We start from the raw sequence: 144,179 nt of genomic DNA, 5'->3' as shown, positions 1-144,179 counted from the left end.
ACTGAGTGATCGTCGGTTGGTCTAGACGCTGAGCCAGGTGCTGCCGGGCCTCCGCCTCCACCGGGTCTCCGCCTCCACTGGGCGGGGCCGGCCCCGACTTCGGGGACTGCCCAGCGCTCGCCCCGCGCCTGTTTCCCCTGACCCTGCTGCCCATTCCACAACTTTGGTCTCTAAGGCGGGGACACGCAGGCTCTCCCAGAGGGGAAACAGGCCGGTCGAAGGGTGAAATGGCCACGATGCCGACGGGGAGAGGGCAGGAACGTCCTGCGTGCAGGCCGGGTCCTGCCCGCATAGACGTCTTGAACCCCAGGATGTTTCTTTCTTCCACTCACCTATCCATCCATGTCCTCTCCCACGCGGTCCCTTCTGTTCAGCCTGCCTTCTGCTTCTTTCCTCCTGCCCTTCTTCCTTCCCTCCCCGCTTCCTCTCTTTCCATCTGTTTATTTTCCCACCTACTCTTCCATCCATCTCTTTGTCAATTCATCCAGCCTTCTACCAATTTAAAACTGTTTTTTGTCCGTTCATCTATTCACCCGAAATTCTGTCTTTCCACTTAATCCATCCAGCTTTTCATCCATCCAGTTTGTTCTGTATCTTTCTTTCCTCCCTTCCACCCATCTATCTACCCTTCATTTCTTGCATCCTCCACCCACCTCTGGGTTATCCATTCTCCAATGCCATCGTTCCACATTTAATAGGTTATTCTTCAGTGTTGTCCTTTCCCTTGCACTGGGGACCCGGATGGATCACACCATCCCTGGAAAACTCATTCGCAAGTGGCAGTGGCAGAGAGGCAAGAATGTGCCCAGGAGTGGGCACAGCTGATGAAGTGGAGCTGGGGGATGGTGGGGGTGTGCTCCAGGGCTGACCCAGACCACCAAGGGCTGCTTACTTTGGAGAGGGCTACTGCAGAGGCTTCACCCGTATGAACCTCCTCTGTGGGCATGGGTAGGAGTGGGGAAGAGAAAAATCCTCAGCCAGCACATACTATGTGGCAAGTGGTAAGGTATCTTGCTCAATTCTCACAATCTGTTTTAGCGCTGCTTGCTTCATTAATCAGGATCAGAGGGATGAAAGGGGGCTCAGAGTGTAGTGGGGCAAAGCCATGGGGTCAGTCCTGGGTTTAAGTCTTGGCTCTGTCACTTTCTTGTGTGTGTTTGGGCAGTTACAGGGCTCGGTTTCCTCATTCATAAATCAGAACTGGTGTGTATTTTACAGCTGTGATGTTTTGAGGCTTGTGGCTAACAAGGTACCGTAACAGAATGCTGAGTATGATGCCTGCCCAGTCAGTACTCAACCAATGGTAGCTGTTATCATTGTTATTTGAGAGGTTGGGATTCAATCCCAAGTGATTTGCTGCTTTGCAAACCATACATCTGGTCCGCCCTTCCACTCACAAAGACCAGCCTTTCGTCTCCCACCAGCAGGGCCAGAGGACTCTTGTTCTCCAGGCCCAAGTGTAGTCTTATTAGGAAAAGCATAGTTTGCAACTATTAACAGGTATTACAGTTGAATTGTGATACCCTTAAGTTCACGTTGAAGTTCTAAGCCCCAGTACCTCAGCATGTGACCCTAGTTGGGAAGAGTCATTGCAGATGTAAATAAAGGTGAGGTCCTACTAGAGTATGGCCCTAACCCAGTATGACTGGCATCCTTATAAAAAGGGGAAATTTGGACACAGACATGTGCACAAGGAGAGCATCAGGGGAAGACTGGAAGTATGCTGCCAGAAGCAAGGAACTGGTAGAAGCCAGGAGAGAGGCCAGGAACAGACCTTTCCCAGTGCTTTAGGATCTTTTACAGTGCTCCTGGGAGCACTGTACCTTGATCTCAGACTTCCAGCCTCCAGAGCTGGAGACAACACTTCAGCCACTCAGTCTGTGGTACTTTGTCTCGACAGCCCGAGTGGCCTAATACAGTGACCACAGGTTGTTTTCTCTGCACGGATGGAGATGATGTGGAGGGCAGCTGTCCAAGACAGAGACCAGGCTGATATCCACTGTGGCAGGGTCTGTGGGCAGGTCCCTGGGCTGGTACAGAGCCTGGCAAAGGCATGGCTTGTCAAGCTTTACTAAACTGTGTTTTCAAACAATTTGATGAATTTTTACTTTCAATGTAACCACCCCCAGAGTGAGATACAGCCCTGTGGCCCCAAAACACACACAAGGTAATCACTTCTGACTTCTATCACCAACAATAGTTTTGCCTATTCTTTTTTTTTTTTGGTACATTGCACACTTTGTGGGATCCTAGCTCCCCAACCAGGGATTGAACCCAGGCCCACGGCAATGAAAGCATCGAGTCTTAACCACTAGACCACCAGGGAAGTCCCCAGTTTTGACTATTCTTGAACTTCATGTAAATGGGATTACACTGTATGCGCTCTTTTGTGTCTGATTTCTTTTGCCCAATTTTGTTCATAAAAGCTTGCTGAATATTTTAAACTGATGTGTAGTATTCCACTGCAAATATGTATCACAATCTATTTGCCCATTCTACCACTGATGGGCATTTAATTAGTTTCCACATTCTGACTTTTATGAATAAAGATGTTATAAACATTCTTGTATATGTCTTTTGTCAAACGTGGGCACTTGTTTCTCTTGGAGTGGAATTGCTGGCAGAGAGGAGGCATACTTTTAAAAACTTTATTTAATTAATTATTTTTGGCCGCACTGGGTCTTTGTTGCTACCTGCAGGACTTCTCTAGTTGCCAAGAGCAGGGGCTACTCCCTGATTGGGAGTGGCTACTCTCTCATTGCGGTGGGCTTCTCTTGCTGCAGGGCATGGGCTCTAGGGCGTGGGTTTCAGCAGTGGCGGTGCATGGACTTAGCTGCCCTGTGGCATGTGGAATCTTCCTGGACCAGGGATCGAACCTGTGTCCCCTCCATTGGCAGGAGGATTTTTAACCGTTGGATCACCAGAGAAGTCCATATGTTTTACTTTAGTAAAATTTACTTCAGTCCATATGTTTTACTTTAGCAAAAATTGTCAAGCAGTTTTCCAGAGTGATTGGATCAATTTACACTGCCCGGCTTCCACCCCAGCGATGTGTGAGAGTTCCAGTTGCTCCCTGTCTTGATATTGTCAGTCTTTACTTTTAACCATTCTAGTGGGTGTTGTGATGGTTCTCACTGTAGTTTTATTTTGCATTTCACTGATGGGTAAGGCTGTTGTGCACCTATATATACACCTATTTTCATACACATAAAGTTCATTTATATCTATTTGAACCTTTTGTCCATTAAAAAAAGTTAAGATGTTTATCTTATTGATTTGGAGTTCATATATCTAAAGATGAGTCTTTTTTTCAAGTGTAATTTTAATTTTATAGAAAAAATAAAAATTGCACACAATTTGAATATAATAATTTTTGAAATAAGTTAGGTGTTACATGACATAAGAGCTGAAAGTATAAAAAATACTAGAAAGACCATGATCACAGTTTTTTGAAGATGCAAATAAAATAAACACAGCTATATAGAAAAGCTCATATAACACATTCTAGTAAAAAAAATTAAAACATAGATGATTAACAAAGTTTATCTCACCAAACATTTACACACACACACTGCAATGATCACATCAGTTTAAAAGTAACTTTGATCCTATTAATTAACTAAAAGCAATTTTTCATGTCTTAGAAATGACCCTCAATGATGTAATACATGACACATTCATTTCGTGTGTACACAGTGGGGTTGGCCCAGCATAGCCAGCCCCGTTTTCACAAGCTTGAGCCAAGAATTTGCTCTGGATTGGGCTCCAGAGCAGACTGCAGTCCAGTTTGGTTGAGCAGTTTGGGGGGTGGTGGCGAGACTCATTTATTTTTTCTTCCTCCAAGATGGGCTGACGCTGAGTCTGTGTTACAGCCGTGGACTAAGGCGGTGGGAAGGCATAGAGCAAGAGGATCAGGGCAGAAACGATCTCATTTGGCCGGTCTCCAGAGCAGGGCTCTCATAACTAAGCTGCAAGCTCACAGTTTACTACATGTTTGCCACATGGCAGGTTCCGGGGACCCAGAGATGGTTAGGACACCAGCCTCATCCTGGGGGAGCTCATGGTCAGGGAGAAGAGACAAAGAAGCCAGGAAGCATGATGTGGAGTGCTAAGTGTAGTAAGTGTCACCACTATAAAGAGAGATGAGTGGTCAGAATGCTATGGGGGGAAGGCGGGAGGCTCCCAGCTCTTGATGGATCCCAGGGGCATCTTCACAGAGAACCTGATGCCATTTGCTCTGTGCCTTGATGCATGAGAAGGAGTCACCAGACAGAGGGTGGCAGAAGGATGCTCCAGCCAGGGGGCTTGGTGCAGGACTTCCGGCAAGGAACAGTCTTGTGACTGAAGTGCAGGGTGTGTTGGGGACAAGGCAGGAACGTCAGGGTGGGCCCAGGGATAAACAGCGACTCTCTTGCAGCTTCTAGGGAGTCCTGGTGCCTGATGATGCTGATCTGGGAGTACCAGTTTTCCAGGGCACCTTGTGCTCACGGCAAGTATGTGGTTCTTTGTAGGATGGCCTTTCTATGTGGAGGAATCCTTGTTTCTGATCCCTCCCCCTGGTTACTACTGTCCACAAAGCAGAGCGTGCTGCCTGACCTGCACAGGGTTTGTCCCCTCCCCTTACCTGAGAACGCTTCCCTAAAAAGGAGCGACCTTCGGTTCTGGGTTGTTTTTCTTCTGGAGTTGGGACCTAGTGAACAGGAGATGAAGGAAGATGCCCAGATTTCCGGGCCTGGCAGGCAGGAGCTCTTGGAGCAGGGGTGTCATGACTTGGGTGGGGCCCAGGGTCTGGGTGGGCTAGAGCTATGAGGCAGGGGAGAGGGGCTGCTTGAAGGGTGTACCTGATGGACTGGGCCTGCCAGAGGAAGCCTCTGGCCTTGGTGATCTCCTGGGCCAGTCTCCTTAAATCATCTCCTTCAAATAGTGGCAGCGCAGGATCCTTGAAAGAGGGAGATGAGTCTGAAGTTAGATCCATTAAATGACTGGGTGGGACGTGAGAATCCAAAATCTTAGGAGAAGAATTTTAGAGTGAACTCAGTGCAGCCTTCCTCCCAGTGCAGGGAATCTTGTGGGCCTCAGCTTGCATGTTTCCAGGGACAGAGAGCTTAATATATGCAAAGGCAGTCATTCTGTAAAGGGGACACTTTGCAATAAGATGTCTGAGAGTCACTGGAAACGGAGAGGGGCCCTGGATTTCACTGAATTCAGCACTGCTCTGCCCTGTAGAACAGAAGTGGTATATACACCTTATCTCACTGTCAACCCTTTCTCTATTTCTTCTGGTAAAACAGCTCCACAGACATACCTTTTTCTTATGTCAACTAATGAAATTCCAGAGCTTAGCCTTAAAAATACAAGTTCTCACCATTAGTAAGAGAATGTAAGAGAGATGAAAGTGTTCCTTCTTCCTGGAAGCAGTAGTGGCAAAGGTCCCACTCTGCACCCAGAAACTATTCAAAGAATCTGATTTGATAAGGTATTAAATAGAGAACCTTCCCAATATTGTCAACTGTGTTTCCCTGTGTAGGATATGGATGAATACTTATTACTTTTACTTGTTCTGACCTCTATATCACTAGTAATATTTGCCCCCAAAACTGTTACTCAAACAAAGAAATCATGCAAAGCACTCAACTTCAAAAATTTTGCCATGCCCTGTGACAATAAACTTTAATTTCCAAAAAAAAAAATTCCAGAGTTCTGGTTGATTGTTCTACTAGATGATATATTGGCTTGGAAATGTTAGGATTCACAGCAATACATCCCTAGAAGGCATGAATAGATACATAATCTTTCTAGCAGGTTGTAAAATCTTATTCCGTATGTGTGATAAAATTTATGACTCTTCTGTATTTATTTTTAACAGATCACACATTTGAATATCTGTACTTTAATGAGTTTAAGGTGAGAAGACAGAAACATGCAGGAATGAAAGCATAGAATTTAGAAGCATGGATGTCTGGACTCCAGCTTTACCATTTACTCTTGACTTTAGGTGTATTCTTAAACCTGGCTGAGCCTGTTCACTCACCTGTTAAATGGGTACAATAATGGTTGGAAGGATTAAAAGAGGTAATTTACAAAGAATTAATTGTTAGTTAGGAAGAAAAAAACCACACCTGTTGACACTATATTGCACTGTTTCAACAGAACTCATCCTACAACCTACCCTTTGGTGGAGGAAGCCCCTGGTCAGCAGGCCCTGCATTTCCAGAAGCGAGTCCTCACTAACAGGGCAGTGATAGCGCCCCCCGGTGAGGGCGGCCAGGTCTCTCAAGAAGTTAGCAGCAGTCCTGCGGGGAGGAACAGGGGGCTGGGGCCAGGCCCACCGATCTCTGTGAGCCCCCAGCCCCTGGGGAAGTCACATCAGTGGGGTAATGGGTCTTGGGCCTGGAGGCTCTGTGCCACTGAGACCATGTCAGGATCACAAGCCCACCCTCCCAGCTGGTTTTTGGGTGGCAGAGGTGCCGCTGTGTGAATTGTATTCACCGTATCAGGGTTGCCCTCTGAGCACATGGCCCCATTCCTTAATCTATCCAGTGCCGACTATGTGTCTGGCCTGGCAGGGAGACAGTGTGACTTTTATGGAGCTCATGGTTTGGACAGAGAGATTAAATATAAATGTAAGTAATCACAGCTTTGCCAATTACATTAAAATTCTCTTTTCAGAAGGAGCTGAATCTCCCTTGTTTAACACATGTTCTTTCTTCCATGATAATTGTTTATGGAAATAGCCATAGCTACTTTAAACTTTTCCCCCTAAATATTGACAAATGTGCCCCCCAAGAAAGACGAAGTGGGAGAACACAGCGTGTGACTGACTAGGAACCGGTGCAAGTCTGTTTTCACACTGGAGAAGGTTGGGGTGCCCTGCTGATGGGTAGGCAGGGTTTCAGTGGGGTTCCCTCTCTGGTGCAATGCCTGCCCAGGGGCCTCCTAGCGGCTCACCCATGGTACTTGGGCCCAGGACAGCTCAGCTCATGGCCACGTGACCCTCAAACACGTGGCGATAGGGAAGTGCTGCAACTCGGCCGCCTCCTCACTGCCCACCTGCAAGAGCAGTTCAGGGAGATGGTGTGCACTTTGACGTCTCTCTTCTCCTTCAGTCTCTGGACTTCACTGAGAATAAGGCTGCAGCTTGTGTCCGGCTTCCCGTCGGTCAGGAGGTATAGTCCTTCTACATCAGGAAAACTGAAAGCTTTCTGAAAGAGCACATAGGCTGTCTGGCTCAGAGAAGGGGCCAACCAGGATGCAGAAACCACTGACCTGCTATCCCCAAGTCTGCTTGGATCCCACCAACTTGTCATTAAGACTGCGAGCCTCCCCTTTCACCTGATGACAGACCAGGAAGCTGTTGAAATTTAGGAAAAAGAGTGCAGCTCACTCCAGAGCTGGTTAATCCCAAGCAAGTCACTTAACCTCCCGGAGCCTCTGTGTCATCATTAATAAAGTCAGATATTTGAGAAACTCATTCTCACTGGGTTGTTGGGAAGATGCAATGATTGAACACTTAGCAAATTCTAAAGTGCTCTCTGTAAACTCTGAAGCATCATGCCATGTCAGGATTAGGGGTTAGGACAGTATTTCTGGGTTGGGCTTGGTGGTGGAACTTGCCAGCAGTGCTTCCAAGACTGAGGTGCTCCCCTGAGCGTGCAGGCACGTCACCCACCGCATGGCCTTGTGGCAAGCTGCGTCTGTGGTCTCCAGCAGAGTGTCCTGCCACGGCTGTAGGCCCTCTGCAAAGCTGAGCAGGTTAAAACTGGGGAGCAGGGAAAAGAAGTGGGGGGTGGAGAGAGGAAAAAGAGATTTGTTAGCATGTGCCAGTTTATATTGAGGGCTTCACCGATGGCTCAGTGGTAAAAAATCCACCTGCAATGCAGGAGACGTGGGTTCAATCCCTGGGTCAAGAAGATCCCCTGGAGGAGGAAATGGCAACCCACTCCAGTATTCTTGCTTGAAAAACTCCATAGACAGAGAAGCCTGGCAGGCTACAGTGCATAGTGTCGCAAAGAGTCAGACACGCTGAGCCCACATGCAGTCTATTTTGATCTTGGGAAAGTAACCTCCATGAGGACACATGCTTATCCCTGAAGACCTTACAGCAAGCCCTGGGCCCCCTGCAGACCAACCAAGATTGAGAAGGTACATGGTGAAAATTTTAGGTGCAGACAGATTTAAATCCCCGCTCAGTAATTGCTACTTACTGGTTATATGACCTTGGGCAAATGACTTAATTTCTCTAAGCCCTTGTTTCCTTTTCTGAAGAATGGGGATAGTAACAGGATCATTGTGCAGGCTGAATGACCTCACGCATGTAAAGTGCTTGGCACAAGGAAAGAGCTCTATAAATGCCTGCTCATTTTAATATTAGGGCAAGAACGAGTCCCAGCCTGGGGTCAGAGTTTCCAGCTGTCCCTTCGGGGTCAACCCTTCTGAGTAGAGAGAACAAACCACACCAAAGCCCCTCTTGAAACATCCACAATTCAAGGCAGCCTGGTGGGTCCTCTGATCTGCTTGCAATTGTCACTGGGCCCAAGACAGATTTCTAAAAACCACTTTACTTCTGCAGTAGAAGGCAGTGTTCCTTCCTGCTATTCAGCTGAGCAGTTCAGAAGCCTCCAGGCCCCTTTGGAAGCGCGAGGAGGGAGTGGCCTTGGCCAGGGAAGCATCCAGAACTATTGCTTGGATCTTCCTGCCCCCCACCTCACCCGTACCCCTGCCTCTTACCTGTCACAGTGCTTCCGCAGCTGTTCCCATATCAGCAGGGTAAGCTCCATCTTCACCTGCTGCAGGTAGGGGCCCATGGATCCCGACGTGTCCAGCAGGACGCACACTTTCCTCTCCAAAATGACTCCGAACAGTCGGCGGCTCCCTGCTCCAGGGGGGGTGGGGGCAGAGGCCAGGGAGGAGTGAGGGTGGTTTTTGTCACTGCAGCTATCAAATACACCACACCAGCCCCAAATCTGATCATCTGTGGATCAGATGTGAACCCGCTGAGAGATAGCCACTGTGGTGTTGCTAAAGTGGTCACCGTTCAAAGGTAGCATAGGTCGGTGGCCTAGGCCTTGGGAGATCAAGGTTTCCACTGTGACTTTGCTGGAGATGACCTGATTATAACCTCCCTGGGCTTGACCTTCCTCACTCTAATGTTAGGTGATTGAGTTAAGCGGTGTCACAGCACTGTTTGGGGCTGGAAACAAAGTTACAGAGCACAGAGTCTGTACATTGGTCAACAGAAATCAAATGAGCATCCTCAGTGTGCCCGGCGCTGAGCAAAGTGCAGTGGAGATGAGGGAGGGTTCCCTGCCCTCGTGGGGCTGCTAGTCGGTAAAGGAAAACAGATGTTATGCTAACAGCTACCCCTCTGCTGAGGGTTCTGACAAACGTACAGGAGTATACACTGGGGAGAATCTGAAAGAGATGGATGTGGGGTGGGGAGCAGACAACCTACGGCTGGGGATGAGGAGCAGTGGCCAAGGAGAGGAGGGAGAGGAGGTATGTGTGGAGCAAACGGACTGAGAAAAGCTCTGAGTGGGAGAAGAGCATGCCACGCTTGTGGGACAGAGGGAAAGCTGGAGAGGTGGGTACGGGATTTGGGAATTATCCCAAGGGGAAACAGAGAGGGTCAGTGACTTGCCCATGGTCACACAGCCTGGCAGCTGAGATTCACATTCAGGTCCTCTGATCCATGTTTTAAGGCAACAGCTGGCCCCAGCCCTTTTAGTGCCCCAGGGCTAAATGGAAGTAACACGGAGGAAGCCAAAGAGCAGAAGATGGCGTGTCAAACGTTCCTGAATCACACCTCAGACCTCACTGGAGGCAGGATTAGAAAAAATGGAAACCTGCTGCAAAACGGGCTCACTGCTCTCCAGGGAAAGGCGGCCTGAGCTGGCTGGACCCGCTGCCCAGGAATCTTCCAGGACTCACGTGGGGTATTCTCTGGCCACACTCATGGCCACATGAGGACAGGAGGGGAGCCATCCTAAAGCATGGGGGATGTTCTGTGAGGACAGCCAGCCAGCTCTCGAGGGGCCTCCCACACAAAAGGCCAGCTGATCCACCCTGGGAACCAGACAGCGGAAGGGAACACCCTGAAAGCCACTGAGCCCTGGGATTGTCTCCCTAATCTAACTCTGCTTTCTTTGTCCGTCTCCATCATCACTAACATTCCCAGTTATCCTATTCTTATCCCCTGGATTCCTTCTAGGTTCCCCTGACTGCACTCCATCTCCTCAACAATTTATAGTCCAGAGAGATTGGTTGTAACTTGACCACATTTCCCTTATTTAAAACCTTTCAGTGTCTTCCCATTCCTCTTAGGATAAAGTCTGGGCCATGAATTCATCTTCCTGGGATGGATGAGCCCTTTACTTTCAGCCAATCCGGCTTCCTTTCAGTCTTTGTACTCAGCCTCCTCTCCTGTTGAGCAGCTCAGCCACGTCCTGGGAGTCTGTCTTCTCTTTGCTCAGGTGATGTCTATTTATTCTTCAGATCACCTCCTCAGGGAAGCCCTTCATGATCTCCCTGTGCAGGCCCGCTGCCTCTCTCTCCCTGCACCACACCTGTCTCCACCTTACACTCATCTCCGCTGTTCTTTGGGTACCATCCTCCTCCTCCGGACCACATGCTCCATGAGCTCAGGGACCACGTGGGGTGCTTCCTCTACGACCGCCCCAGCACCGGGAGAATGACACTCTTTGCTGATTAATGAATGAGTGAATCAGTGCAGCATCCTCTGGGTATGTTTTGAGGTGTTAGATGGTGTTGGGTGTGTAGCTGTGTGTGATGTGCGGGTGCAACTCGTACTACACCATGAGTGACTGCACGGCTGGCCTTCACACTCTCCCGGCAGGAAGTGTGTGTCGGAGTAGGGAGAACACACACAACGTCACTGTTGCCCCACGTTCAGCCTCTGACTTGACAGCTGAGCCTGGGACTTGCAGCCCCCTCCAGAGGCTTTGGAGAGCCACGGCAGACCAAGGACTGTTTATACCAGGTTCTACTGCAGAGGACTGGACTTAATGAATCTGCACAGGAGCCCAAGTGGCCCACACTGGGATGCTTCCTCCTATCACCCCAGGAACCCTCCAGGCCCCAAAGCCTAAACACCCTGCCGTTCAGTTCTAGCCAACCACCCGGCCTTTTGGACTTGATGCTTCAGACCATCCTGATTCCTGCCCCCACGCCGCTTCTGGGATGTGAGTCTGGCTCCCAGCCAGCCCAGCCACTGGCCTCTCCAGAGGGTCCTCAATGCTCTCCGTAGAGAAGAACAGGAGCATCTTCTCTGCTGGAGACCCTCCTATCTCTACCTTCATGGACCAGTTCTCTGGAGCCCAATCAATGCTAAATTGAGGCTCCTGAGGGCCAGCCCCTCAGTCACACCCAGGAGATGGGGTGTGGGAGACAGCCTGGACAGACCTGGTTCTCTCTGATGCTGTGGTCTGTGCTCCACCTCCTGTTATCCAGCACAATGCCTGACCTCTGAACCCAGAAGTCATGTTGCCGCTGGGTGACCGTTTGGGAGTGCTTAGTCTGGGAAGGAGTGACCCTGGGGTCCCTGGGGTTGCCCTCCCCCTGCCCCTCATGCCCCCCACCCTCCAGGACAGCAGGCAGGCTCACCAGACAGCAACCACTGCAGTCTCTGGACGTAGCGGCGCATCAGCTTGTCCAGGTGCGTGATGTACACCTCCATTTCCCTGGGGGTGCACTCAATGTGTCTCACTGTCCCCTGGATTAAAGCAAGCAAAGAAAAATACTCCCCTGCCAGCTTTTTCTTCATATCCCCATCACCCCCAAAACAGTTTAGTCTATTGTGTTTCACAATTTTTGCAACACTGTAAAAGCATACATTTTTGTTTAAAAGCTTTTTTTTTTCTTTTATTGAACTATCAAATGCATGGGTTTAGGCAGGTGTGGGGGAATTGGGATGATGGTTTTTGTGTCAAATGTGGTCACTGTCATAACTAAAAACTAAAATAGTCTCTCTAAATTTTAAATAGAAAACCCTTAATGGTAGAATGGGAGGTCGATAAATTTCACATTAAAAGATGACCTCGGATGGAGGAGGCAGGCAGCATGATTAAATGCCCATGAAACTTGTATGGTGGATAATTTTTAGCTTTACAGTTGACAATGTCACATTAAAGGGCAAGGAGAGAAAATGGGGTCTTTTTTTTTTTAAGTAGGATTAGATTTTAATTTTGTACTAAATTTACCTGTTCCAGTATCAAGGCAATTAAAAACTACCTCAAAATTAGGGGAACTAGAGAAGCCCCCCTCACCTCCTGCCATAACCCCTGTTTCTGGCCATCTTAACAGAACCACCATCAGAATCGGGGTACACAGTTCTTACTGGTGAGTATTCTAGCCACTGCTCTGTGATCTCAGCAACAGTTACTAATTCTCATCCCAGAGAGTACCTAGAACCTTGACCATGGTCTCAGGCATTCTGAGGGGCTGACTTTCCTTCCAACAGGGTTCTGTATCCTATTCCTTGAGGGAAGTCCCCCTTTGGGGGTTGGGGTTCTTAATAGGAGAAATAAAAGCTGGGGGCTCATACATTCATGTGGACTTTCCCCTAACACACTCAGCCATCTGTGTCTAAGAAGAGACAGGAGCCGGGAGTGAAAAAACAAAACCAATCTTGACTTACATTGATCTCTATGCTGGGGAAGACACTGCAGTATTTGGCTGATGCTGACGTCTGTACTGATTTTTGATGAGTGCAGTTGGGACCAAGGTATCTGGAGACCTCCATCTTTAGTTTCTTTAGCCCATAATTTGCTACCCACTTTGGAATAAAGGAAAGAATGGTTATCTTGGGTAATTTTGGCTTAATGGAATGATTGACTCATCTTTCAAAAACCTCATGTTTGAAATCTGTCTTGTATTTGAAATGTGGGGTTTCCCAGGTCCTCACCGAGACTACCTCACATGCACATTCCTGCCCCAGTGCTAGAGAGAGATGCAAAGAAATAGGGGAAACAGGGAAGAAAATTTACTGAGCACTTATTACTCCCTGGTCTGGTGAACCCTGTGGCTTCCTCCATTTCCATTTCAGCCTCTTCCATGAAACTAGAATGGAAACCCTGACTGGTCTCAAGTTTAGATCAATTAAGATATCACAATAAGAGATACAAGAATGACCAGGTTTAAAGCAATCAGAGTATGGTATCCAGGCCTGGACCAATCAGAACCAAGCTCAGACTGATTGACTGGTTGCCAGAAGAAAAGATATCCTATCTTTGGATTCGAACAAGAAGCTGGGTTTTCAGTGCTTGCATCCAAAAGGATCTGACACCACTAAGGACTTTACACAAAATAGACTTCAATTAATCAGCAATCCTATTAGGTACAAGAGTCTTCATTTTATAAATGAAGACATTGAGATTGAGTGACTAGCTAAGGTCACCCAGCTAGGAAGTGGCAGACTCAGGTTCCCACGTAGTTCTCTTTAATCCTTATCCTGACACTTGACACAGTCATTCTAAGCAGATTTGGTCTCAATTCCAAGTGTGTCCACCTTCCCAGATATAATGGTTGGTGGGAGGAATGATTGCTTGGAGACATGTGCTGGTACAAACAGCATAATACCTCTTGGCTGGAGCAGACTGTATCCTTTCTGGGCAACTCAATAGAAGATCTAGTCCTTCTTAGGCCCCTTCTTTGAGGGTACTTCTTGTATACGGAGCCTGCAAGAAAGAGAGCAGAGTTATCTTGTGCAATTCTCTTACCTTCTCCTCCCTTTTCCATGTCAGTTTCTGTCAATCAAGTCAGTTGTAACATTCCTTAGGTGCAACTTGCTGAGAGATAGGAGGGACTCTTGGGGGATCTAGGAAGGTCTTCTGGGACCCCCCACCTGACCCCCGTGCTTCTCAATGAGTTGCTACTGGGACCTGTGCCTCCTCACAGCTATCAATCCTGCTGACTTGGGGGATTCACGCCCACTTCCTTCCCAGTCAGTCTGAGGACACCGCCCCTCACAAACAGAGCCAGAGCGCTGTACCCAGGGACCCGGGGGAATGCCGACATCACCTTTTCCCATTCTACTGCTTTGTGTCAAGACTTTGCAAGCTCACTTCCCTGGGTTGGGAGATCTGAGCGGTTTGAGGATAGGCCTGCTCCGGGGGCATGGCTGTCCGTGTCCTGGAGGGGTCACCCTCCCATGGGGCCTGATCACCTTCCAGGTCTCACCGGGCAAGGGGGCTGTCCAGACATCTGCTTAGCCGCCAACTCACCCACGTTATTCCCTGTCTCTGTGTAGAACAGCAAGAGAGCTGTTTCTGCATCCCTCGATTGGGTCTTCTTCCTCCGTTCAGCAGTCCCTTTCTTCACTGGCGGGGCTGCAGCTAGAGGACATTTGGCCTGTTGTCTGGATCTGCCTTGAGGGTTTATGTGGTGAAGCTGTGCAGTTTGGCTTAGAGATTTGTCAACTTCAGCTATGCTCTGCCCTCAGAAATGGGGCTCCAAGGTGGCTTTGAGGTCCTGACTCTGACTCTGAGTCAAACTGACTCTGGCCTCACCGGGATCAGCAAAGCTAGAGCTGCTGCTACTTACCAGGCTTGGTGTGAGGTGCCTCCCAGTCCCTGTCTGGTTTTATCCTCACAGTCCCGCAGTTTACAGATGAGGCACGGGGGACTCAGAGTCAGTGAGAAGCAGAGCAAAGATTCTACCCAGGTCTTGCTGACTCCGGGACTCCAGAGCTCTGCTCTGAACTGCTCTGCTGTTTCTGACATTAGAAGTAAGACACATGGTCTTAGATTGTATGAGCTGAATACTTTCATAAAAATACCAATGCCTTGTCATGACCGGCTGGCACTGGACACTCTCCTTAGTCCCTCTGAGCCTGAATTTCTTCATCAGTAAAACAGAGGAACTAATAGATTCCTTGCTACATAGGATGGATGATTACAAGCTTTAAAGGGAACAGTCTTAGCAGAGGGCAGGTGCACGGTCACTGATCACTTTAGTGACTGCCATCACTCATCCATGTCTTAGCCGTGTCTGTCCACCCCTCCCACCCCGCGGCCATGCCTTACCTGCGGGGATGCCTGCTTTGCCACTGAGTGGACACCATGGCAGAGCTTTCAAGGGGGGCCTCTTCTCTCTGTCAGGGTCATCTTTAACACTCTAGAAAACAGGCAGCCTTTCCCATCAGAGGCTTGTTTTCTGTGGTGGGCAATACCCTCATCACCCCAGCCCCAATATGTCAAGTAGGAACCTTTTCATGGAGAGGCCTGAGGAAGAAGCTTTCTCATATGTTCACCCCTCTCCTGCAGCAGATACAGAGAAGACTCTGGTGTTTGAGGTGAAAAATATGTGTATGTGCATGTGTGTGTGTGTGCATATATATGAATGGGTGCGTGCAAGTGTGTGTGTGTGTGTGTGTGTGTGTGTTATGAGAGAGGGCCTGTGGAAGTTCCCTGGTGGTCAAGTGGTTAGGACTTGGAGCTGTCATTGCTACGGCCTGGGTTCAATCCCTGGTCAGGGAACTGAGATCCTGCAAGCCATGAAATATGGCCAGAGAGAGCGCTTGCTAGGACTGCTATGGGGATTTGCCTGAACCTTCTTCAACAGCTACCTGCCCCTCTTCTTACCGGCCCGGGATTTCTGGGCCTCCAGGACGACCAGCAACCACTCAGCAATTTCTGTGCCACGTCGGGCACCTCAGTTTTAAGGGAGGGGTTCCTTCACTACTGGGCACAGCTGGAATGTGGTGACAGCTGAACAGAGTCACCCAGGCCCGGGGCCAGCTGACCCCCATCACCTACCCAGATCCTCTTCCCTCGTTTCAGGAGGCCTGTTAGGGGCCCTGGTGCAACCCAAGGCCCCTCACACTGGAGGCCCAACCGGCAGACTCTGAGACCCTGGGGTTTCACCTCAGAATTCGGGAAGACCAGAAGGTGCCGGCTCCCGACACCTGGGGCAGTCTGGTGCCCGTGTGGACAGAACCTCTCGAGAGTGCAGCCCCGGGAAGGGAGGGAGCTGTGTTCACCAGGGTCTGTCAGCTGGTGAAATGCTGAAGAGTTCACACACCTCACTGTGGCTTCTGCTCACAAGTGCTGTGGGGCCTGGGGTCTTCCCCCAGGCACACTCCTAGACGCCCCTTGTGATTGTTACGGTGGACATTTTATGCAGGGCAGATTTTGACAGGCTGTGAACAAGGATCAACCCTGGGGAAGGCCCAGGTCCAATCAGGCCCCTGTAAGCCTTGAGAAGAAGCAGCAAGAGCCCATTAGATGCCACTTTGCCCCTCAGAGACCCTCCGGATGAGCCCTCCTGTCTTCTAACCAGCACGTGTAATGATGAGTGCCAGCTCCCTGGAATCCTTAGTACCACAAGGCTGGGATAACCAGGCAGAGCCAAAGCTGGAGTGGAAGGGGTGGCCAGAGCTGAGAAGCAGGCCCCTGGGGCTCTCCTCCCCCTTGGAGGCCAGGCCCCTGACCACTGAGGACACTACCCCCGCCTCCACTGGCCCTGGGACCTGGGGACCTGGCCCAGGCCACTTCACGATCTAGGAAAGACCAAGAGACAAGGTGGAAACAAAATCCTCTGTGTGTTATTAGGGGAGGGGAGTCAAACCATTCTGGCCACGGAGGGTGCTGTGGGCTTGGAAGGACAGAACTTCCTGGGCTGACTTCTCGGCTGGAGCACATTCGGCTTCTCTTTCAGGAGGGCTGCACTTTCCTGTCCTTTTCCAGACCGGTTCTTCAGGGAGGACACGAGTAAGGCACACTGCAGCAGGGATTGGGAGAGTCAGGCAGGTGCCTCCCCAGGGACTGTGTACATATACAATTGCACACACACACACACACACACACACACACACACACACACACACACACACACAGAGCAGGAGGGGCTGAGGCCACTGGGGCCCCTGAATTTTTCTTTCTACCCCTAGAGTGCTGCCGGGAGCTGAAAGTTCTATGGTCAAACCTACTAACGATAAGTACAGAGGTCCTGTGATGCATCAGGCTAGTTAGTGGGCGAGTTAGTGCCTGGGGGTCTCAAATCCTCTTGTCCATGAGGCATGTGACTACACAGGCCGGGTAAGTGCCATCTTATTCCATTTTACAGGTGAGGAAGTAAATCTTACGAACTTAAAGCACTTGCCCAAGGCTACTGCGAGTATTCTTGCCTGGAGAATCTCATGGACAGAGGAACCTGGTGGGCTACAGTCTATGGGGTCGCAAAGAGTTGGACACGGCTGAGTAACTTCACTTCACTTCACTTCACTGCGAGTATACAGTGGATCTTCCATTTATTCTCAGGTGGACCTTGTCCCAAAGCCAGTTTTCCTCCATATGTGGACCCTGTGCCCATGACTGACCCTGGGGGCCCACAGAGTGGTGGCATAATACTTGGTTCCTTTGCCTACCTGTTTCTCAGCTGCCTGAAAGATTCTTCAATAATTATTCTCAATCAAAGCACTAGAAAACACCACTTGAATGTAAATAACACCACATGAGGGTGGCTTAAACCAGTATTGCCACGTTGGGAATGTTTATATATATATAACACCTTGGGAATGAGTTTATCAAATGAGGCAGCAGGACTAATGGGCACCTGAGAAGCAGTTTTTTCAAAACACCAAAGAGGGGCCCTTTCAGGGTGGACTGCTCAGACACATTTTGGGGAGCCACAGGTCTGCCAATCCATGGCCCTACCCTCCCAGGAGCTCACAATGTAGTTGGGAGACAGGCAATTCTGGCAACAGTGATACTTGAAATGTGAGTCACCTACATGCTCTGTCCATCCCCTGGCTTCAACTGCCCCACACCTCTATGTCTGGCCCTGCCAGAAGGATGCCCCCACTTATTATCTCATAAGTCGCACAGACTCACTTTTGTTCTAGTCTCTCTGAACCCTATCCTGATTTCTCTCTCTGGGTCTATGGCACCACTGTCTACCAGATCCCCCAGCAAGTCACCCCAGGATTTCTTCTTCTTTCTCACCCCGTGCATTCAAGCAGCCACAAGTTTGGTCAATTCTTCCTTAAAAACATGATCTCAAGTTTGTTCCTTTGTGTCCATTCTCATTGCTCCTGATGCGATCTGGTCCCTCTTTCACCTCACCTTGAACTGCTCAACTCCTTCTCTGAGGAGGTGATACTTTAGTGAACCCTGAATAATATGGATGACCTCGGAGGGGAACAGCTGGCTGAGGAAATAGCAGGTGCAAAGGCAAATTTGGGAAGGAGTTTGATCTGTTCAAGGGTGTACAGGCCAGGATGCAGAGCACACAGACCTGAAACCAGTGACTTATAGGAAACCCTCATGTTTCATTGGAAGCCTTTGGTGTCTGTGGATCAGCAGAAAGGTGGAGAGCTGACATGGGGGGAGTCGTGTCCCCCAAAAGACATGGTCCAAATTCCCGGTACCCGTGAACGTGACCTTACTTGGAAACATGGCCTTTGTAGATGTAATTAAGATGTAAGTTAATGAGGCTGTACTGGAAGGGTGGGCCCTTAATCCAATATGACTGATGTCCTTAGAAGAAAAGAGACACAGACACACACACAGAAGGAGGAGAGCCATGTGGAGATGGAGGCAGGGATTAGAGTGAGGCTGCCACAAGCCAAGGAATGTCAAGCAGTGCTGGTGATAAGGATGCCCTACTTGACCAAACTTTGGTCATGCTCCTCTGAGCCCTCTTCTTAACTGGGTTTTGACTGCTCCGAAATCACTGCAATGGTGACTGAAGCCATGAAATTGAAAGATGCTTGCTCCTTGGAAGAAAAGTTATGACCAACTTAGACAGCATATTAAAAACAGAGACATTACTTTGCCAACAAGGTCTGTCTAGTCAAAGCTATGGTTTTTCCAACAGCCATGTATGGATGTGAGAGTTGGACTATAAAGAAAGCTGACTGCCCAAGAATTGATGCTTTTGAACTGTGGTGTTGGAGAAGACTCTTGAGAGTCTCTTGGACAGCAAGGAGATCCAACCAGTCCATCCTAAAGGAAATCAGTCCTGAATGTTCATTGGAAGGACTGGTGTTGAAGATGAAACTGCAATACTTTGGCCATCTGATGTGAAGAACTGACTCATTGGTAAAGACCCTGATGCTGGGAAAGATCGAAGATGGGAGAAGGGGACGACAGTGGATGAGATGGTTGGATGGCATCACCAACTCAATTGACATGAGTTTGAGCAAACTCCGGGAGTTGGTGATGGAGACAGGGAGGCCTGGTGTGCTGCGGTTCATGGGGTCGCAAAGAGTTGGACACAACTGAGCGACTGAACTGAACTGAACTGTTGAACCCAGTTTTAGCAAAGAATCCTGTTAAGCTTGTTTAGCAAGAATCTCTCTGCCCTTGACATCTAATCAACTTCATCTTAGTAACTTTCATTCCACTAACCCTCTCACTCTGCTCATTGGCTATAAATCCCCAGCTATCTTTGCTGTATCATCAGAGTTGAGTTCAACCTCTCTCCCTGATTGCAGTCATCTTGAACAGTGTCTTCCTTGCCATTTTTAACAAGCATCCAGTGAAATTTCATTTCTAAGAGCAGCCACCACGAGAAGCTACGAAGAGGTAAAGAGAGATTCTACTCAGAGCCGTTGGGGTGGGGGGTCATGGCCCTTTAGACACCTTGATTTTAGGCTCTAGCCTCTGGAACTGTGAGGGAATAAATATCTGTCATTTTAAGCCACCTCTTTTGTGGTCCTTTAATGACAGCCCCAGGACTCTAACAGAAGCCAGGGTAGTCATTGATTGTCCCATATGTAAGGCATACCTTTTGGGAGTAGTTGAGAGCCTTTTCCATCTCAGACGTGATGGCATTGATATCATCACTTTCATAAATACCTGGAAATAAAGTACATCATGAGTGTGGGGGAGGGGTGCCAATTCTGGCAAATGTCCATATCTGTAACCACAAGGGCCACGTGGAGGTGACCTCAGCCCAGGGGGCAGGCTGGGGTCTTAGTGGACTGAGCTGACCAGCCCCCACCCCATGCTATCTGGTGGTAAAGGAGATGGGCAGATATAGTGAGGGTACCAAGAGCAGAGCCAGCCTTGGGACCCAGCACCCTGGCACCCAGCCAAGAGCTCTCACCCACAGAAGAGTAGGTCAGGGAAAGGTCCTGCTCCTCTAGGGACTAAGATCCACCTTGAGGTTACTTAAAGTAGCTAATGTCTGCAGTGAATAATGTCTGTATCATCAGAGTTGAGTTCAACCTCTCTCCCTGATTGCAGTCATCTCAAATATGACTCATTTGAGTGGGACTAGAGTTGTGATGCCTAAGAAAACAGACTCTGGGTTCAGCTCCTGGTTCCTTACTTACTACCTCTGTGCTCTGGGTCCTGTGTCTCAGCTTCACTAGCTGCAAAATAGGGTAATAATCATAACCCATTTCATAGGGTTATTGTGAGGAATGAATCACAACATGTTTAAAACACTTAAAACCGAGTTTAGCATATAACTATTTTATAAATGCTTGCTATTATCAATAATAATCACCAATAATAACTTCAATGTATGTGTCCAGCACTTTTCATGAGTTCCAGCCCCAGCTATGCCATTCATGTCCCCGAAAGTCATTTCTTGATTTGTAAATCAGAGAGATCAGAACACACTCTTGTGTCCCAAGCTTCAATCCCTCCTGAATCACGTCACAATTTTGCATTGCCTGCATATCACCTAAACCATAATTTACTTAAAATATGTATTTTAAAATTTTTTAAGTTGGAGCATATTTGCTTTACAATGTTGCATTAGTTTGTACTGTACAACAACATGAATCAGTGATAATTATGCAAATACCCGCTCCCTTTGAAGCCTCCCTCCCCACCCCTACCCTATCCTTACGTTTATGGCATAGGGAGCTATGTCGGTCCTGAGACTACTGTCTGCAAAGAAAGAGGTGGAGAGACCAGCACCACTCCCTCACCTGTGTCTCCAAACCAGTGGAAGCGCCCACCAGCAGCCCGGGTGACCTCCCTGTAGGCGGCGGCCGTGTCCGTGCGGCTGGCATAGCAAGCAGGGGGCATGGTGTCCGTCTGTGACTCTCCCACATAGAAGAGACACACGTTCAGATGGAAGTCACAGCCCCCGCAGGCCTCGGCCATGTAGGCGCTGAGCATGGCCTGTGGGCAGAGAGGAAGGAGGGGACCAGGGCTGAGGGCTTTTCAAGCTGCTGGTCTTGGGGCAGTTCAGCCCAGTCTCTTTCTTGAGGACCTACTATGTACCGGGTCTAGTACGTGGCACTGAGGAGGGAAAGATGGAAGAACCTGGGTCACCATTTCCCTTACTATCTTAATAGATCTTGGCGGGGAGCCGGGCCTGAGATCTTAGACCTGCAGCCTCTAATCCCCTGGGAGCTCATGAGAAATGCAGACTCTCAGGCCCCTGGGAGCCAGGTCTAACAACTTCTGCATTTGAACAACATCTTCAGGTGATAAAGTCTAGATGGGAAAATCATGCGGGAGAAACTGGTCGCGAGGCGTCCACCCAAGGGAAGATGTGGGGGTCCTGGAGGATAAGGGAGGCCGAGACGAGGCTCACCCACCATGTCCTGGTCAGGGATGCCCCCCGTGAAGAGGTAGATGCCCTGTGACTGCTGATCTTCTTTGTCCTTGAAGTCCACTTCCACAGCCTTCCGCAGGGCGCTGAGGACGTTCCTGCTGCCCTGACACTGCAGACTCAGGACCCACCTGGGGGGCAGGGAGGCCATGCTGGCACAGGGCTGCCAGGCCCCAGAGGGGAGGGTGGGGAATGGAAGGCGGATGTTTCCCCATTTGCGTCTTTGCCATCAGTTGGAGGGCAAAGGTTCTAGAGAGAGCTACTTTCTGGGGGAGAGAGTGGGCCAGAAAAAGTAGCACTAGGGAGGCTGCTGTCAGACCCAGCAGGTCACCTACCGCCAGGCGCTTTGTAAGTTGCTGTGGCTGGCGGCAACCATCTCGGGCCTCCAGCTTTCGATGGTGCTTCCGAACCTTGAAGGGAGGGAAAGAGGGCTTGTTTTTAGTGGGGAGATATGTGCCCCAGTTCACTGGGCTTCCCAGGATTTTAAGGGGGCAAAGTTCTGGTTGAAAGTGAAAGTTGCTCAGTCGCGTCTGACTCTTTGCAACCCCATGGACTATACAGTCCATGGAATTCTTTAGGCCAGAATACTGGAGTGGGTAGCCGGTCCCTTCTCCAGGGGATCTTCCCAACTCAGGGATCGAAGCCAGGTCTCCTGCATTGCAGGCGGATTCTTTACCAGTTGAACCACAAGGGAAGTCCAAAATTCTGGTTACCTCCCCAACATGTTAGGATGTCACCCATAAGCTCCTTGCTGGTCAGGACATGTTTCAGCATATTCACGGTGGGAGCAGAGCAGGGACCCTCCGTGTTGACCAGCCAGGACCGGTTTGGCCAGACCTCTCCCCTGAGGAAGGGTACTCCCTCCCCTGGGTGAACTTCCCCACCTCCAGGGAAGGAGTCACTGTTCTCTTTTTGGCTCCCTTCTCAGGTATCTCAGATGGTAAAGCATTTGCCTGCAATGAGGGAGACCTGGGTTCGATCCCCGGGTTGGGAAGATCCCCTGGAGAAGGAAATGGCAACCCACTCCAGTACCTTTGCCTGGAAAATCCCATGGACAGAGGAGCCTGGTAGGCTACAGTCCATGGGGGTTGCAAAGAGCACAGATTCATCCTCAAAGCTTTCACTCTCCGCCTGTATTACAGTTTCTGTTTTTAATATGCATCAGCTCATTCTCTCTACGAGACAGAATTTAAATCTTTGAGAAGAAGATTTATCCCCTTTATCAAGGAAAAGCTGTCCCCTCTCTTGTTCGAGAGCAATTCCTCCAAGTGGCTTCTTGACTTGACCACAGCCAACCTTTCTGAGACCCTGCCCCGTGGTGACCTCCTGCCCACCCCCACCCCCAGGTCTACTTTCCTCTTCCCCTCTGCCTCTCTTAACTATCATTCTACCAGGGTCCACTCTGCCAGCCACTCCTCTCTCTTTCCTCTCCTCCTTCACAGACGGGCTCCCTGGAAAAACAGTGTTACTTCTACTTTCTCATTATCTGCTTCTCAACCCTCTGCAGTCAAGCTTCCACCCCAGGCAGTTCTCTGGCAAATATTAATGATCACCTCCTTTCCTAATCCCATGGAAATATCTCTTATTATAGTTGGATAATAAATCCTCTATTGTAGTCGAATAAAAATTCTAACAATATACTGACAGTGAAAATTCCTTCAATTTTATCCCTCCCTCCAAATTTCTGTTAACTCTTTGTTCTATGTTCTTTTGGATCAAAAATTGTTAGATAAAGACATATCGACAGAAGTGGAATTATAGCCTTTCTTCCCAACCCGGTGACCTTATTTTCTACCATAAATCAGTGTTTCAGCCAAATGGATAGAAACTGCAAGTTTGTGAAGAGAGTCTGGAAACCTGGGGGTACTGAGAAAGAGGGTGGGAATCAGCTTAGCATGGTTATTTTTTCACTTTACACAATAATTTAAAAAAAAATTCTAGCAAAATAAAAGAAATGGAGTTATATAACCTATACTATTTATTTCCTTTCATTTGGACTTATTGAGGAACTTTTCGAAATGTACTCACATAACTCTCCCACATTCTTTTGAATAGTTGCATAGAATTCTACAGTCAGGTTTATTTTACCAATTCCCTCTTGTTTTTTTTCCAGGTTTGTCAACTGTCAGAACTCTGCATTGAAAATCCCTTCAAGGTTATCTTAGCACAGTCATCTTAATATTTCCTTTGGATATTTCATAAAGGTTTAATTGAAGGAACAAAGGCCATACTGATCAGGGCTTGTTTCAGTAGGACATATGCTAAAATTGGAACCATAGAGAGAAGATTAGCATAGCCCCTGTGTGAAGATGATACACAAAATATTAGGAGCTTGGGATTAACATATACACATTATTATATACAAAACAAATAACCAACAAGACCTACTGTCTTGCTGACCTACTGTCTAGCACAGGAAACTACACTCAATATTTTGTAATAACTTATAAAGGAAACAAATTTGAAAAACTATATATATATATATATGTATATATATATATATATACAGTATATAACTGAATCACTTTGCTATACACTTGAAACTAACATTACATTGTAAAGCAACTATGTGCATGTTTGCTCAGCTGTGTCTGATTCTTTTCGACCCTATGGACTAGAGCCCGCCAGGCTCCTCTGTCCATGGGATTCTCCAGGCAAGAATACTGGAGTGGGTGGCCTGTCTCTTCTCCAGGGGATCTTCCCGAGTCAGGAATCAAACAGGAGTCTCCTGCGTTGCAGGCAGACTCTTTACTGGCTGAGCTACCAGGGAAGCACCAAATCAACTATACTTCCAATTTTAAAAAATGTAATACAAGGGCTGTACCAAACTACATTTCCACCAACATTTTCCAGGAGTGCCCTTTTCACTAAATTATCATCAGCATTGGGTACTACCAATCGTTTAAATGTTTGCCAAACTGAGTTGCAAAATCACTATGTCTCATTGTTTTCCTATCAGGGAGCTCTATTGCCAGGTTCAGTGAATTCCTTCTTTCTTCTCCTTCCTACTTTGCTTCTTCAGGCCCTAACTCTGTTTCTTTCCAAGATCCTCCTTCAACTGGGAAAGGTGAAAACACCTTTCTCTCCTGGTTTTCCTCCTGCCTCTTGGACTGCTCCTCTTGTTTCTTAGGTGCTTCCCTTTCTCTGCTGTCCAAATGGCAGTTTCTCCCAGATTCTGTCCTTGGTTGGCATCTCTCCTCCATCGCGTCTCCACAGGTGCAATACATGCCCTCCCATGTCTTCAACTCATGCTGATGGCTAGAGCTCCAACCAGGAGACTTTCCAAACTCTTAAGGATCTCAGACTCTATATGTTTATCTTCCAAACTCTGCTCCACCTGGCACACCTCTTCACCATTCCCTCGTCCCTACAGCCAAACAGTGAGTACGCTCTGCATATGTAACTCCTTGCACCCCTCACAGGCCCCTCTGTCTTCCATTCCCTCTGTCTCGGCTCAGGTCTCCCCTCCAATACTGCATCCCTTCAGCCAGTCCTTCACCTTGTAACTCAAGTGTCTCAAGATTATTATCTTGCTTAAAATCCTTCAATATCTATATGTCCTATAGTATAAAAGCTCCTGTTTAAAGCCTCCATCATCTGGGGTTTCCTTTTGTTTCTGGGCCATCTGGTTCTCCCTCTCACCCTTTGTTCACACTCAACCACTCACACTGCAGGTCCCCAAGGTTGTGTAACACATCACACCTCTGTGCTCTGCTCACTGCACCAGAAGGCCCCTTCTCCACATTCTGTGTGCTGGGGAAACACCGGTTCTTTGTCAAGACTCAGCTAAGATTTCCTGACCCCACTCTTCCCAGGTGAATGGACTGACTCTGCCTTTGAGTCGATATGGGACTCCCATATCCTGCCTTCTACTTATTTCTTCAGAAAACATTTAATAGCATTTATATTTTAACATTCCTGCTTCCTACTACTAGGTCATAAGTTCCTTAAGGACAGGTATCATGTGTGTTAACTTCTAAATCCCTAATGCCTAGCATACCTACAGTACATGGCAGCCTTTCAATAAAAGTTTGTTAAATGAATGAATGGGATGAATGAATGAAAATGTTGTCCAAAATCCTTCTCTAAGCATTTTTCTGTAGAATTTATTAGGGAATGACTAGGCTCTGGTGCAGTTTAATATATAGTAATAACTGCTGACTTATTAGGTTGAGAACACTCCCTATATGATGTGAAGTTGTGTAAAAAAAATATATATTATATTTAAATTATATATAATTTATAGATAAAAATATAAGTAACTATGTAGATAGACCTACAACTTAAATATTTATACTATTATATATATCATATATAATTTAAACATATGTAGTTAAACATACTACATATTAAATATTTATACTTTAAATTAAATTTATAGTTAAAATTTATATACATAATTATGTATAAAATACATAATTTAATTATATGGCTATATAGTATTAATTTATATTATATATACTTATATAAGGGCTTCCCAGGTGTTCCAGTGGTTAAAAACCCACCTGCCAATGCAGGAGACATAAGAGACATGGGTTTGATTCCTGGGTCAGGAAGATCCCTTGGAGAAGGAAATGGCAACCCATTCCAGTATTCTTGCCTGGAGAAGCCCATGGACAGAGAAGCCTGGTGGGTTACAGTCCATGGGGGTCCATAGGGTCTCAAAGAGTCAGACACAACTGAAGTGACTTAGCATGCAGCACACACACCTACTTATATATAACTTAAATACATAGTTTTATATATAATGGAACCATGTAGTTTTATATATAAAGGTCTAATTTAATTCTATGTAGCTTTATATAATCTATATAACATATAACTACATATAATAATAATATTGATATATCTATGTACAATTAAAATTTATAATTGGAATTCTGAGTGTTTAAAATATCGTGGCTTGCTAGAACTGAGGTCGGAACCAAGCCTGGGGACCCTTCTTTTTCTCTTCTGTGTTTATCAGCTTGGGGGCCAAATGGGGCAACGGGGCTGAGTTACTTTATCCGGGCTGATCAAGCAGTGTGTTTTGGGGCCGCTTATCACCTTCACCCCAGGGGGACCGTCCTACAACCATTTAATTATTCAATGCCCCAAACAAGATGGTTCGAATCAGATAAACGGACAGCCCTCCTAGGAGGCCGGCTGCCCACACATCTGCTGTCCTGCCAGAAGCCTCAGCCTGGCGATGGCGTCCCGGCGCCCACGCCCTCCCCACGGGGGACGCGGCTGCCTACGCGATGATGTTGAAGCAGTCCTTGTTGGACAGCTGCTCCTCCAGCAGGCGTCGCAGGGAGTGCTGGATATGAATAATGTACATGGAATTGGTCACGGAGACATCGAGCAGTATAACCACCCTAAAAAGAAACACAAGCTTTAAGAGGAGAACCGAATCTCTCAGATAATGTTTATTCTGTTCCATTTTACTATTTAACGTTTTTTCCAGGGGAGTTCTGCACGCCAAATTCACTCCTGGCCAAATCTTCTCGGTGGCTTGAGGTCAGCACAGGCAGTGGCCTGAGGGGTCATGGAACCTTCTCTGCAGGAGAGTCTATCATGGAATAAAGCCTCGTGGTGGACACAGTTTAAGGGCAGGACTGAATATAATGATTTCATACATTTCCTTGTTTTAAATCACCAGCATTCATACTATAATAGGTTGGGGTCTGTGAAGGGAAAACAAATAAGCTAAGCAAGTTAGATGCGGAATTAGATATAACTGGGGCCTCTGGGGAAATGTATCTTTTTATTTTCTCTCTCTGTTTTAAGATCTCTTGCAGTGGAGAAGGCAATGGCACCCCACTCCAGTACTCTTGCCTGGGAAGTCCCATGGACGGAGGAGCCTGGTAGGCTGCAGTCCATGGGGTCGCGAAGAGTCGGACAGGACGGAGCGACTTTGCTTTCACTTTTCACTTTCATGCATTGGAGAAGGAAATGGCAACCCACTCCAGTGTTCTTGCCTGGAGAATCCCAGGGACGGGGGAGCCTGGTGGGCTTCCGTCTATGAGGTCGCACAGAGTCGGGCACAACTGAAGCGACTTAGCAGCAGCAGCAGTGTTGAGCCTTCTCTTTAGATCTTATAGTCCTATATCCTCCCCTCATTCTCATTTTGAGACAGCTATGGATTAGCAAAAGAAAATTCACCAGATATAGCATCAGTGGACCTTAGTTCAAGTCCCACTTTCTGTGGGGCCTTAGGCAAGTCACAGCACCTCTCTGATCCTTGCCATGTGTGTGTCTGTGTGCTCAGTCACGTCTGACTCTTTGGACTCCATTTGGACTCTTTGGACTCCATGGACTGTAGTCTGCCAGATTCCTCTATCCATGGAGTTCTCCATGCAAGAGTACTGGAGTGGTTTACCATTTCCTACTCCAGGGGATCTTCCTGACTCAGGGATTGAACCTGAGTCTCTTGCATCTCCTGCATTAGCAGTCAGATTCTTTACTACTGCACCACCTTGGAAGCCTGTTCCTTGGCATATTTAACTATATAAACTATAATAAGACTCTTCAAGGGGTTGCTTTGAGAGTTAAAAAATAGAGCAGATGAATGGTATTACAAACTTCTAATACATGATAAGTGGTAATGCATTAAGTAAGTTATGGAATGGTAATGATATAATAGATACCTACTGTTTCTTCCTACTTAGCATCCATTACCTCTGCTCAAAACAGTATCTTGATCTTTTTTTCTGGCGTGGGGGGGCGGGGGGCGGAATACCTCTGTCTCCAATGGTCCACTTGAGTTGAGTAGAGCTGACCCCAGCCCAAGCTTTAAAGTGGACATTTAAAGTGGACCTCATGCAATCAGAACATCAATCCTCTTGGCCCAAGTGGCTCAGGGATGGGCCCATGCCCTAAATCCTAGAAGTGCTAAACTGGAAGGAAGGAAGTTGGGAACTTTGGGTGGCTATCTTGTTACCTAGAGGGGACAGCCTGCCTGAAAACAAAGCCAAGAAAGAGGAAAATGGAACTGAGAGTTGGAAAGAAATTCCTGACATGTATGAATCTTTGGATCAAGCCAGGCCTGAAGACAGCTACCAAATCCACTTTAGAATATAGTTACCTTAACCAGACTTCCCTGATTCGTTTCAATTTGCACTTAGTTTCTTTTGCTTTTTAACAAAGACATAGTGATGCTCTTCTTGAGGTTGTAGTTAATGGTGGTGACTTTTCCCTCCAGGGGTTCTGCTGAGCCCTTATTGATCTTTAATCTAAGTGATGGATTCTGAAGTTACCAACAGGAAATTCACAAGTTGAATGAGTGCTGTGTCACACACGACACCATGAAGGTCAAGAACTCTACTGGGGGAAGTTACCTTTTTTCACAGACGGTGCCCCAGATTCTTCTGCTGGCCAAGGAGAGCCACTCGATCCGCCTCTCATACATCCGCATCGCTCTGCTGAGCTGTTTCTGCAAACTCATGGGCCACACACAGTCAGCAGCGCAAAGAACATGGTTGACTGAGGGGTCTGTGGGGGAAGAAGGTGTGCCCCACTTGGCTTCTCGGAATGGTGTGTCAAGGCCATGGGTATCCAGGCAGTACAAAAACCCCTCTAAAGCATGTACTAGGACTTCCCTTGTGGCCCAGAGGTTAAGAATCTGCCTGCCACTGCAGGGAACACCAGTTCGATACATGGCCCAGAAAGATTCCACATGCCACAGGGCAACAAAGCCCATGTGCTACAACTACTGAGCCCCAGCTCTGGAGCCCATGAGCCACAACTATAGAAGACTGTGCATCTGGAGCCCATGTTCTGCAATAAGAGAAACCATTGCAATGAGAAGACCCAGCTCTACAAGTAGAGAGTAGGCCCCGCTTGCTGCCCTAGAGAAAGCCCATGCGGAGCAACAAAGACCCAGCATGCCAAAAATAGATAGATAAATAAATAAAAACTTGTTTAAAGATATATATATATAAAAGCATGTACTCATTTGTCACAAGCCTAGGAAGGGAAGAGTCAAAGTATTTCATTGCCTCAAATGGGGAGGAGGTAAATCTTGACCAAAAGGATTAGAGGTTTTTGTTTAAGGCCTCCAGGTTCCCGCCTGGAGAGGAGGTGGAGAAAGCTCCAGAAGGGCCTGTGGGTGCAGCACAGTCTGTTTACAGGGGGGACTTCTGTCACTGGCTTTGTGTGTCCACATTCCACGACACCTTCCTCTCATCCCCCTCCCCACACCCCACATTCTGACTGAGGGGACCCAGCGCTGACCTGGTATTCATACAGGAAGGGCAAGTCCACGTGAATATTCTTCACTGTCCCGTCATGCCATTCAAACTGCACCATTGCCTTCTGCACTCAGGTGTGGCCAGGAGGGAATCAGGGGAACAGAAGCACAAGTGAGGAAGGATTTTAAGTTTAAATCGGTCACAGGGTTCTCCAAGTCAGATGCAGGAGAGGGAAATGGGTTCTTAACACATCTGCGGGTGGATTATGCCCCTCCCCATCACCAGGCCATTGCCTTGTCTGGAGCTGGCAGCTGCGGGACTTCAGGACACAGTCCCCTGAATGAACCAGGTCTGACGGCAAGCCGGCTCCCTTCTCAGGAGGCTCTTCTGAACATCAGTGTCTTTATTACAAGGTACGGTTAGAAGTTTTGGGTGATAGCAGAGTTGGAGACTTAAAGCATACTGTAGTCATAAGTTCTTAGATTTGGAAACCCACATGGGCCTTCATGGACACTTTGAAAATCAAACTTGCTCATTCTGTTCATTCATCCTCCATCAAGGTGTCTTATCTGTATCTCTGTCACTCTTTCCATCTAGTCATTCATCTATGGGCTGCCAGGTCTAGACAACCCCTGTCTCTTTCCTTTCATTCTTCTGTCTTTCCACTGATCTTCTCTTTTCTGGCCTTGCCTCACTGCCTCTGGGATCATAGTCCCCTGACCAGGGATTGGACCCATGCCCCCTGTAATGGGAGTGCAGAGTCTCAACCACTGCACCACCAGGGAAGTCCCTCCACTGACTGATTTTTCTGTTCACCTAATATGCTGTCCTTCCACTTCTCCATCCTTTATCCTTCATTTAATCTTGACTTGTATCCTTTCATCTTTTTATTCTATCCTGTTATCCATCCTTCCATCTGTTCATATTTCCATCCATCCATCCATTCTTTTACCTATTGATGTATCATTTCCATCCACCCACTCACTCGGCCTTTTCCTCCCTCTTTCCATCCTTCTGTCCACCCATGCAGACATTCCTTGACTACTTACTTGTACTACATATAGGGGACAGAGTGTTGGGGAAGAGTTTTTTCTTTTATAGGGCTCATACTTCGGTGGGGGTTAGACATGTAACAAATACACACATACGCACAATATAGGGGCAATAGGAGAAGTCTGTATACGGTAGAGCGAGGGCCTAAAGAGAGAGTGTGCTCTGAATGACAAGGAGGAAACCTTCATGGAGGAGGTGACCACGGTGCCCAGTATACCCTCTCCTCCCCCAATCTCCCAGGTTTCATTTTTCGTATCTTTGAAAAACAGCAGCTAGAGTAGATTTGATGAGAGTTCTAGAGTCCTGGGTGGAAAGCCTGCATCCCACTCCAAGCCCTCAGGTCCTGCTCCTTGGGCTCTGTCTCATGACCTCTATTTCCTGAACATTTCAGAAAGGAAATACCACACAGGAGCTCCACAGCAAAGGACTGGACAGAACTCTGAATCTGAGTTACCTCATGGATAGTTGATGATACTGTTTTCCGGAGAATAGGCACAAATTCCTCCACGGGAGAGAATGCATTGGGTGCCAGAACCTGATAAAGGCTTAGCTTCTTGGCTGTAAAAATAAATGGTGGGGTTTGAGGCACTGCTCATGAAGCCCCAAAGGGTTCATGCCTTCGGTCAGTCATCTGCATTTCGGGTTCTTCTCTCTCTGGGGATTTACCTTTAAGGCTATGGGTCTTTAGCCATTCTGTAGAAGTCATGTCCAAGTTTGGGAACTCAATCATGAGGGGATCCTCATGCTTTGGGGGTTTAGGCAAGAGACTCATGAGTGAACTCTTCGCAACCTCTGTGGAAATCTAAATTGAAATGAAAAGTCATCATTACATAATCATATTATAGAGCTGGAAAGTCCACAGTCTTCCCCCACCCACTCAAGGGAGCACCTTAAAACATTGTGCTTAGTCTCTCAGTTGTGTCTGACTCTTTGTGACCCCATGGGCTGCAGCCCGCCAGGCTCCTCTGTCCATGGGATTCTCCAGGCAAGAATACTGGAGCGCGTTGCCATGTCCTCCTCCAGGGGATCTTCCCAACCCAGGGATCGAACCCAGGTCTTCCGCATTGCTGAGATTCTTTACTGTCTGAGCCACCAGGAAAGCCCAAGAATACTGGAGTGGGTAGCTTATCCCTTCCTTTTCCAGAGGATCTTCCTGACCTAGGAACTGGGGTCTCCTGCATTGCAGGCGGATTCTTTATCAGCTGAGCTACCAGGGAAGCTCTCTTAAAACACTACCTGTTAAATTACAGGCAGTTTTGCCTTTCCCTCTCATAGTCCCATCCCCATCTCTAGAGATGTGTGGAATTTCCAGGAGAAGACCGAGCTGTACCCAGCAACTCACTTCCTCTGTCATCTGTCCATCCTCCCAACCCCTTCCCACCCTTACCATTTGAATCAGCACTAAGGACTCCAAGATGACAAATGGCCCTGCCGTGGGCTCAAAACAAAAGCTCCAGGGAACTAAAAAGCAACTCCTGTACCAAATCATTTAGGGAGCCCTGATCTAGACTAGAGTCCCTTGCCCACATTTACAACCGAAAACCTGAGTTTCTGAGAGGTTAAGTCACATAGCTTGTGTAGGAGGAAAGCACAAAACAACACTTTTCAAACTTCAGACATTTGAGAACCACCTTCATGAAATTTGCTATATCTGAGTACTACCGTACTGTTATTTGTTGTTGTTGTTTAGTCATTAAGTCGTGTCTGACTCTTTTGTGACCCCATGGGCTGTAGCCCACCAGGCCCCTCTGTCCATGGGATTTCCCAGGCAAGAATACTGGAGTGGGTTGCCATTTTCCACTCTAGGGAATCTTCCCGACCCAGGGATTAAACTCGTGTCTCCTGCATGTGCAGGTGGATTCTTTACCACTAAGCCACCAGGGAAGCCCTATATTGTTATTTACTTAATATTTTAAAAAATCAAACAACCAACACTGTCTTTTTAATTATTTTTACTAACATTAATTGAAATTAATATTAATTTCAATTTTGATTTTAATGGACCCCTTTTTGTACTGAAATTATATATATATATATATATATATATATATATATATATTTTGCTTGTTTGTTTTTGGCCATGCCTTACAGAATGTGGGATCTTAGTTTCCCAACCAGGGATTGAATCTAGGCTCTTGGCAGTGAACGCACCAAGCCTGAAACATTGAAACTGTCAGAGAATTCCTAGTACTTAAATAATTTCAGAAAGCTCTATTTCTACCATAATGAGCTAGTTTTAAATATACAACATTTAAAAGAATGTTAATCTGCATATCACCTTATCATTATTTTGCAAACTACAAGTAGTATATGCATTTCATTTTGGTAAACTCCTGGCAAGATTCTGACATCAAGCAGACCTGAGTTCAATCGAGACTAATCAGCTTTTATCTCTGTGATCTCAGGCAAATTATTTAAACTCAACTTCTGTTTTCTCATCTGTAAAATAGGGGTAATAACATATCTGCTGGAGACCATTGCCGTAAGATAAAATAAAGCATTTAAAAAGATTAAGCCTTGTGCCTATCTTAAGTGCCTACACACTCAGCAAATGAAAACTATTAATTATTGCTATTGTTTATAGATAATCACATGGTCCCGGAGGCTGTGGAGTTGGAGAAGACTCTTGAGAGTCTCTTGGACTGCAAGGAGATCAAACCAGTCAATCCTAAAGGAAATCAGTCCTGAATACTCATTGGAAGGACTGATGCTGAAGTTGAAACTCCAATACTTTGGCTACCTGATGTGAAGAACTGACTCATTGGAAAAGACCCTGATGCTGGGAAAGACTGAAGGCAGGAGGAAAAGGGGATGACAGAGGATGAGAGATGGTTGGATGGCACCATCAACTCGATGGACATGAGTTTGAGCAAGGTCTGGGAGTTGGTGAAGGACAGGGAAGCCTGGCGTGCCACAGTTCACGGAGTCGCAAAGAGTCGGACACGACTGAGCGACTGAACTGAACTGATGGATAATCAGTAGAAGAGCTGAAGCTAAAATTCAAGACCTCAGTCTAAGTGCTGTGTTTCTTTCACGACAGCGAGCCAGGTCAAAACATGTGGTACCCCAAGTCTTCACTCTTTGATGCTATAAAAGCGTTTCCAGTTCTCTTCTGTCCACAGCTAAGTTGTCTGTGCTGTCTAAACAGAGCACAGCTCTTATGGCGCTTGTGTCCATAAACTTTCTGAGTTATTCTGCTGATAAATTAAACGCCCTTAAGCAGGGCCTTTGCCCCGAATGAATGAAATGCTGGTGAGAAGATGTCTCCAGACTGCCTACCCTGTGTAGCTGAGGTTTTCATCATTCTCTGAGCTGGGGGGAAGGGAGGGACAGTGTTTAAGTGGAAGGGGTGGCAGAGGCCTGATGACCTTTCTCGGAAATAAATTTTTTTCAGTTAGAAAATCCACCAGGATCCTTCCAGCAGAGGCTGGGGCCGTTCAGAGCTGTGGGGGCTGCGAGGGGGCGGGGCCTCGCCACTTTTGGGGCCCTGGCAGCCACGCCCTTGAGTGACAGGTGAGACGCCTCCACGCCTCCGGGAAGGCCTGAGCTCCGGCTCTCAGCACCTACCTCCTGCATCGCGCCGGTGGGCTCCTCACGGGGGGCGTCGGGCTGCAGGGCTTGCACGTGGTCCCGGAGGCTCTGGGCCTTTTGGATTTCTGCCAGGAGCTCATCCACCTCCCGGCTGCTGCAGATCTAGGGGTGGTGGGGACGATCAGTCACCCAGTAGTCACCTGGTTACCGGCATGGCGGAGGTGGGAAGGGGCAGGCAGCCACATGAATCCCTAGGGCCGAGTGGCATGCTCTTCAAAGCGGACATTATAAACAGGACCCATGTGCAAGACAGAGCCTGCCAATGCTTGTTTCGTTTGTACATTATTGGCTTGCAGTGTTTTAAATAGTTGAAAGGCTGTCTAACCTTACAGATGTGAAGAAACACTTAACATCCCCTCTAGCTATAATAATCATTATTAAAGGGCTATAGTAAATGTTGGCGAACACTGGAGAATTGGAACTTGAGGGGTGCGGGTGGAACTGTAAAATGGTGCAGCTGCTGTGGAGAACAGTTTGGTGGCTCCTCAAAAAATTAAACAGAATTACTACATGACCTAGCATTTCTACTCCTAGCTATATACCTACAATAATTGAAAACAGGGACTCAGATACTTATCCACCCATAATCATACCAGTTCACAGCAGCTCAAATATCCATTGACTGATGAATGGATATACAAGAGGTAGTATATTCAGAAAATGGAATATTATTCAACCATAAAAAGAATGAAGTTCTGATACATGTTAGAACACAGATGCATCTTGAAAACAAGATGCTGAGTGAAAAAAGATGGACACGAAAGGTATATGACTCCATTTATATGAAGTATCCACAATAGGTAAATCCCAAGAGACGGAAAGCAGATTCACAATGAGCTGGGGCTGCAGGGGATGGGGGAATGGGGAATAATTGTTTTAAGGGTACAGAGTTTCCTTTTGGGGAGATGGAAATGTTTGGGAGCTAAATAAAGGTGGTGGTTACACAACTGCCACTGTTGTTCACTTTATTTATGAGAATTTTCTCAATTATTTAAAATCTATTTATTTATCTGGCTGCTCTGGGTCTTTGTTGTATGTAGGATCTAGCTCCCTGACCAGAGATCAAACCCAGGCCCCCTGCATTGGGAGCATGGAGTCTTAGCCACTGGACCACCAGGGAAGTCCCTCAATCTTTTAAAAATGAAAGGAAATCACACACACACACACACACACACACACACACAAATCCAGATATCTGGCTCTTGTTGAAAAATCAGAAGACTGGTAGGTAACACTGGGGGTCATTCCTGCAGAACAAATAAATAATGGGCTAGGGCTGAGCAGAGGCATCTCATTCGTTGAGGCAAGTGCTGTTTTGTTCATCACACTCCTTACCACTCACTGCTGTGTTCTCATCAGAATCAGTTGTAATTTTTTGTCATCTTTGCACTGTTGTTTTGCTCATAATAAAGAAAACAATGAAAATTCTTTTACCCATACCTCCATCAAGAGTGGAAAAACAACGACTAAGCCAAGAGGTTCACAGGTTTTAAGAGAAAACATTTCTTACACCAGCCAGTTTCACTCACTCACCCAGAGTATCTTCCTAGCCTTGGAGTATGTCACTCCTATAGAGTCTGGCCAGTGAGGTAACAAGGGGGTTTGCCCAAGGAAAATGTTGCCTGACCTAGGATTTTGTAACACTAGAACATATTGTGAGATGCAAATATTCATTTACTCTTGGCAATTAGTAGTTAGCAGGCAAGGCACAGCCTGTAACTCAACAGACAGCTGGATTCTCAATCTGCCATATGGATCTACGCACACATTTGCTGTCTTCTCCATTACAGACACAGAGTGTGTGATGTTATTATTAACTGAGACAAGGACTAATGGATGGATTGGTACAGAATTACTTGCTCATTCAGAATTGATTGCTGTGTGTCTCTTGCAGTAAATGGGGTCTATCTAGGAGAGAGAACTGAAGCAACTGCTTCAGACTCAGAGCTTTGGTGGGAGCAGAGGTGGGGTGGGGCCCATGTAGATGGCAACTGGGTAGGAATTCAGAATTCTGTCAGCATGCAACCAGTTCATTGTGTGCATGCTCAGCTGCTCAGACGTGTCCAACTCTTTGCAACCCTACAGACCGTAGCCTGCCAGGCTCCTCTGTCCATGGGATTCTCCAGGCAAGAATACTGAAGTGGGTTGTCATTTCCTCCTCCAGTGGATCTTGCTGACCCAGGGATTGAACCCATGTCTCCTGCGTTTTCAGGCAAATTCTTTCCCACTGAGTGACCTGAGTAGCCCAATCAACTCATCATACACCCTGACAAAAGGATCTCTTGTGACTTTTTGTTGTTTCTGTTCTTCCCACATAGTCTTTTTAATCTGGTTTTACTTGAGTAACCCCACTGAGTGGGGGAGAAGGGAAGCCAGTAGACACAAAGAATCTTTCTGGCCCAGATTCCCCAGGCACAACCTTGGAAGCAGGCAGGGATAGGAGGAGGGGGCAGCATGTTGGCCGAAGGGCTTACCTCTGTCTCTGGGCTGTAGCAGTGATAGTAGCCCCCAAAACCTTCCACAAGGTTCTTCAGAACAGCCTGTGGGGATGGAGACAGAGTCAGCCCTCCCTAGGGCAATGCTTTCTCCTTGTCTGAGCCTCCCAGATGGCTGACCAATGGGAGAACTAGGTACAAGGAGAGTTGTATTCTGATCCACAACTTGGGAGCCTCAAAGGCTAGCCCAGCTCACTATCGCCAACCCAAGGGAAGCCTTGAAGATTCTTGGGTACTTACAGGCGGCACCTGATCATCACATTTGTAGGTGATGATATGGGTAATGAGGTCCCTTCCCGTGGTAGACTGTTGGATGTAATCGGACAGGATTTCAGAAGGCTGATCTGGGCTGGGAAGAAGAAGGAAGAAGAGAAGGAGGCACTCCAGCAAGATGGTAATTCCCAAAGAACCTCTACCAAATCTAACCAATCACCTGTGTCCCAGGTCACGTTTGTTAAGATGCAGGGCATAGTGGGCCTCAGGCCTGGCAGGCCTGGCCCCCTGCCATCAAAATCTATAGATGAATGGCTGGAAACACAGCCCTCTCTCAAGAGTACGTGAAGAGTCACACTTGATGGTCTTTTCTCTAACATTGCTTTGGTTCTCCAATCCCTTTCTGGGTCTGTTTATCAGCTTAGAAAAGGAGACCTACCAGCTTCCCATGATGGTCACCAGAGAATTCAGCCCCTTCAGAACGAAGACTTTCTTCAGGGCTTGTAGCAGATTGCTGCCTCTGTCAGGCTTCAGTTTTTTCACCCAAAGCTTGAGTTCCTGGAGACTAGGCGAAATGATAAAACCTAGTAACAGTACTCAGACTAGGGACCAGTCCCAGGACAAACATGGGCTGGTGTAAGCCTAACAATAATTCTTTGATATGGATACCTTATTCCCATTTAATAGACGAGGAAACTGAGGCTCAGAGTTAGGACTTGCCCAAGGGGATACTGTAAGCAACTGGAAACACTGAGACTTCAATCCAGGTGTGACTCAAGGGCCTGAATTTCTAGCGACTCTGCTATGTGGGGTCTGGGACCTAGCTCCTTTCCTCTCCAACTCTCCTGGAGGCAGATCTCAGCCTGAAACATGGGGTTAATCCCCAACCCAAAGAGTTTTGAAGAGAAGACACTAAAGCTGTGTCACTACGTCCCACATGGATTAGAATACACACTACTGGCAATAGGGGGAATGACTCAATACGGAGCTTTCCTGGTTCAATGTCTCATGTGGCACTAGTGAGACAGCTCTGGTCTCCCCATTTCTCTTTCCTTCTGACACCCAGCCCCCCAAAACCCCCTCAGCTCATTGCCAGTAAGTCTCTTTCATTATTATAATGGTTGAATTTCCCTTTTTAACAAAAAGAACAAATCCCAGGCCTGGTGCCATCTCTAGTCAATAGGTTTCAAGCTGGAATTTAATATCACTGTTTTGTCTGCTTTCATTCTATTTATTTTTATAGCAACTTTCTAATTATGGCAAGTGATACAGGCTTCTCAGTTATGGCATTGATAGTTTCCTTCAGAATAAATATTGGGTTATTTTTAAAATCAATAATAGTACAAGTTGCACAGAGTAAGTAATAGTACAAGTGGCAGGGATACGACAAAAATCACAAGGGAAATCCAGGAATAATTGGAGTTGAGGAACTCTTGACTAGAAAGTCTCAAGGTGACTTCCAGGTCTGACATCCTGGAGCTTTGAGGATGAACAAGAGTGGAAATCACAGTTAAAAAACAAACAAACAAAAAACAAACAAACAAAAAAAACCAATCTCATCTACTGGGTGCCTTCCCCATGCCAGGCACTTCCCATGCCAACAACTCTGTGAGAAGCAGGTATCCTCACCTTATTCTGCTAATGAGAGAGTTAAAGGATGAGTCAGGATCCCCCAATAACTGTCAGAGCTGGGATTCAAAGCCTATGCTGCCTGAATGGGCACTTCTCTACACAGAAGGGCGCCCCTCTACGGCCAGTGCAGGACAAGGGAAACTCCGTCCCAGAAACCAAGCAAGTGGCTTTCCCTGGGATCCGCTCTGTGCTTTGGAATCCAATACTGACTACCATTTAAGAAATGTTCCCTAACCTGAGTCTCAGTTAAACTCATCAGCAAAATTGGGATAGTAATCCTATTCCATGTGCTGGCTATAAATATTGAGTAAGAGACTACATGTGAAGTGCCAAGCATGGCACCTAACACATGGTGGATAATCAAGGCTATTCCCTTCCTGGAAAAGAGATGTCTACTTTCAGGCATAAATTAGTAGAAATTCTTAGTTGTTTAGTTACGTCTTAGTTGTTAAGTTGCATCTGATTCTTTGAGACCCCATGGACTGTAGCCCACCAGACCACTCTGTCCATGGGATTTCCTAGGCAAGAATGCTGGAGTGGGTTGCTATTTTCTTCTCCAGGGGATCTTGCCAACCCAGGGATTGAGCCCAAGTCTCCTGAATTGGCAGGTGGATTCTTTACCATTGAGCCACCAGGGAAGCACTAAACAGTGGACTTGTTAGGTAGCTATTAAAAAGAAAGAGGTTAAAAAAAAAAATGAAAGAGGTTGATCTCTGCATATTGAGAGAAAATTAGGTGCAAAGCCAAGATGAAAAACAGTGTAATGTTCTCTTGATTATGTTTAAATAAAAGAGGATAAACACACAGATGCATATGTATGCAAAGACTGTGGAAGTAGATTGAAGAAACTATTATTGGGACGTGAGGGAGGGGGAACTAGGGTGAGAGGGAGACTCATCTGCTATTTTTTATCCTTTTATACGGTTGCACTTTCTGAAAATCAGCATGTATCATTTTCATAACAATAAAACTATCTTTATTAGATTTCTGGGTAGAAATGGTATCTTAACTTTTCATTTTGTGGTGCTCATGGGGTGGTGACTTTTCCAAAAGTTATTGGCTCCCTGTGTTTCTGTTTTTTGTGAACTGTCTCACTTATTTTGTACTTTAATCTTTTGATAAAGACACAAACTACTTTAGGGAGGAAAGTGACCAGGTAAACACCCAGGCCAAGGCCAGGCAATTGCTCACCTGGAGGCACTGACTTCTGTCGGGCTGGGCCAGAGGGCACTGGTGGTGGCCCCGAAGGACAGGATGTACAGCTTGTCTTTACAGCTCAGCTGCTCGTCAATGAGGTTCTGGTGGGCAAGAGGACATCAGTGGCTCCCAGAGTCATGTGGAGCCTGCCTTCACCTCTCATGCTCTGGTTGGGCCCTCTGGGCTGAGATGCGAACCGTGCTGAAACAGGGTTGCTTAAGACTCAGCTTAGCAGCCCCACGTTGACATGTGCTTGCTGCCCTCCTGGGGTCACGGGGGTCTAGGTGGAGCGCCCTAGCTGCCCATCCCAGCCTGTCCTTGGCTGCGCATGGTCAGGGTGGGGCCTGGGTAGTCAGCCAGTTCTGGAGACTGGCTCTCACTCCCACTGACTGCAGACCCAAGATCTCTTCTGGAGCAGCCGCCACACACTTGGGTCATGGATGTGGATGGGATGAGCACCCACTTCAGCGTGTGCAATGGCTGGACCCTGACTGTGGCATTTACATGTGGCACCCAGGAAGGAGCACGGAGGTAGGGGGCAGTGGTTGCTGTCCTGGCTGTGTGAGTTGGGGATGGAGTGATGGGTGCAGGGGCAGCCTCTTGGGTGTTCTCAGGCTCAGCCTGGTGAGTATCCAACAGTAAGATAACGCTTCCCTCTCCTTCCTGGTGAGAGCGCTTATTCTTAGGTACGTTGATAAGGCGACCAGGGCCCTCCTGGAGGAGGAAGGGACAAACTTTTTTTCTACATTCTCTCATCTTAGTCACAGAAGACTTTTCTCCCCCTAAACTCTGAGTTGTTATGACAACAATCTATTTTGCCTAAGACTAGCTTTCTTTAAGCCCAGAGCTAATGATTACACAACAAAACATCTTGCTCAGGGGTATGTTTTTTCTTAAGCTCCATACTAATGATTATATAACAACAATGTATCTTGCTCAAGGGCAAGTTTTTCCTTCTTAACAAAAACCTTCTAACTATTCCTGCTATCTTAAGATGTATGTTGTGGGAGTGGGCCTGGTAAGACTTTTACAACCTTGAGATACTCTTTTGACCTATTGTTGGTAACCAACTGAAAAAGTATATAAAGCCCCACCCAAACTAGTGGGGCACTCTCTGTCCCCTTCTGATGTCTATATCAGAAGCTTTCTCTGTCCCATTTTCACTGTAATAAAATAAAGCTCCGAGTGACTGAAGCTGAGTCTTTGGTCCCAAAGAGAAATTTTGCCCTTCGGAGATCACAAATCCAACACTGTTCACCGTAAGCTATCATCGGCCACCTAGAAATATCACCTGTTACCACCAACATGAGCTCTGCCTTGGTTAATACTGAACCAGCCCACCAGGGGTATCTCTGGAAACTGGGCCCTGGGGATGTTGTGAAGGGCAGCCTGCACTAACACCAGTTCCCTGATACCTGCTGAGACCAGGAACGGGGACAAGCCTGGAAATGGGCCCATCTTGATCCCTCTCTAGGATTCTGGGACCAGCTACCGCTGCTCAGGTCTCATTCAAAGCTTAGAGGTTCCTCTAAGAAAACAGACCCTCCACATCACTTCTCAGAGACTACAGGGGCTTTTGCCGATGCCAGACTCTTGTACTGAGCGCTTCATTTGCACGGGCTCCTTTTGTCCTCTGGCGACCCTGTGAGGTGGCTAGAGTCGTCATCCCTGTTTCACAGATGAGATAACAGAGTCACACAGCCCAGAAGTGGTGGAGGTGCCTGGGATTTGGCCCGAGAGCTCTTAGCTCCTCAGTTACGACCAAAGCAAACAGGATCGAGCCTCATCAGGAAGAGGCTAGAAGCCTGTGCTGGAGTCGGTCCAACTGATCCCCGCCTCCACAACCTCTTTCCAGGGAGCACAGGCTCTTGAGACAGTCAAGTTGGTAGGGACTGCCACAGTGTGAACACTAGAGGCTCACACTGCAACTGCAAATGACTCTGAGGCCGGTTTCGAAGAACTCAGCATATTTTTTTAATGGTCGGTGCTAATTAAGTGTGAACTGTTTTTTGTAAAACACTCCATTTTGCACTTGCTATCAACAAAGCCATTAGCAAGCTCACAAGGGAGGGTGGGGAGGAAGTGGGGATAGAGGGTGGGGAGGAGGAGGTGGTTCCAGGTACTTCTTTTTGCCAGAGAGACTTACCATGAGGTCATTTTGGAACTCCTCTTTCTGAGGGCCACTGCTGACAGCTGACACGTCAATGAGAATCCCGACTCTGGCCCCCTTGATGAGGCCAAATGCCTAAAATCAGAGAGGGCGTGCAGAACAACCAGCACAGGTCTGTGCTTCTGCAAACCTTTCATTGGGCAGCTTGTTGAAGCAGAAATTCAAGCACATTCCAGCCTCAACAAGAGGCCACACAAGGGAGACCCATTTTGTAGAGGAGAGAGCAAAACTAGGTGTCTCGGTTTTAGTTTGGGGCGTTATCTGCTTCTATTTGTGGCAACTTATTTAAAATTTTTTCCCCTTAATACTTACTGTCCACTTTTATAAAGTAATTTGTGTTCATTAAAGAAAGTTTGGAGACTGTAGAAAAGCAGACTTTGTAAGATAGTTTGACATCTAATTACATCAGCTTATCTTATTTCATTTCTCTATATCCTTATTTATTTTCTGCCTATTCTACCAATCAAAAGCAGATGTGTTAAGTTCTCTAGCTGTAGCAGTATTTCTGTGAATTTCTAATTATGTTTCTAACCGCTATTTCTAGCTACATGTCAATGCTGTTTGATTTACCACAAAACTGTTCTTCCTGTTATAGCTGCATTGTGAATTGGAATTTTCATTCATAGGAAATTGATAGTTCTCTAGGGCAATAGGTTCCACTGGATGCTTGCCTTAAATCTTGCTTTATTGGATATCTAAGTTATTGTTCCTCCTTAAACTTGTTCCATACTTAGTTTTCCCCACCTCAGTAAATGGCATTTAACATTCACCTAGGCACTTTGGCCCTAAACTTATCCAATCCATCAGCAAGTCCTGCTGGTTCTGCCTCCAAACCATACCCTGAATCCATCAGTTCTCATCCCATCCCCCTACCTGGCCCTTGGGTCTAAGCCACCATCATTTCCTCCGAGACTTTGTTGTCTACCATCAATTTATGAAGCATCCAGAGTGATCGTTTTGAAACTGAAGTCAGATCATGTCACTCCCCTGCTTTAAACTCTCATCTTTGGAATAAAATCTGAACTCAGCAAGGTCTTCCTGATCTGTGCCTGCCCCTAACTCCATCCGCTCTCCAAATGCTCACTCTGTGCTCTTGAGACAAAGTCAAGAGCTGCATGGACCTGCTTGCTGCTTCTGGAACAGGTCAAGTATGTTCCTGTCTCAGGGCCTTGGCATTAGCTGTTTCCTCTGCTTGAAACATTCTCCCTCGATCTCAACATCACTCCCTCACTCCCGTTAGGTGTCTGTTCAAATGTCTCCTCTTGGATTACCCTATTATTTAAACATCCCTGCTTCTATCTCACCCTTTCATCCTTCATCCTGCTTTATTTTTCTTTATAGCACCATCACAAACTAACTTTGTATGTGATTTGTCCTCTCCCCCGGACCATAAATTCCATGAAAGTAGGAGCTTTGTACTAGTCATGTTTGAATCCCCAGTCCTGGAAAAAGTGCCTGATGTGCTGTAATCACTCAAACAATATTTGTTCATCTAAAAACAGATGAAGTATGAAGCTTCCCAGGACACTGCCAATTTTCAGAGGCCAGAAGGAGTTCAAATTTGGGGCCAGGTCTATCCTTTAAAATTTTGAGAAAGCTGACTTTAGAGCTTTTATAATTGACAAATGCATTCCCTTAAACCTCGCCATTGAAATTCTAGAAGTTTATCCCAGAGAAACAACTGGAAGAGCGCATGAGAGGGAATTGGAGCCCAGTGATGCCACATAGCCCTAAATTTTTTCAAGAGAAGACTGAAAGTAGACATAAAAGTGAAATAGCAGGATTTTAAAATCTTGACATCTAATTTTAAAAATATTTAAAACTCTTGAGGCCAAGAAAAACATGGTTGCAGGGCCAGATTTGCCTGCATGCCACTGGTTTATAACCCCTGTTTTATCCTCTGCAGACATGGAAACAGACACCCAGGGAAGTGTGGTTTTGCTGACAGGAGTCCAGAACTGGGTCCAGTGATGGACTATGCATCATATCAGGTGTGGAAGCACCCAGAAGACTCATGTGTTGATTTACAACTCATTGCTCCCCTGGAATCCAATTGGGGCTTATTCCCTGGCTCCTCAATAACTCCATCAGAAAAGGATAAAGGGAAGAAGGACCCAACCAGCAATCCCTGCCCCTCTGTCGAAAGTGCCAGGACAAGTGTGATGGGCGTAGGTGGTTGAGAGCGGCGTTCCCTGGACTGAAGTTTATGGAGGAGGTGAGGCTCTCGTCCCTCTCTGCCTGTGTTACCGTGACCGACCAGAGGGGGCGTGCTACAGCTGGAGATGTGCATCTGTTGACCTGTCTTAAGCGAGAGAAGAGGGTTCTGGATCTGAGATGTAGACTACACCCTGGAATCGGCTCAGGCAGCTAGCCTTAGCACTGTATTGTCACCTGCTGGACTTGTGTACAGGTGGAGGTTGGGGTTGGGGAGCATGAATTTCAACACTCACCTATCTCAGTCTTTAAACAACAGTGGAGGATTGGACTTCCCTGGTGGTCCAGTGGTTAAGAATCTGCCTGCTAATGCTGGGCACACGGGTTCAATCCCTGGTCTGGGAAGATTCCACATGCTGCGGGGCAATTAAGCCTGTGCACCACAACTACTGAAATCCGCAAGAGTGGATTACTGAAGTCCGCAATAAGAGAAGCCTACATACTGCAACTCAAGAATAGCCCCCATTCGCTGCAGCTAGAGAAAACCCAAGCACAGTAACAAAGACTCTGCACAACCAAAAATAAATTAGAAGTAAATAAATAAATAAAGAATTGAGGATTGCCTGTCACGTCATCACATCATGTAGTTACTCAGTCACGTCTGACTCTTTGCTACCTCATTGTCTGCTAGACTCCTCTGTCCATGGGATTTTCCAGGCAAGAATACTGGAGTGGGTTGCCAGTTCCTTCTCCAGGGGATCTTCCTGACCCAGGGATTGAACCCAGGTCTCCCACACTGCAGGCAGATTCTTTACCATCTGAACCACCAGGGAAGCCACAAAGTGGCTAAGGATTGCCTAAGGTGGAAGCAAACTGTGGGCCAGAAAGGCATCAATTGGAAGAACATAGGCTAAAACAAATAAGAAAGCAAAATGAAGCTTAATTTGCTTATGAACACCCTTCTACCCTTTGGGTCTGAGAAAGACATTTAATCGAACTTTCAGAAGTTATGTCTGGATGATCAGCCTTAGTTGTAAATCTCACTAAAGGTCTGAGCTGAAATGGTCCAGGGGAGCTTCAGCTGTTCTCACCCGGGATGTTTCCTCTCCTGGTAACAGCTCTCTGGCTTTCCATGTGCAACCATCTGTCTCCCTTTCTCAGTCTGTGATGTTTGGGGAGATCTCACCCATTCTCCCCTACTACTCTGACCCCTGTCTTTCCCCAGGAGTGAGCACTAGTTCCGGGTCTAGGCCGTTAGTGTATCTCACCCCATTGGCTATGGTGATTGGTCTAAATTGGCCCAGAGAGAGTCAGTCCCAGGACTTGGGAGGGTGCACTGGGAAAGGAAGGTCTCCAGTAGAGTGACATGCAAGCTCAGAGCTGCTGGTGACCCCAATCTTCCCCAGACTGGGGAGAGCCTTACGGAAGGTAAAACCAACCCAGAGGAAGGCAGAGCTCAGAGACAAAGGATGACGTCATTTGAACCCTAGGATACAGCTGTGTTTGGGCTTTTCATTTCTGTAGGTCTGGAAATTCCTTTTTTAGCTTTGGTTAATGTAAATTGGAGGTCTATTACTTGTAACAGAAAGGGTTCTAACAAATACAGATGCAATGACTGAAAGGAGGCAAAGAAAGAAATCTATTACCTTCTTGCTGTTTTCTGTGAGCCACTGAATTCTCTGTTGATAGAGTTCAATAGCTCTGTTAAAACACCAGGAAGACCTGTTACCCAAGGTCAGTTCCAGCACCGAGCAACGGCCACTCACATACACAGAAGGAAAATGCAGTGGGAATTTTTTTCTTTTAATGTATCTAAGGCACTGGGAGAATATAAGGTAAAATCTAGCCCAGAAAAAACTGAAGGTCTTTGTTTGCTGGGGTAAAAGATGGAGGGGATTGTGGAAAGCTCTCTTAGTGTTACAGGTTGCACTGTAAATGGCGGAGCTAGAGGTGGGCTTCAAGGGAGGGTCAGTCTGTGCAGGATGGGGGAGGGTTCTCATGAGAAAGGTGGAAGAACATTCTTGCTCTTCTCAAATGTAAGTCTTCTCAGCTGAGACTTCTGGTCACCTGGACATGATCATAAGGGCACGACTGAGGCTGCTCAGCATCAGTTTCTCAGTGGATTGATGAACAAAAAACTTAGTTTTTGAATAGTAAGTGGCCAGGGGAACTTCTTGAGTTTCCCTTATTGCAGACTATTCCTATGGATGTTTGGAGATCAGCCTGTAACAGGTGCTCAAGTGAAGGACTCAGTCATCTGAATTTAACTGAATTGCCCTCATTGAGGTAGGTGGGATTTGGGGGCCCAAAAAAGGGCAAGGAAGGTCTCTGGGCATGAACTCATGGATGGGGGGCAGTGGGCAGAGTCATAAAACACACAAGTAGGTGCAGGCAAAGAGCATGGGCTCCATGATGAGATGTGCTTGTCTTTGAGATCCAGCTCTGTTGTTTATTAGCTGTGTGACTTGGACAGGTATGGTAAACTCTACAGTTTCAACATCTCCAATGTGAAGATAATAATAAGATTTTATTCAAGTCGATTTCCTGAAATTTAGTTTACTTAAAACTAATTCTCTGAAAATCAATTTGCCAAATGACTGAACTGAATAGAACATTCCTTAAAATGCTGGATTCACAATTAAAACCAATCAACCAAAAATACTACAGAAATCTTTAAAATCTGTTTAAACTTCCAACTCAATAAAATTTGCTGTAAAAGTTACAGGTAAAATGCTTTGATAAATTTGACAAATTGGTCATTCAGCAATTGATTTTCCATTAACTGTCTTGAGAATAACACTATTTTTTGAGTTGTGAAGATTAAATAAGATAATGTGTGCAGCCTTTAGCAGAATTCCTGACACATGAATTAATGTTGGTGCTTGATTATTATTCTAACCTTTGAAGAAATCTCAGGCAAGCAGTAATCAAGCAAGCAATTGCTACACAGGGGTTGGTGCTAACAAAGTCTAGTTTGGGGGAATTCCATGGTGGTCCAGTAGTTAAGACACTGCTCTTTCATTGCTGAGGGCTTGGGTTTGATCCCTGGTCAGGGAACTAGGATGCCACAGGCTGTGAAGTCAGGCCAAAAAAAGTAAAGAGAAGCTTTTAAAAAAATCTGGTTTAGGAACTTCCCTGGTGGTCCAGTAGTTAAGACTTTGCCTTCCAATGTAAGAGCTGTGAGTTCAACCTCTGGTTGGGGAACTAAGATCCCATATGCCTTATGACCCCAAAACCAAAATGCAAAACAGAAGTAATATTGTAACAAATTGAATAAAGACTTTAAAAATGGTCCACATTAAAAAAAAAAAAAACTGGTTTGGAAGTGGGGGGACCTGAATATTTTTAACATACATCTGTAAAGATATGAATCCAATAAATCTGTCACTCTTAATTGTTACACATCAGATGAGGCTGTGAGGTTTCATCCAAAGGGGGCATGGGTTTTAAGAGGGTGAGAAAAACTGATATAGTTCAACCTTCTTTATTTGAAAAAAGAGGACATTGGGGCCAGAGGTGGGAAGAGAACTGCCCACAGGTCCAACAGAGCCTGTCGTTTGAACAAAGTCACTTTCAGGGTGCTAAACCCAGGTAATTCTTGAGCTCTGGGCTTGTTGGGAAGACATGAGAAAGATACTTACTCAGAAAGTTTGGCTTCAAATTGGTGGGCGGTCTGGGTGGGGAGGTGCATTTTCTTTGGGACACTGCTGGCCTCCTCCCTGAAGAAGCAAAGTCTCATGAAAGGGTCTCTTGGGCTCAGGGGGCTGGACGACGTGTCTCTCAGGCTTGGGGGGAGGGGAGTGGCTTCCGACTTACAGCACAGCTGTGCCCTGGCATATCAGGTCAGCCAAAGTGAGTTTCTTAGACTTTAAACTGTGCATTGAAAGCCAATCTTCTGAATTCTCCCAGACTGAAGGCTGGGTCTCATCCCCCTGCAGCCTCTGTGAAACGGAAGCCAGAGTCAAGGAGAAAACAGTGCAAAGAGAAGGCAAAGCTCAGGGTGCTTTAGGTCTCTCCACGGGGACCCCCAAGGGGTGCCAGCCTGACTGGTCCTACCTAAGAGAGTTTGTTCAGGAACTCGTCTTGCTGAGGCAACAGGCATGTGCCAAGAGACCTGGGCTCCGGGCCACCTGCCCCCGATGATACTGGTTCCCATCCCTCACCTCATCCCCAGTATGTCCCCAGAGGAGTCAAGGGTCACTCACCGCATCCTGCCTTGTGAGAGGCTGATACACAAACACACAGTGGCTAGACCCTGCATGACTACAGAACTCTGACCCACAACCTCTGCAGCAACCGGTCCATGGAGCCAAACCATAACCTCTCCAGGAACTGGATCAGGAGGTCTGGACTGTGACGGGGCTGCCACCTTTCCTATTTTCATCCCCCCTTCAGCTCAGGACCAGCCAGAGAAAGCCAAACATACTCCCAAACCAATCACCAGAGATACCCAGCTTCTAGTTAGCTCATCTCTGGCTTCTGTGTGCCTGCTCCTTCAGGGCACAGCTGACGCTCCCTCATTCTTTTCACTCTAAAGTTTACCTAATTCCCTGCCTGCCTTTGGGTCTTTGCCAAACACAAGTGACGGGGGTGTGTTTGTTTATTTCTGTATTTGCATTCTCTGTATCTTTTCAGGTATATGAGTTCTGCCTCCCTCTCAGTCTGAGGGATCCTCCAAGAATATTTGTTGACTAATGGAAGAGGGAATAAGTTTCCCTGTCCAGAGGCCAGAAACAAGAGCAGAGGATAAAAGTTTTAGCGGAAGAATTTCCTAGTCATCACAGGAATCTGGCCATGAAATGAACAAGCCCCCTTGCTTGTGCCTAGAGATGCCTGTGTCACTTACATAATGCTAAGCTGAGGATGTGGGTGGTGGCCTTGGTGATAGAGCTGAAGTCATTCACAGCAAGCATTCAATATCGCTGATATGTTCTGGGAGCCAGAAGGTGGGAGAGAGCTGACATAAGGCTCTGAGCCCATTTCCCTTGTTCTGAGCCCTGCTTTGAGGTGCTAGGGCTACAGTGTGAACATGATAGAAATGTTCTGTCTTCTCGGAGCTCACATTCTAGTGTGGACAAAGGGTCAGTAAAGACAAGCAAAATCAGTGTACATAATTTTAGCAAGGAACAGTTATATTAAGAAAGTGGGGCAAGGGAATATGACAGAAAATGACTAGGGTGGAGATGGGGAGTCATTTTAGCTGAGATGGGGGTCAGAGAAGGTCCTTCTGGAAGTTTAGGAGGAGGCAGCCCTGCGCGACCCTGGGAATGCACATTCCAGGCAGAGGCAGACTTGGGGCTGGGTCAGAGTTCTTCCAGAACAGAAGGGTGGCCCCAGTAATTGGAGTGTGTAGTGAACACAGGGTATGTGTGATATGAGAGGAGCCTGGAAATGTGCGAGGCCTAGATCAGACCGGGATTCTGCAAGAGCTTCCGGCACAAGCACCATTGTTTGAATGAATCAATGGGCCTTATGTGTTGCCGGGGTTGGCCATGCCTCGGGGTGAGGAATCCCATCGTCAGGGGAGGCCGGCTCAGTCCCACAGTGAGAAACCACCCTGCAATGTCCGATGACTGTGGAAAGGACCTGCACTGCTTAGCCCACCGTGGCCCTGTCTACACCCAAGGATGGCTTTGCCCGTCTCCCGTGCACCTGCTGAAACCCTGAGTGGGTCCTGCTCGGGCTTGTCTTTGTCATGCTGTCACTGCAGAGGGTGAGGTGGTGGACAAGGGGATGGAATTATCTGCTGTGGCTGCCCGAGCTGCATTAGGCAGAATTAGATCCGAGAGAGGATTCTGAAGGAGGAATGGGCAGAGGAAGAGAGAGAGGAAAGAAGCGGGTGCAGTCCTGGGCCCCCCACTTACTAGCTTTGTGATGCTGGGCAAGCCATGCATCTCCTTCTTCACCAAGCAGTGCTTAACAATGACTCTTGTTTCCACTTGGATTTGGTGGACAGAAGACTACAGTCTATGGAATCTCAAGGAGTTGGACTTGACTGAGCGACCAACACACACACAGGAGGTAACAAACAAATGGACAGTGAAAACAAACTGCTGCTGTCCTAGTCCAGCTAGATAGCATTGGGTGCCTTACATCCGTGCCTGAGGTCTGCTCACTCTCTGTTTCAAAAGGAAATTAGCAACTGTTAAAGTGTGAAAAACACCAATAATTAGAGCAAACACGTAATAGCGCGACTTTAATGTGACAAGCACTTCACATATATTATTTATGTCTGTGAAATAGGTGTCATCATTGTTAACCTCATTTCACTGACAAGGAAACTGAAGTACTGAGAATTAAGTAATTTGTTCAAAGTCACCCAGCTGGTCACATAGTCGCTCCAGCGGTGGAGCTGGGATTCAGACCCAAGCCGTATAGCTTGAGTCATGCTCACAATCACCACACTATATGGCCTTTAAATTACCACCAAACTCTGACTGGCTTTGTGAAGGATCGAGAGAGAACTGACTGAAAAGACAATTTTCTCCTTATTTCTCTCTGCTAATTAATGTCCCGCCTGTAGTCTTAGCCCCAGCCCCACACTTAGGGAGCCGCTGCTCTGTGTCATATAACCACTAGATGTCACTCTCCTCATCTTTTAGGACAACCACTTCCCTGGTTGGTAACACAGAAACAGGTAGACTTCTCATTCACATTTTCCTCCCATTTTACTTGCCTTTGAAATATTCCATCATGTTTTAGGACATGGATTTTGTATTGTTAACATTTGAAGAGCTACTATTAAACACAGGCTTAATAGTGGTGGTGGCTCAGTGGTAAAGAACCCACCTGCCGATACAGGAGACTCGGGTTCAATCCCTGGATCAGGAAGATCCCCCCGAGAAGGGAATGACAACCCACTCCAGTATCCTTGCCTGGGAAGTTCCATGTACAGAGGAGCCATAGAGTGGCAAAGGATTGGATACGAATGAGCGACTGAGCACCATTAAACCCATTATGGATTTTGACTGTAGACATACTGATTACACACTAAAGGATGTGCCTGACATACAGAAGAATTCGATCTTCGTTGGGGCAATCCATTCTCTCTTTCCCACTGCAATTTGTTTGTGAGGTAAATGAGGCCCCGGTTGTGGCTGATAAGGAAGAGTGGTCCTTGTACACCTGGGAAGTCATGTACTTGATAAGAAATTAGGTGAACTAGATACTCATAGTATCAACATCTAAGGTCACTGAATGCTTCAGAATCTCCATACTCTACTGACCTTTGCTCATTTCCTTTTAATTAAACTTGCTTTCCTGTTAGTGACAATACTTGAGAAAAGTAAAACACAACTATTTTCCTGATTTTTAATCACCAGCATTAAAATTGTATTGTTTTTGACTGATTATCATTTCAAAAGATTTTTGTTAAACTCTAGTATAGGTAGAGAGTTATGGGCCAGACTTGCGCTGACAGCTCCCGATGGCAATTGTTTCTACGGTAGAGTGAGTTGTGAGTTCTAGACAATCCACTCACCGCCACGAGAAGACAGCTCATCAACATGATGGGAGTCAGCCTAAGACCACAGTTCTGGTTATTCTAGAGGTAAATTCTCCTGCCATAACTCTCTTGCTCCAATAGCACTTCCCGAAACTGATTTTTGGATTTAGATTTTTTAGGAAATCCTACAAGAAAAACAAATCTCAGGAAGGAGAATCTTAGAATTAAATTCCTTAGTCTTCAAGCTTTGATAACAAGGACCGCATCTTCACACCCTCCTGAATATTTGATGATATGGCCAAGAAGGCTATACTATTTCTATAAATAGCATAGAGATTCTTTAGTAATTTTCAAAGACAGAAGATTAGAGATGAATTCTTAACTAGTCCTGAGATCCTACATGAAGAAAGAATACCCAAAATTTAATACACTCTGCATTCCCAGCTATGGTTTGTGAGTACGGCTGCTCAGTAGAAGCACTTATGGTTTTTACCAGTAAGTCTTGTGTCTGGTTAACATGCGTAACCAGGAGTCCATTGTCTAGCTTTTGGCCAAGTTCATTGATATTCTTCTGGTTCAACTGCTTCTTTGGATCTCTGTCATTGTTTCTCCTCATGCTACAAAACACAAAGTCATTTGATCAATGCCATGGTGCCAGACATTGATGCCACGCGGTCAGGGCCTCCAGAAACATTTTTATTTCTGTGTAGTAACTGGGGAAGTTTCTTGTGTAGATCTTGATAGAATGTGGACTCCAAGTTCATAAGACATTTTTATTTTATTGTTTTGGTAGTTAGGTAACTGAAGCCCTCAGGTGTAAGATGATGAAATGATCATTTACCCAGTCTCACTTAAAGGCACGTATTTCCCCCTCAACTCCCAGGAAAAAAAATGTTGTTATTGTTGTTGCTTTCATTTGGAAAAATCAGAGAAGATGCTTACCAATGATTTTCCAGAAACGTACTGTCTTGACCATGGAAGACATCACTAATTTGTGTGGCCATTATAAAAACATCCAGTGCTTATTTTCCTAGGGAGCAAAATAATACCAGAAAGGGATGAATGCAACATGTAGACAATGGCCTTGGAGGGCATCTATATTCAGCTCAACTCTTCTTTAATTCATTCATTCAGTAAGTCCTTATTGAATGCCTACTTGATGCTGCGGATACAATGGTGAACAAGATGACAAAAAAAGGTTTCTCAGCTTCAGGGCTTCTGACATTTTGGATGATTCTTTGTCATGGGGTCGTCCTGGGCACTGAAGAATGCTCTACCTATCGGATGCCAGGAGCATCCCTGCTCCTCAGGTTGTAACAACTAATAATGTCTCGAAGTGTGGCCTAATGTCTCCGGGGAGCACAGCCATCCCCGGCTGACAGTCATGGAGCTAGACATTGTCCTTGTCCTCCCAGAAGGAGAGACTGATGTTAAAAATTAAATATAGTAGGGGCTTCCCTGGTGGCTCAGTGGTAAAGAATCTGCCTGCCTATGCAGAAGACACAGGTTCAATCCCTGGTCCAGGAAATTCCCACATGCCATGGAACAGGAGCCCGAGAGCCTGTGCTCGAAACAAGAGAAGCCACTGCAATGAGAAACCCTCTCATGGCAACTAGAGAGTAGCCCCTGCTCACCCAAACTAGAGAAAGCCTGTGCAGCAGTGAAGACCCAGCTCAGCCAAATAAATAAATAAATGAAAAAAAAAATTAAATTAAATATAGTAATAACAAACTATGGAACGTGTTATGAAGGAAGGATAGAGAGTAATCAGGAAAGGAATCTACTTTGCATAGGTAAGGTGGTCAGTGAAGTGTCTTTTGAGCTTAGACCCTTTTGTTGTTGTTAATTTTTGGCCACACCCCATGGCATGTGGGCCCTTGGCTTGCCAACCAGGGATCTAACTCGTGCTCCCTCAACTGGAAGGTGGAGTCAACCACTGGACCGCCAGGGAAGGCCTGAGCTTTGGCTTTCTTGAAGGATGAAACTGAGGTGGCCGTGTTGAGTATGGTGCAGTCTGGACTAGGTGGAGAAGACAGCAAGTGCCCATAATGACTTAGAGGATGGGGAAGTGGAGAGGGAAAACATTAAGATGAGGCCGAGTTTTGCCTTTGATAACTGCACTCAGAGGGTGGGTCCCTGCAGCTACTGCTCACAGCTTAGGGGGTCAGTGGTAGACGTGGGCCTGACGGGTCAATCAGATCCTCTCTCCGGGAATTCCGAATGAAGAGCTGTGAGGCCACCGTGTACATTCAGAAGCAGGGAAAGACCATCTTCAGAGCCCAGTTGAGGGCAGGGCCACTCCCTGCCTTGGTTTCCCTGAGGCCTTTCTCTCTTGGCTTCCTCCTCTCTCTGCTCCTTCCTAGTCTCTTTTGCAGGCTCACCTTCTCTACCTGAGCATTTTAAGTTGGTGTTCCTCAAGGCTAAATCATGCACACAGTTCTCTCACTTTCTCCTCTTTTCCTAGGCAAACATCCTTGTCCTTGACTTCAACTATCATCTGTACTTCAGTGACTCCCAGTTGTATGTCAAAAGCCCAGACCTGTCACTCTGACTCCAGACCTGTGCGTTCAATTACACTGAATATTTCCATCTGGAGCAACTTAAACTCAGCATGTCCAGGACTGAATTCAAATTTCCTCCACACTAGCCTCTGGTCTTTGTTCTCTAACTTAGAGAAAAGAACCACCATCCATCTACTTATATGAGTCAGAAGTGAATTATTCTTGATACTTCATTCCTCATATCCACTCCATCATTTAATCTTGCTTTTTTTTGGCCATTCTGTGCCACATGCAAGATCTTACTTCCGCCACCAGAGATCAAACCTGTGCCCCCCTGCAGTGGAAGCCAGAGTCCTAACCACTGGACTGCCAGGGAAGTCCCTAACCTTGTAAATTTTACCTCTCTCAAATCTCACCACTTCTGTCTCCACTGACATTTCTCACATCTAGGCCTCTGTCACCTCTGCCATAGACGACTGCAGTAGATCCTAACTGGCCTCCCTACATCCCTCAGTTCTCCCATCTAATCTCGTCTCACTGAAGTCCGAGTCATTTTTTAAAAACAGAAATCCAGGGCAGTCTCTGGTGAGCTAGTAGTTAGGATGCTCTGCATTCACTGTCACGTCTGGGTTCAATCCCTGGTCAAAGAACTAACATCCCACAGGCCATAGGTTGCGGCCAAAAAACCCCACAGACCCAACGTCACATCCCCTCTTCTCCCTCTTGATTAAAACTGTTCAAAGTCTTCCCTTTATTTCTAGAATGAAGATTAAGATCATAACGATGGCGTTTGAGGCTCACAGGCTCTTGCCACTGTCCACCGACCTCTCCAGCTTTCCTGCTCTACCCCCCTTCACCACGTCTGTGTTCCACAGCTCCCCTTCCCCTTCAGACCCGGGAATGTTGCACATTTCCTTTAGTCACAGGGCCTTTCCATGGGCTGGCTTTGCTCTGAACATTCTCTCCCCCTGCTTGCCCCCAGTCACTCATCCTTGACTCTGCAGCTCAAACTTCACTTCTGCGAAGTCTTCCCCACCATCCCATTCTATTCCAGGTTTCTTGTGTTATGTAAACTATCACAGAACTGTGCTCCTTTCTTTGAAAGTACTTAATTTAGAATAATACATTCATTAGTGTGATTTTTATTTATTTTTTTCATTAGTGTGATTTTTAAGAATTGGCATCTTTCTCCCCTGAGACTATAAATGACATGACAGCAGGGACTGGTAGACAGTAAATATTTTGAGGAGGGGAGGTAAACCTTGGTTCTTGAAGAACTGACCTCACTTCCTGCTCTTGGGTTCCATTAGATACGTGTTCCTTCTATTTCCTCCGTTTTTGCAGGAATTCCTTCTAATTCCTCCCTTTTGGCTTTCTGCGTGCAAAGTCGCTTCAGCTGTGTCCGACTCTTTGTGACCCCTTGGGCTATTGCCTGCCAGGCTCCTCTGTCTGTGGGATACTCCAGCCAAGAATACTGGAGTGGGTTGCACTCCACTTCCCAACCCAGGATCAAACCCATATCACTAGCGCCACCTGGCAACTTCATTTAGGTTTCATGTTATTTGAAACAAAACAAACAAACAAACAAAAAAAAACAGCCAGTGGGAATCTCCAGATGGAGTTGAAGCTTAACATTGGAGTGGGTGTTCTCATGAAAACATTAAATAGTTTAATGATGGTTCATGGGCTTCCCTGGGGGCTCAGACAGTAAAGCGTCTGTCTGCACTGTGGGAGACCCGGATTCAATCCCTGGGTCGGGAAGATCCCCTGGAGAAGGAAATGGCAACCCACTCCAGTACTCTTGCCTGGAAAATTTCATGGACTGAGGAGCCTGGTAGCCTATAGTCCATGGGGTTGCAAAGAGTCTGACACGACTGAGTGACTTCACTCACTCACTCAGTAGTAAAGAATCTGCCTGCCAATGCAGGAGCCGCAGGAGATGCAGCTTCGATCCCTGGGTCAGGAAGACCCCCTGGAGGAGGAAAATGGCAATCTATTCCAGTACTCTTGCCTAGGAGATCCCACGGACAGAGGAGCCTGGTGGGCTACAGTCCATGGGGTCACAAAGAGTCAGACACGACTGAGCACACACACAGCAACACATTGATGGTTCAGCAACTTGTTTTTCTCTTTTGGAACTTTAACCTTTTATTCAGAAGAGTTTTCTTTTCTGGGAAGCACCAAGATACTGTGGCAATACCTCAAAAAACAGCTGGCTTACAGTTTGCTGGGAAACTCAGTGGCCGAGACTGTTGGAATAGAAAGGCCTCCTGAACACTGGATGCCCCTGTCTCAGGTCCCTCTTTTCATTAACAACCTAATGAACTGGATTCTGAGGTGACTCGTGTTGGCTGATGGAGGCGTATTTGGGCTGCATAAAACTAACAAAAACAATGTGACGTGCTAAAAGGAGCACTGGACCGTTGGTTTCTCCATCTGCAGAATGGCATGGGGATAATAGTAACTGTGCTGTCGGCTTCAACTCCGTCAAGAGGATCAGATCAAACTGAGAATATACAAGAGCTTTGTAAAATGCAAAGTACTGTAGAAATGAGGAATACCATTTCAAAACCTGCTGCATCTTCAAGCACTTCAGCATATGACTCAAGCACTCATTCATTCTGTGTACTTTTTTTTTTTTTTTTACAATATTGTAGTGGTTTTTGTCATACATCATTCTGTGTACATTTACAGGGTGCCTATTTGGAGCCAGAGAGACCCGGTACTGGGGAGGCAGAGCTGGACAGCCCTTGCCCTCAGGCCTTTGCTCAACGAAACCTTCTCAGAGAGGTCTTCTTTGATTACCCCTCCTCAGACAGTACCTCCTCTGCCCCATTTTGTTTTCGCTGTAGCACATTTCATCATCTGATGTTCTATATATTTATTATGTCTCTGCCCCACTCTTCCCTACCCACCAGTCCACTAGAAGTAAGATGCTTGAGGGCAGAACTTAGTAAACCTAAGTTAGAACGGTTCTTTGTAATCATTGCCTAGAAAAACATTGCCCCCAAAACACTTGTTGAGTAAATGTACTCAGGGCAGGTCCGGAGTTTAGACAAAGGTGGGCCACGTTACCTTGGGAGACTGGTCACAGGAGGGGAGGAGAACATGCAAACAGGTCCTTAGGAAACGGCATCTTGTCAAAGGGAGAGAGGTAGCCCTGATTAGCGGATAAAAGAAAATCTTCAGCTACGTTCCTGATGTGCTAACACCTGGATCTAGGATTCTCCTAATGATAAAACCACCCCCAGGGTTTGTATTTTTAACTGCCTAGTAACCTCTAGTCTTGTCCCCATCCAATCCATTTTACAATCTGCTGCTAGAATGATTTTCTGATATGCAGAACTGTCTGTATTATTACCTGTTTAGAACCCTGCCCATGACTCCTCAGTAATGTAGACAAGCAAACTAGATCTTCAAAGACTTTTCACTCCTTTTGCCTCTATTCTTTACTCACCTCTCTACCTCATCTTGCATCCTTTTGTGCACCCTGATAACCCCACTTATACACCTTGCTAATTCATCCTCTTCTTTGCTCAAGTTGGATCTACTTCTAGAAATGCCTTTGCAATAAAACACTGTTTGATAAGAAAACACAAAAAGTTTTTCCTGAACCCTATTTGGTGCCCTCAACCCCTAAGGAGGAAATAATTTCCTCCTAGTCCTGCCCTCTGGCTGTCTCATACCAAATTGCCACAGTTCTTCTCCCCATTACTCCCCCTTTTACTGTGTACCCCCAGCACCTAGCACAATGCCTGGCATGAAGACAGCAGGCGCTTAAGACCCAGGCTCCCGAGTCTTTCTCACTCAGCCCAGAGCTTAGTGTCTGGGCCTCCCCCACCCTCTTTCTTTCCCTTCTATCAATACTTGTGACTCTCAACCTCACCTGCATTTCTCTATTTCTCCAACTCTGGGAGAAGGGCCCTGGTCATCCCAGGACTCTGTTTTTCCTGGTTCCCACTTCTAGTTCCTCCAAGCAACAGTGAAGCTTGCCCTGTCGGGAAGTGTTAGCTGGTATCCAAGGTAACAGACTGCACCACTGCAGCTAGAGGCAGGGACAGGGAAAAAATGTTCCTCACCCCGGGGAGGAAATTACCACTTTGTGGCTTGTAACAACCTCTCCCTGGGCGCTCTGCTTTTCTCCACCCCAACAAAAGCCAGGAGCAGGAATTGGACCTCCTCTGTATTTTTAGAACCTTTGGGTCATCAGAAAACCATGGTTTAGACCAGTGGAGCCCTGCTGCCTGCTGCCTTCCTGTGGTAGGAACTGAAGAGAGACAGCAGAGAATCTGTGACATGCGTGAACGCTCATGACCTTGCTTCTCTTCTGCGGATTCCCTGGGGCCCTCCAAACACACTCCCTGGGAGAGGTCTGGCAGTCCCTCACCCCCACCAGCTCCAGCTCCACCCAAACCTGGCTAATGCAACAGCAGGCTCAGTGATCTCTTAGCATAAGGAGAGATCACCTACTACACTGGTTCCCAAGCCCAGATGCCCATCAGAATCATCTAGGTTGTTTGCTAAGAAAACATACATACATTCTCATCCGGCAGACTAATACAGAACTGTAGCAAAGTGTGGGAACATGAATCTTTAGCAATGGTTCCAGGTGATTATGATGTAACCAGCTCTTAGCCCACAGTTTGGGATCTTTCCAGCTCCTTCTATGGAAGTCAAAAGAGATGAAGTGACCTACTCAATGTCAACTAACTAGCCTGTAGTAGTGAAGGGATCTGCACGTAGTTTTTCTTCTCCAGGTCATTTCTCAAATCACGATCTTCACTTACTGAGTCTTTATTTGTAATTTAGAACATGTCCTACTTGTGGTAGTCACTATGTGATAGAGAACCCCTTCAGATGTTGACCCCAAGCTCCCTCTATAGGTCAGATCAGAAACAACAAAATCCTTCAAAATAGAGACAGCTCACCTATCACCTCTCACTCTGGGCAGACTAGTCATGGGTGAGAGTAGCAGCTGTAAATCATGGCATTTGGTCAACACCAGTGAGGCAGGAGAGGAGGAGACCAGAAAGAGGAAAGGCAGTCAGAAGACGGAAGAGTCACAAGATGCCGAGAGAAACCAGCCAAAGGCTACTCTGTGAGCAAGAGGTGAGGCTCCTTGGGCCCACCTTATTGGAAATCCTGGGTAGAAGGGGCTGGCTAGCTTTGACACACCAGTTTTGGAGACACAAGGACTCAAAATAGATGGTTTACCACCCTCACAACATCCTTTGCTCCTGGATACATGAATTTTCAACATTTTACAAGAAGTAAAACCCAACATTGAAAAGTTCATTGTTACTGCTTTTTTCTATTTGAGTTTACATGACACATACTCTGGATGTATTTGGGCCGGATGGGTAAAGCTGAGTAAGGTTTTCAGGCTTTATGACCAGCGTAGGAGAAAGCTGTGTGCTGGTACCATCTTTCTCAGCTCTCCTCAGACTGTACACAGTCCATGATTGGCCTCGTGTGAGGAACTGGAGCACAATAGGAATTTCTCTTTCTCACACCGTAGATTCTTGGGACTTGCCATATACTATACTCCAGTATATATGTACTGTTCTCTGTACTCTCATGCTCAGGGCCTGGGTTCGACCCCTTGTTGGAGAACTAAGATCCCACAAGCCACACGCTGCAGTAAAAAAAAAAAAAAAAAAATCCTCTTTCCTTTTTTTAAAATTGAGGTATAATTGACATACTACATTAGTTTCAGGTGTACAATGTACCTAGTTAACATCTAGTTAATTTGTTTTTTATAAGCCAACTAGGTCTGAGGTGCTTTGTTACAACAGCCCAAACAGACTGACAGTATTATTGTGATACACTTCTTTAGACACTAATTTCTATTTTGCTGTATTTCTTCCCTCCATTTCAAGCAGTTGCAGGTGCTTTTTGTTGGGTTTAGAAGTGGCCTGAAGTGAACAGTTTTTTTCCTGTCTTTTGTAAAAGCCTGTTACTTAAAAGATTAAAATGACTGCCAAAGCATGGGAAGTGATGGATGTATTTAATGTCAAGAGGAAAGGGGGGAAGTATAAATATTTAGTTAAAAGAGACAAAAACCCAACTCAAACTGGCTTAAGGAAAAAAGGGAGTCTATATACTCAGAAAACAGAAAAATCCAGCAATAATTTTGGCCTTGAGCAAGGCTTGATCCAAAGGCTAAAATTATGTTAACAGAAATTTGTCTCCATTTCTCAACTTTCCTTTTGTGATGGCTTTATTCTTAGGTAGGCTCTTTAGGAGAGTGGTTGGCAAACTTGGGACGTCAGCCCTCAGCTTTCCCCTCTACAGCCTTCAGCACCCTAAAGGAAGGAGAACAACTCTTTCCCAGGCGAGTCCCAGGATTGGCTTGGTCACAGGACATACTCATTCCGAACCAATCACCGTGACTCTGATTGGCCAGATCTGGCTTCTGTATCTAGTCCTAGAGCCAGAGGGTGAAATTGGCCTCATGAAAAGATCTGTTTTTGTTGTGGTTTAACCAAAGAAGGGGACACTAGGCAAACGTGACTGAGGAAAGCCAAAGCAAGAGAGAACAGTCCCCAGAAAAACAGAGGTCAAGAAATCAGATCTGAAATCAGAGGGAGGAGGGATCTGCACAGTGTTTGGTAGCCATAGTGGTGAGATGGCAAGACCTAAGGGGAAATGGATCCTTGGTACATCCAGGAAGAAAGTCCAGAGGCATAGGGGCTTCCGGCTCACCAAAGGTTACCATGCCCCAAGTGTGGGAATTATTGCACCTTTTGGCCTTGAGTAGCTGATGTTTCAGCAGTGGGTATGGGGCTTACCACCAGAGGGACCAGTCAAACCACCAGAGGGGACTTCCTGAAGTTTCAGCCATGGGTCTCTGCACAACTCTAGGGTATCCCCAATGGCCAACAGATTTCCTACCAACAAGGAAGAAGGGACCTAGTTGATTTTTTAAAGTGCTATAGGTAGGATAGGGGATGGCCTTTTGGGGAAAATTTCCCTATGTGCTCAGTTCTCAAAAGGGATAAAACCTTTGGATGACATGATGTAATTCACTAGTTCAGGAAGTTAAAATACCAATTAGCAATGATTGCAGAAAACTTGACAATGAGCAGTGAATAATGGCAGCTTAAAAACAATAACTTATATAATTTTTTCTTTCAATATGTAATATTCATACATATGGTGGTTTGCATTCCACATCCAGAAGAAGCAAACCATAGATTTAGCTGCTCATGTCTGAGCCAAGGAATCATGCATCTGGGACAAGCTATTTTTATTTTCTTTAGACTAGCCAAACTGGCAATGTGGGACAGCAGAAGCAGTTCTAGATTTGAAGTCAGGGAACCTAGGTTTGAAACTCGGATTCACTAATGAAATTTTGGGTAAATGGTTCATCCTTCTGATTCTTAGTGTTTTCTAGTTTATAAAATACTCATAGGAGGAGTATTAATTGACACATGGAAAAACACAACATGGATTTAATGTTAGCTTCTTTCTCTGAATTCTTACGAATGCCACTATTTTTTAACCAGTTTAAAAAAAAATGAATTGCTTTAATAGAGTAATTGATGTGCTTCAGTTAGAATGTCAGATTATTATATTTGGCAAGATATTTGGGAAGTTTCTGTTATCTAAAGGTTAAGTTCACAGTTGCATTATTTGTAATAGCAAAGACTTGGAGACAAATGTACAATAGAAAAGAAGAAATATATCTATATTATACAGTGTGTAAGACAGTTATCTATCTATACAGTCATTAAAAATGAGGAAGATCTATATTTACTGACACAGAAAGATAGTCATCATAAGTTAAAAAAGAAAGCAGTGCTACTCATGTATAATATGATCTTGCTTTTATTAAAACAGTTGAACAGGACACATCCACATATATATATGCAAACACACCACACACACACACACACGCACACACACACGCACACACACACACACACACACACACAGAGTAAAGCAAGCAGTCTCTGAAAGAATACCTAGTAAAGTGTCAACAGTGGTACTCTCTGGAAGGTGTAATGTCAGGAAGGGAACTTTAATTTCCTATATTCATTTAAAAATTACAGACATGTGTTACTGTTAAAAGAAAAAAAATTTTGTCCCAATTTAGGGTCATGGTTAACTTTCTTCTCCACAGCAGCCCTGAGGACAAGAAAAAGTTACCAGTGATCCTGAAAGCAGAAATGAGCTTAAGTATTTGAGTTGTGTGTGTGGGGGGGTGGGGGGGGGGGAACTGCAACACACAAGTCCAAATTTTGCTCTAACTACATTAGCAAAATATGTAGAAGATGAGGTAGTTAAAAACTTTCTTAGATATATGGATTACTTATTCCCTTCTAACATGACTTATCAAGGATAGTGGGAGAGGTTTTCTTTGGTGGTTCTTCAACTATATTTGCATTTTGCCACAGAAAACAAAGCAATGTGAAAGAAAAAGGTTTTAAGTTTTTTATTTAAGAAAATACTTGAATTGTCTTACACAACTAAATTAAGTATTTAAACAACATGAAAAGAGTGCCAGAGTCAGGACACAGCATTAATTTTATTGACTTGCCCCAACAGAAATAAATATTGATTTAACGGTGACCAAACACATTGGCAATAGCTACTGAAGTGCCATAAGATGGTCAGTTGGGGATAATCTCCTCTAAAATGAGATCAAATCCTTGAGTCCATTCCTTTTAGCAGAAACAATTAAAACCATCTCGGCAGACCAGGTCTCGGCAAAACATACCACATGTATGGAAGGCTTCAAGAGAATGAAGAACCCACAAGCTTGAAGAAGCCTCCAGAGTTCTCTTCAGGATCAACAAGGTGCTTGTTATCATCGTGGTCCTCTGTATGAGTATCAATATTAGAGCACTGTGAACTTAGTAGTAAAGGGTCTTGAGTCCAGAGAAATCCTAAGGGGGTCAGCAAGACTGGCACGTTACACAGTCCAATACTTACCAATAAAATAACCACACTCACCCATAAAGGTTGCTGATCTATGCATGTCTCTGCTTTCAGGAAAAATTTCACTGAAACAATCCTGGCAGATAGGTGAGTGAGCCTTTCACATCTCCAGGAAATAGTTTCATAGTTCTGCTTTATAACCTAGCCCCAAATTTAACCATGATAATTCATGTGTAAAGCACTGTGTCAGGGCTCTGAACTATGAGAAAGCCACATTCCTTGAATTCAGAAGTTTGATCAAATTAGAGAGAAGTGTTTAATGACAGCAGCAACTAACACTTGAAGGTTTACTATGTACCAGGAACTTTTCATGCTTTACCTCATTTAAACCAACAATACCCTATGAGGTAGGTACTATCAGACCCGGGCTACAGATAAGAAAACCAAAGTGCACAGAGGTTAAGTGATTTATTACGTGATTTATTGTGGAACTGAGACTTGAATCCAGGCAGTTGATTCTCCTCTAGTTAGTTCTGTTACAGAGGTACAAGCAAAAGAGAAACACAGCACAAAAAATTAGATTATTTAAAATACAAGAGGGATTAAAGAAACTGCAAGGGGGAGGTCATACAGGCACAGCTAAGACAGAGAGCAAGGTGTAGTAAAAGAATGGAGAAGTTGGTTTGTCAGTAAAAAATGAAGAGAGAATGATGGGAAATCAAACTGAAGAGATAGCCTGAAATCAGCTCATTAAGGGTTTTCAATATTATGCTAAAGAAGCTTGGATTTCATTCTGTAACTGTGGGCATAACAGGAACTCAAGTGAAGAAATGAAAAGTGTTCTTCTGTGTTAAGATTATTTTGGCAAAAAAAAAAAAAAAGATTATTTTGGCAGAAATGACTTGGGCGAACTGACGTAGATGGAGATTAGTTGAAGAAACACTAATTCAAGTGGCTATAGAATGTGGAAAACTGTCCTAGGTCAACAACTGCCCAAGGTCTACTTGTCAAACACATTCTTTTCTTCAGTACTGAGTGTCCTGCTGAGACCTAGTTATGTGACTTTAGGAAAGTCAAGAAGCCTTTGAATCCTTGACTTCTTCATCTGGAAAATGGAAACACTGAACATGCTTTTAGATTTCATCCAGCTCTGAAACTTTATGAGTCTCCTGAAGAATTTCTTCTTGAAATTTAATCTTGGGTGGTCTTACGTCTTTAGAACTGGGGCTTATTTGTAGAAACCTTGAATGTGCTTGAAAATATCCCAGTGTTTTTTTCTTGCTGGGAAAAGAACCAAAATTCTAAAAAATACATTATGCTTTCTATCTTTAATACAACTTATAAATAACTACTTTTATTTTGTTGCTGGGTAACTGTGACCCAGAAGAGTTGACTTTGCATAAAAGGAACCCACAGTCCTCTAGTCTTGGTGTTTTTCCTATAATCTCATACAGTGGTTAGAAGAGAGTTGATGGAAGACTAACTCAAAAGTATTTTTTTAACTCATATTATTGTTCTTAAAAGACAGTCTGTTGCCTTTTCCTATAAAGAGAAGAAAAAGGCGTTTTTCCCCGCTTCTCAGAAGTTCAATATTTAGTCAACCACTACAGTTTCCAGTTGACCTATTCATTGATATTTATAGAAAATAACCCTTCAAATACCTCAAATCTGTGTTATAAATTGTGGTAAGATGTGAATGGTGCAAAAGTAGGGTGACCAATTAATTTCTTTTTGCCTGGAACTTTCTCAGTTACAGCACTGAACATCTCATGTCCCAGAAAAGCCCTGTCTCAAAAAAACCGGGATGGTTGGTCATCCTAAGAAGATGCCGTTAAGGTTCAGAAGCCAAGAACATCCAAATCCTACCTTGTCTTAAACTCCCAGTTCCCCATGAGGCTCCTGCAGAGGCCATATAAAGAAATAGCAGTGAATGGTAAACCTAGTGTTTTATTTGATTACTAGCTATTATTAGGCTAGGCTACTCCCAATACTCCTAAACAGAGGCACAGTAAAGCTGGGATGCAGCATGTGAATGAGTCTGGAAACCAAAGTGCTCTACAACGCTCCTTCAAGCCCAATTTAAAAATCTTACAAGCTAAGAGTCTTTGGCCTGAAATAAAGTTGAAACAGAAGACTGAGGCAAAGATGAAAGGGTTTGGGTCTATGTGCAAGGAAAAAAGAAAAGATGAGAGAGACTTGGCTCAGTACCTCTCTTCAAATCCATGGAAATATGATATAGAAGAGGGTGCCACATGGATGGTCTTTCATTGCTGAGTGCCTCTTCTTATTGGTAAACACACACTACCCCTTGTTGTGGACTATTAATAGCATCTCTTCCCTAGGGGGTAGGTAGGAGAGTGGGAGAGGGGAGACCTTTCCCTGGCACAATGCTAACAACAGAATCAAACCACGAGGCATGGAAGTGTCACTGTGTGAGTATGTGAAACCTCTATAAGAAATTTATTTCTAAAATAAAATTTTAAATTCAAAGCTTGTTTCAAAGTAATAGAAGCCTTTTTAGTTTCTTTAGTAGACAATTTATTTTGATAAACTTGCTCAATAACAAAAATACAAGTGAAGAAAAATTATGTTCATTTTATACAGTTTGTATTAACAATTTGTTTTTAAACTATTAATTGAAAAATGCTATAACCAATTAGAAAACAATCCTTAATAAAGTTTGGGGTAATATACAGCCTTGATCACAAACTTTAAAATCTCTGGAGGTGAAATAACTAATACGTCCTGTGTAGGGAATCCAACCTACACAGGCCATTTTTTCCTTCATATGCTTTTATCCTTCAAAAATTAGTTCTGAAAGACAGCTTACTATTTTGAATTGTGAATGCAAATTTAATATTTTAAAAGAAGATCAAAGTGGGTTGATAAAACAGCTACTATAATCGGAGTAACTTGTGGCTAGTAGTCTTTTAATAAAGACAAAATAAATGCAACATGTTCTTCCCATGAAGCCCACGATGCAAAATAATAGCTAAGAGTAGTATATTCAAAGTTAGTTTCCAATACCTTTTCAGGGTCTTTCCTCAAAATCAATAGATTGTATGTCACCAGGACTGTTCACTATTTTACTTAAGAGATTAAGTGAATTCACAGAACATCAAAAGGGATATCAAAGATTTAGGCAAAAGAGTAAAAATCAATGAAGTGTTTTGGTCATCTAGAACATTAAAAAGAAAAAAAAAAAAAGAGCCATCCTTCAAAAGCAAAACAAATGAAACAGAAAATAGGTTTATAAGAAATAGAAGAGTCAGAAAAATTACATACACACATTAACAACATAGAACATGGATTACCTTTGGAAAGAATCATACTGAAATGTTTGCTTTTAATGAACTGAATATTTTTCATGTTTACAGACGTTTAGGCATGTTCAATAGGAGCTTCCAAAAATTTCAAACTAATTAAGTCTTGTGCAAATAAAACCTATAAATATTTTTCAGCAGATTTTACAGTGATGTTCTTAGGTATGAGAAGAATGCACACACTCTAAAAACAATGTAACAGACAAAAGTTTGACAAATGATTGCACCATTAAACAGTGTTTTATATACAGTTTACAAGATATGATTTCCTGCTATAAATTAATACTGTACTATATAGTACTTATTATAGTGACCTTTTTAAAAGCAACTGCTGACAATTGTCTATCTTTTCACTTACAGGATTTATAGAATTTTATATGAATGAGTCCATTTCAATGTTTGGTCTGGAAGAGTACAAAGATGTGACTTCACATACTACTTGATGGGATGGTTTTCATCCTGGGTTAGAGTGCGGACTGGTTAGAGGGAGTTTCCCCCATCAGTCCTTTGTGCACTGGACCTCCAAGACAGTGATGAAATTAAAGACAAGTTTATGGTTTGTGTAATAGATACAAATAAAACCTTAAATTCTGAAATCTTATATGCTATACCACTGTAAGTGAAAGAAGTAAACAGTGGGGAAATTCTTAGCAGCTGAGAAACTTTCTCTCCCCATGCTCTTGATCCAGTTAGAAATACTTTGAGAAACTATTTACAGTAAAATTCACCTTTTGGAAGAGAAAAGCTCTTGGTCATTATCATAAATTAACTTGAACCATACTTTGCTTATTAATAACACTTTACTTCAGTGGTATAATGGTGACAACCAAAGCTTTCCTTCAAAGTGATCCACTTGACTGAGGTCCAATCAAGTCACAATGAGAACTGCAAGCCCAAATGTCCACAGCACATGTCCAGTGGTATTCTTAGAATGGACTAGACATCAAAATACTTGGGGAAAATTAGTCTCCCTCAGGCATTTCCTAGAGATTTCTTTGAACTTGGGAAGGGAATGTGTGACATTCTCCCAGTACACTCAAGGAACACACCACAGTGGTGGTCCACTTCTTACCCCAACTCCTGAGTGAGTTGAAACACTGGGGTTTTCTTCCACAATCAAATACTGCTGAATTAACAGTAAGAAATATGAATGTCAAACAAGCCAGTGTGAAACACATCAGGCTCCTCCAATTCATACCTTGAATAACTGAGGAGGCAGCCCCATCTCTGAAGTAATCATTAAAAAACAAACAAACAAACAAAAAAACCAGTGCATTCATTTCCATTTGTGTGAAACAAGGGACCTACACTCTACTGAGAGGGACACTTGGGTTGCCATTGCCATGAAAGACTCTCCTGCCCCACATTTCAAACAGGAGATTATCTATCGTGTTTGCCTGGAAAAACAACTAGGCATGAAGGCATGGAAATGTGGAGAAGAGAAATACTGTATTTTAAAATGATCTGTGGGCTCAAAGGTTAGCTGCAACGCTGCTTTCAGGAAGAAATACAAAGCTGTGGGGTTAGTACAGCTCTTTAAACTAAATGCAAAAATGTTAGCTTTTAGCAAACAAGGCATAAAGCATTTAAAGAAAATATTGTATTGCTCATGTTTTTGGTAAAGATTATTAATAATGCTTACAGATGAAAAGAATACTAATTTTTATGGCAGAGTAAAGTTAGTGTTATAAATAGCCAAAATATTATAAATTGATCTTACTAGTAGATTTTGAACTTATGTAAAGTTGTGTGCTTGAACATATAAAATGCATTATTGATGTAACAGACCAAGCCAGTTGAAAAAGAGAACCTGTGTACAACAGACAACAGTTGCCAATAATTTAAATAGTGTCAGATTCCCCAAATTATAAGATTTGACATGATCTTACCTTCTATTATCATGTACAAATAAATTAACCCTACAAAGAATTTTAGCTTAACTTAAAATTGCACCTAGAAAGGTATGGGATTATTTGTACCTATTACAAAAACCAGTTAAAATCAAGGGCTGCTACAAAGAATGAGGTAAACTGAAGACTCTCTCCACTATGCAGCCTTCAGATAAATGGCTTTTTTTCTATTGAGTTCTAGGTTTGCACACCACAGTGTTTTGCTAGCAAAGCATTCAGAGTTCTCTTCCAGGAACTGTTTGCATGTGTGTGTATATAAATTTACACACACACATACACACACACACATATATACACACTGTATACTGCATCAGCAAAATATATATATTATATATATATTTATATAAATATAAGGAACATTTCCCCCAGCCACCCACCCCCAACATGTTTCTTAGTGTTTAATTTTTTTTTTTTTTTGTACACAGAGAATAGGGAATTTCAGAATTTTTACATACATTTTAGCAAACAAGTTTTGATCTATTGGCTTCTTGGTGCAGTGATGCAATGGCAATCCATTTTGGTGCCAAAGACTCATACCATTACAAGGAAGCTGTGAACACTAATTTCTTAGGAGGTGAGGCCAGCCCCACATGAACATCTTTTGCATCCCTCTGGTCCGCCATGATTCATAAATACTTAGACTTTTTTCTTTTCCTCCCTCAAATGAATCATTAGACGTTAAAAATGGAACAACAGAGTACAAAGGGCCACATGCTTTTCAGTACAAAGCATTCTCCTTCACTAGGTTGCTATCACAGTGCAGACCTGACTGCCTGAATATGCTCAGGAGATTTAGTCAATATTGTCTGTATTTGGTTATGGAAAAGGCTCTCCTTATTTTTTGTTTTTAAATCCAAAGTGCATAGTGAGAACAAATCAAAGCATTTTTTTTTTTCTTTTCAGCATCAGTTTCATCTAAGCATCTTCCTATGTGAGGACTACTCAGATGCCTTGCCTTTGTCCTCCCCACCCTCCAAAAATAAAAAAATAAAATAAAATTAAAAATAATAAAAGAGTCAAGCAATTTAGACATTCATCAGCCTGGTAAACAAACTTTGCCGGCAAATAGAAGTCCTACTATTGTAAAGAAAATTGATAAGACAAAAAGTACATATGATGACCCAACTACTGTGTTGTTGGGTAATTTATAAGGTTGACCTCCGACTTCATTGATGTAAAATCCTATTGGAAATATTAGGGCAGCCATACAGAAAAGGATCACTGTAAAACAAACCAAAACATAACATTAGTAACATGGTTTGGTGATTAAGAAAACAATGAAAATTTGGCACAAAGGAAGTTTATAAGCAGGGTTGTGGATTGATGATAACATGGTCAAATCTGTTACAACATGGACCACTTATAAAAAGGTTTGCATATACTACAGATCCTCCAAGCCTAACACTTAAATACAACAGAAGCTAGCTTAGCCTTTTACATACAGTTTCGAATACAAGCATTAAGAAAGGCCACCAAACCTACTAAGTAATTGTATATACAATTCTTGGCCATTTAAAGTAGTGGCAGAGGGCTCAGTCAGGCAGGGGCTAAGTTCTGGCTCTACTAGTGTAATCCTAGTCTTCTGAAATTCTGAAAATGGATAAGTTGTAGAAGAATAAACAAAACAATTTTAAGTCCTTTGCACAGTGCCAGGTTGATGTTAAGTGCTGAATAAATGTTGATTATTATCATCCTAGTACTATTTTCCCAATTCTCTGCTCTTTTCAGTTGATATTAGTTATAAGGAATTGAGAAAAGGTACATACAAATATAAATACTATTTACCTTACTCTGATTTAAAATCAGCTAGTGGAAAGAACCAGACTTCTGATATGAGGAACCAACTGCAGGTGGTTCTCTCTCATGGACAACATTCCAAAAAAATAGAAAAGCACAACTCTCCCAGTTTTCTGACTACACAGAGTTTAAAGAGGGGGCTGGAGGGGTAATCTTTGAGTTTTGTATACAAACACAATGAAATATATTATTTGCTAAAATGCTTTCAGAAAGATATCAGAAAACCCTGTGTTTGGGCAGAAGTTATTCCACAGTTGGGTTGTTTTAGAAATAGCGTGCTCCCCTGTGCTACAACCAAAGAACATCTCTTCTTAAGAAACACAAATTACCTATAGATAGGCTGGCTCTTCCAAGAAAATATTTTGTGCTTTTTGAAAGCATATGCATAGTCTTTCAATTTTCTCTGAAGGCAGAAATATTTCCTCAGTATATTGTGAAGGCAGATTACTATAGTCATCCCCATTACTAACTGAATGAGAAAACTTTTCTGTGTTAAACCCATTCCCAGCAATAATGACAGAATCCTAGATAAATATACCTGTTGACTCTTGTCCTAAATTATTTGTGTTACTCAATCAACAAAATTTAATAGGAGAGTTCTGAAAAGGCCAATTAGAAATACTTCCTGGAAGGAATAGCTCCCGAAATGTAGTAAAAGGTAACATTTTCTAAACACACCAGCACACTTGTTTGCTTTGCACTATTTAGGTGACTATTTTATATTAAATTGACATAGAGTTTGTTTTCTTTTTGGGCATATGACCACATCAAATAATGTTACATAAGCAGATTTAGATTCTTTTGGATACCTACTACAAAATGAATGAAAAATTCAGGTACTAAGTATTAGATTTTTTGGCCTTTCTGTTGTATAGTTAGCAATAAACAACTTTATTAGTGCTGCCAATGTCCTCTCATCAGTGTTATTTGTCACGAACCTTTAATGGTTCTTATGTCTTAGTACGGTTTGGTAAGTAAAATGAAACCACAATCTAAATAGCTATAGACAATCTAATAAAAGCAGTGGGAAAACATTATTGTCTTAAAAACAATTTGTTCTTTAATATAGATTAATTTAACCTCAGGAAACACAAAAATAATTTAGAAGTGCTTCAGACATATGCAGATATTACTCTTGTTCATTCTGTTAACTGATGTGCCAACTTAATTCCTATCCATTACTATTTTCTACTATAAAATAAAAATCTATCCTTTATAGTAAACATTTACCACTTAACGGCTATATTTAAAGCAGGGTTTAATATTTTGCAAGTGTTAAATATTTTCCAAATTGGTTAGGAACAGCTTAATCAAATTTCAAGGAAGCAATGAACACCTGATTGTATCCAACAGTGATTTCTAATCCAAGGAATCAAGTCATCTATACTTCCTGAGGAGTTTTTAATGCTGGTGGATGAGATTTTTTTTTTAAGCTCTTGAGACTTGAGAAGTTACTTCAGATCTTAAAATACTGTTAATGCTGAAAATATCTATCAACTTTTGACAATTAAGTTCTGGGTCCTAAAAAAGTCTGTAAAGACATAACTTCCTATCTTGAATGGCACAGATTTCTCAGTGGTGAGGGCCAGATATCAGGTGTACTGGCAGGCAAGTAAATTAAGGTGGCAAAAGCAAGGACAAGAGTCAGACTTGATGGAAAAGACACGTCTTTTTGTCACTCTTGCTGCCACAGGTGAGCCCCTAAAGTGTGGCTCTCCTTTGAGCACTTCCTTTGTGTAAACCCATTAGAAAATAATTAGTTTATATTCTTAACAAAGCTATTGAGAAGCACATTTTCAAAGGCTGAATGGCAACACTAGGGGGAGCCCAACCCCTCTTGTGACTACCACCCCAGTAGACCAGCTGGGTTAACAAAAACAATGCACTTAAGGAAGTCAAGAGAAAGGCTCTACACTTTCTTAGATGACATCAACTCTAAGATACATTGTTGAACCAAAAACCAAGATACAGAATAGTATAAATAGAATAAATATGTATTTATGGAACACTCACACATATACACATATACGTTTCTACACATAGAACACCTCTGGCAGGAAACCCCAGAAACTGGTGAGAATGGTTGCTTCCAGCAAAGGAGTAGTAGATAACTGGGTGACAGGGCCATAAATGAGATTTACTTCTCACTTGGTGACCCTTTCATAGGCTCTGAATTATATATCATACACATATTATTTTAAGAAGTTAAATTATTTAAACTGAAAAATAAAGGAAAAACATTCTACATTTCAAGGTAGTACGTTTAAATACATACGTAAATATTCTCTCTTGAAGAGGAATGAAAAACAAGATAATCAAAGTTCTTTCCTTTTATTGAGTCACAAGAATCAATGGCTCATCTGAGTAACTTAGTGCTTTTCTTTGACTCATACTACTTTGCTAAATCACATTTTAGATTTTTGATATTCAGAGCATAGAAAGATAAACTATTAGTTGCTTAGTCGAGTCGGACTCTTTGTGACCCCAAGGACTGTAGCCTCTGTCCATGGAATTTTCCAGGCAAGAATACTGGAGTGGGTTGCCATTTCCTTCCCCAGGGGATCTTCCCAATCCAGGGATTGAACCCAAGTCTCCCGCACTGCAGGTAGATTCTTTACTGTCTGAGCCATCAAGGAATACGCACTCCCAAATTTTAACTAAATCCTTCTGGATGTTATTTTACTCCTAAAGAGTGAATTCTATCTGGATAAGTAACTGTATTTGTAACTAAAGATTCTCTTTAAATTCCTCATCAGTACCCTTTAATTTTGTAGCCCCATCTCTGTAACTGCTTCTAGACCCTACCATTTAGAAAACTGTCTCAGGAGGTCTGACCTCAAACAAGATCATCAACTTATTTTACATTTCTTAACAAGGTTGAAGAAGGATTTTTATGTCAACTGCAACTTGATCTACATTTTAAAATTAAGTGAGAAATAGAGATGAAAATAAAACAACAGATCTGGAAACGTATACATTCTCTAAGGAGAAAGAGCTTCAGAGAGAGATAGGGAGAAAAACAAACTCATGAACTAATATCCCTATCCTATTATCTTTAAGAATAAATTGAGTTTTAACATTAATAGGAATACATGGGATTATGCCTGCCCCTATAAATTCTACATGACAATATCAAGGGAAAGTAAGCTGTGCTATAATATTTATTTTTTAAAAAAACTTAAAACCTGAGATGATTGAATTAGAAATTAAATCCTGCATTATTTGGCGTAGGTATAGTTATGTTATTCTTTAGTGCACAGTCTCTGAACAGGCCCTATTGGCCTCTGCTGTGGGGCTGTTTTGTGCATTTGTACACTTCTTAGCAGCATCCTTGGACTCTGCTCACTACACGCCAGTAGCTTCCCTTTAGTTGGGAGAATCTAAAATGTTTACAGACTGACAAATGTCCCCTGGGGGATAAAACTGCTTTAGAAAGAAGAAAGCAAAATTACAGGAATCTTTCCTTTGTGCATTTTTGTTGCTTTTAGTTTGGGAAAAGCCTGTGTTGTGTTTTGAAATTAAACCAATTTTGCAAAGTACGAGAGAATGTGTAATATGTGTGTCATACCCTTGGGCATAGCTTAATGGCATAAGAAATGCTGAGAAACAATTGTTAGAAAGCCAAATGTGTTGATTTTTCAATGATCACACAACAACTTACAGTAGAAACTCAAATCAATAATATTAAAAAGCAAATCACCACCTTAAACTAATTTATATTTCTGTATGTATTTGTCTAGACTGATCTTTATTTGACAGAAGATACCAATACCATTAAGAAGAGGAAAAGACTCAGGTTAGTGGCAGCTCTGAGTCATAGGCCTGGGAAACTTATGTCACAGTGTGAGCAAAAATGAAATTCATTAAAATAGCACTTCATACAAAGCAATTAAGGTCTGGATGTCCTGGTCTTGTGGTGAGAATTCTGAAGAGCTGATGGGACTGCGTGGAGTCTATCTGATGGCAGTACGCAAATGGTGCTCTTTGATGATTAGAGAGTCCTTATTACTGAGACTTGATTATCTTCATAAACATACCAGGGTGAGTGCCTTCTAGACAAACTTAGTTAGCACAGGTTACTTACTTCCAGTGAATGCTATCCATCGAGCATATTTTGTGGCTTCTCTTCGCCAGTGGGAAGCCACCAACAAACCACAAGTGACAGTCAATGAAATGATTCCCATGATGATAAAAAACAGTGTGGTGACCCACTCTGGGGGAAGCCGAGGTGGGATGCATGTCCGGTCTCGTCCATGGATTGTTTGACACTGTCGCACGAGGCCCACAGTGAGTGCTCCTGGGGAGACGCAAAACATAGGAACATGTTAGTGGGTTTGGCACACCCAGGGAACAGTCCCTACCAACACCCCTTAAATCTTATTTCTCTCTGAGTGGGTCATCCAAGCACTTAATTCCACTGAGTCCTACTCTGCAGCATTCTGCTGTAGTCTGCTATGTAGAAATACTTCATTGAACATGCAAAGTAAACTTAAACCCTACAAGTCACAGAAGGCAATTAATTCAGTCATTTGTTACTTTTCTGGGTGCTTGCCTCAAGCACTGTTCTAGGCTCCAGGGGAATAAGTGAACAAGAGAGATGAGGTTCCTGCTCTCACTGGGCTTATCATTCTAGCAGAAAGAACTGAAACTTTTCTATTCCCAGATCTAAGTCTCACCTATATTGTTTTGACTGAGAAGAAACACACTTTTTTAAAAAAATTAAAGACAAACTTGAAATATTTCTAAGTGTAATATGTAAATAAAATTAAATAATGGATGAAATACTAGAGCCAATATTATTCTATTAAATGTAAAAGGTCTAAGAATGTTGCAATATATGTACTTTTCCATGAAATTCAAGAAAATGCTAGAAAAACTAGTAAGTTCACCCCATTTGGTAGGTTCAGCAATTTTTGTACAGTGTAAAAGTGCTCACATTGCTAAATCATTACTAGCACGCGTCAGCAAAAAAGCAGAGAGGCATCAGTGCTAATTTTTAAAGTACCCCTTCTCCTATTTAAATAAATGAAAGTGTTTTTTGTAAAAATTAAGTGCTATTTTTAAACAAACATGTTCTCATGTCAAACCAAGGAACCCCTCTATCAAATTTGGGGTAAATAAATTTACAGAAATCTAGACAAGGAAGATGAAAAAGTAATTATTTTACCCCTTTCTCCACTAAGAAGAACAATTAAAATGTTACTTTTGAGTAAAACTTGCTTGCTTCTCCCTTTAAGAGCAACTGCAAATGGGAAAACAGCTGCCAAAAATATAAGAAAGGAGCCACTGAAAACATAATATATTTCTGCATCTTTTGTTGGTCTTATTTTCTCATTATGAACAACTACAACAAAAAGACATTAACCTCAAAATCATAGCACGTGCCATGAACAAGTTCCTCTGTTGAGGCCTTTTGGGAAGCTGCCCTTGGTGGGAGAAGACAGACGAGGGCTGGAGCTGTATACATATGTGCATACGTGGGGCTGTTGGTCGGGGGTGCTGCTTTCCTGCAACTTGCCTTTGCCATTCGTACATTTTTAGAAATAATCAATGTATTCAAAGAAAACAAACAAACAAAAAACCAGCTCTGCTCTCAAAATTGAGTTGTGGTCTTTTTTTTCTCTAAGGCTAACTCTGACTGTAACTTTTCAAGAGTGGAAGACAATAATTCAAACGACTTTTTCTCTCAAATCATCTGATAATTAGGTGCTTCTTGTGATCTCTGAAAAGGTGCAAAGAGCATTATAATTATGGGATCATCTCCAGCAAGGTGGAGGAGATGAGGGGCGGGAGAGGGACAGAAAATGAGCAAACCTCCATAGTAATGCCACACTATGCCTCCTCCTATAGCTGCTGTTTGGAGTGGAGTGAGTTCATAGGCTCGGTTCAAAGTTTCGGACAATCACTAACCCCCCAGATCTGGGATTGAACCTGTGTCTCCTGCTCTGGCAGGCAGATTCTTTACTACTGAGTCACTTAGGGAAGCCCAACCTTTTTAGTATCCTGGTAATTGCTTGAAACCAGAAAAGGTGTGACAATAGGGGTGAGGAGGTACCAGGGAGTTGCATAATTGTTCTTAAAATGAAACACTAAAAAGTTTTCTTGAAAAGGAAACTTGGGGGAGAGGGTGTACTATGATAAGCCATTTTAATTTGGGAAATAAAGAAGGCATTCACAGCAGTGCTGAAGCACTTCTATCAGAAAACTATTCCTGATCACTCAGCAAAAAAACTTCTAACAAATTACCCTCTGTAGTCACTATCTCATTTATAAAAGCTCTAATTACTGTGAGAATAGACAACAGGCAATGAAAGACCCTCTGGAAAAATTCAATATTATGGATTCTGATTACAGTAACAACTTTCTTCACGACTTAAATATCAATACAAAGATACTTTCATCAGTAACTCTAAATAGCCAGCAGAGTGAAATTTAAATTTGAGAATTATTCTTTGCTGGTAAATATTTGAGGCTGTAGGTTCAATATATCTCTCCTTCAAAACATTTCTTAGTATCCTTTTGTTGTCCCTCTTACTTTCCATTTATGGACATGGCAAGGAGGACTCAAATTTAATTTTCTGCGCTGTAGATTATTACGTTTTCTGAGGAGGACTGCTTTCTCCTTCTCTCCTGAGAGGCACACCACACCAAGTGAATACAAAGATAACAAGTAAGAAAATGAAAATTATAGCTATCAGTTCAGTTGTTCAGTCATGTGCGACTCTTTGTGACTCCATGGACTGCAGCATGCCAGGCTTCCCTGTTCATCACCAACTCCCGGAGCTTGCTCAGACTCATGACCATCGAGTCCATTGAGATAGCTATACTTCCTAGAAATCAAATGGCGATAACCTGACACATGTTCAGCTTTAAAAGAGGAGTTATGCTCCTATGTTTACAAAAGGCCTTATCATCACAAATCAAGACCAAATATTCAACAGCTACGTTCTGGAAGAAAAGAAAGCTAATACTAACAATAAGGTATACTGTATGTAAGAAAATCAATTCACAAATATTTTATTGAGTGTTTCTTATGTGCTCACATTTTTGTAGTGGTTTGAGACTACAAAATGAATACTCTGTCACACTTTCAGTTAAAATAGATTTTTTCCCCTTAAATTATGCAAGTGTTATTGCAAATAGCAGTTAGTCAACATTGTTGCTAATATTCATTGTCTTAAGATTCTAGGGCAATATAATTTATATCAGAGTTACATATTTTCCATAAGCTGTCTGGATGTAGGGCACTGCAAGGGTAATTGTGCTGCTATTGTTGAATGTGGTAAATTCAGGTACTGTGAGTACCCAAACTTTCACCAGGTCTTTAAATTTCATCTTTTACCTCAAAGTATTATCTCCCACCTGCAGATTCAAGTCCACCACTCACACTGACTAGCCAAGATCTTTTATATCCTCCAAATTCTCTGAACACAATCATAGACTGTATCACATAACTGTGCACTTGATTTTTTAAAATAACTTTTACTTATTTGTCTATTATTTCTGGCTTTGCTGGGTCTTCCCTGCTGTGTGGGCCTTTCTCCAGATGCGGTGTGTAGGCTTCATCACTGTGGTGGCTTCAGTGGTTGCGGCTCCCGGGCTCTACAGCACAGGCGCAACAGTTGTGGCGCACGGGCTTAGTAGCTCCGTGGCATGTGAGTCTTCCCAGATCAGGGATCGAACCTGCCTCTCCTGCATTAGCAGGATTCTTAATCAATGACCCACCAGGGGAGCCCCATGCACTTGATTTTAAGGTAGCTTCTTTCAGACCCAAACAGAAAATGAGGGAACTGAACGTTTTACTTCACTGAAAGCCCTCAGAATGGCCTGCAGCAGTGGGCGCAAAGCAGGAATTAACAAATATTTGGTGAAATTAAAAAATAAACTAAATTTAAAAATCACAGTGCATTAACTAAATTCTCCTATAGAACTCAGTGTGATTTCTTGAAGCACACTAAATTAAGCATAAACTTAGCCATTCACTAATTTTTTGCTTTATCCAAGAGGTCTTCTGTTTCTTGAAGGGGTCTGTAATTCCATTTCCCAAACAGCCAATCCATCTTTACCCTGCAGCTGTTTCCTAGGTAACCAGTCTAGCCAAATAAAAGACTTGCACACAACAGGAAAAAGGAAATCAAACCAGGAACTATAGCATGCCATATGCCTCTTAGTATCTCACCTGTGTATCAAAACACAGAAAAAGAAGTCATAATTTCCTGTTAAGTGGGGAATTTTAACTGAGGCTTTTGACACCCATCGTCTACGGATCCAAACACTGCTGAGATGATTTAACACAGCCAGTTTGAGCACGTCTGTTGCTACAAGGAAGATGATTACAAGGTATGTCATCACCACGTGTAAAAGCCGTGTTACAGAAAATCTGAAACACCGGAGTTGTAAAGCACTAAGGCACACATACCCACCAACCCGTCAGAGCAAATTGAGTGCAGTAACTGCTCAATAAACTGGCCATAGATTGGGTTTTCCAATATAGGCTTGAATTTGAACAAAACGGTGAAGTTATTTAACGTTTGCTATTGCCCTCTCCCATCTTCCCCTTGAATTTTCTTCCTACTCGTGTTCTCTTCTTCTCATGGGGCTCTCTTTGTTAGTGAAAGGTATCGGGAACTGGCCCACCCAATCGCTACCACTGATGTGGATCTCTTACTCTACTTTCTCTCTGGGGATATAAACATCTGATATTGGCAAGCTAGCCTGCTAGTAATGTAAGGGTCTTAATGATTGATAAAGGCTTATCATACTGCCCTTTGCAAGAGCATCTGTTTAAGTAAGGGACGATATTCCAACCGAACTGAAAATTAGAGTTCTATGTTTTAGTGACAGGTTGGCTGAGGAGATTTAGGAGACTCTGGAGGCAGGTGAGAAGAAGCCTGATAGGGGCCCCAATGTGGGCAGTGATATACACCTTCCTGTGTAAGTCATAGCCTAGCAGCTCATACTTTAAATGAGTAGGGACACAAGTACAGAAAATAATAGTCCACAGGTAACTTAAAAACTTCACATATTTAATTTTTTTCCTCCAGAAGCACTGCTAGTGATGATTATTTTTTATCAGCTGTGATTTCTGGGTTCTACCTTAAGAAGCTGATGTTTACTTGCAAAGTTGGGTCCGACTCTTTGCTGCCCCATGGACTGTAGCCTGCCAGGCAAGAATATTGGAGAGGGTTGCCATTCCCTTCTCCAGGGGATCTTCCCAATCTAGGGATTGAACCTGCATCTCCTGCATTGGTAGGCCAGTTCTTTACCACTGAGCCACCAGGGAAGCCCACTTTTAGAGGTTCAATTCAGTTCAGTCACTCAGTCGTGTCTGACTCTTTGTGGTCCCATGAATCGCAGCACGCCAGGCCTCCCTGTCCATCACCAACTCCCGGAGTTTACTCAAACTCATGTCCATCGAGTCGGTGATGCCATCCAGCCATCTCATCCTCTGTCGTCCCCTTCTCCTCCTGCCCCCAATCCCTCCCAGCATCAGGGTCTTTTCCAATGAGTCAACTCTTCGGATGAGGTGGCCAAAGTACTGGAGTTTCAGCTTCAGCATCAGTCCTGCCAAGGACCCAGGACTGATCTCCTTTAGGATGGACTGGTTGGATCTCCTTGCAGTCCAAGGGACTCTCAAGAGTCTTCTCCAACACCACAGTTTAAAAGCAAGAAACAAATCAGATTTCCCTAATTCACCACTTCCTCATTCTCTCCCGTGTCCATCTCAAGTCCGCTGCACTCTATATGAGAACGATCCACCACCCCCTATCACTTCAGTAGATGCCTTCGTCTGTTACTTTTCAGAAAAGATAGGGGCCATCATACAGCAACTCCTTAACTGTTCACCATCGAAACTTAAGAACTTATCTGTGTATACTTGTTCTTTCATCGTATTAATCTTTCCTTTGTTTTGGATCCTATTCCCTCTTACTTTCTCTGGGAGCTTGCCTAACATTATTTTCTTTCTCTTCTGGATTGCAAGTCTCCCCTATCTTTTTTTTTTAAGACCTGTTTACTTTTTGTTTTTTGGCTGCACCACCTGGTGTGTGGGATCCTAATTCCTTGACCAGGGATGAAACCCAGGCCCCTTGAATTAGACATGGAGAGCAGTAACCACTGGACAGCCAGGGAAGCCCCCCAAACCTCCCCTAGTATAAAACAGGAGCACCTCATCATGTCGAGTCACCCTCTGGTCTCAGCATGCCTGTGCTTCTGTCCACTCTGCCTAGCATCCTTTGTCCCCGAGCCTGGTCAAGAGTTCCTGTCTCCACTTCCCTGGGTCTTGTTCACCCTTTAATCTACTGTAGCTTGGCTTTTACTCCAACCACGCCCTGGCACAGCTCTTGCCAGGCTCATTCATTCCACACTGCTGACTTTGATGGATATTTCTAAGTCCTTTTCTTAGATATAATATCTAATATAACTTAGCATTTGATATAACTTCATTTCCTCTGGTTATAGTGACTCCATATTCTATTTATTTTCCTCTTGCCTCTTTGGTTTTACTTTCTCTTTTTTCACAGGCACGTTCTTTCTCTGCCATGGTGTTTTTAAGGGATCTTTGTTGGATCTTATTTTTCTTCTACACACTGTCTCCTCGATTTAAGTCCAAGTGGCTTACAGAAGTCTGGATGATATTGCTTCTTTTTTCCTTTTTTTTCATATTTGGTGCTCAAGTTCTTAAATTAATTCTTAAATCATCTCCAACATGCATGAGCACATCAGGCTTTCACACATGCTGTTCCCTCTGCTTAAACTACTCTTTCAAACGGTTACTGCCTACAATTTCAAATTCTAGTCACAGCTTAAAAGTCACTTCTGGGAAGTCTTCCTCGACAAGCTCTTACATTCCCATTCTGGGCTGATTGCTCGTCTATGGTTCCATGGCCCCAATCATACCATTATAACTGTCTCCTTATTGAACTTGAGGGAAATCCTAAATTTATAGCCAGTAGGTCAGAAATGCCCGCTCACCCCAAACTTGCGGCAGTGTATGAATTAGGGGCAATCTTGTGGAAGACAGAGCCCTTAATCTGCGGGATCTGTGCTAACTCTAGGTGGCTACTGTCAGAACTGAAGTGTATTACAGTGTACTCGGGCATTAGAATACATACATTTACACAAAAACTTGTATATGTATGTCCAAAGCATTATTCATAATAACAAGGAAAGTGGAAACAACCCAAATGTCCATCAACTGATAAACAAAATCCATAGATTATTATTCAGAAATTTTTTTAAAAAGTACTAACACAAGCTACATGTATGAACCCTATGTTAAGTAAACAACAACAAAAAAGCCAGACACAAAAGACTATACGGTGCATTATTCCATGTGTATGAAATATAACAAAGAGGTAACAGAGACAGAGATTAGTTGCTGCCAGGGGATAGGGGAGGTGGAATTGGGAAGTTTGGGGTTTCTTTTTCCTGGGCTGATGCAAATACTCTGGAACTAGATATTGGCAATGACTGCACAGCATTATGAATATACTAGAAATCACTGAATTGTACACTTTAAAATGATGGATTTTATCTCAAACAAAACCCAACAGATTAACCAACTTAATTTCAACAGTATACCAAAATTTTTGCCCCAATATCCCTCTATTACCTCCCTTTCTTTTGTACTTATTACCATGTAAATTACATCTTTATACATTGTTAGCCCATCAACACAGTTTTATAATTATTACCCTATTTTAAAGAAAAAAAAAGCGGACTTCCATGGTAGCTCAGTGGTAAAAAAATCTGCCTGTCAACGCAGGGAACACGGGTTCAATCCCTGGTCTAGGAAGATCCCACATGCTGCAGAGCAACTAAGCTTGTGCACCACAACTACTGAAGTCCAAGAGCCTAGAGCCTGTGCTCCACAACAAGAGAAGCAACTGCAACGCAAAGCCTGCACACCTCAACTAGAGAATAGCCCCTACTTGCTGCAACTGAAGAAGGCCCACACCGCGCAATGAAGACCCAGCACAGCCTCAATAAATAAATCAACCTTTTAAAGAGGAAAGGATTACTAGCAAAAAGACATTTATACTGACTTTTATATTCACCTTTGTAGTTACTTTTACTGGTGGATTTCTTCAAGTGGATTCAAAACAGTGCCTCATGCCCTTTTATTTCAATTTGAAGACTCCCCTCAGTATTTCTTACAGGACAAGTCTGTTTGTGGTGAATTTTCTCAGTTTTTATTTATCTTAGAATATCCTGATTTCTCCTTTGTTTCTGAAGACAGTTCTGCAGAATTTTAAGTTGACAGTCTGTTTCTTGCAGCATTTTGAATATGTCATCCCACTGCTCTCTGGCCTCATGGCTTCTGATAAGAAGTCAGTTGCTAATGGTTTTGAGGATCCCTTGTATATGAGGATTCACTTTTTCCCTGCTGTTTTCAAGATGCTCTTCATGTCTTTGGACTGTTTGACTATGATGTAGCTAGGTGTGAATTACTTTGAGTCTATCCTGCTTGGAATTTGTTGAGATTCTTCAATGTGGAGATTAAAGATTTTCATTAAACTTGGAGAGACTTTGGTCATTATTTCTTCAAATTCTCTTCAAGCCCCTTCCCTGTCCCCCTTCTGAGACCTGTTATGTATGTGCTAGAACACAACACTCCCCCCTTAACCACAGTTCTGCTTTCCAGTTTGTTACCTGCGGTCAACCGCAGTCCAAAAATACTAAACGGAAAATCCCAGAAGTAAACAATTCTAAACTAAATAATGATTCTAAATAAAATTGTTCAAAGTTTTTGGGGTCACAAAGAGTCAGACACGACTGAGTGACTGAACAACAAAATGAAATAAAACAATTAGGTTTAAAGTATGAGCTGTTTTGAGTAGCGTGATGAAATCTCACACCATCTGTCTCTGGCCCACCTGGGACACGAATCATCCCATGGTCCAGTGGGTACACACTGTATGGGCTACTGCCTGTTAGTCACTTGTTGTTCAGTCACTAAGTCATGTCTAACTCTTTGTGACTCCATGGACTGCAACATGCTAGGCTTCCCTGTCCTTCACTATTTCCCAGAGCTTGCTCAAACTCATGTCCAGTAAGTCGATGATGCCATCCAGCCATCTCATCCTCTGTCGTCCCCTTTTCCTACTTTCCCAGCATCAGGGTCTTTTCCAATGAGAAGGCTCTTTGTATCAGGTAGCCAAAGTACTGGAGCTTCAGCATCACCATCAGTCTTTCCAATGAATGTTCAGGGTCGATTTCCTTTAGGATTTTTGGTCATGTAAGTTATCCAAGAGACTGCCGAGGTATCCCAGTGCTTGTGTTCAGGAACCCTTATTTTACTTAGTAATAGTGCTAAAGTACAAGACTAGTGATGCTGGCAATTAGGCTATGTAATGTGAAAGGTGACAGTTTTCAGTAAGAAAAAAAATTGTATGCCGAGAATGCTAAGATCTATAGTAAGAATGAACCTTCTATCTGTGAATTGTGAAGATGGAAAAAGAAATTCATGCTATTTTTGCTGTTGTACCTCAAACTGTATAAGTTATGGCCATAGTGTATTAAGTACTTAGCTAAGATGGAAAAGGCATTAAACTTGTAGGTAGAAGACATGCCAATTGATGGCAATGTGTTACATCAGAAAGCACAGAGTCTATAGGAAAACATCAACAAAGAATTCCCTAAAACAAATGATACCAAGCCATTCACTGCTAGTAAAGGATGATTACATAGCTTCAGGAATAGGTCTGGACGGAAGAATATAAAAACTCCTAAAGAAATTGTATCTGCAAACGAAGAACCCACTGCCACATTTCTGGCAGTCTTGAAGTTAAAGACAGAGATCACATTCACATAACTTTTATTCAATATAATGTTATAATTGTTCTCTTTTAGTTCTTGTTTTTAAGCTCTTTCTCTGCCTTATTTATAAATTAAACTTCATCACAGGTATTTATGTATAGGGAAAACATAGTATAGAGGGTTGAGAACCACCTGCAGTTTCCAGCCTTCACTGGGGGTTGTGGAACGTACCCCTCAACGGGGCGATAAGGCAGGAACGACTGCATTTCCCTTACTGAAGTATAAGAGCTCTTTAAATATTTAAAAAATCAGCTATTTATCTGTGATTTGAGCTACAGATATTTTACCCCAGATATCCTGACAACTCCTGCTTTTTTCTAAAGATAGGTTTACCTTCAAAACTTGCTTCTTGTCAAAGAGATGATCAGACCTAAAGAGTAACATTCAATTACACTTGGCAAGAAACGAGCTTCTTAAATCCTGGAATTATTTTCTTTTGGAATTTAATATTTTACATCACCACATAAAGCCTCTGGTGCTAGAGATACAGTGAAGTGTGCTATTTAAAGACCACAAGGCAAAGAGAGGAACACAAGCAGAACCCAAGAAATTCACTTCACTTACTCTAGCTTAAGAGAGGATTTCCTTTTAACTTCCAAAATTAAAGTGCTTGAAAATACTTCCACAGAGTGCTTTCTTTCCAAATAAACTTTCCAGCCACAAAACAGATGTAAACAACCTCAATCAATAAAACAGAATCAAATAACCTCAACAGATCAAATATATATATGATGGCATTAGAAATCAATGGAAATAATGGATTAAGAATTAGAAAAGAACTAACTTTTTAGAAAGTTAGAAAATAATTTTCTAATTAGAAAAGAATTAAGATAGATTCCTATTAATACCCTGTATCAAAATAAGACAGCAGAAATATAAAAATTAAAACCATAAAATAAAAATAAAAAGGAAAATAGGGGCTTCCCTGGTGGCTCAGCAGTGAAGAATCCACCTGCCAATGTAAGAGACGAGTTCAATCCCTGGTTCGGGAAGATCCCACGTGCCCTGGAGCAGCTAAGCCTGTGTGCCGTAACTATTGAGCCTGGACTTTGGAGCCCAGGAGCCCCAACTCCTGAGGCCGCATGCTGCAACTATTGAAGCCCACGTATCCTAGAGTCTGTATTCAACAAGAAGAAAAGCCACGGCAATGAGAAGGAACCACAACAAACAGTAGGCCCTGCTCAGCACAACTAGAGAAATGCCCGCGCAGCAGCAATGACCCAGCACAACCAAAAACAAACAAATATTAAATCAAATTATTTTTTAAAAAAGGAAAACATTCTAGTTGACTGTGTGGTCTTAGGAATGGGGAAGACCCTTCAACTATATATGCAAAGTCAGATTCTATAAAGAAAAAGATCATGATTGTAATTTAAAAGTAAACAATAATCACTGTGCAATACATATGAAGGGGTAATATTCTTTATATATAGCAAGTCCTTTCAAATCAATGTGAAATCAAACATCAAAATTGAAAAATGGACGAAGGATATGAATAAGCAATTCATATAAGATGGCATACAGGATATCTAAAGTATATATACTTTATAAAGTTCATGTTTTCCAATAATCAAAGAAATGCAGACCAAAACAATATTTCTATTTTTTGGCTACGGGAAAAATAAAAAATAAGAAAAAAAACCACAAAACACCAGGTTGAGGAGGTGAAGTAAGACATTCTCCTATAAGATAAATTTCTAAACGTATTCTTCAGGGCAATTTGGCAGCATATATTAAAACCTTCAAAAATATATCTGTATCTTTCAATCTAATACATACAAGAATGTAGAATACGGTAAAGCTGGCATTTCAAAATATCAGGGAAAAAAATGTGCCAGTCAATGAATAGCACTGGGGCAACTGCCCATTGTTGGGGGGAAAAATAAAGTTAAATATTTAAAATTATGGATAAAAATAAATTCAAAATGTTATATATAGCTAAATATAAAAAAACAAACAAACCCTACAACTATAACCCTGAAAAGATGTTAAAAAAAAAAAAAAAAAGACACAAAACCCTCAGCTCATAAAGAAAAAAGAGATAAACAAAACTTTAGGGACTTCCCACCACCACCGGTGGTGCAGTGGTTAAGAGTCTGCTTTGCAATGTAGAGGACACGGGTTTGATCCCCGTTCATGGAACTAAGATTTCACGTGCTGCAGAGCAAACGAGCCCGTGTGTGGCAACTACTGAGCCCGAGCAGCACAATTAGAGAGCCCGTTCGCCGTCAATGAAAGATCCCACACGGCACAACCAAAACCTGACGCAGTCAAACAAAGAAATAGTTCAAAAACCCTTTAAACTTATGACGAAAGAAACCGTAAATAATGAAAAATAAACCTGAAAACCAAAGTGATGCTGGGAGAAAATATTTGCAAATATATCACAGTTTAATATTTGGAATATATGAAAAAGTGCCAGAAATCAACGAGGAAAAATTAAATACTTCAAGTATACAAACAGAATGAGTGGCCAGTAAGACAAAAAGATGCTCAGGGAAGTCCCTGGCAGTCTTTGGTTGGGACTCCGGCTTTCACTGTGGAAGGCCTAGGTTTTATCCCTGGCCGGGGAACTAAGATCCCACATGACTTCGGCATGGCTAGGGAAAAAATGCTCAACTTCATAATAAACAAACACAGATTAAGACAAAATACCATGTTTTGGCCATTAAATTGGTAAAAACTAAGGAAATTTGTATTATCTTAGTACTGGAAAAGGTATGGGGAAGTGAATACTATTTTACACACTGTTGGGATGGTGGGAAGAAAACTGGTACAGTCTTTTGGGAGACTAATTTGAAATAATAACAGCAACCACATCAGTTAGTGCTTATGCAGTACATGTCCCAGGTACTATTCTAAGTGCTTAAGATAAACTAGCTCATTTCATCTCTTTCTAATACTACGTGTGTCTTAGTTGCTCAATTGTGTCTGACTCTTTGCAACCCTATGGACTATAACCTCTGTCCATGGAATTCTCCAGGTAAGGATATTGGAGTGAGTAGCCATTCCCTTCTCCAGAGGATTTTCCTAACCCAGGGATAGAATCCAGGTCTCCCGTATTGCAGGCAGATACTTTACCATCTGAGCCACCTGATCTGAGTCCCTATAATACTAAGAGGTAAGTACTATTATTTCTCCAGCTTATAGATGAAACACTGAGCCACAGAGATGTTGCATAAAATCATACACAAAGACACTGAACCTAGGAAGTTTGGCTCTAGACTCTGTTATTATCCACTATGCTATATTATAGGGCTTCCCAGGTGGCTCAGCAGTAAAGAATCTCCCTGCCAATGCAGGAGATGTGAGTTCAATCCCTGGGTTGAGAAGATCCCCTGGAGAAGGAAATGGCAACCCACTCTATTATTCTTGCCTGGGAAATCCCATGGACAGAGGAGCCTGGCAGGCTACAGTCCACGGGGTCGCAAAACAGTTGGACGCAACTGAGTGACTAAACAACAACAACAAAATGCTATATTACACAGCAGCTAGCAGCCTTGGAAATACACTGCTCAGATTTCCCGTGAACACACCTTGAAATTTAACTCCAAAATGCGGTTAGCCTACAGCTGTGAGTACCTTTTAAGATTCACTCATTTTTCAAGATCAAGCCTTTTTTTTCCTCAGACAGCCTCTGGTCAATAACGGAGCATAAAGGAGTTCGAGGGCCTAGCCACTTCTGCCCAACACAGCACTCCTCCTCTAAAAGGTAACCTTTACTTCAGAGTGTCCCACAGAGCTGGCTGACTCTGAAATATCTGTATCATGCTCTGACCACTGTCTCTCACCTTTTGTGTCTGCCCCCTTGTTTTTCATAGGCACTAACTCTCAAATACTATTTGCAGTTCTAATTCTGTCTCAGTCGTCAGCTTCCCAGAGGACTCAACTGATACAACTGCCTTTCTAGCAAAACTTTAAGCAAAGCCGCCTTTTACCCAGCAGTTTCATTTGTACATATGTAATCCAGAGAAAATTCTGCATATATAAAGAAAAAGGTACAGATGTTCACTGCATTATTATTTATAATAGTCAAAGAAACCTAAACACTGATGGATAGAGGAATGGTTAAATTAATTATAGTACACACACTAAGGAATACTGAAAAGAATGAGATAAGTCTGTGCATATTATTGTGGAAAGATTTCTTAAGACATCATGAGAAAAAAGTAAACCATAGAACAATATGTATCATGAGATTCATTTATTTAAAAATGTACATTTCTGTAAGTACACATACACACAGATGCATAGGAAACTGAGTAACCACTCTTACTTCTGGAAAGGAAAGATGGAGGGGGGTAGGAAAGTTAGATATGAGCAAGAAAACCTGTATTTTCTTTTTTTTTTTTGGCCATGCCGCATGGTTTGCAGGATTTTAGTTCCCCTGCTCAGGGATTGAACCTGGGCCCCAGCAGTGAAAGTGCCGAGTCCTAACCATTGGACGGCCAGGGAATTCCCGCAGCTTTCATTTTAAAATTTAAAATGCATTCACATACAGTTGATCCTCATTATTTGTGGATTTCATACTTGCAAATATGCTCACCCACTAAAGTTTATTTGTAACCCTCAAAGCAACAGTTGAGGCACTTTAGTGGGCATCCAAAGACAACAGCCTGTGTGCAGGATGGCAAGAAAGCTGAGTCACCTAACATACACATTTTCAGTTCAAGTCAAACCAGGTGATGCTCTGCCTGTTTCAGCTCTCATACGGAAAACAAGTGTCCTTCCCATGGTCTCTTTATGCCATGTTTTTACATTTGTGAGGTTTTTATTGGTGATTCTACTGTTCACTTTTTAATTTTTTGGCTGTGCTTCTGGGCACGTAGGATCTTAGTTCCTCGACCAGGGATCAAATTGGCACCCCCTACACTGGAACCGCAGTCCTAACCACTGGACCCCCAGGGAAGTCTGGAATTGGCTGTTTACAATGGCCCCCAAGTATAATGCTGACGTGCTGCCTAGTGTTCCTAAGCACAGGAAGGCTGTGGTGTGACTTTCTGAGAAAAAACATGTGTCAGATACGCTCTGTTCAGACATGAGTTATAGGGCTGTTGGCACTATATTATTATATATTATTATTAGTATATAATATTCATATATTAATATATCATTGATTTATTGAGTCCTTAAGGGGTCTTTAAACAGAAACACAAAACTAGGTAATGAATTGACTGGTTGATGAAATGTAACCATAGGCTCACAGTAACCTAACTCTTAGGGACAATAATCCACTATTTACTAACCCAGCACTTACAGTGAATTTATAGAACATAACTACCAAATGAGAATCAAATCAAAGTTAAAAAAAAAAAAAGGCAGAGGAGTTATGTTAACCAGAGTCCATTAAAAATAGAGAAATAAAGTCCTCAACAGGGGTCAAGTGTCCTTTTAGTTCTCCTGTGCACTCAAATTCCACATCTCTGACCTTGCTACTTTTCACGTGGTGCTGACAGAGCTGTCTGCACTTCTCTAAACTTAAGTTTTTCTTCACAAAGCCCCAAACAAAAGAGTTAAAGAAATCAGAACAAATAACTATTGACACCCTAGGTTCATTCAAAAAGACTGAAGATTTTAATATGAAAATGACATCTTGGTCAGCTTGAACCTGAACCAACATATTAGCCACTAGCCATATTTGGTTATTAAGAACTTGAAATACGTCTATCGTAATATTTTTTAAACAATAATCAAAAATCTTTTTAAATTTAAGAAATGCAGAGAGCAGACAAATTTTTATTTTCAGGATCCAATAACTATTCATTTTTGTTGTTGTTTAGTCACTAAGTCACGTCTGACTCTTTGCGACTCAGTGGACTATAGCATGCCATGCCCCTGTCTTCCACTATCTTATCGAGTTTGCTCAAATTCATGTCCACTGAAGCAGTGAAGCTATCTAACCATCTCATCTTCTGCCGCCCCCTTTTCCTTTTGCCTTCAATCTTTCCCAGCATCACAGTTTTTTCCAGTGAGTCAGCTTGTCGCATCACATGGCCAAAGTATTGGAGCTTCAGCTTCAGCATCAGTCCTTGAAATGAATATTCAGGACTGACTTCCTTTAGGATGGACTGGTTTGACCTCCTTGCTGTCCAAAGGAGTCCCAAGAGTCTTCTCCAGCACCACAATTCAGAAACATCAATTCTTTGGCCCTCAGCCTTCTTTACGGTCTAACTCTCACAACCATGCATGACTACTGGAAAAATCAGAGCTTTGACTATACGGACCTTTGTCAGCAAAGTGATGTCTCTGCTTTTTAATATGCTATCTAGGTTTGTCACAGTTTTCCTTGTAAAGAGCAAGCATCTTTTAATTTCATGGCTGCAGTCACTGTCTGCAGTGATTTTGGAGCCCAAGAAAAGAAAACCTGTCACTGTTTCCACTTTTCCCCCTTCTAATTGCCATGAAATGATGGGACTGGATGCCATGAGACCGGATGCCATGATCTTAGTTTTAATTTTCACCTTTTTAAATTATGAAAGTATGATAACACATTTATAGGACTCTTGGAAGATACACAACAAGGTTACATATAGTTCCACTATATATTAAAATTATTTTTAAGTAGATAAATTAACATTTTTAGTTGGAGTTTCAATAACAAACTCTCAAAAATTAATAGAAGCAATATACAGAGAAGTAGAAGGATACAGTTGATGTGAAAAGCACTGTGAACCAATTCAACAAATTAACATTTATACAATCTTTGCACAACAGTAGGATACACATTCTACTCAAGTATCCACAGACTGTAAACTAGGAGACACTGGATCATATCCAGGGACATAAAACAAGGTGCAAAAATTTCATGGTCTAAAGGTACTGACTGGTAAAGGAGTATATCAAAGCTGTATATTGTCATCGTACTGATTTAACCTATATGAAGAGTACATCATGTGAAATGCCAGTCTGGATGAAGCACAAGCTGGAATCAAGATTGCCGGAAGAAATACCAATAACCTTAAATATGCAGATGACACCACCCTTATGGCAGAAAGCGAAGACCAACTAAAGAGCCTCTTAACAAAGGTGAAAGAGGAGAGTGAAAAAGTCTGCTTAAAACTCAACATTCAAAAAACTAAGATCATGGTATCTGGTCCCACCACTTCATGGCAAATAGATGAGGAAACAATGGAAACAGTGACAGACTTTATTTTCTTGGGCTCCAAAATCACGGTAGATGGTGACTGCAGCCATGAAATTAAAAGATGCTTGCTCCATGGAAGAAAAGCTATGACAAACCTAGAGAGCACATTAAAAAGCAGAGACACTATACTTTGCCAACAAAGGTCTGTATAGTCAAAGCTATGGTTTTTTCAGTAGTCATGTATGGATGTGAGAGTCAGACCATAAAGAAAGTTGAGTGCTGAAGAATTGATGTTTTTAAACTGTGGTGTTGGAGAAGACTCTTGAGAGTCCCTTGGACTGTAAGGAGATCAAACCAGTCCATTCTAAAGGAAATCAGTCCTGAATATTCAATGGAAGGACTGATGTTGAAGCTGAAGCTCCAATATTTCAGTGAAGTATTGGAGTTCTCCAATCAGCTCCACCTGATGCGAAGAACTGACTCATTGGAAAAGACCCTGATGCTGGGAAAGACTGAAGGTAGAAGGGGATGAAAGAGGATGAGATGGTTGGATGGCATCACTGACTCAGTGGAGAGGAGTCTGAGTAAACTCTGGAAGTTGGTGATGGACAGGGAGGCCTGGGGCGCTGCAGTCCATGGCATCACAAAGAGTCCGACATGACTGAGCAACTGAACGGAACTGAATTACAATTGCAAGCTATAATGGAAACATGATTAACCTAACAATATAAAATAATTACAAGCAATATGGGGGGTTAAGTAGAGTGATGTAGTGGTCTCAGTTTTTTGAATGTTGAATTTCAAACCAGCTTTTTCACTCCTGTCTTTCACCCTCATCAAGAGGCTCTTTAGTTCCTCTTCACTTTCTGCCGTTGAAGTTATTTCATCTATATATCAGAGGTTGTTGATAATTTCTCCCAGCAATCTTGATTCCAGCTTGTAATTCATTCAGTTTGGCATTCTGCATAATGTATTCTGAATGTAGGGCTTCCCAGGTGGTGCTATTTTAAAGAACCTACCTGCCAATGCAGGAGACATAAGAGATGCAGGTTCAATCCCTGGGTCCGGAAGATCCCCTGGAGGAGGGCATGGCAACTCATTCCAGTATTCTTGCCTGGAGAACTCCATGGTCAGAGGAGACTGGTGGGCTACAGTCCACAGGATCACAAAGAGTTGGACATGACTTAGCATACACACATACTCTGCATATAAGTAAACAAGGTGACAATATACAGCCTTCTCATACACTTTTCCCAATTTTGAACCAGTTCATTCTAACTGTTGCTTCATGACCCACATACAGGTTTCTTAGAAGACAGGTAAGGGTGGTCTGGTGTTCCCATCTCTCTAAGAATTTTCCACAGTTTGTTGTGATCCACACAGTCAAAGGCTTTAGTGTAGTCAGTTAAGCAGATTTTTTTTCTGGAATTCCTTTGCTTTGTCCATAATCCAAAGAATGTTGGCAACTGGATCTCTAGTTCTTCAGCCTTTTTGAAACACAGCTTGTACATCTGGATGTTCTTGGTTCACATACTACTGAAACCTACCTTGAAGGATTTTGAGTATAACCTAGTCAGCATGTGAAATGAGTATAATTGTACGGTAGTTTGAACATTCTTTGGCACTGCCCTTCTTTGGGACTGGAATGAAAACTGACCTTCTCCAGTCCTGGCCACTGATGAGTTCCAAATTTGCTGATGTGTTGAGTGCAGTACCTTAGCAGCCTTATCTTTTAGAAGTTTAAGTAGCTCAGCTGGAATTCCATCATCTCCGTTAGCTTTGTTCGTAGTGATGCCTCCTATGGCCCACTTGACTTCACATGACAGGATGTCCGGCTCTAAGTGAGTAAGCACACCGTCTTGGCCATTCAAGTCATTAAGACCTGTTTTGTATAGTTCTTCTGTGTATTCTTGCCAACTCTTGTTCATTGTTTCTGCTTCTGTTAGGTCTTTACCATTTCTGTCCTTTATCATGCCCATCCTTTCCTGAAATGTTCCCTTGGTATCTCTCCCTTTCAAGAGATCTCTAGTCTTTTCCATTTTATTGTTTTCCTCTGTTTCTCTGCATTGTTCAATTAAGAAAGCCTTCTTATATCTCCTTGCTATTCTCTGGAATTTTGCATTCAGTTGGGTATATTTTCCCTTTCTCCTTTGCCTTTTGCTTCTCTTCTCAGCAATTTGTAAAGCCTACTCAGACAACCACTTTGCCTTCCTGCATTTTTTTTCTTTGGGGTGGTTTTGGTCACTGCCTCCTGTACAATGTTACAAACCTCTGTTCATAGATCTTCAGGCACTCTACCCGGTCTAATCCCTTGAATCTGTTTGTCACCTCCACAGTATAATCATGAAGGATTTTACTTAGCTCATACCCGAATGGCCTAGTGGTTTTCCATGCTTTCTTCAATTTAAGTTTGAATTTTGCAAAAAGGAGCTGTTGAGCTAAGCCACAGTCAGCACCAGGTCTTATTGTTGCTGACTGTATAGCACTTCTCTGTCTTAGGCGGCAAAGAATATAACCAATCTGATTGGATGTCCATGTGTTGGGTCAACTCTTGTGTTGCTGGAAAAGGGTGTTTACTATGAGCAATGTGTTCTCACTCTTGCCATCTCTTGCTTGACCATGTCCAACTTACCTTGATTCATGGATCTAACAGTCCAGATTCCAATGCAATATCGTTCTTTACAGCACTGGACTTTAGTTTCACCACCAGATACATCCACAACTGAGCATCATTCCTGCTTTGGCCCAGCTGTTTCATTCTTACTGGCGCTCTTAGAAATTGCCCTCCACTCTTCCCCAGTAGCATACTGGACACTTTCCAACCTGGGTGGGGCGAGCACACCATCCAGTATCGTATCTTTTTGCCTCTTCATACTATTCACGTGGTTCTCGCAGCAAGAATACTGGAGCGGGTTGCCATTTCCTTTTTCAGTGGACCACATTTTTTGTCAGAACTCTTCACTATGACCCATATGTCTTGGGTGGCCCTGCAGGTCAAGGCTCATAGCTTCACTGAGCTAGGCAAGGGCCTTCACCATGACAAGGCTGTGAGCCATGAAGGGGATTCTTTTTTGTCAGTTACCAAATATACTACCCACCAACGACCACAGCCAACATTAGAGAATTCAATACAATTTATTTATAACATGGGAAAACACAAATGAACTTTTTGACCAACCCAATACAAATATCATGGGCGATCTAGTCCAAATGTTGCTCTTCTGGGAATCCTCTGGTGGTACAGTGGTTACAACTCAGTGGTTTCTCTGCTGTGGCCTGGGTTTAATCCCTGATCAGGGACCTAAGACCCTGCAAGCCACAAGGGGAGGTAAAAAATACCAAAACAAAACAAATACTATTCTTCTTATGCCTTTCCCACTCTGGTAAAGTGTCATGAGAAAATATGCTGCATTTTTCTCAAATACCCAGACTTCACACTATGAATTAACTACAGATGATAGATAAAATCTTGACTATGTGATAAGAGATTACAGCAAACACCAGATTCTTTCCTTTCACTTAGTTATATTATTGCTATTAAACATAAGTTCATCAGATAATGCAGAATAACTTGTTAAGCTGTTTGAAAGCTATCCTTATTTAACATGAGGGCCAGTGAAGGGCAGCACAGGATATTGGCTAATAGCATAGTAAGCCATAGGAAGTCTGTCTGGGGTACTGTCACTCACTAGCACTGTAGCTTTGGGCAAGTAACTTATCCTACTTCACTTTCTTCATCTGTAAAATGGAGATAATAAAGGCTACCTATCTTACAGGCTACTGAAGATTAAGTGAGTTTAATATTATAAAAAGCTTAGAACAATGTGTGGTACACAGAAGTGCTTAATAAATTAATTATTAACATTGAGAAGATGTTTCATATAAACAAAACACTTCTGGCTACCTAACTTGGGGAACACATAACTAAACCCTTTCAAGTGCATTCTATACAACTATTTCCTATACTATTTTTAGACAATTGATATTTCAGAATTTCTCAAACCGACCTCAACTGAATACATATTTGAGGCAATCGAGGCATCTTAGCCTATCTCCTCATTTGTAAACAGAGATTTTCTATTATCTATATGGGCTTCCCAGTGGCTCAGTGGTAAAGCATCTGCCTGCCAACGCAAGACACTCAGGTTCAATCTCTGGGTCAGGAAGATCGTTTGGGGGAGGAATTGACAACCCACTCAGTATTCTTGCCTGGAGAATCCCATGGACAGAGAAGCCTGGCGGGCTACAGTCTATGGGGTTGCAAAGAGTCAGACATGAACAACTAAGCGATTGAGCAGGCACGCATGCACACATTATTATACAGGGTTGCTAAAAGTATTTAGTAAGTTAAGTACAGTATAAACAGCATAGTGCCTAGGTGTTCCTCCCACTTAGTTTCAACTGATTCCTATGTATCCAAATCTAGAGAAAGATGAGCAGATTGGTTTTCTTTGCCCTGAGCCAGGGCCCTACATTCACTTGGTAAACTTCTGGTGCTCAGGTAAAAATAAACACCCTCCATGTGTAAAATGATGGCAAGCATCCTATGAATTGTGATCAAAGTCCATAAAAACTTGAGGAGAAAATGAATGTAATTATGTTTCAGCAAATCACAGGAACTATCTTTTGAGTTGAAAGTCAGGTAAATTTTAAATACTTATTAAATGCTCTGTATATGCAGTTTATTATTCCATGAAGTGAGACAGGTTAAAAGCATTAAAAAAAAGGTGTAAGTAAATCTCCAGATGACATAGTCGTGATGAATTATCAAGAGAAAAAACATGTTTTTAGGATTATTTCTTACTTTGAAAACTGTCAGGTAACTGCTGACTGGGTCCACCAGTCAGAAGCCTAATGCTTGTGCATGCGTGTTTAGTTACTCAGTGGTGTCCAACTCTCTGTGATCCTTTAGACTGAGTCCTGCCAGCCTCCTCTGTCCATGGAATTTTTCAGGCAAGGATACTGGAGTGGGCTGCCATTCCGTCCTTCAGGGTATCTTCCTGACCACGGACTGAACCCACATCCCCTGTGCCTCCTGCACTGAGTATGCCTTTACTCACTGAGCCATCCAGGAAGCCCCGTGCTCCTCAGAGGGGCTGAAATTCCTCCGTGGGGAGTCTGCTGCATCTCCCAGAGCAGCTGTTTTGGACTTTTCCATTCTCTGCAAATTCTCTTATGCCTGGCCAGAGTAGATAAACTCGCTTCTCACTTAAAGGAAAAAAAAAAACCCGAGGTCATGTAAATGAAGCAACCTCATTTGCCCTCCTTTTCACCTGAAAACATCTCTGAAGCTCAGGGCATAATCTCAGAATTTCTCTATACCACTTCTTCTTGTGTGTTTTTGTCATTGTTGCTGTTGTTTTAAGAGCTTAACAGTAATTTTCACAGTGATCTTTTAATTGATGTATGGTTGATATAACATCCTGTTTCTTTTAAAGGAGATGAACTCCTCCCTCCCAAAGCTTTGCTGTTGTTCAGTTTGTCCTGTCTACTTACTCTTTGCAACTCCACGGACTGCAGCATGCCAGGCTTCCTTGTCCATCACCATCTCCCAGAGCTTGCTCAAACTCATGTCCATTAAGACAGGGATGCCATCCAGCCATCTTGTCCTCTGTCATCCCCTTCTCCTCCTGCCCTCAATCTTTCCCAGCATCAGGGTCTTTTCTAATAGTCAGCTCTTCGCATCAGGTGGCTGAAGTATTGAAACTTCAGCATCAGTCCTTCCGATGAATATTCAGGATTGATTTCTTTTAGGATGGACTGGTTGGATTTCCTTGCAGTCCAAGGGCCTCTCAAGAGTCTTCTCCAACACCACAGCTCAAAAGCATCAATTTTTCGGCATTCAGCCTTCTCTATGGTCCAACTCTCACATCCATACATAACTAATGGAAAAACGATAGCTTTGACCAGACAGACCTTTGTTGGCAAAAGAATGTCTCTGGTTTTTAATACCCTGCCTAGGTTTGTCATAGCTTTTCTTCCAAGGAGCATGCGTCTTTTAATTTTGGGGCTGCAGTTAGCATCTGAGGTAATTTTGGAGCCCAAGAAGATAAAATCTGTCACTGTTACCATTGTTTCCCCATCTATTTGCCATGAAGTGGTGGGACCAGATACCATGATCTTCGTTTTTGAACGATGAGTTTTAAGCCAGCTTTTTTACTCTCTTCTTTCACCTTCATCAAGAGGCTCTTAGTTTCTCTTTGCTTTCTGCCAGAAGGGTGGTGTCACCTGTATATCTGAGGTTATTGGTGTTTCTCCTGGCAATCTTGATTACAGCTTGTGCTTCATCCAGCCTGACATTTTGCATGATGTACTCTGCATATAAATTAAATAAGCAGGGTGACAATATATAGCCTTGACGTACTCCTTTCCCAATTTTGAGCCAGTCCGTTGTTTCATGTCTATTTCAAACTGTTGCTTCTTCACATGCATACAGGTTTCTCAGGAGGCAGGTAAAGTGGTCTCATATTCCCATCTCTTTAAGCTTAACCTTTACCTGATTTCCTTCCCACCCTTTCTTTTGACTTCAGTTGCCTCCTGGACCAGTGTGTCTTAATATTTAACCATATCAGAATCCCTTTAATGGGTGCATGTATGTATCTTGTGGGGGTGTGAAGGGGGTTTGCTGTCATTGTTCTTTAGTCGTTAAGTGATGTCTGACTCTTTGGAGACGCTATAGACTGTAGCCCGCCAGGCTCCACGGTCCATGGGACTTCCCAGGCAAGAATAGTGGTGTGGGTTGCCATTTCCTTCTCCAGGGGATCTTCCTGACCCAGGGATCAAACCCATGTCTCCTGCATTGGCAGGTGAATTCTTTACTGCTGAGCCATCAGGAAAGTACGAGGAGGGGGTACTTGTGTTAAAATGCTGATTATCTGGTTCTCAGACCTACTGAATCAGATTCTCCTTATATGGCACATTTTATTTTATTTATTTATTTATTTTTATTTATTTATTTTTTTTTTTTAATTTTTATTATTATTATTATTTTTTTTTCCAGTGGGTTTTGTCATACATTGATATGAATCAGCCATGGATTTACATGTATTCCCAATCCCGATCCCCCCTCCCACCTCCCTCTCCACCCGATTCCTCTGGGTCTTCCCAGTACACCAGGCCGGAGCACTTGTCTCGTGCATCCCACCTGGGCTGGTGATCTGTTTCACCATAGATAGTATACATGCTGTTCTTTTGAAATATCCCACCCTCACATTCTCCCACAAAGTTCAAAAGTCTGTTCTGTATTTCTGTGTCTCTTTTTCTGTTCTGCATATAGGGTTATCGTTATCACCTTTCTAAATTCCATATACATGTGTCAGTATGCTGTAATGTTCTTTATCTTTCTGGCTTACTTCACTCTGTATAATGGGCTCTAGCTTCATCCATCTCATTAGGACTGGTTCGAATGAATTCTTTTTAATGGCTGAGTAATATTCCATGGTGTATATGTACCACAGCTTCCTTATCCATTCATCTGCTGATGGGCATCTAGGTTGCTTCCATGTCCTGGCTATTATAAACAGTGCTGCGATGAACATTGGGGTGCACGTGTCTCTTTCAGATCTGGTTTCCTCAGTGTGTATGCCCAGAAGTGGGATTGCTGGGTCATATGGCAGTTCTATGTCCAGTTTTTTAAGAAATCTCCACACTGTTTTCCATAGCGGCTGTACTAGTTTGCATTCCCACCAACAGTGTAAGAGGGTTCCCTTTTCTCCACACCCTCTCCAGCATTTATTGCTTGTAGACTTTTGGATAGCGGTATATGGCACATTTTAAACAAAGTCCTTTTTTAAATTTTTTTGGGCCACAAGGCAAGTGGAATCTTAGTTCCCTGACCAGGAACAATGGATCAAACCTGTGCCCCCTGCAGTGGAAGTGCAGAGTTTTAATCACTGGACCACCAGGGAAGTTCCAGTAAAATCCTCTTGTCCTTATGCACATTAAAATGTGATAACTGTCTTAGACTATGGATCTTTCTTCTCTGTACAAATGCAATGTTTATGTTTTTATATAAAAAAACAAACTATACTTCTTTTAAATGACTATTCAGATTGCAGATTGCCACACCGTCTCTCTTCCTTTATTTTAAAAACTATTTATTTATTCTTAGTTGCACTGGGTCTTGGCTGCTGTGCATGGGCTCGCTCTAGTTGCAATGAGCCGGAGCTACTCTTTCCTACAGTACACAGACTTCTCATTGCGGTGGCTTCTCTTGTGGAGGACAGGCTCTAGAAACGAGTGGGCTTCAGTAGATGCAGCATGTGGGCTTAGTAGTTGTGGCTGCAGGCCCAAGAGTGAGCAGGATCCAGTAGTCGGGGCGTATGGGCTTACATGCTCAGAGCCTTGTGGAATTCTCCCAGACTAGGCATCAAACCCTCATCCCCTGCATTGGCAGGCGGATTCTTATTCACTGTACCACCACTTCTCTTCCTTAGCTCTGGGAGGTGTGTGTGTGTGTGTGTGTGTGTGTGATTTATCTCATTAACTTGTTCCTCTGGGAGGTGCGTGTGTGTGTGTGTGTGTGTGTGTGTGTGTGTGATTTATCTCATTAACTTGTTCCTCACACCCTCTGTAACATGATTTTCACTTAATTGCTCTAAGTAGGCTGTTCTTTCCAAGATCATTCATGTCCTCTCAGTTTCTAAATCCAGAGATCTTCTCCAGTCCTCATTTTCTTTAGCTTTTCTGTAGCTTGTGACACTGGCAGCTCCTTCTTCCTGGCTCCATCTTTGCTATCCTGAAGCCACACTCCTGGTGTTCTCCGGTCTCTGGGGCTGCCTCTTCTGTTTATTCTTCCTCCTTAAATGTTGTAAATCCCAAGGCCCTTAATTCTTTACAGAATTTTAGCCTCATTTTCTACCTGCTTGGGTGTCTTATTGTTACTTCAGACACACAATGCATATAAGAGGTAACTTTTTGATTTACCGGTTTTCTTCATTCATTCAAATATTTACTGCCCATCACTATATATGCTAGGCACTCTCCTAAGTATTGGACATAAAAAGTTGTAAAAGGAGATGAATGCAGACACTCTTAATGAAACTGTCACTGCTTCAATCACCCATTTTGGAAATATAAAAGTATCCTGTTGCTTGCCTCATTCTGTCCCTTCTAATATATTAAAAATTATTCTTTGCAAATTTTGTTTGTTCCTTCCATTTACACTACTTTCATCCGTATCTAGATCTTCTAATATTGAAATTATTCTAATAACTTCTTAACTTAACTAGTCTCTCTTCTAGTCCCTCCTCCTATTTCATTCGTTCACCATATATTTACTGAATGCCTTCTGTGGGCAAGGCACTCTTCTGGGTACCGGGATATAGCAGTAAGGCAAAGAACATCCCTTTTTTCATGAAGAATATATCCTGGTGGAGGGAGAAAGGGAAAAAAAAAAGAATTGTAGATAGTCACAAATGTCACTATAATAGTGGAAAATTATATGGGGTTAGGGGTTAAAGAAGAAGAGGAAGCAAATCTTAGATTCTCAGAGTGGTTAGGGAAGGCCTCAGTGCAAAGCTGGTACCTGGCTTAGATCCTATCACATTACTGATTAATTTTTTCAAAATACCACTTTCATGTTATCTCTCTGCTAATTGTTCTTTTTGCTGTTATTGTAAATGCAATCATTACCTTCTTAATTTTTATAGGCTATCTACTAATTATAAAACAAAGGCCAAAATTCCCACCTAACTTTCTAATTTAATTTTCTAAAAATCTCCTACAGATTCTGTTTCAACTCAAAGTTACTGAGTGCTGAATAGGATATGTCTGCCATTGTATTTTTTTTCTCTTCAAAAAATACCCAACTGAATACATATTCCCAACAAGTCTTATCATGTCTTCTTTACAAATAAAAGGAAAGAAACCTGCCTAAGATCATTCAGCTAGTAAGTGACAGGATTGGCCCACAAATAACAATAAAAGCTGCTATTTATTAACACATATGTGCCAAACTATGTGTTAAGGGAGTTGTTTGTCTTTTATATTCCTTATCACTGAGAGAGGCATTATTATGATTAGGAAATTGATATGATTAGGTGTGATTTAATTATTAGAAACTAAAGCTTAGAGAATCATAAGTAATCTGCCTAAATCACTAGTGGTCAAAATAGGATTAAAACTGAGACATGTCTGATTTAAAAGTCTATTAGACAACTACGCTTAATCAATTCAATGTCATGTGGAAAACTCCAAACCTGGATCAACATAATGATCTCCTTTTCCCACATCTCCACTTACTCTGCTGAACTCTACTAAGAAAAAATATATAACCAGAAGACTGGGATCATTAAAAAAATTTATGTCCCATAGACCCAGCAAGGCCCTCATTATGACCTGGAAATCTTCCTGCTTTTCTAGCCAGCTCACTCTCTACAGTGGCTATCTCAACCTTTTCCACTCTCCTAAAACTTCCTTTTCACTTCTAACAAATGACACCTTCCATTACAGTGCAGAGAAAATATAAGCCATTGGAAGTAAACTCCCTCAAGTTTTTACCATCATATCTAGAAACTAACTTTATCTGCTCGATCCTTACTTCCTTTCCTTCTGTCACAAAGGAAGGTGTACCTTGTCTCCTGAAGTCTATCCCTCTGCTATGCTCCCACTCTGCTTTGTGTCATCAGGGTCCTTCCTAAAACAAGAGTTCCTTCTCAGGCTTTCCTGGCAGCCCCGTGGCTAAGAATCCTCCTGCCAATGCAGGGGGCACGGATGGGTTTGATCCCTGGTTGGGGAAGACTCCACATGCTGTGCGCCACAACTACTAAAGCCCGCGAGCCTACAGCCCATTTTCTGCAACAAGAGAAGTCCCCGCTCACCACAACTAGAGAAAGCCTGTGTGCAGTGACAAAGACTTAGTGCAGCCAAAAATAAATAAATCAGAATTCCTTCTCTTTGATGCATTATCAACCCCTCCCTTTCTACTGACTCCTTATTACCATCAAGATAAGCTCACCTCTTCTCCCCGGACCCCACACTCTTTTCTACTTAACTAACCTCCCTCTCCCTTCCACTGGCAAAATTCCATCTCCACTGCTATCTTACTTCACCTATTAGTCATTTCTCAACCCACTATGAATGAGGCTCCTACTCTACCACTTCACTAAAATGTTTCACCAAGGCTGTTAAAAATCTCTTTAAAATCACTTTACTTTGGTAACACTGCTGACCATTTCTTTCTTGTTGAAGGCTCTTTCTCCCCAAGATCAAGATCTTCTTCCACAAGATCAAATTTTCTTTTGGTTTTCCTCTTAAGTCTAGCACATGGACACATAAAACTACACTGGTGATAAAACTGTGCTGAACTTATTAATACATAAACACAAGTGACTACAAGTAAAAGTAAGGAAATATGGATAAGATCTGTAGAATACATCAATGTCAATAATCTAGTTGTGATATTATACTCCAGTTTTGCAAAAATGTAGATACAGAATAGGAAAAGGCTAGGAATAGAAATGAACTTCCTCAACCTAATAACTATCATACATGTATATTATAAATATAACAGTAGGATATATGTACATATATCAGTGTTGGCATACTTAATGGAGAAAGACTGAACGAATGTTTCTGTGTAAGATCAGGAATAAGACAAGGATATCTACTCTTGCTGCTTCTATTCAGCACTGTTTAGCTAAGAAAAATTTAGGCAAGAAAAATAAATTTATGGAAATACTATTCGAATAAATGACTGTAAAAAGATTGTAGCATATAATATCAATATATAAAAATTGTGTTCCCATATACTAGTAATGAACAATCTGGAAATTAAGAAGGTAATGATTGCATTTACAATAACAGCAAAAAGAACAAAACACTAAGGAACAAACTTAATAAAATAAATGGTTAACTTCTGGTTTCTAGACCAGTATGTAAGGAACTTAGATGTTGTCATTCCTGCCCAAAGAACAAGAAAGCGACAAACTCAACGTCAAGACTTTTCTTAGATCCATCAGAGAACTGAGGACACAGAACAACTACAACTATTGAAGCCCACGTGCCTAGAGTTCATGCTCCGCAGCAAGAACACCACCACAATGAGAAGCCTGTGCACTGCAACTACAGAAAAGCTGGAGCAGCAATGAAGACCCAGCACAGCCAAATAAATAAAATAAAAAACCCTGTAACAGAAATGAAGACTGCCTTTGATGGGCTCATCAATACAGTAGACACAGCTGGAGAAAGAATCAGCAAGCTGGAAATGTCTATAGAAAATGTTTGAAACTGAACTGCAAGGAGAAAAGAAGATGAAAAAGATAGAATATCTTAAGAGCTGTGAGACAATGACAAAAGATATAACATAGCATATTGAGAACACAGAAGGAGAAGAAAGAGAAAAAGGAACAAAAGAAACATCTGAAATAATGACCAACAATTTCCCAAAGTTAGTGACAAGTGGCAACCATAGATATAGGAAACTCAGAAAATCAAGCAGGATAAATATCAAAAAACATACAAGGGACTTGTTTGGTGGTCCAGTGGTTAAGAATCTGCTTTCCAACACAGGGGATGCAGGTTCGATCCCTGGTCAGAGACCTAAAATCCACATGCCACGGGGCAACTAAGCCCCCACACCACAGCTGCTGAAGCCTAGAACTCTACAGCCTGTGCTCTGCAACTAGAAGTCCCAGCGCTACCCAGCACAGACAAAAGGGAAAAAGAGAGAGAGAGAGAGAGAGAGAGAGAGAGAGAGAGAGAAAGAGAGAGAGAGAGAACAGTTTGTGCGAAGTGATAATAGAAACAAGGTATTCAGTGAAGTGAATGACAGTGATGTTGCAAGGAGGAACTGGGGATTTAATACTCTGTAATAAGGTAGCTGCACTGCCTCTGAAGTGGTATTCAACATACTATTATTTAAAGAGGCCTTGGATTAGCTATAAATATACACTACAAACTTGAGGCCAGCCACTAAAAAAAATTTTTTAACTATAACCCTTTCACCCTGAACACTACAAAATGTTGCTGAAATTAACAAAGTTTTAAATAGATAGTAAGATATCCCATACCCATGGACTGGAAGACTTATTAGATAATAGTTCCCCACCTGATTTATAGATTCAATGTGATCTTTATCACAATCCCTGATGGGTTTTTTGTTTTCTGTTGTAACAATCAACAAGATGACCCTAAAATTTATATGGAAATATAAGGGACTTACGAATGGTCACAAACATCTTGAAAAAGAACAAAGTTCAAAGATACACTTCTTGACTCCAAAACTTACTATAAAGCTACAGTAATCAAGACTGTGTAACAATGGCACAAGGACAGACAGATCAATGGAGTAGAACTGAGAGTCCCAAAATAAATGTGATCTCACATTTATGGCCAATTGATTTTTAACAACAGTGCCAAGACTATTCAGTGAAGAAAGAATAGTCTTTTCAACAAGTGGTGATGGGACATATGTGAAAAAATAAATGCAGACTCTTGCTTCACATCATATACAAAAATTAATTCAAAATTGAAAAGAAATCCAAATGTAACAGCTAAATCTCTGAGAACAAAACTTAGGAAAAGACCTTCACGACAGTGGATTCTTAAGATATGACATCAAAAGCACAAGCAATAAAACAAAGAGTAGACAGAATGGACTTCAAAGTTAAAAACATCTGTGCATCAAAGGATTCCATGAAGAAAGTGAAAAGATAACCCACAGGACAGGGGAAAATATTTTCAAGTCATATGTCTAATAATTATCTTTTATAACTCAATAATAAAAAGACCATTCAATATAAAAATGGGCAGAGGATCAGACATTTTTCCAAAGACAGAATAGAAATGGCCAAAAGCATATGAAAAGTGCTTACCATTATTAGTCATCAGGGAAATGGAAATCAAAAGCACAATGAGAAACTACTTCATATCCACTAGGATGGCTATAATCAAAAACACAAGTAACAAGTGTTGGTGAAACGTGGAGAAATTAGAATCCTCATACATTGCTGGTGGAAACGTACATTGGTGCAACCACTTTGGAAAATAGCCTGTCAGTCCCACATAAAGTTAAAGATATGATCAAGCAATTTCACTCCTAGGAAAGCAAGAGAAATGAAAACATATGTCCACATAAATATGTGTATGTTAGTGTTCACAATAGCATCATTCATAATAGCTACAAATGGTAGAAACAACCCAAATGCTCATCAATTGATGAATTATTGAACAAAATGAAGTTTATTTATACAATGGAACATTATTTGGCCATAAAAAGAAGTGAAGTACTGACACATGCTATGACATTGGATAAACCTTGAGAACATTATACTAAGGGAAAGAAGCCAGTCACAAAAGGGCTATATGATTCCATTTACATAAAACCTGCAGAATAGGTTAGGGTTGGAATATTTGAGGGCATGGTGATAGCTGAAGGGCATAGGGTTTCTTTTTGAGGTGATAAAAATGTTCTAAAACTGACTGTGGTGATGGTTGTACAACACTGAATATACTAAAAATTGTACACTTTAAAAGGAAGCACTATGTAGCATGTAAAATATCTCAATAAATCTGTTTTTAAAAAAAAGAAAGAGATGGAAAAAATAAGCTCTTCATGATCGAGCCCCTATATCCCCATCATCCTTTGACACCACTCTTCCCTTCAAACTACAGGAATCAGGCACACTGAGCTTCCAGGTTCCCCACACACAACTTTACAACAAATAAACAAAACAAGCTTCTGAGACTTTAAACTTGCTTTTCCTTCTACCTGGGACACGCTTACACCCTTCCCTTCTCTGGTTAACTTATTCTTTAGAGCTCAGTGTGGATGTCACTCTTCTGTGTTCCTAGCCATTTCTAACATTTCAAGCCTGAGTCAGAGGCATTCCAGTGTGCTCCCACGGCAATACGCATTCACTACTGTTTTAGCACTCTTCTTACTGAATTCCAGTTAACTGTTTGTAGCTTTCACTAAAACTGAGTCTTTATTGCATCTCATCCTAGAGTAGGTAAAAATACTTTGTAAAGAAAGTAAGTCTGAATCACTTTTGTGATCATTTGTCAGCTCAATAGAATACCTGAAAAAAAAGTTCTGAACTGGAACTATTTAATTGTGAAGAGAAAGGCACTGGTTATAACCTTCTTAGAAATACACATGCAACACTCATGACACTTGAAGCAAGTTTTCAAGTGGAAAAGCAGTGATCTGCCTTAGCTGGTTTAGCTTTACACAGACATACACATTTAACCTGTTAGGAAAAATAAAGTTTTGATTTTCACATACAACTGCATTTGAATCTTCTCCTGAAGAGATGCATGATAGGTTCTGAATCCCAGAGAATAATCAATCTACAGGTAAGTCTGCAAAATAAAAGACCCAAGGAAATACTGAGGCTCAGAGCACTCTTATCAATTCTGAATCTGGGTGAAGTTTGAGCAGATAGTATGAATTCCATATGGAGTCCAAAACAACATGGTGACACACTTTGAATAGATTTCAATATAAGAATGGATATCAGAAACAATTTTGCTAGGAAACACTCCAAATCTGGGGGGTTGGGCAGAGAAACATGGGTTTATGGGGAAGGAATCTGAGAAAATGGTCTTTATAGCCAAACGTTAATTTTTGTGTGAAGCTGTTTAACAATCCAGTGATTTCAAAATTTCTATGAGAGGTCCAAATAGCTGATGAAAAGCCCTTAGGAACACAACAGCATTTTCTGTCCAGAAGATTTTAGTGCCTAAAGTTCAAGTCAACTGATCACCAAACTACGTTTTTGGTGGCGCACTGAAAGGAGAGGGAGAGGCTTTAAAACTGGAGAGGAGACTGAAGAAAGGAGAGTCTCCCCAAACTGTAAGACCTACGATAATCTATATGACACTAAAGTATGTTAGATACTTCCCCCTAGACAGGTAAGGGGCGTCCCTGGTGGCTCAGAGAGTAAAGAATCTGCCTGTGATACGGGAGACCTGAGTTTGATCCTTGGGTTGGGAAGATCCCCTGGAGGAGGAAATGGCAACCCACTCCTGTATTGCTGCCTGGAGAATCCCCATGGGCAGAGGAACCTGGTGGGCTACAGTCCGTAGGGTTGCAAAGCGTCGGACACGGCTGAGCAGCTAAGCACAGACAGCAAAGACTAGAAGAATAAATGTCAACTTAATTAAGAAAGAACAACAGGCAACCCTGTTTCATGTTAGGAATCATACACATATCTAACAGCCTTGAGAAAAAAAATTCTTTTGAATTTGGAAGTATTCAAAATGGTAGGAATGTACACTAAACAATCTGTACTTTATAACTTTTAAAAACATAAGCATCACAGAAAGTGTAAAGGAAGTAATACTCTGATCATATGTACTAATTCATATATATAGTAGTGATGCAATGGTAAATGGAATGTAAATGTAGAACATGAAATATAATTTATCACCTTTGGGAAAATAAAGTTTTAGAAAAAGAAAAATTAAAGGAAATATGACTAAGAAGAGTATATATACAGTGCAATAGCTCAGTCATGTTGCTCTTTGTGGCCCCATGGACTGTAGCCCGCCAGGCTCCTCTGCCCATGGAATTTTCTGGAATGGAGTGGGTACCATTTCCTAGGGCATATTCCTGACCCAGGGATTGAACCCGAGCTTCTTGCATCTCCTGCATTGGCAGGCAGATTCTTTATCACTAACAGCAGCTGGGAAGCCTCAAGAAGATTACATATAACAATTCCTACGAGAAAGAGGTTCAGTATAGTAAAAGGTGATTTAGGACTTCCCTGGTGGTCCGCTGGTTAGGAACCCACCTGCCAACGCAGGGGACATGGGTTTGACTCCTGCTCTAGGAAGATCCCGCATGCTGTGGGCAGCTGAGCTCTACCGACACAACCACAGAGCCCAGGAGCCCTGGAGTCCGTGCCCTGCTCCGCAACAAGAGAAACCACCACAATGAGGAGCCCACGTCCTACAACGAGACAGTAGCCGCTGCTTGCTGCAAATCAGAGAAAGCCTGTGCACAGCAACGACGGCCCAGTGCAGCCAAAAATAAAAATAACTTAAAAAAATTTTTTTAAAACGGTAATTTGAAAAAGGAAACAGAGTCATGGATATAGAAAAACTAGTGGTTATCAAATGGAAGAAGGGAAAATTAGGAGTATGGGATTAAAAACTATATGCAGCTATATAAAATAGATAAGCAACAATGATACACTGTTTAGCACAAGGAATTATAGCCATTATATTGTAGTAAGTTTTAATGGAGCATATCTGTAAAACATTGAATCCATATGCATACACCTGAAAGTAATACTGATAATCAACTAAGCATCAACTTAATGTTATTTTTAGAAATAAGTTTAAAACACCCTTCTGGGGCTTCCCTGGTGGCTCAGTGCTGAAGGGTCCACCTGCCAATGCAGCAGACATGGCTTCGGCCCCCGGTCCAGGAGGATTCTACGTGCTGTGGAACAAATGAGTCCGTGTGCCACAAATATTGAGACTATGCTCTGGAGCCCAGGAGCCGCAACTACTGAAGCCCACAAGCCCTAGAGCACTTGCTCTGCAATGGGAAGCCTGAGCACCGCAGCTGAGGGGAGGCCCCCGCTCACTAGAGCTGGAGACGGGTCCAGGCAGCAGTGAAACACAGACAAAAAAGACATGAAAGACGGGTCCAGGCAGCAGTGAAACACAGACAAAAAAGAATGAATAAATGAGATTAATAAAAAAAAAAGAATGTCTTTTGATGAAGCAGGAAAAATGACCGTTTTAAAAACAAAAACCCACCATCTGATATTTACAAAGTATTAATTATGCACTTCTGATGTCAGGATCTGCTATTGTTTTGGCCAAGACATGTGGCATGATGGATCTTAGTTCCCTGACCAAGGATCAAAGCTGTGCCTCCCTGCATTTGAAGAACAGAGTCTTAACCACTGAACTGCCAGGGAAGCCCCGGATTCTCTCTCTTTAAAGACCAGGGTCCAGGGGACTTCCCTGGTGGTCCAGTGGTTAAGAATCCGCCTTCTTATGTAGGCGACACAGCTTCCATCCCCGGTCAGGGGACTAAGATCCCACAGCCTGTGGGGCAGCTAAGCCCACACCACAACTAGAGAGCCCGCATGCCACAACGAAAGATCCTGCAATCCGCAACTAAGACCTAATGCAGCCAAATAAATACGTTAAAAAAAAAAAAGACCAGGGTTTAGCAGCTTATCTATGACACTAATGTGAAAGTGAGTGTTAGTCATTCAGTCATGTCCGACTGTTTGCCAACTCATGGGCTGCAGCCCACCCATGGACTGCAGCCCACCAGGGTCCTCTGTCCATGGGATTCTTCAGGCAAGAATACTGGAGTGGGTTGCCATTCCCTTCTCCAGGGGATCTTTCCGACCCAGGGACTGAACTCAGGTCTCCTGTAGTACAGGCAGATTCTTTACCATCTGACTGAGCCACCAGGGATGCCCATGACATTGATGAAATGATTATAATAATAATAAAAAATCATAACTTCTACTATGTAAAGCAATTGAGTAATTACAATAAAGAAAAATTACATTTGTATGTATGGGTATATATGTATGCACATGTATGTGTTTGATGTAATGATTATATTCTGAACCTAAGATAAGGGAAAACTCTAGTAGTTTAACTGATAATAATTTTTATTGATAGTCAACTATATACTTACTTTTTCTGCATAAAATATGTATTTCTTAAAATGAATGGGCACAACTTAGGAAAAGAACTGAAATCAATAATGCAGTACTAAAGAAATTTAATGATATAAAATATGATAGGTTTTAAAAATTGCAACTGCATCCAGATATTCTTCCAGAAAGTTATGGTTAGCTAGCCATACCAAAACTGCTGGAAGCTGTTCTCCGTTGTTTCAGTCAGACAAGGATCTCCAAACGAATACAGAAATTTTCATATTGAGACAAAGGAATTGAAGGCAAGCACTTGAGGCAGGAAACAAACTAGAAATTCAATCTTCTTGCCACTGTACGAGCAGACATTTGGCAGCTGTCTTTCTCACTTCCCAAACAGAACCTCAAGTGTTTGGGTTCAGAAAAATATGATTTTGTCCTAACCTCTACTTCAAAACCTTAACATTAGAATAAAGGGTGCTCAAAATAAATTTTGCTTCCCTATCACTCATAAATCTAGAGGGGGGAAAAAGATAAATAGTAATAGCTGCCACTATATCCTGGGCACTTATGTAGTGCCAGTCATAGTATTATTAAGTGCTTTACGTATACTTATTTAATTCTCAAAATAATACAAATGAGGAAACTGAATAACAGGTTAAATGACTAGGTACCAGCTAGAAAAAGGTCTGATTCGACTGCGTTAACAGTTTACTATTTAGGCATATTTTGGTAGAACAGTGTTTTTTTTTTTTTTTTTTTGGTATGTTTGTCCAGAGAGTTAACCCTTAGAAACATCAACAAAGAGGTCTTGTAAACTCTGCTTCCACAAAGGCACATTCTTCAGAAACTCTGCACAGGAAATACTCAAATAATTTTCTTCAGGTGTTTAGAAACTCAGTTAATCTAGTAAAAGATTGTAACACTATTTTACTTTCTTAATTCTGATAAAACATAAATTTTAAAAATTAACCTGACTGCTAATCTTATTTCTTTCTAACATTATGCTGAAATCCTGGGCCTAGGTTTTCTGGACAATTTCTCTGGGATGTGCTGTGTTTAGTCGCTCAGTCATGTCCGACTCTTTGTGACCTCATGGACTGTAGCCCGCCGGGCACCTCTGTCCATGGGGATTCTCCAGGCAATACTGGAGTGGGTTGCCATGCCCACCTCCAGGGGATCTTCCCAATCCAGGGATCGAACCCATATCTCCTGCATTGCAGGTGGATTCTTTACTGTCTGAGCAACCAGGGAAGCCCAAGAATACTGGAGTGGGTAGCCTATCCCTTCTCCAGGGGATCTTCCCAACCTAGAAATAGAACTGGGGTCTCCTGCATTGCAGGCAGATGCTTTACCAGCTGAGTTACTATATTATTTTAAATTACATTTTAAAATCATGCACTTCAAAGATAGTGGAAATAATGAAGTGAAGCCATATGCAGCAACAGAGACAGACCTAGAGATTGTTATATTCATGAAGTCAGACACAGAAGGAGAAATATCATATGGTACCCCTTGTGTGTGGAATCTAAAAAGAAATGATAGAAATGAACTTATTTACAAACTGGAAACAGACTCCCAGACTTTGAGAATGAACTTATGGTGGCCAGGTGGTAAGAATGGGAGGAAGAGATAGTCAGTTTGGGATGACATGCACACACGGCTATATCTGAAATGGATAACCAACAAGGACCTACTGTATAGCACAGGGAACTTTGCTCAATGTGATGTGGCAGCCTGGATGGGAAGGTGGTTTGGAGGAGAATGGATAGATGTATCGGGTATGGCTGAGTCCCTGTGCTATTTACCTGAAACTATCATGATATCGCTAATCGGCTATACTCCAAAACAAAATTAAAATTTTTTTTAAAAAAAGACTGGGCCAACTGGAATAATCCAGAATTAAAAAAAAAATTAAAGATAGTAATTCAGGAGTGATTAAAAAATAGAATGAATTCCATTTTGATTGTGCTAATTCAAGAAGAGGTTCTTTAAATGATACAGTTTAAAAGTAAGTTTGGAGATTTACAACACAAAGTACTTTAAGCAAGATCCAACTAAATTCTTGTACAGTTTAATTCTTCCCATCATTTTTACCCAGCAAAATCTCAAACAGCAGCTTATGTACTCAAATTATTTACATATTTTCTTCCTTAATCAGTTCCTTTTCAAAGGAAAGAAAGTTCATTTAACAACTAGTTATTATGTCTTGTTTCACTGCTATTTTTATTTGCCTTCTTTAATGAATGAATCATTTCAAAATCACAGTTTACAAACTGATATTTGTTTCTACTATCTCTCGTGGAAAAAATGCAGGTCCAACAATTGCATTCTCTTTCACTTTCCCTGCCGCATGTCTCACCAAATCCCCATAAGATATTTCAAGTTACAAACAGATAGATGTCTTTAAGAATGAAGCTCTCTTTCCCGGCTGGAACCATGAAGGGTGCAGAAGAGAAGAAAAAGAAGGTTCCTGCTGTGCCAGAAATCCTTAAGAAAAAGCGAAAGAATTTCATAGAGCTTAAGATCAAGCGCCTGAGAAAGAAGTTTACCCAAAAGATGCTTCGAAAGGCAAGGAGGAAGCTTATCTATGAAAAGCTGAGCATCACCACAGGGAATACAGGCAGATGTACAGAGCTGAAATTCAAATGGCTATGATGGCACCAAAAGCCGGCAACTTCTATGTACCCGTGGAACCCAAATTGGCATTTGTCATCAGGATCAGAGGTATCACCGGTGTGAGCCCGAAGGTTCGAAAGGTGCTGCAGCTCCTTCGCCTCCGGCAGGTCTTCAGTGGCACCTCTGTGAAGCTCAGCAAGGCATCAGTTAACATGCTGAGAATTGTGGAGCCATGCATTGCATGGGGGTACCCAAATCTGAAGTCTGTAAATGAACTGATGTACAAGCGTGGTTATGGCAAAATGAACAAGAAGCGAACTGCTCTGACAGACAACGCACTGATTGCTCGATCTCTTGGGAAATACGGAATCATCTGCATGCAGGATCTGATTCATGAGATCTATACCACTGGAAACATTTCAAAGAAGCAAACAACTTCCTGTGGTCCTTTAAACTGTCTTCTCCACAAGGTGGAATGAAGAAAAAGACCACCCATTTTGTAGAAGGTGGAGATGCTGGCAACAGGGAAGACCAGATCAACAGGCTTATTAGGAGGATGAACTAAGGTATCTACCAGGATTATTTTTGTAATCTGGTCAGTTAATAAACAATTGAAACAAACTGGAAAAAAAAAAAAAAAAAGACTGAAGCTCTCTCATTTACAACTTTCAGGCTCAGTTATCAATACAGACTATGCCTGTAAGTAATCATGAATTTGACACTAGCTATAATTCAGCAGGAAACTAATTATTGACAAAGTAGGAGGAATGAGAATCAAAAGAAAATCTTTTAGGCCACCTTGGAATTCATAGTGAAAAGAGTGGGAAGTGTCACACACCTTTTAATTTAGGAAGGCAGATTTCAAAAAGGTAGGCATGATGGTATGGAATGAAATTCTTGAAGGAAAGGAGTTATACAAGAGGTCAGGAAGCTCTTGAAAATGAGGTTCTGACTAATAATACAGATGATAAAGAAAAGAAATAATAAAAGATAAAGGGAAGGGAGGAACAATAAACGAAAGGGAAGAACTAAAGAAACCAGGACTCATCTTAACAGTACACTATAACAATTTAAAAAAGTAGTGTGGATAATGAACAGGTTATGGGCTTTTAAATTCAGCTCTACCACCTAATTAAATGTGCCTAACAAATCATTCCCTTCTTCAACTATACTTCTTCATCAGCAAAATGGGAATAACATTTCTTGTTAAGAGCTACTATAGGGGTTTCGCTACCTACCAAGATCAACATTTCCTTGCTGGTCTCTTTGTCCTTAGGTATGGCCCACTAAGAGAGCACAATCAGAGCACTGTATTCAAAAGTTAATTATTTTTTCCTTGGTAGTTACATTATCAGTCTGACATAGAGTTAGGCTCACTGGTTTCAATTTGTATTCAACAGTAGGACTTACTTTCTTGCTATCATTTTTATTTTTTGTGAGTATGTGAAACATATACATAGTTCAAGTAAAGCTTTTTTTTTTTTTTTAGCATTTCATTATAGTGGTATTATTCTTTATATAAGGTAAAAAAAAAAGTCCATTTGTACATGGGCTAGATTTTATATTCTAGTATGGTGACATTTATATCTACAACCAAAAACTACACAGCATTTATGATCAATTTTAAGATAACTGCCTACGACTATTGAAGATTATAGCAAAGAATCTCCAAAAGTTAGTCCCATTAATTTTAGTTGACACATGTGCCAAGCACTGTTTTATATACATGAATGTTTTAACCTTTAAAGAGACCTCTGAAGTATGTCAGCCAAGACCATGCCACTAGCAAAGAGCACAGGGAGAATTTGAATCCAGATTCTAGTCTGTGTTATTAGTCACTTAACTAATGTAATGTCTCCTGCATTCTAACCAATCACCCAATGTTCTTACCATTTGGGGGCTACAGCATTTAAGCCTCTTTTTGTTGTTGCTTTGTTGTTTAGTCGATAAGTCATGTCCAACTATTTGGCAACCCCATAGACTGCAGTCCACCGGGCTCCTCTGTCCATGGGATTTCCCAGGCAAGAATACTGCAGCAGGTTGCCATTTCCTTCTCCAGGAGCTATTCCCAACCCAGGGATGGAACCCACGATTCCTGCATTTGGCAGGTAGATTCTTTACCACTGAGGCACCAGGGAAGCCAAATCTTTTCTAGCTTACTTAAAAAAAAAAAAAAGTGTGACTTAGGAAAATTACTATATAACAACTTTTCTGAGTGTTAATAAAAATTTAAAATACAATAAACTAATATGGACTAAATCTCTTTTGATTTCTCTCATTCGGTTAGCATTTATTAAAAGAAAGCTGAGTGCAGAAGAATTGATGCTTTTGAACTGTGGAGTTGGAGAAGACTCTTTAGAGTCCCTTGGACTGCAAGGAGATCCAACCAGTCCATCCTAAAGGAGATCAGTCCTGGGTGTTCATTGGAAGGACTGATGTTGAAGCTGAAACTCCAATACTTTGGACACCTGATGTGGAGAGCTGACTCATTTGAAAAGACTCTGATGCTGGGAAAGATTGAGGGCGGGAGGAGAAGGGGACGACAGAGGATGAGATGGTTGGATGGCATCACTGACACAATGGACATGGGTTTGGGTGGACTCCGGGAGTTGGTGATGGACAGGGAGGCTGGCGTACTGTGGTTCATGGGGTCGCAAAGAGTCGGACACAACTGAGTGACTGAACTGAACTGACACATCTTTGGGCTTCTTAGTAAAGAATCTGCCTGCAATTCAGGAGACCTGTGTTTGATCCATGGGTTGGGAAGATCCCCTGGAGAAGGGAATGGCCACCCACTCCAGTATTCTTGCCTAGAGAATTCCACGGACACAGGAGTCTGACAAGCTACAGTCCCTGGCGTCGCAAAACAGCTGGACACCACTTAGCAACTAACACTTTCACTTTGGGAGATAAAGTGAGTCAGTTTGCTCTTCTTCCTTCTCCAAATCTCAATGAAATGACCCAAGCAATTTACATTTAGAAAAATTCTATAACAGCATGGGAAAATGTCAACAACAGAGCAGAATCGCTAAAGAATTTCTGGAATGCAGAAGAGAATAAGTTCACAAAAAAGGAGCAAGTGTTTCTGTAGTTTATAATCATACAGTCAAAAGACAGTCTTGTTCTTCAAAGAAATGGATGGATTCTCCTCAAAAAAAAAAAAAAACAAAACCCCAAAACACCCAAAATCAGAAAATTGGAGCCCTTAACCACATTAGAGGGCTTTGGTTGTATACTTAAGGGGATACAAGGAAAGTCACTGGGAACTGCACCATTTGGGATGGCTGATGATATTTGCAACCCAGACTTTTTCAACTGGATGTGAACTGCTTGAATGGTCAAGTTGGGGATTTGCCACAAGTTCCTAAAGAGGGAGGGCAGAAGGCAAAAGGAGGTGATATATAAGGGATAAAGTATTTAAGTATTTATGGGAAAAGTATTTAAGTATTTACATTAACTCTAGGTTAACAAAGAGAACAAAAGCACCGGCCAACAACTTAACAGAGACAAAAAAGAAAAGAAACAGAACAGTAGTAAAAACCAAAATGCACCAACATCCCTGATAACTCTGAAGATAATTGGGAGATTGGAATTGACATATATACACTACTAGAGATAAAATAGATAAATAAGGACCTTTTTGTATAGCACAGGAAACTCTACTGAAAAGTCTGTAATGACCTATATGGGTAAAGAATCTATAAGAAGAGTGGATATATGTGTATGCATAATTGATTCACTTTGTTGTAGAGCAGAAACTAACCCAACACTGAAAATCAACTATACTCCAATTAAAAAAATAAAACTTGAAAGTCAAAAAAATGAAATCTTAAATACAAGGTGGTCCACTTAAAGCAAGCATCTTACTGGCTACTAGTGTGAATCTAGATGGTTAATGGATGATATCTACCTACTGGATGGTTAGTAGGCAAATACTACTGATAGAAACAGTCCTCTAAAGCCCTGGAAGTTAGTCCTATATCAGCCACACTTCAACGTAAGAGTTTGTTTTCTGATCCTAACCCATAAAATCTTGTGAGAGTGGGAGTCCTAAAAGTGATCTTACAGGCCTATATACATCTGTTATTTAAAGAAGACTCATTGCTACGGTTTTTTCAGTGATTCAATTAACGATTTTAAAAATGTAAACTTTCAAAAAAAATTTAAAAAATAAAAATTTAAACTTTCAATATAATTATTTTATCTATAGGATAGGAAAATACAGAGTTTCTCTGTCTCATAATAAGCAAACGAATAGGACTATAACAAATTATCTTATAACTTACCTGTGATTATCAATCATCCTTTACTTTTAGAACACTTTATACTTGGTTACTGACTTCAGTGAAGGAGGTCAACGTCATGGCTTATATAGTTGGCTGGTTAGGGGGAAATCTATTCTTGGGCCACAAACTACATCCATAGCGCACTTAGCAAATGTTAGTTACAGTAAGAAGCTTGACAGAAATATGGTTTAGTATATTCTGTCATCATTACTGGAAACTCCCCAAATACATGTTACCTTTAATATGCAGAACAACTTGTATATAAGTATTTAAATAGGCTACCTGAGACTTCCCTGGTTGTCCAGTTGTTAAGAATCTACCTGCCAATTCAGGGGACATGGGTTTGATCCCTGGTCTGGAAAGATTCCACATGCTGAGAAGCAGCGAAGCCTGTACACCACAACTACTGAAACCTGTGTACCCTAGAACCCATGCACTGTAACAGGAGAAGTCACTGCAAGGAGAAGCCTGTGCACTGCAATGAAGAGTGGCCTTCGCTCACCGCCACTAGAAAAAGCTTGCACGCAGCAATGAAGACCCAGGGCAGCCAAAAACAAATAAATAAATACATAATAAATAGGCTGCCTGGTATTTTTTTTCTCTTAGTGCACTAAACTTGAAGGAATAAGACAGCAATCCAGGTTAAGTATCAGGCATGTATGGTAAAAATGATATGGGCAACCAGGTCTAACACAGTGATATATCCAAGATGAAAAAAAAAAAAAAAAAAATCAAGATTGCTTTTGGTGACTGTATGAGGAGTAAATAGCCAATTTCAACATTATATTTTATGTATTGTGATGTGATAAGAGATTAATCCATTTAGCTCCTTAACAACAATAGCTACCTATCATAGGTGCCTGCACATAGGTGTGGCAGGTGTTTCAGGTATATTGACCTGTCCAGCCACTTTGCAAGGTAATAGGTATTATCCCCATTTACAGATGAACAGTATAAAAAGGCAAAAAGCTAAGACACTGAAAGATGAGCCCCCCAGACTGGTAGATGTCCAATATGCTACTGGAGAAGAGCAGAGAAATAGCTCCAGAAAGAATAAAGACGCTGAGCCAAAGAAGAATGGACGCCCAGCTGTGGATGTGTCCGGTGGTGAAAGTAAAGTCCAATGCTGTCAGAACAATATTGCATAGAAACCTGGAATGTTAGGTCCATGAATCAAGGTAAATCGAAAGTGGTCAAATAGGAGATGGCGAGAGTGAACACTGACATTTTAGCAATGAGGGAACTAAGTGGACAGGAATGTGCCGTGCTGTGCTGAGTCACTCAGTCGTGTCCGACTCTTTGTGACCTCATGGACTGTAGCTGCCAGGCTCCTTTGTCCATGGGGATTCTCCAGGTAAGAATAACGGAGTGGCTTGCCACGCCCTCTTCCAGGGAATCTTCCCAACCCAGGGATCGAACCCAGGGTCTCCTGCATTGCAGGCAGACTCTTTACTATCTGAGCCATCAGGGAAGCCCAAGAATACTGGAATGGGTATCCTCTCCAGAGGATCTTACTGACCAAGGAATCAAACCGAGGTCTCCTGCATTTAGGTGGATTCTTTACTAGCTGAGCTACCAGGGAAGCCCCCTTCTCTGCCTTCTACCCAGCTATTCCCGTTCCCGGACAGACACTCAGCAGGCACAATGCAGCTACAAGTCCAATGCGACCCATCCCAACTAGCCCAACCCAATATGCTGCCGGAACACCAGCTCCCACACCAAACAATGGTTAGGAGGTTCCATCTTCCTCAACAATTTCCAGGTTTTGTGTTTGTAGAAGACAATGCTCTCGGGGTGGAGGGACAGGAATGAGCGAATTTAACTCAGATGACCATTATATCTACTACTGTGGGCAAGAATCCCTTAGAAGAAATGGAGTAGCTCTCATAGTCAAGAAAAGAGTCCAAAATGCAGTACTTGGGGTACAATCTCAAAAATGACAGAATAATTTCAGTTCATTTTCAAAGCAAATCATTCAACATTACAGTAATCCAAGCCTATGCCCCAATCACTAATGCTGAAGAAGATGAAGCTGAATGACTATGAAGATCCACAAGACCTTCTAGAACTAACACAAAAATAAGATGTCCTTTTCATCATAGAGGACTGAAATGCAAAAGTAAGAAGTGAAGAGATACCTGGAGTAACAGGCAAGTTTGGCCTTGGAGTATAAAATGAAGCAGGGCAAAGACTCACAAAGTTTTGCCAAGAAAACGAACTGGTCACAGCAACCCTCTTCCAACAACAAAAGAGATGACTCTACACAAGGACATCACCAAATGGTCAATACCGAAATCAAACTGATTATACTGATTGAATATATTGACTATTTTCTTCCCACCCAAAGATGGAGAAGCTCTACACAGTTAGCAAAACAAGACTGGGAGCTGACAGTGGCTCAGATGATGATTTCCTTATTGCAAAATTCAAACTTAAAATTGAAGAAAGTAGGGAAAACCACTAGGCCATTTAGGCATGATCTAAATCAAATCCCTTATGATTACACAGAGGAAATGAAAAACAGATTCAAGGGATTAGGTCTGAGAAAGAGAGTGCCTGAAGAACTATGGCCAGAGGTTCATAACACTGTACAGGAGGCTATGACCAAAACCATTCACAAGAAAAAGAAATGCAAGAAGGCAAAATGTTTGTCTGAGGATACCTTACGAATAGCCAAGAAAAGAGAATCGAAAGGCCAAGGAGAAAAGGAAAGATATATGCATCTGAATGCAGAGTTCCAAAGAATAGCAAGGAGAGATAAGAAAACCATCTTAAGTGAATAATGCAAAGATATCAGTTCAGTTCAGTTGCTGAGTCGTGTCCAACTTTTTGCGACCCCATGGACTGCAGCACACCAGGCCTCCCTGTCCATCACCAACTCCTGGAGTTTACTCAAACTCACGCCCACTGAGTCGGTGATGCCATCCAACCATCTTATCCTCTGTCATCCCCTTTTCCTCCTGCCTTCAATCTTTCTCAGCATCAGGGTCTTTTCAAATGAGTCAGCTCTTTGCATCAGGTGGCCAATGTATTGGAGTTTCAGCTTCAACATCAGTCCTTCCAACAAATATTCAGGACTAATTTCCTTTAGGATGGACTGGTTGGATCTCCTTGCAGTCCAAGGGACTCTAAACAGTCTTCTCCAATACCACAGTTCAAAAGCATCAATTCTTCGGCGTTCAGCTTTCTTTATAGTCCCAACTCTCACATGCATACATGACTAATTGAAAAATCATAGCTTTGACTACACGGACTTTTGTTGGCAAAGTAACAATTAAATTAAATTAAACAATTAAATTAACAATTTAATTAAATTTAAAAAGTCTCTGCTTTTTTAATATGCTGTCTAGCTTGGTCATAACTTTTCTTTCAAGGAGTAAGCGTCTTTTAATTTCATGACTTCAGTTACCATCTGTGGTGATTTTGGAGCCCCCCAAAATAAAGTCTGCCACTGAAAACAATAGAATGGGAAAGACTAGAGATCTCTTCAAGAAAATTAGAGCTACCAAGCGAACATTTCATGCAAAGATGGGCTCAATAAAGGACAAAAATGGTATGGACCTAACAGAAGTAGAAGATATTAAGAAGAGGCGGCAAGAATACACAGAAGAACTATACAAAAAAGATCTTCATGACCTAGATAATCATGATGGTGTGATCACTCACCTAGAGCCAGACATCCTGGAATGTAAAGTCAAGTGGGCCTTAGGAAGCATCACTACGAACAAAGCTAGTGGAGGTGATGGAATTCCAGTTGAGCTATTTCAAATCCTAAAAGATGCTGCTGTGAAAGTGCTGCACTCAATATGCCAGCAAATTTGGAAAACTCAGCAGTGGCCACGGGACTGGAAAAAGTCAGTTTCCATTCCAATCCCAAAGAAAGTCAGTGCCAAAGAATGTTCAAACCACCTCACAATTGTACTCATCTCACACGTTAGTAATGCTCAAAATTCTCCAAGCCAGGCTTCAACAGTACGTGAACCGTGAACTTCCAGATGTTCAAGCTGGTTTTAGAAAAGGCAGAGGAACCAGAGATCAAATTGCCAACATCTGCTGGATCATCGAAAAAGCAAAGAGAGTTCCAGAAAAACATCTGCTTCTGCTTTATTGACTATGCCAAAGCCTTTGACTGTGTGGATCACAATAAACGGTGGAAAATTCTGGAGGAGATGGGAATACCAGACCACCTGACCTGCCTCTTGAGAAATCTGTATGCAGGTCAAGAAGCAACAGTTAGAACTGGACATGGAACAACAAACTGGTTCCAAATAGGAAAAGGAGTACATCAAGGCTGTATATTGTCACCCTGCTTATTTAACTTATATGCAGAGTACATCATGCTAAATGCTGGGCTGGATGAAGCACAAGCTGGAATCAAGATTGCTGGGAGAAATATCAATCATCTCAGATATGCAGATGACACCACCCTTATGGCAGAAAGTGAAGAAGAACTAAAGAACCTCTTGATGAAAGTGAAAGAGGAGAGTGAAAAAGTTGGCTTAAAGCTCGACATTCAGAAAACTAAGATCATGGTATCTGGTCCCAGCACACATGGCAAAGAAACAGAGGAAAAGAATCCAATGGGGAAGACTAGAGATCTCCTCAAGAAAATGAGAGAGACCAAAGGAACATTTCCTGCAAATGTGGGCACAATTAAAGGACAGAAACACTACGACCTAACAGAAGCAGAAGATATTAAGAAAAGGTGGCAAGAATACACAGAAGAACTGTACAAAAAAGATCTTAATGACCCAGATAACCATGATGGTGTGATCACTTGCCCAGAGCCAGACATCCTGGAATATGAAGTCAAGTGGGCCTTAGGAAGCACTACTACGAACAAAGCTAGTGGAGGTGTTGGAATTTCAGCTGAGCTATTTTAAATCCTAAAAGATGATGCTATGTAAGTGTTGCACTCAATATGTCAAATAGCTGAGATATGCCAATAAATTTGGAAAACTCAGCAGTGGCCACAGGGCTGGAAAAAGTCAATTTTCATTTCAATCCCAAAGGAGAGCAATGCCAAAGAATGCTCAAACTACCACACAACAGTGCTCATTTCACGTGCTAGCAAGGTCATGCTCAAAATCCTCCAAGCTAGGCCTCAACTGAGAAATTAGTACAAGCTGGGTTTAGAAAAGGCAGAGGAACCAGAGGTCAAACTGCCAAAATCCATCAAAAAAAAAAAAAAAAGCCAGCAAGGGAATTCCAAAATTCATTGACTGTGGTAAAGCCTTTAACTGTGTGGGTCACAACAACCTGTGGAAAATTCTTAAAGAGATGCGAATACCAGCTATCTTACCTGCCTACTGAGAAACCTGTATGCAGGTCAAGAAGCAACAGTTAGAAATAGACATGGAACAACAGACTGGTTCCAAACTTGGAAAGGAATATGTCGAGGCTATATATTATCACCCTCCTTATTTAACTTATATGCAGAGTACATCATGCAAAATGCCAGGTGGATGTAGCACAAGGTGGAATCAAGACTGCCAGGAGAAATATCAATAACCTCAGATATGCAGATGACACTGCTCTTATGGCAGAAAGTAAAGAGGAACTAAACAGCCTCTTGATGAAGGTGAAAGAGGAGAGTAAAAAAGTTGGCTTAAAACTAAACATTCAAAAAACGAGTATCATGGCATCTGGTCCCATCACTTCATGGTACATAGATGGGGGAAACAACGCAAACAGTGACAGACTTAATTTTCTTGGGCTCCAAAATCACTGTGGTCAGTGACTGCAGCCATGAAATTAAAAGACGCCTGTTCCTTGAAAGAAAAGCTATGACAAACCTAAGCAGCATATTAAAGAGCAGAGACATCACTTTGCCCACAAAGGTCAATACAGTCAAACCTACGTGTTGCAGGAAGGGGGACCCCTTCCAGGGCCCGAAACTGGGCTCTTGTCTAACACTCGGAAACGAATTGTCCGAGGAGACACATGTGCTGACAAAGCAAGAGATTTTATTGGGAAGGGCACCCGGGTGGAGAGCAGGAGGGTGAGGGAACCTAGGAGAACTGCTCTTGAGATTTTTGTGCCTTGAAAGCACCCTTCTTCGTGAAAAACCTAAGGGAGGACCTTTACCCCCATATGGAGGGAGAGGCACGGGGGGTCGAGATTGCCCCATACCTTTTTTACCCTGTTTTGAGGATATTTTAGGGATTTTAGGATCGAATTTTACAGAAGGCCTAATTGGAGATATATCTCTTAGACTTTTAGGAGTGTCTTTGGCAAAAAAGGACCAATCCTCATCAGAATGATAACGAGCTGCTGCTTCCTCTAAATCTTCCTCATCTTGGGGTGAAAGTTGTTTTTCTTTTTCGTCCCCACCTTCTGGATGACTATTGGTGTTCAGAGCAGCTAACATTTCTCTTAACTGTTGATAGCTCGGTTTGGACTCATCATCGTCTTCATTTCCCTTAACTTTCACTCTTTCGGATTCGTGAGTCGGATCTAAAGCATCTCTAATCATACTCCACAGGGAGAAGGTATCAGTGGACACCTTCTCTTGTCCATGTAAAGTATAATAATCTCTTAACTGTTTTCCCACGTATCTAAGTTAACAGTGTCCTCTTCTGGGAACCAAGGGCATTGCTCCTGTACAAATGTGAAAAAAGATTGAATGCTGGCCTTTTTTACTTTAATACCTCTCTTGTTTAATAGTTGTAATATCACTCCAATAAAGAGTTGCCTTTCTTTTGACTCACTGTTACCCATTTTTGTTAGCAATTAGAAGAAGAAAAAGGAGAGGATCTTTAGAGAAGGAACCTGAAAGGTACCCACCTTTCTTGCCCTACCTTTCTTATGCAGGGGGGCCTGTAGCGCCCTAGTGGGGTCCTAAAGAAGAAACCTGAAGCCTACCCACTTTCCTCACCCTACCTATCTTATGCAGGGGGGCCTGCAGCGCCCTAGTGGGATCCTAGTCGTCCCGAAAACTGAACAACGGGGGTGCTTACCTTCAGGTTCCCTGTTCGTGGCGTCACTTACCGAGGCTGGACCCCAGTACCTACGGTTTTTTCCAGTAGTCATGTATGAATGTGAAAGTCAGACTATAAAGAAGGCTGAGCACCAAAGATTTGATGCTTTTGAACTGTGGTGTTGGAGAAGACTCTTGAGAGTCCTTTGGACTTCAAGGAGATCTAACCAGTCAATCCCAAAGGAAATCAGTCCTGAATATTCATTGGAAGGACTGATGCTGAGGCTGAAACTCCAATACTTCAGCCACCTGATGCAAACAGCTGACTCACTGGAAAAGACTCTAATGCCTGAAAGATTGAAGACAGGAAGACAAGGAGGCCACAGAGCATGAGATGGTTGGATGGCATCATTGACTCAATGGACATGAGATTGAGCAAACTTTTGGGGGATAGTGAGGGACAGGGAAGCCTAGGGTGCTGCAGTCCAAGGGGTCACAAAGAGTCGGACATGACTGAGCAATTGAACAACAAACAGATGAGGAAACTAAACTCAGAGGTCAAGCAAGAAGTCCAAAACCACACAGCTCGAAAGTGGCAGAGCCAGAATCTGAACTGAATTCTGGCTTCACACCTGTATTCCTTTCACAACATCTTTATTAATATTTTCCCAAGAATTCAATATATTATATCATATACACCCACTTTTATTTTAAATCAAGAGATGGATGGATGGTGAAAGAGGAGCATGGAACTGTTTTTTGGTTGGGAAAAATAGAAAGAAAAAGCATTCAGGTAATTTTTCAAGCACAAACAAAACCTCTACAGCAAAGCCTAAATTAGAAGCCAAGTATCAACAGAAATACTCTTCAAGTTAAAAACACTTAATTTGTACCATTTGTACCCCAAATGACACAGAAAATACTGTTTTCCTCCTTATTCTATTCATTCATAGGGCCCCTCAACAAACAGTAACCATACTAACCAGGACTAATGGTCCCTCTCATGGGGGTTGGATAAAGAATATTGGATCCAGCTTATTCTATACCACTTTGCTTTCCCATGGAGAGATCATTCATCCACTATAAGCTCCTTATCTTCCCCATCACTTCCTACCATCACACACCACAAAAATCACACATACATTCACTCACTCATACAAATCTTCCTCATCTCCACTGAGTTAGTTCTATCTCTGGATATTCTACCTCAAGAAATCTCTTAAACATACATTTTCTGTAAGTCTTCTTTTTCTTCATCTGCCAGGGTGATTTGTAAGTAAAAAATGACTCAAAATATTGTTGACAAATGTTAAGAAGAATCTCAGTGAAGCACCTCTGTCACATAGAAGAAATCTCATGTGTTAAAGGATCAGAGATACAAGCTATTTCTACTTTTTAAAAAGCTTTTTATCGGTAATGTAACTGTATTGCTTTCTATTTTTTTATACAGAAGTAAATATTTCAGTCATGACAAGGTCTTACGGACTAGCCTAGTAACCTAATTTCTGTACTGACCCAGAGAATCAACTAATCAACCTACAAATTAACTTTCACCTTAAAATATTTTTTCAAAGTTGGGAATAACTAGATAGCAGCTGGACCTTACTTTCCAAAATAAAAACCAACTGACAACATGGAAAAAAATTATGAATTTCGTGGACATACAGCTATTGAAAGAAAACTTGGTATATTAAAAATATAAATATCGTATTTGTGAAAATGAGAGATGACAACTAGGGATGCCAAATCCCTCTTTCCTGATTAGCCCCTTTCTGCTTCGATATTCTACGCTCACTTGAAATATAACCTCTAAACCAAAATCATCACTTTTGCCCTTAAAGCGGCTCACTGTCCAAAGTTCCTAATTCTGTTCCCCACTCCAGGTTTAAAGACTTAGTGTCTACCGTAACACTTCCTCTTTCCTGCCAAGTGCAAATTGGAGTGAGTGCTAAGGTACAGAGATCAATAAGTTTTACGCCCTGTTCCTTTTTTATATATAAAATTTTACAAAATTACTTATTTTTGTCTGTGCTGGGTCTTCGATGCTGCGTGGGCTTTTCTCTAGCTGTGGAGAGTGGGGGCTACTCTTCAGTTGTGGTGCGAAGGCATCTCATTGTGGAGCACAGGCTCTAGAGTGACCAGGCTTCAGTACTTGTGGCACATGGGCTCAGTAGTTGTGGCTCCGTATAAAGCACACGCTCTGTAGTTGTGGTGTGTGGGCTTAACTGCTCCAAGGTATGTGGGATCTTCCCAGACCAGGGAATGAATCTGTGTCTCCGGCAATGGCGGGTGGATTCTTTACCAATGAGCCAGGGAGGAAGCCCTATTCTTACAGAACTTTAAAAATCTACACTAGAAAATAGGGAAAGTAACATACAAATAACCATAATACAGATATCCTACCATGAAAAACACACAAGAGGGAAAAATCACGTGAGGTAGGGGATCAAAACAGATTTTTATGAAGACAGCAGTTGACATATGCTTGGAAGATGGGTAGGACACTGAATGACAAGAACTGCTAAGCATGAGAGAGCATCACACTGAGAATAAACAACATAAACAAAGACTTAGAGATGAATAAAGAGGCTACAGATTATATTTAGGAAACGGAAAAGTAATACAGAGGGGCTGGAATGTAGATCCATGTAGGGAAAAGCAGGATCAAAAGTTGGAAAGATAAGCCAGAGGCATGTTGCGAAGATTAAGGGCCTTCTGTGCTATGGTAGATGAAGGGTCACTGAGGGTTTCTGGTCCAAACATATGCAGTGGTTAAAAGCCAGGACTCTGGAGCTAGATTCTAATCTCAGCTTTCACACTTAGCAGCTGTATAACCCTGGGCAACTTACTTAATTTCTTTGTATCTCTGTGGGGCTAATAGCAGCACTTAGGCATGTTGTGAGGATTAAATTGGTTCACACATGTAAAAAATGTCTAGAAAAGTAGCTGTCATAAAGCAAGCACTTATAAGTATTTGCAACTATTTAACATCATGAGAAACGCTGGGCTGGAAGAAGCACAAGCTGGAATCAAGATTGCTGGGAGAAATATCAATAACCTGAGATATGCAGATGACACCCCCCTTATGGCAGAGAGTGAAGAGGAACTAAAAAGCCTCTTGATGAAAGTGAAAGAGGAGAGTGAAAAAGTTGGCTTAATGCTCAACATTCAGAAAACTAAGATCACGGCATCTGGTCCCATCACTTCACGGGAAATAGATAGGGAAACAGTGGAAACAGTGTCAGACTTTATTTTGGGGGGTTCCAAAATCACTGCAGAAGGTGACTGCAGCCATGAAATTAAAAGATGCTTACTCCTTGGAAGGAAAGTTATGACCAACCTAGACAGCATATTAAAAAGCAGAGACATTATTTTGCCAACAAAGGTTCGTCTAGTCAAGGCTATGGTTTTTCCAGTGGTCATGTATGGATGTGAGAGTTGGACTGTGAAGAAAGCTGAGCACCGAAGAATTGATGCTTTTGAACTGTGGTGTTGGAGAAGACTCTTGAGAGTCCCTTGGACTGCAAGGAGATCCAACCAGTCCATCCTAAAGGAGATCAGTCCTGGGTGTTCATTGGAAGGACTGATGATGAAGCTGAAACTCCAATACTTTGGCCACCTCATGTGAAGAGTTGACTCATTTGATAAGACCCTGATGCTGGGAGGGATTGGGGGCAGGAGGAGAAGGGTATGACAGAGGATGAGATGGCTGGATGGCATCACTGACTCTATGGACATGAGTCTGAGTAAACTCTGGGATTTGGTGATGGACCGGGGGGCCTGGAGTGCTGCAATTCATAGGGTTGCAGAGTCGGACATGACTGAGCGACTAAACTGAACTGAATATTACCATCCTATCCTTTAGAAAGATAAATTTAGCAGTGATGTATTGAAATGAATCTTGCCACACACTTTAGAGGTTCCTCAAAGATAAAATACTTTTTCATTCACTTAAAAGAAATCCCTCAGAATATTTAGTACAGTTCCTTACAGATCACACATATCTTAATAAGCATTTACTGTGAGACTGTCTGTAATAAAGTACAGTGGTATAGGAAATATCTACGTGAAGATTTAAGGAATATTCACAGTAAATGAAAGATTTATTAAAATGGATGGTACTTTATAAGTGAACTGGTCATAAATGAAATGGCCTTGGAGATCTTTGCCTTACTTTGCACATGTCATATTTTTGAAAAAAATTTCTGTATTATAGCTGAAAGTGGACCCAATAATGTTCCAGGTAAATAACTTACTGTGAATATACCACAAATGGTATATACACAAATGGGGAGACCCAATGAAATTCCCCTCTCCCATTTTCTTACTTGACCTAACCAACTGCATTTTCTTTACTTTTTAAAATCTCTAATGATAGCAGTATACGGTCTCTGTTGAACAGATCTATATTAAAAGTCAACAGCTGCCTTTTTGCTCAATATACACAACAGCAAGTGTCAAAATACCAAATGTGACCTTTTATTTATAGCAAAGCTAGTAAAAAGAGACATACAAAAAGTGCAGTCTTTTCATCTCAATTAAAAAGAAAAAAAAGCAATTTAAAGAACTGTCAGTTTGCTTAAAAACTGAAGTCATAAACTGAAATGTCATGTAAGTAAACTATATATTCTGGTTTATACATACTCATAAGTACATGTAAGTATCACTGATAGCAACACCCAAATCTTTATGCTTCTTTGTCAACTCTAAAGCAATAAATCCCAAAGGACCATTTCATTCTACTTGCCCATGGCATATCCAGTAAGGATATTCAATTTAGCTGGGATTTACAGCTAATGAGAGAGTACATAATAAATTTTAGAGAGGTATGTTATTGAAAAGTGATTTTGATCCAAATACTTAGTTTTAGGTACTTTGATTTTCAAGGATCCTCAGGTTCCCTCATTCTCTTATCTAACCTCTCTACTATTTCAACAATACGCTTGCTAAATATTGGGCGTCCCCGATGGCTCAGACTGTAAAGAATCTGCATGCAATGCAGAAGACCCAAGTTTGATCCCTGGGTCGGGAAGATCCCCCAGAGGGAGTGGCTATACACTTCAGTATTCTTGCCTGGAGAATTTCATGGACAGAGAAGTTGGTGGACTACAGTCCATGGGGTCACAGAGTCAGACTCGACTGAGCAACTAACAGTTTCATTTTTTTACCTTGATTTTCAAGGATCCTTAGGTTCCTTCATGCTCTTAGTTAACCTCTCTATTTCAATAAGGGTGTGTTAGTTAGCTATTTCAACAATAGCTTTGCTAAATATTACCTTTTCATCAGTCTACAGTCAATAAAGAATAAAATAATGTTACCACTACCCATAATCTATTGTTACCAAGTGGACCATGCTTTTTAAGTATGAAACTTATCAGCAGTTACTTGCTAGCTGGGCAAAGAATTCTAGAAAGTACCTGGAAAAACATGTGTAACTTCAGAGCTTGACAATAAAACATTCTGACAACCAAAAAAACATGAATGCTATGTTTATGTGAATAATCATAAATAAGTGAAGTTGTAGACACGAAATTTACGCCTATATATTATCACCGCTGTCACTGTACAGCCTAATTTCTTGGGTTATTCAGAGGATATAAAACAAGGTCACTATGTAAACAATTACCCATTCAAGTTGCATGATTAAGCTATTTATAACTCAATAACAATAATTTCATGAACAGCAATACTTTATTACATGTCTAAATTACCCCTGTAAAATTATGAAATATAGCCCACTGCTTAAGTATGCACTGAAATGGGGTATGGAAAAATTCATAAACTCACAGGTACATTGAAGAAGCTAATGACAACTATAAGAAATTTTATTTCATAAACAAAAACTGAAGAATTTTCAGTTGTACTACTTGCCAGGTTTCTATCAAGAAACTATCTCATATATCTCAAACTTATTTTCAGCCTTTGAGGTGAGACTAATTGACTGTACTCTAACTGAAAGCTTTACAGATCACTATAGTCCTTTAAAAATAATTTGGGAAATATATGATTTTCACAATTCACTGCAGATACTACTCTTTAATATATCTATTGTTCAGTCACTCAGCAAACCAGTCAATCTTTAATATATAGGAGAATAGAAAGTTGGGGTCTGAACCAGCGCAGCAATTGGAAGTTCTACAAGAGGTATTAACCACATCTGAATGATATAACTTGGATTAATAAAAAATCATCAACTACAACTTGTCTAAGATCACTTATATGGCTAGCAAATTGTGGGACTGGGATTTGACTACATGTTGATCTAACCCAAACCCTGTGTGCTCTTTCCACTATGGTAGGCTGTCTTTCACTTAGAAAACCTCTTTAGTCTGTTTCAGAAACATATAAACTCATGCATTCCTTGGTTTTGGTACTTACATATATCCCATGAAGTTTACATCAGAACTGCAATTGACTTCACAGTCTGTATTCCTGGAAAGCTCCCTTCCCCAAGCTGGATTTCAGAAATATTCACCAGATACAGTATTGCCTTAAATCTCTTTTTAGAACAAGATAGGACACAGGTAAATAAATAAAACAGATAATACAAAAGGGAAACATTTTTAAATTAGGATGTTTTGACCTTTCATATAACAGTGACTAACACGAGCATTTGCTATATATTAGGCCATGTGCTAATTCTTCATATGCCATATTTTCTCACAATCATCCTTTGAGATAAATATACTATTCCCAATTTTATAGCTGAGAAATCAAATTACATGCCCCAAACCATAAAATTCATAAAAAGGGAATTAAAAAATCAAATCTAGATTGACTCACATCTCATGGGATATTTTACTACACTGCAACTCCAATACAAACTCCACATTTATGAGGAAAGGGGTTAACAACAGAACTATTTTAGGTTTATACTAAGCTGAACAGTGGAGGACTGATGTATATTACTCTTACTATGCCAGCTGTGAAAGGGGTTCTGGCAGCCAAGTGAGGAAGAACTCAACAAGTCTGGTCAGTCTAATAAATGCAATGGCTGTCATCACTCTGTAATACCTTTTTCAGAATTTCCTTCCTGTTAGATTTTTCCACTCTCTCATGACTTCTGTCTATGTTCTTGGTCCCAAATTTCCCCCCACCAAATCTTTTAGGTCAACTAGCTTACATCCTTCATCCTGAAGTGCCTACATCTCTGTTGATAATAGTAAAAAGAGGGGCTTTTTGGAACTAAGGTTGTAAAATAAACAAATGCTTTTTGTTCAGGAAATCTCATCTCATATTGGAAAATCTGGACTATGATGTGAAATTCACAGTATTATAAATTATTTCAAGCTTCAAGTATGACCTGTGAACACTGTAAAAAGACTGGTCTTCGAATTTTTACTCAAAGTTGTTATTTGATATGCTGAAATAAATAATAATGATGATGTTACTTTTTAAAAAGCCAAGGAAAAAATTTTATACCACTTTACCATTATGAAGAAGTGGTATTCTTGGAAGGCAAAGAAATTAACTGGCCCCAATATCCATCAATTGATGAATGGATAAATAAATGGGGATACACCACACAGTTTGGCAATAAGAGGAAATGAACTACTGATATTTGCTATAATATGGATGAACACTGAAAATATTATGCTAGGTGAAATAAGCCAATCACAAAAGACCACACATTGCATGATTCCATTTATATGAAATGTCTAGAATAAGCAAGTCTACAAAGACAGAAAGCAGTCTGCCTAAGAACCAGGAAGTTGGGGGGTGATGGCGAAGGGATCTGGGGTTTCTTTTTGGAGTACTGAGAATGTTCTAAAATTGACTGTGGTTATACAAACCACTTCACTGTACACTTTAAATAGGTGCATCTTAAGGTTAATGAAACTATATCTCAAAAAAGCTGTTTTAAAAAAGAAATTTACTGGAAAAAGACTCAAAAGGCCATTGAAGAAGTTTTGTTAATGCTTTTTTAAGTTAAAGAAGAGCACAATCTCAAGATTTTTGCTCTCTGAGGTAAGCCAGTTCTGTCCTTCTCAACAAGTCATGTCCAAAATGATTAACACGACAAAGTTCTAGATAGTTTAGTTTGTGTAACAAATGATGTTACAAAGCTCCTTCACACCAAACCAACTCTGATTACTGAAGCTGTCACAGTTCAGGAGAAGGGCTTATCATTTAATAATTTTCTACTATTTAATATACAGATGTGCTTCGGAAGCTTGTAATTTAAATGTTTTAAACCAAAGGCTACCAACTCATAGGCTAGGATCTCCCTAAAGATCTTGAACTCATGTGACAGATGTCAAGCCCACAGTGTCCTATCTGAGGTTTACCAGGATTTTTTGTGGAGAGCGTAGTGGGTAACAGAATGGGAAATGAAACCCCTCCTCATCTTTTTCAATCATCTGCCAGTCTTCGTACTTGAGAAAAAAGAAAATCCTTCCTTGCAAAAGGTTAGCCATCTCCTAGGTTTCAACCAGCTAAGGCTTTCTTCCCACTTCTGATGTTTTTATCCATGAGGGGTGGGGTGGAGGTACCGCTGTTAAGAATATCTAAGTTTATCTGTGTCCCCTCACTCAATCTTTCTCAGGTCAGGAGGAATGATGTCATTTGACTGGCAGTTTAAGATAAAAAACTGGGCATAAGTGGTCCAACTTTTTGCCCTTGGGAGCAAGTTGCCTAAAGGGAGCACTCATCTCTTTCATTCTTTCCCACTGGAAGTCCTACAGAGCAGGTCCCCCAATCCTGCCTGGGACTGGAGAATTAAGTCTGTTCAATTTTAAGGCCCAGTAAGAGGAAGCTGGAGAAGGGAAAGGCTACCCACTCCAGTATTCTGGCCTAGAGAATTCCATGGACAGTCCATGGGGTTGCAAAGAGTCGGACACGACTGAGTGACTTTCACTTTCAAGAGGAAGTTACTTGTCCAAGGATATGAGTCACATTCTCCAATATCCTCTTAATCAATATTAAATAATATTTTGGCTCCTAAATATCTTACTCTTTTTTTCTCAATTAGTTCACAACATAAATAGAGACGAGGATGATAACGAGACTCCTTAAAAACTCTCACATCCAATCTAATTTTAAAAAGAACAAGAGTAAAGATATTTTCAGGAACAAATACACTATGACAGACTATAATCTGAATAAGAGAACCAATTCTAAAGAAAAAAATTTTGCTTAGATATAAGGAAGAGGTTCAAGTTCCATCATGTGCTGGAAGACTCCTGGGAAACACTTGGAAATCTTCATAAAGAACACTAAGTAAATCCATCTAGGATGATATAGGATGGTAATAATCTTCAATGGTTGGGCTGAGCCACTGGCTCAGCAGTAAAAAATCTGCCTACAAAGCAGGAAACACAGGGTTGATCCCTGGGTCAGGAAGATCCCCTGGAGGAGGGCATGGCAACCCACTCCAGTATTCTCGCCTGGAGAATCCCATGGACAGAGGAGCCTGGCAGGCTATAGTCCATAGATACAAAGAGTTGGTCACGACTGAAGCGACTGAGCATGCACAATCCTAAATGGTCACTGAAATCTGTGCCATAAAGGGATGATGCCTCAATAAAAGGATCTCTAGATCACTTATATTTATCAGGAGCATCTTTGTTGATCTTGTTAAAAATCTTTCTTTTTCACTAAAGATTTGTCTCTTGAGGGATGAGAAAACAGTAACTGTGAGGTTAAGGGATTTGTACAAAGTGCAGGACATCCCTTTAATATTGAAACCCAAATCTCCTTTACCTCTTCTGTTCTGGCAAAAATTTAAGCCACTGATGTGTGCACAAATTCCTACATAGGTAATACTTCAATGAAGAGTGTTCTTGAAGGGAGACTTTGCAACCCTGAAACTCAAATCTCTTGTGCAAAGCACCAACTTATAGGGGAAAATGTAGAAATGACTATTTAACATTGGCCAAATATAAGAACAAGTCATAGATGTCAAAGTGCTTCAAAAACTATAAAGCACTACATAAAATATTGTCTTGATACTGAGTTCCAGTAACTAGTAGAAATTTGACCCTAGTAGAGCAGAATTAATGTAATTCTGCCATTATATTTACCTATCATTTAATACTTTTAATTACATTAATAGAAACTCCTAAGGGTCCTTACTAAAGTATCCCCCCCAATGTATATTCCCCATACAAATGACATCTATTTCTGTTACACTCTAGAGTTCACTGGTGGTCCAGTGGTTAGGAATTGGGATTTTTCACTGCCATGGGCCTAGGTTCAATCTCTGGTTAGGGAAGTAAGGTCCTGCAAGCCACTTGTCTTATGGCACAGCCAAAAAAAAGGGGGCGGGGGGGTGGGTGGTAGTCATCATATCTTTAAAAGTTTGTGCATAATCCACAAGCTATTAGAACAAATTCAGGAAATGCTATCATACACAGATGAAAATTAAAGGAATACAGTTTCTCTGTATTTGGGCCAATACTATAAAAACATATTAAAAACTGCCAGTATGACTTCCCAAGTGGCTCAGTGGTAAAGAATCTGTCTGCCAATGCAGGAGACACTGGTTCAATCCCTAGGTTGGGAAGATCCCCTGGAGGAGGAAATGGCAACCCGCTCCAGTATCCTTGCCAGGACAATCCCATGGACAAGAGGAGCCTGGCATGCTAGAGTCCATGGGTTTGCAGAGTCAGACATGATTGAGCATGCCAAAGCAGGGGACATGGGTTTGATTCTTGCTCCAAGAAGATTCTACATGCTGTGGGGAAACCAAGCCTGTAAGCCACAACTACTAAAGCCCACATGCTCTAGACCCCAGGCTCTGCAACAAGAGAAGCCACCCCAAAGAGCAGCCCATGCACCGCAAGAAGAGTATCCAGCCGAAGAGGAGCCTCTGCTCACTGCCACTAGAGAAAGCCCATGTACAGCAATGAAGAACCAGCACAGCCAAAAAAAAAAAAAAAAAAGTCTTAAAAAATGGTAAATTAAAAAAAAACACACAAAACTTCCAGCATGAAACATGGCTTATAATCTTACAGTAATATAGTTTATTAGTTGGGATTTAAGGAAGTTATTTTACTCAGCTTTTTGTTTTGGGATATTTCATTTCCTTTTGGGATATTTCATTTCCTTTCAGAAGCTGAGGAGTACAGAGACTAGAAGTTGGAGATGAGAGACTAAAAGAGGAGAAACAGTGATGGAGAAGTCCAAAGCCAAAAGGGAAGACAAATTTATCTGACTTGTGCTAAGCCTTGATGTTTCCTCACTTCCAAGCATCTAATGAGATTGTGTCAGTTCTCAGTAGTAAGTTCTGAGCTTCAGTTTCAAAACTGGGATTTTGACACCTGTTATAAACTTGAACAGCAATACAACGATATCTAACTTTCAATGAACACTTACTATGTATCAGGCATTGTTCTAAATGTTTTACATGGATTAACTCAATCATTACAATAACTCACTGAGATGTTATCTCTATTTTACAGAAGGGAAACTTTAGAGAAAGGCCAGGCAGATTAACCAAAGTAACAGAGCTACTAAGTGCTAAAGTTTGGATTTGAATCCTAAACTTTCCCTAACTAGTTTATGGCAGTGGTTTTCAAACTCCATTCTGAGGAACCTTTCAGCTCCAGGAGTTCTATTTTCAAAATATACTTTGTTCACTTAAAAAGCTGCAGTAAAAAACATCACAATCAAGACTTTTGTACAATGTATAAGGCACCAAAGGGAATCAACAACACATTAACGTTTTGCTGCCAGGTAAAGTCACTTTTTTGCAGATCTTAGCATAAAGCCAATCCTGCCACCTTTGAAATCTTAACTGAACTTCCTATAAATGTTTCATTGATTTGGAAAGTGTAACTCTGCACTGATTTTTTTTTTTTTTTTTTAACTCGACTACATCTGTCTGTTCAGGTAAAAAGTACAGTGAGCATACAAGCTCAAACACTAGGCAAGATTCAGGTACATCTTACCACAATGCAAAGGTACAAGAGTGAACAAAGAAACATACTACTTCATTCATTTTAAGTTTTGGGGAGCTCACTGTCTGACATATCAAACCTTAAGAAACACAGCTTAGGGAATTCCCTGGTGGTCCAGTGGTTAGGGCTCCATGTTCTCACTGCCAAGGTCCCTGGTTCAGTCTCTGACTGGAAAGTAAAATCCCACAAGGCATGGCCAGAAAAAAAAAACAAAGAAAAGAAAGAAATACCGGGTAGATATGATTTTGAAAACATCTCCAGTGTTCTTAGCATCTCCTCTTATTCCTCTTGCTAAACACAGAATATTTAACTGAAAGGTATCTTGAGATGGCAAGGGAAACTGTTCGAAATAAAAAAAAAAAATCACCTACTCCACCCCCACTTCAGCCACACATCACCAGTATCACAGCCTGGACCCTGTGCCCCCAGCCCCCTGCCCTTCCACTCTGCTGTATCAATAACTCTCAGCGAAGTCTTCAACTCGACGGGTCCACGTCAACTATTCCACTGACCATATGCCATCTGGTACTCAAAGACTAAAATATATATATATATATAACAGCTTTCTTTTTCACTTTTACTCTTCATCCAGCTGAGATTTAATGAGCTATCATTACAATATTTTGACCAATGCCCTAAACACTTTTGCTCCTCTGTTATTTTCTTGCATGTATCTGGCAAACCACAACTCTGAATGAAGCTATCTATTGGCTTTCATCACACACTGGTGCCAGAGTAGCTGAGCACCACCAGAGGGTCAACAAAGCATAGATCGCTTATCACGCTTTCTGTTCATGACCACTGACTTCAGTGAAGTTTCCACGCTGCTAGATAATCCCATGGTCTCCAGCTGTCTCTCACAACTATTATTTCAAACATTTTCTACTTCTTTCAAACCTTGGTCTTCTGTCCCTCCCATCTCCAAGGCAACTCACAGCTGATGACTCTGCCTAATTTGAAGGAGCTGTATTCATCTTATTCTTGTCTTCTTTCAAATATAATAGAGTATAACATCTTCTCAGGAATGTTATGAGATTACTCATCTCTCTCTCCTCCCTCTCTAAGCTGTTCCCTTTCCATGGACATTCAGTCTATTTTATACACTGGGATTCCACTTGAAACTTCTTTACAAAAGGAGTCACTGCACACACAGTCAGATTAAAAACAAGTCAGGAACTGGATGTCACACACACAACTAGTAACACTGACATTACTAACATTTCAGAAACAAAGCCTGCAGTTTCACCAAATTTGAAATCAGTCTGGTATTTTCTTTATATGCTTTACAGTTTTAAAAAAACAGATATAATTAACATATAAGAGTGTATATGTTTAAGGTGCACAAAGTGTCTATTTGATACATTTATAAATTGCAACATCACCACTGTAGCAATAGCTAACACTGCTACAGGGTCACATAATAATCATACATGTTTTACAATTAAGAGCTCTGCTATGACTATATAGGCAAGAAAAGGAGCAGAAATTTTTAGAGTGTTATTTTAATAACCAGTAAATCTGACAGCATGATTTTGTGTTACTAGGTCTAGATGGGGGAAAGAAAGGCGGAGGAAGCAACAAATGTCCCAGCCACGGCTTTTTTTAAGAGCTAAAAATACTGCAGGATAAATACAGAATCATAAGCAATACTTAAGAAGTAAGTCTGACAGCATAGTGATACATGCTTACAACAAAATATTCATGGAGGGAGTCTGATAGTCCCAACTCTCATTATTCCCTTCACCTGCACTGAACAAGCAGTTAGAAAAAAAGTTTATTCCTTTACTCCCATCAGCTCTCCTGGCAGTTGTTACATTAATTAAAGTTTTGGTTTTACAGGTCTGGGTGAGTGTGAGTGTGAGTGAGTGTGTGTATGTGTGTGTGTGGGAGGGGTGTAGTTGGTGGCCCAAGCCAGGAAAAAGGCTGCAAAGGCATTCACCTGGGATACCCTTCAGAAAGATGCCCACCTCTTTCCTGAGGGCACCACCTCGTCGCTGCTGCCCACAGTTCGGTGGTGTTAACAGCACGCACTGTTTGCTACTGGGCTGCCTACAACTCTAATGCGTTACTTAATTTTCTAACTACTATTAGGATCTCGAAAGCGTTTTGTGATGCGCTGGAATGAAAGATGCTCCATAAAATGAAGTTTATTATTAGGATTATTACAGCTCCGGGGCCTAAAATAAAGCAAAATTATAACCACATAGACTTCAAAGGGAAAATCAGAAGCCACATGTATCTCAAACACTGCCAAGTGGGCAGGGGCTGGGCAGGGGCGCGGGTCTGAGGCTCTCATCCGGCGCCCCCCCCCCCGCCACCAGCTCTCGCAGCACCATTAACCCGGTCCTGCCCGGACCTCTATCCCGGACGCCGCTTCTTAGGGTGGGGGAACGAGGGTCAGCGGTCGGCCCCGACTCCTTTCGGCCTCTCGTCGCCCGTCAGCTCTATGGGGACTCTCACACCCCACAGGCTGCCTCGCTCCGGGCCCCAGTCTCACCGCCTGGTTTCTAATTCCTTCACAGGCGCCTCAGTTTCTTCCAAATCGGTTTCCTCCTGTCTCCCACCTTGACTTTTTTTTTTTTTTTTTGAAATCCAGGACGACACTCGTTCCTCCCTCCGCTGTCCCTCAGGTTGGCGGCTGTCTCCCTTCACCCTCTCTCCCGGTCCAGGACCACCAGCCCGGTCCAGATCTCCTCGGCCACTTCGCACTCAGCCCGCGGTGCCGCTCCCCTCCGTCCGGGGGTCTGGCTCGCGACCCGCGTGTCCCCTTCGCCAGCCCCTCGGCCAGGCAGCCCGGGTCGCCTCACCGCCCCCTTCTTCTCAGGCTGGCCGCCGCCGCCGCCGCGCATCTTCCAGCCCCGTCTTCTCCTGAGCCGGGTCTCCCCTCCCCTCGCTTCGCCCTCAGCCAATCCCCCGCCCGGCCCCGCGCGCCTGCCGCTCGCTCACCCGCGGACTCCCCGGTGTTGATCCAGTCCGGGTTGGCGATGCTGGCGATGGCGAAGATATCGGCGGCCAGAAAGAGACATCCTGAGATGATGGTCAGTTTATCCATCTCCCCGCCCCGCTCCCCCCACCCCCCGAGCCCCGGGCAGGCCGCGGCCTCACGCCTCCCGCCCCATGGGCCGCCGCCGGGGCCAGGAGACCCCACGCCGCCGCCTCGCTCCCCCTCGGCCCCCTGCGCGCCGCTCGCGCCCTCCGCGCGCCCGGGACTAGCAGCCGCGGCGCGGCCCGCACAGCCGGAACCGCCGCCCGCCCCGGAACTGCTCCGCCCGCCCGCCCCTCACCCGGAAGCGAAGCCGGGGCGCTGGCGCGGCCGGCTCCGGCTCTCGGCCCCTGACGACCCCGTTCCGTTCTCTCGGTCCAGCCCAGGCTGGCAGCCCCAGTCCTTCCTCCCGCCCGCCTCAGGCCTTGCTCCGCCCGGCTTCTCCTCGGTCGCCCGCCTCGCTGCCCTGGACTGGGCAGGAGCCGCTTTTCTTCCAGCAGGAGGTGGCCTCGCGACCGCCGAGGGAGCCAGTGACAAGCACTTGTCACCTTGTATTATCGTTGCTTCTGCCGTATCCGTCAGCCCGGGACTGCCCCATTTAGGGAATGATTAGGGATTCCTGCTTGCAGCAGGCACTGTAGGTGCTGGGGGTGCCTGAGTGGACAGGAGAAACAAGTTTCCTGCTCTCAGAAAGCTTACCTTCTAGTGGGGGAAGAGACAGAAATTTTGTTAAAAATTCATCTTTAATGCTAGGTGTTAATCTGTTAATTAAATTGGGGGTAGATCTGATGAGAGGTCTAGGGGGCGGCGGTTTTATGATACTTAGCATGACTAGGGAAGGTTTCACTGAGAACGCCACGTTCATAAAGACCTCATGCGTGAAGATCTGGGCAAGACTGTTCCAGAAAGAAAAGGAAGTGCAAAGAAGGTTAGGGAAGCGGGCAAGGAAGAGGTTGGGCTGTTCAAGGGACTGCAAAACGGCCCGTGTGGCTAGAGAAAAAGAGAGGTAGACAGAGATCAAATGTAGGACTTCGAGAGCCGTGATAAAGAGTTTGAATTTTGTTCTAAATGCAACAGGAAAGCACGGGAGGGTTTAAAGCAAGAGGGTGACAGGTCTTATTTAGTCTGTAAAAAGAGTATAGCTTGTAGGTGGGGAGGGGAAAGAACAAAAGCAGGGATACCAGTTAAGAGGCACAGTAGTCCAGGAGAGAGAAATGTAGCTTTAGCTAGGATAAGAGTAGTGAAGATGGGGGACAATGGGCAGATAGGGTTGTTTTGTAGGCAGAGGAAAGGGCGTGCTGATAAATGGGAGGGTGGGGGCAGTTGAAAGAAAGAGAGGATTCAGGGAATGACTCCTAAATTTTTGGCCTGAGTAACTGGGTGTTTGGTGATACTATTTACTGAGGTGGGATGTGGGGAGGGGCTTAAGTTGGATGGAGAAACAGAAAAAGAGACGGTTGGCAGAATTTGTTAGCAACACATATGGTCTACCACATACCACATAGGATTTTGTTATCAAGCGGAGGTTTCCTTTTCTTCCATGACTCATGTACTAAATCACTATTAACCCTGACGTTGAGTCCAGCTCTTTCTTTCCCAGGTAGTTCCCCATGCAGTGGACAAGAAATGAGATGCTCATTTTCTCCATAAAGGCCACCTAGGTCATCTCTACTTCTAGACCTAGAAGAGTGATATCTGTCTCTATTTTTGGAATGCCTACATGTCCACAGAACTCAGCAGGTTTCAAATTCCACCAGTCCAACAGCCTTGCAGAAATGCACAGAGTTATCAGTATCACCACATAGATTGGGTAAGGAAGTTCAATTGCTTGCCGATAGACTTTCCTGTCCAAACATTGGTCTCTTATGGGGGGGGGCGGGGAGGGTAGGGTTTTTATTATTATTATTAAATCATATGTTTTTCCTCTGCCACAGAAATTGACACAAGCTGATTTATATGTTCCAGGGATTTAGACATAATGCATATCACATTACTGCAGGAATTTTTCACTGTTTGTTATTGTTGAAACATTGGAGAACTTTGGCGGAGTCATTTTCTTGGCTTCTTTCTGGTGTTTCTGCTGCCAAGTAATAGAAGAAACTCCAACTGTACAGTTCTAAATTCTCAATGTCCACGGATGTTCACCATTGGGCCAGTTGAGAATCTTAGGGTGAAATATTGGAACACTTGCCTATTCTGACTCCCAACTAAGTGGAATTATGACTTGATTCTTGTGTTTAAAAAATACAAGTATAAATTCCTTCTTCTACCCAGGCATCCCTTCCTGTCCCTCCTACCTTTGCCCCTTCATGAGAGGTCTGAATCTAAGCCTAAAACACAAAAACAACTATTACAAAGTTAAAAGAACTTAAAAGTTTTTTTCTACCAGATTAATACCTGCACATCACTACAGACAACAGCCACCTATCCTATTCCTTACCAATCAGGATGTGGGATGAGAGGGGTGGGCAGGAACCAAATACTCTGTTTACAGATTTCCTATTAGTCCCAATAATTTGGGGCTGGTTTTAGCCCCCAGTTTGATTCTTGCTTGCCAGTGTAGTGTTTCAGAGTCCCAAGACTCTCGGGACAGGACAGATCAGTCTGTTCTCTATATCTCAGTCTAGATTTTCGTAGAGGCAAACCCTAGGGGTTAGGGAGACATGATGTGATGGAGTAAAAAAGAATACAGAACCATATTTCAGTCCCACCCATGCTACTAACTTGAACCTGGGAAAGTCACATCACCTCTCTGGGCCTCTCTCCTCTATCTGACTAATAGACTCCCAGAGTCAGGCACTCTGTTTCAGTGATAGCACCTCTGCATCCTTTCACCTCTATGCAGAGCAGCTAGAACTTTTGTATCCAGAGAGAAGATGAGCCATGAGGCTCCAAAAGGCAGAAAATCCTTAAGGACCCAGGAAAACAGAAGGTGCCTAGGAGGGAGCTATGCTAGCAGCCCAAAACCACAAATAGTCATTCTGTGGTTTTTAAAGGGCTCTGGACATAGCACGCCTTATCGTGATGGATGTTAGGCTTCAGCCCAGCAGAGGCTGAATCCAGAGAAGCCCTCAAGGAAAGCTGTGGAAGGGACTGTGCAATCACTCTTCTCTTTAAGGAGGATCTTTGGCCTGACAGGGTAAAGAACGCACTGCCTCCCTGGGGATCGGGTTTACCATGCAGGCTAACGATGTGGTGAAAGCACCATACATGTTCATCTGGGGTTTCTGGGATTAGATGAAATGAAAGAGCTAAATCCAGAGGCTAGTAACTTGTGCGGGGGGTTCAAATATCATTTAGTCTCTTGGATTGGGTTCTGTGGAAGCTGACTTAGAGACAGATTATTGATTACAGTGCAAGAAGTTTACTGATTTAATGATGACAGTGCAAGAAGTTTAGGGAGTGCTCTTAGGATCAACTCCTGTGGAGGAAGGGAAGGAAACAGGACTGGGCAGAGGAAGCAGTTTGACTGTGGTGCAGTCACAGGAGGCTTTGAGCCCACAGGGAGCTCTGAAGTGGTGACGGCTGTTCTGAGTTGTTCTGAGCTGGGGTTAAAGGGCCAACAAAACCTTGATACCTCTGCTTGGACCAGTCATTGGACGCTAGTCACGGGGCATGACCTTGGATAATGTGGCTCTTCAGCCAAAGACAATTCCTTGAGAGGGCTGACAGCTGAGAGCTGTCAACCTACAACCTCCCCAGTAACTGGGGCATCGGTCCTCCAGTCCTGAAGGGGGACTAGGTAGGACAGTGCGGCATTTGCAACAGTGCACCCACGGTGCCGCATAGATCCACTTGCTTCTTCTTAGTTCTGAGGGCAGCACCTTCAGGACCCAGTGGGGTCTTTTCCTGTGGGAAACTTACAATAGGAAGGTTAATGGGACAAAATAGAACTCTTGCTGCTGTTGCTGCAGCTCACCTTAATGTATGACTGACATACTCATCATTTCCTGCCTCTCCTATCCATCCTAGATTCCTCTCACCCTCAGCACCTCTAGGTGGCTTACATGGTGGCATGGCCCAGACCTCCATCCCTGAGGGGGTTGAGCCTCTGGTTGCCATGTACCTCTGAGGCTGTGGCTGCTGAATTTGTCTATTTACTGTAAAATAGGGCAAAGGAGAACTGAGGCACCCAGGTAGATCATGTGGGTGCCAAGCCATTTTACTGCCGGTGAAAAACTGAACAATCATAGTGCTTCCCTGTGACCAAGGCTATGTATGCTCCTCCTCTACAGGGGATGGGGTCCTCATTATTACCTGGGCAGCAGGTCCAGCTCCAGAATCCCGTCTTGGCATCTACTCGTTCGTGCTGTCCCTGGCATAAGCTGTTGCAGGTTGGGTTCTCTGGGAATACTCTGAGATGCAGGGCATTTACTGGGGAGTACTCTCCATCTGTGGACAGAAGGAAGCAAGTCTTGGCAGAGGGAGAAGTCCGGTTGCCGAGCAGCGATAGAAGGACCTCAGCAGGTCCTTAGGGAACTCTGAAGCTGAGATGGCCCTTTACAGTTGTTCAAGTTGGGCTGAGGGAGCCAGGTTTTTTACCCTGCATTGATCGGTCACTGGTTGCTAGCTGCCCTGGGTAGGTGTGATCTCGGGCAAGGGCTCTCTTCAGCTAGTGGCAGGTATGAGGTGGAAGAGAAGGAATAGATCCGTCAGTCCTGAAAGGGGATCTGGGCAGCACAGCATAGCATCCACAACAGTTGGTACCTTTCAGTTCTACCAGTCAGTGTGATCTTGGCATTCACTATAAAGAGTTTTCAGTCTGGGATGGAGGGAGGGTCCAGGGACCCCGTGCGCCAGGTCCCTCACAGGACCTTGAAGGCTGATGTACTTGATTCCTGCAAATGCTCACCATTCTTTACTGATAGGAAGATGGAGGGAAAGGATGCATTTTATGATAGAATTAATTTAGTGTCTGGACAGAAGCCTCGCCAGACTGAAGGAGGAATCAGGCAATCTATCACAAGGAGCTACCTGCAGGAGATGCCTTGAGGCTGAGAATAACAGGGAACAGGATGACATTTCCTTCTGAATAAGCCACCTGAGCACAAAATTCATCCAACAAGAAGTCTGCCCTGGTTAACTGGGTAAAGCCACAGAAGCAGCTGAATAAGCTGGGACCTCCCAGTTTACCATGGAAATCTTTGGACAGTGCTACACCTCACAGGTGCTCGATTACTGTTTGTTGAAGGCATGAACACAAGAGACTTTGCCTTTTAGTTTTATCAGAGTCCAGATGACAGTGCATGCGTGCGTGTTAAGTCACTTCAGTTGTGTCTGACTCTGCAACCCTGTGGACTGTAACTCACCAGGTTTCTCTGTCCATGGGATTCTCCAGACAAGGATGCTGGAGTGGGTTCCAAGGGATCTTCCCAACCCAGGGATCGAACCCTTGTCTCCAGCATCTATCTGCATTGGCAGGAGAGTTCTTTACCATTAGTGCCACCCGGGAAGCCCAGGGATGACAGTAGTACTGCATTATTACATTGTTTTCTATTTCTTATAGAATTTATTTTTGATGATTTATACTTTCCTAAAATTGTTCACTTCATCTGTTTTTTAAATTTAAGTTCCAGGAGGATAGAGCCTATGTTTGTTTTCTCTATTGTTGTGTCCTTTGGATCAGCAAAAACCATGGAGCAGGCTTCCAGTAAATATTTGTTGTGTGAGTGAATGTGTGTGTGGGCGGGGGGGGAATGGACTATTTTGGAAAAAAAGAAGGAAGAATTAATTCCTCTCCTAATCGTGACTCATTTTTTTCAGGCCTCCCTTGGCCTTTTCTCATTCAAAACATTCATGAATAAAGTACAGTTCCAAAGCAGCTGGCGCTGTTGATGTAACAGTGTTTGAAAATACCATTATTGGGAGCTCAGCAGGACATCTGTGCTCATCTATGAACTAGTCATGATATTCTGCAGACCATTCAC

At 42.7% G+C, this 144,179-nt stretch overlaps 2 protein-coding genes, 1 non-coding gene and 1 pseudogene across 3 annotated transcripts; 2 read left to right on the top strand and 2 right to left on the bottom strand.

Annotated features, from left to right (window-relative positions):
• Nucleotides 1–4,638: 4,638 nt before the first annotated feature.
• Nucleotides 4,639–52,655, bottom strand: VWA3A (von Willebrand factor A domain containing 3A). Its single transcript, XM_061152339.1, has 32 exons — nt 52,594–52,655; nt 52,145–52,268; nt 48,024–48,148; nt 47,849–47,926; nt 45,854–45,908; nt 42,030–42,128; nt 39,878–39,984; nt 37,494–37,619; nt 37,082–37,190; nt 36,821–36,886; nt 34,323–34,448; nt 31,422–31,557; nt 31,210–31,313; nt 29,746–29,826; nt 28,851–28,945; nt 26,769–26,888; nt 21,867–21,941; nt 21,518–21,662; nt 20,900–21,095; nt 19,744–19,814; nt 16,582–16,734; nt 15,039–15,129; nt 14,238–14,348; nt 13,594–13,691; nt 12,653–12,790; nt 11,620–11,728; nt 8,728–8,872; nt 7,615–7,759; nt 7,051–7,202; nt 6,170–6,293; nt 4,842–4,939; nt 4,639–4,690 (listed from the first exon to the last, which is right to left on the bottom strand). Exons 1-32 carry the CDS (start codon nt 52,653–52,655, stop codon nt 4,639–4,641), a joined length of 3,516 nt encoding a protein of 1,171 aa, XP_061008322.1.
• Nucleotides 23,770–23,876, top strand: LOC133064115 (U6 spliceosomal RNA). The gene has a single exon (XR_009694589.1). It is a non-coding gene; the product is annotated as a U6 spliceosomal RNA (small nuclear RNA).
• Nucleotides 52,656–62,565: 9,910 nt separating the features above from the next.
• On the bottom strand, nt 62,566–138,330 carry MOSMO (modulator of smoothened). Its single transcript, XM_061152992.1, has 3 exons — nt 138,216–138,330; nt 74,150–74,362; nt 62,566–69,489 (listed from the first exon to the last, which is right to left on the bottom strand). Exons 1-3 carry the CDS (start codon nt 138,319–138,321, stop codon nt 69,305–69,307), a joined length of 504 nt encoding a protein of 167 aa, XP_061008975.1. The 5' UTR covers nt 138,322–138,330; the 3' UTR covers nt 62,566–69,304.
• On the top strand, nt 110,778–112,753 carry LOC133064039 (large ribosomal subunit protein uL30-like; annotated as a pseudogene).
• Nucleotides 138,331–144,179: the final 5,849 nt, after the last annotated feature.

The sequence above is a fragment of the Dama dama genome, chromosome 10, assembly GCF_033118175.1.
Source record: "Dama dama isolate Ldn47 chromosome 10, ASM3311817v1, whole genome shotgun sequence".
NCBI lineage: Eukaryota > Metazoa > Chordata > Mammalia > Artiodactyla > Cervidae > Dama > Dama dama.
The sequence above is the reverse complement of the archived record's forward strand: the minus strand, read 5'-3'. Positions and strand labels throughout refer to the sequence as shown.

Excerpts from the sequence above, each read along its gene's own strand:
- VWA3A (XM_061152339.1), bottom strand. The coding sequence starts at position 52,655 with ATGGCCACACAAATTAGTGATGTCTTCCATGGTCAAGACAGTACGTTT. Across the intron at positions 15,130-16,581 it reads CACCCTCCGTGGCCAGAATG|AGTGTTAAAGATGACCCTGA; the intron begins GTTTGACTCCCC and ends CCTGTTTTCTAG. Across the intron at positions 6,294-7,050 it reads TCCCTGAACTGCTCTTGCAG|GACTGCTGCTAACTTCTTGA; the intron begins GTGGGCAGTGAG and ends TCCTCCCCGCAG.
- MOSMO (XM_061152992.1), bottom strand. The coding sequence starts at position 138,321 with ATGGATAAACTGACCATCATCTCAGGATGTCTCTTTCTGGCCGCCGAT. Across the intron at positions 74,363-138,215 it reads CAACACCGGGGAGTCCGCGG|GAGCACTCACTGTGGGCCTC; the intron begins GTGAGCGAGCGG and ends GCGTCTCCCCAG. Across the intron at positions 69,490-74,149 it reads ATGGATAGCATTCACTGGAA|TGATCCTTTTCTGTATGGCT; the intron begins GTAAGTAACCTG and ends TTTGTTTTACAG.